This window comes from Vanellus vanellus (genome assembly GCF_965231255.1).
Source record: "Vanellus vanellus genome assembly, chromosome: 1".
NCBI classification, from domain to species: domain Eukaryota; kingdom Metazoa; phylum Chordata; class Aves; order Charadriiformes; family Charadriidae; genus Vanellus; species Vanellus vanellus.
This window is the reverse complement of record NC_138905.1, coordinates 218,381,394-218,525,572: the sequence shown is the minus strand read 5'-3', so window position 1 is coordinate 218,525,572 and position 144,179 is coordinate 218,381,394. Positions and strand designations below refer to the sequence as shown.

Genomic DNA, 144,179 nt, shown 5'->3' with positions numbered 1-144,179 from the left:
CTCTTGTAAAGAAAGAGGAACCACCCCAGGTCCGCGCAGAAACAATGAGGCCTTCTATTCCCCACCGCCCCGCTGAAAACTCTGGTCTGATGTTATGTGTAGTGGACAGTGGGCGAGGGAGGCAGGGAAGGCGAGAGGGAGGGAGGACACAAGCCTCAAAGTCATAGATTCTTCTTGGGCCAAAGCAAATGTGGTTTTCCTGGGAGCTTCCTATCTGGAGGGAGTTATTTAGGAACAACACAAGAGACCCAGAATCAAAGGAGCTGTGTGTGGTGTTGACAGCATGGAAGCAGAGCGGCTATTTTCTGCTAAGAAGCCAGAAGGGGCATTTATTGTGTTTGCCCTTTCCTGGGCTGGAGGGCTCCCAAGCACAGCACCCGTGTGAAAGCAGCATGAGAAGGAAGGAGATCCAGAGGTGCCAAGGTGGCCTCTATAGGGGTGGTGAGTGGGACTTTGCAAGGTAGAGGCAACCATTCTATGATTCTATGACATGCTGAGAGAATTGGGGGTGTTCATCCTGGAGAAGAGAAGGCTCTGAGGAGACCTTAGAGCCCCTTCCAGTCCCTAAAGGGCCTACAGGAGAGCTGGGGAGGGATTCTTGATCAGGGAGGGGAGCAAATGGACGAGGGGGAAGGGTTTAAAACTGAAAGAGGGGAGATTGAGATGAGATATCAGGAAGAAATTCTTGACTGTGAGGGTGGTGAGCCCCTGGCTCAGGTTGCCCAGAGAAGCTGTGGCTGCCCCATCCCTGGAGGTGTTCAAGACCAGGTTGGACGGGGCTTGGAGCAACCTGGGCTGGGGGGAGGTCTCCCTGTCCATGGCAGGGTGGGTGGAACTTGATGATCTCCAAGGCCCCTTTTAACCTAAAACATTCTATGATTCTATAACTAAGGATTACCAAACCCCTGAGCTGAATTACATAGCCAGTTTCCCCTGTTTCAAGCCTGGCTGTGCCAAGGGAGCAGTCAAAACCCACATCTCTCCCCTACAAATAAACAACAAAACCCCCAAAAGATGCTTAAGTAAGTATGAGGATGAAGATCTGCAGAACAGATCGGTAGCGATGACTAATAACCCTTAGCAGCATTACTGACATCACTAGGAGATAAAAAAAAAAATGCAGACAAACATACGCACCGCCCAGTTCAACAGCAGCGCACAGTGCCGGTACCACAATGTATGCATGACACACGCCTCTTTGAAGCTGAAAATTTAGAAAACACCTCAAAGTCACCCGAAAAGGGAAAGGAAGGTTTACTAATCAGTTTTGGAAACGCGACATAATCACTATTTGGGTATTATGTTAAGTGGCCAAGGAGGTTGTTTTGCAAGTCAACTCGTGTCCTTTGGCAGCCACATGAAAAGTCCATGGCAACATTCAGAAGGTCAGTGAGGAACCTGAACGGGGGAGGCAGCAGCTGTGGCCATCAGCAAAACTTCATCGCTGAAAATCTACAAAATTCAAAAGTCCACAAATCTTTGACTCAAAATGTTATTTCCATCTTACCATATGGATGCGGGAGCTGGAACTCCACCAAAGAGATGTCTAAATGCCTTCCAAAGCAAACGCCTTTGGAAAATACCAGGTTTAAATGGAATAAGATGCATAACAAGTACTGAGATGCTATTAGGACAGCATCTAAGATCCAGGAGACATGATGGAAATATTTTGGACATGTCCAAAAAGCGTCAGGAAGCAAAAGAAATAATAAATAATAATAAAAAAAACCCAACCAGACAATATTTCTGTCAATAGATTAGAGGAAAAAGAGAGACCAAACATACAGGATTTAAAAATTCAGAGGCTGTGCGAAGAAGAGTCCAGAGCAGGCAGAGATGGAAAAGCTTTCCAAGCAATGGAAAGGAAGAAGCAATTCGAACACTTAATAGAGAAATGTCTGAGAGCTGTTCTCAACTGGTCCTGCTTCAAAGCCAGATCCAAACTATAAATAAAAACGTCCCATTTCTGGCCCAAGAGTGAACCTCCCATCCTGCACAGGCATCAGTTTGGGGTGAGAATATTCACATTTGGACGGAGAAGTTCATTTCTAGGTATTAGTGTAATGCAGACAGCCAGACTGATGCAAGATTTCCCAGATCCTAACCTTCTCCAGGAAAACTGCGCAAGAGCTCAGAGGAGAAAAAAAAAAAAAAAGGGAACAGAATACGAAAAGACAAATCCAGAGATGCAATGGGCTCCCCCAGGTTGCTGGCATCAAATTATTCCAGATTCATCGGAGAAACAGGCACCGCTGGCTATCTTACGCAGCAAGAAACATATGCTCCCAGCACTCATATTTTCCTCCCGTTCTTTAAAGGCACAGCTTGCAAGCGCAAGCGTTTTTTTGGACTGAGGCTGATTTTTATTTATTTGTAATTTTTAATTTTTTTTTTTTTAATTTAAACACAGCACATAAGTAAACTGCTGCACGGCTAGATATGATTGATGACACACGTACGGCTGCACTGTGCGCCCCTGCGCACTGACTTTGAAGAACTCCTCTCCATACGTTGTACAAGCAGGTGGTGGCAGACACTCCTCAGGCGCAAGCGTGTTCGCTGGGAGGCGCGCAGACGGGTCTGCATCGCTTCTTGAGGTCTCAGGTCCGTCATCTGCAATTTCATGTGATGAATCACGGAATCACGGAGTTTCAGAGTTGGAAGGGACCTCTAGAGATCATCTAGTCCAACTCCCCTGCTAAAGCAGGATTGCCCGGAGCACATTACTCAGGACTGCATCCAGGCGGGTCTTGAAAATCTCCAGAGAAGGGGACTCCACACCCTCCCTGGGCAGCCTGTGCCAGTGCTCTGTCACCCTCACCGTAAAGAAGTGTTTCCGTGTATTTGAACGGAACTTCCTACGTTCTAACTTGTGCCCATTGCCCCTCGTCCTGTCACTGGGAACCATTGAAAAGAGCCTGGCTCCATCCTCCTTCAACCCACCCTTTAGATACTTGTACGCCATAATAAGGTCTCCCCTCAGCCTTCTCTTCTCCCGGCTAGAGAGTCCCAGCTCTCTCAGCCTTTCCTCATAAGGGAAATGCTCCAATCCCTTCATCATCTTAGTTGCCCTTCGCTGGACTCGCTCCAGCAGTTCCCTGTCCCTCTTGAACTGGGGAGCCCAAAACTGGACACAGTATTCCAGTTGTGGCCTCACCAGTGCAGAGTAGAGGGGGAGGATGACCTCCCTCGACCTACTGGCCACACTCTTCCCTATGCAGCCCAGGATTCCATTGGCCTTTTTGGCAACAAGGGCACATTGCTGGGCCATGAATAATTTACTGTCTACCACGACCCCCAGATCCTTCTCCTCAGAACTACTTCCCAGCAGGTCCGCCCCTAACCTATACTGGTGCTTTGCATTCTTCCTCCCCAGGTGCAGGACCTTGCACTTGCTTTTGTTGAACATCATTAGGTTCTTCTCTGCCCAGCTCTCCAGCCTGTCCAGGTCATGCTGGATGGCAGCACGGCCCTCTGGGGTGTCAGCCACCCCACCCAGTTTGGTATCATCAGCAAACTTGCTGAGGATACACTCTGTCCCCTCATCCAGGTCATTAATGAATATATTAAACAAAATTGGACCAAGTATTGACCCCTGGGGGACACCACTGGTTACAGGCCTCCAACTAGACTCTGTGCCGCTCATCACAACCCTCTGAGTTTTGAATATTTGCCTTTTCTGTGGCTAATGGTGAATAAGAAAGGAGATGCTCTACACCGACTCCCTCCCCGGTTCCATGTCGATTTGCTGCTGGTTTAACCTGTGATGACCACAAAGCCGGTTTCACTTGGCAGCAAGGCGTCCAGGTGCTGATCCAATTTCTCCACATTCAAACTGAAAACACCTAAGGAGGAGCAAACCCACTCCTCCCTCTGTTAGAGTCAGACCTGGACCGCTTTGCACCAGCTTCTCCAGGCCAGCAACTCCAAAAGCTTTAGCCTAAAGGCATCCAGCCATGGTGGGTTATTAACACAGTGGGTGCAGAGGTGTAAACAGAATCACAGAATGATCAGGGTTGGAAGGGACCTCTGGAGATCATCTAGTCAACACCCCACCAGAGCAGGGGCACCTACAGCAGTTGCACAGGATGGCGTCCAGGCGGGTTTGGAATGTCTCCAGAGTGGGAGACTCCACCACCTCTCTGGGCAGCCTGTGCCAGTGCTCTGCCACCCTCACAGGAAAGAAGTTCCTCCTCATGTTTAGATGGAGCTTCCTATAGTCAAGTTTGTGCCTATTACTGTTCCCATCCCCCCGCACCCTCCCTTGAAGTATTTATAAGCATTGGTAAGATCCCCCCTCAGTCTTCTCCAGACTAAAAAGCCCCAAGTCCCTCAGCCTTTCCTCATAAGAAAGATGCTCCAGTCCCCTCATCATCTTTGTAGCCCTTTGCTGGACCCTCTCCAGCAGTTCCCTGTCCTTGAACTGGGGAGCCCAGAACTGGACACTCTCTTCTTTTCTCTAGACTGAAAACACCCAAGTGCTTCAGCCTTGAGTCGAAACAAGTAATTTCTAACACCGATGACTTCTCGGCTGGGATGAGAGGCTGGAAAAGGTGAACAAAAACCCAATCCAGCCTTTCCCTGCTCGGCTCCTCTCGAGCCCGCAGCGCTGCGTGCTGGGGAAGGACCAGAGATAAGACACAGAGAACATCTGATGTACAAACGAGAATGAGTATTTTCTCCTTTCTGAGGCTATTTCTATTATTTGAACAGAATTATAGGAGCCATCGCTGGACTGTGGAGACACCAACTGAAACTTCAGAGGGCAGGTCTGCTCCTGGGTTATTCATCTGCATGAGGAGTGCTACTGTAGGTGCTGCTCAATGACCCATAGCAGAGGTCCAGGATGCTCCAGGAGACTTTCTGGATGCTCAGAAGCTTCGGGAGCCTCTCCAGAGCCAGGTGCCCCAGCTGGTGGCATGGGCCGGGCTCTCAACAGCCCCGGTGGCAGAGCCAGGCTTCCCGCTTACAGCTCTGGATGAGGAAATCACATCAACCTGTATTTACACGACACCTCTTGGCCAAACGATATGCCTAGGTGTGTCACAATTAAAATTCCATAAAACTACCCAGCCAAAAGACAGGGTGGGATAATAAGCATTTGCATATTGTTGATCCTGGGCTGAACCTCTTTTTGCCCATATCCTTGCCAGGATGGGTTTATCCCGTGGAGGAGGGCTGAGAGATGAAGGAGGGGCTGAGCAGAACAGCAGTGACAGCAGTTCGGAAACCTCTTTCAGCTCTCCTGCTGCTCTCTGGGCACCCTGAAGTAAATCAAAGTCTCTCTTCCTCATTTCCCCCATCTCCTGAGACAGAGATAAATATGTTTCACCACCACTATTAGGTTCTGTGAGATCCACCTAAGCGTTATGATAAGGAAGTGAGACTTCAAAGACTTGATAGGAGCAGTGAAAGGAAGGGCGGTTTATATTAAAAGCAGTGATTTCCAAATCCTTTGGATCAACCCCGAGAGCCCCCAGATGACCTTGGCACTCTCGCCATCTAAACCCCTGCTAGAAGTACTATGTACTTCTGTGGACCAGTTGCAATCCCTTTCCGTAGCGTCACACATCCCCAGCAGCCCGCGAGCAGCTTGGACCCCCCCGGCTCAGGTAGAAGTGATAAAACCCAAGTTGAGTTCCCAGCTGCGGGAATGACCCTGAACACATCTGCAGTCAAACCACCGACTTACTCCGTGCCTCGGTTTCCCCATCTGCCCAGACCCTTCGGGGCAGAGGTGGTCTCACCAAACACCCAGCGCATTGAGCCCCAATCCCAGTCACCTCAGCTGCTACTGTAATCCAAATAAATAATATTTTTCTCTGCCTTTGAGTCACTACTATAAATTATGTGCTTTGGTCTGGTAAACACTATTACATCACCTCTTGCATCTGACACTCGCGAAAAGAAAAAGGGGGAAAAAAAAAAAGGGTTTCAGTATCACTTCTGCTCTCTTCCAAAGAGAAATGAAGCCAGCTTCCTATTACACTTTCCTTAAGTATTGTTTGTCTTTCTTAAGTTCAACCTGTGCTTTGCCACCATCAATCTTTTAAATCTACCGTGGACTTTGCCAGGACTGTGGGCCAGCTCTGAAGTCATGACAGGCAGCTGAAGAGTCACTCAAGCTGCCTTAGCAAAGCCAAAGCAGCAGGAAAATACCCCGGTTTCACTCCCTGCACAACACCTGGACTCCTTACCTCTACGTGGACGTCCACCTCGGCCGATGCAATGCCTCAGGAGGACACGCGGGTTAGCCCTGACCAAACCAGTTTGAATTTCAGCAGCTGAAGAGCTGCCCTAGAACAGCGCTTCTCCCAGGTTGCTTGTGTTGGTAGAAAACAAGACAAGGACTATCCACCTGCACTGGGAGCTGGGCTTAAGCAGCTTCCTAGGCTGGTGGCTCCATGCTCCACTACAGCACGTATCAGAAATGTCGGGTTGGAGGCAGCTTGAGATGTCTCTACTCCAACCTTGCATTTGAGGTGTGACTAGATCAGGTCAGCTGGGATTTTCTCTAGCCAAGACTTGAAAACCTCCCAAGAGCGAGACCCTGCAGCCTCTGGGGGAACCTGTTCCTCTACACCACAACCCTCCTGCTGGAGGAGCTTCCCAAGACCCAGCCTGAACCTCCAAAGTTGGGTTGTGGTTGTTGCTCTGTATTTTGTCACCTGCTAAAACTGAGAAGAGTTTGACTCCATCATCCCCATAACCATCCTTCAAGTAGCTACAAGTTACTACCTCAAGGATATCATGATGGCAACATACCACCATCTGACTGCCCCCGGAAAATGTTACAGTGGGGAAAGGAACGCAGCCCCAAACCCAAACAAAATGACCCCGAGAGAAGGTTGAGTATTTTGACTCATCAGCAATGATGCAGCAGAGAAACAAGTTGCGGAGCGTGACCTTTGTGCAGAGTTGCACAAGAGAGGTGGTGCTGCGGGAGTGCGTGTGGGCACTGCCCTTGTAAGCGAAATGCACCCCTTGACCTGCAAAACGTTCTCCGGTGGAGCAAGTGTTCATCCCTCCTCTGAATCATGGGGCAGATGACAACAGCTAAACCATCTGATGGTCTTTTTGAACCCAGCCTGGAGATTACACGGGAGGAGCAGGTTGCAGCGAGGCAGCTTGACAGACGGAATAAGATGTGAAGTCACGCAGTTCGGCACTGTCAAAACTTTCTACAGAAAACTTGTTTGCACTGGGTCAGAGGAATTCCCTGAGTCCCATCAGCAGATCCAGGTGACGTGATTGGTGCCCTAAAGCCTCTTTGCTATCCCTCCCGAGTTCAGACTCAAAATCCATAAATTCACCTAAATCAGCACTGGAAGGGACTTCTGGAGAATTTGTCAAATTTATTCCACTGCCTCAAAAGAAGATCAGCTCTCCTGGCCAACCAGCCCCATCAAAACTTCCAGCGATGGAGACTCCAAGCCCATCCTAAACCATCTGTTCCACTGCTCCTCTCCTCTGGCAACCAGAGGTTAGGAAGTTTTTCCTAACGCTTCTTTCCCTTGCTGCAGCTTGAGCTCAGCACTTCTTGGCCTCCCACCACTGGCCACGGAGAAGTTTACTCCCTTCCCCTTCACAGCTACCTTTGACATACTCGAGGAGGGTTATTTCTCCTCCCAGCCCTCTCATCCCCAGACTAAACAACCTCATTTCCTTCAGTCTTTCCACGTTTTCTAGGTTTCTGCTCATTTTTTGGTGCTCTTCTCTGGAGCCTCTGCAACTGTTTCCTACTTTCAGTAGAGGGGAGCATCCTGGATCAGGCACGGCACAGCTGAAGATGACAACTACAGGAGAGGAGAGGAGAGGAGAGGAGAGGAGAGGAGAGGAGAGGAGAGGAGAGGAGAGGAGAGGAGAGGAGAGGAGAGGAGAGGAGAGGAGAGGAGAGGAGAGGAGAGGAGAGGAGAGGAGAGGAGAGGAGAGGAGAGGAGAGGAGAGGAGAGGAGAGGAGAGGAGAGGAGAGGAGAGGAGAGGAGAGGAGAGGAGAGGAGAGGATCACTTTGTTTAATACCCATTTCTTTGCATTTTGCTGCTGAGATAAAGGCATGGCCTTTCTTCTCTCCTTGCTCTAAAATTTCATCCCCATTAGCACCGTGCCAAACCCCACCTGGTACCGCAATGTTTTGAGCAGTCTAAGACTTCCCTGCTCCGGTGGTCCTACTTCAGCCCACATCCTACTTCCTCATTTAGCAAGGATATCCTTGCCGTGCATCTTCAGGTGGGGTACGAAGGGTCTACTTCAGGGACCAAAAGCAGCTCTTCATCAGGGAGTCACCCCCAGGAACAGGGCTGCGATCAGTAAAACAGCCCATTATGCCCCCCCCAAACTCTCCTGCTCACCCCGTAGGAGAGGAGCAGGTCCAACGACCTTGATTAAACTGCTTCTGCTCGATGTTAAAAATGACCACTGATGCACAAAGCCGAAGTCTCCCCCAGTTGAACCAGTGTGTGTGTGGGGAAGCAGTAAAAGACTGTAAAACCAGGGCAGGTCGAGAAGCTTTTGTTCTAGTGAGAACTGTAGACACACATCACAGCCAGACAGAAAACACTCTGCCTTCACAGCACAGAAATGAACCGGCAAAGCACGCTGATATCGTGATAGGAAGCTAAGAGCTCCTCTACAGCGACAGCAATTCTTTTTCTTATTCCACCAGAGAGCCCACCCCCGAAGCCCACCGTGCCGGGCAGCCGATAGACACACACCACTGCTCCAAACCCGTGCCGGACTGGAGAGACACCAGACAGGCACGTCCAGCGGGAGAGCACCAGGAGACGGTGAGTCAGTCCGGAGCGGCACAACACGCGCTGGTCTCGGCTCCTCGGTCACACAACTAAAGCCAAGGGTTTTGTTTAGGGATTGGAGGTTTTTTTAATTTTTTTCTTTTTTTTTTTTTTCTTTTCATGGGTGTTTTAAGGAGGAGCCAGGAGGATAACTAAAGGACAGCTCTGTGCTTCGTGGCTGCGCACAAGGAGACCCTTCCATGCATGAAAGTCAGAAGGGGGGAAGGTGGGGACAGGCTTTTTAGCAGGGCCTGTTGCGATAGGACAAGGGGCAATGGCTTTAAACTGAAAGAGGGGAGATTTAGATTAGATAGAAGGAAGATTTTTTTTTTTTTTTTTTTTTTTTTACGCTGAGCGTGGTGAAGCACGGGCCCAGGTTGCTCAGAGAGGCAGGAGATGCCCCATCCCTGGAAACATTCCAGGTCAAGTTGGACGGAGCTCTGAGCAACCTGATCTAGTTGAAGATGTCCCTGTTCATTGCAGGGGGCTTTAGACTAGGTGGCCTTTAAAGGTCCCTTCTAACCCAAACCATTCCATGATTCTACGATTTTGATTCTCAGTACAAAAGTGCTTATCTGAAAAAAAAAAAAAAAAAAAAAAAAAATCAAGCAAGAGGACGATGGAGCTTGGTGTCCCAAGCAGAATGGACATTGACGGTGTATTTTGATTTCTCTGTTACTTTTGATCTTCAATTGTTTGGTTACCTTTTATTATCAATACTACAGCAGCATCTATAGGGCTCAACCGAGATCATGGCCAAACTGCTCCGGGTCTACACGAACCCCTGTCTCCAGTTACGAGGCAGAAAAGAGGCACAATTTGTCTCAGCCTTGAAGTAGTCATTGTTTGATCAGATGAATGTCTCCCATTGGAAGAGAAACTCTGGACCCCGATATTTCCCAGAGCATTGTACAAAGAGGTCCTACATAAAATATCCCACAATCTCACGTAGACACAATCCTCTAAAGTGAACCGGAGCAGGTACTGCTGTAAATGCAGATTAACACCGCGTGGGTCGGGGGTGGAGAAGAGTCCCCTTCCCCAACCACTCGGGATGGAAGTCAGAAAGAAAATTTAGCACCTTCCCCTCTTGCTAAGGATCTCCTTGAGAAGCAAAACCAAAACAAACCCGGGCTTATAAAAGCTCAGCATTTCAAGGACAGCGGCAGCAACACGCCCATGTGCAGACACGTACATCTGAAATACGCTTGTCAAAGAAAAAAATAAACCCATCATCTCCCCTGTGTCCATACAGTCAGAGCAGGAACTTCAAACCCCATTAGCAGCATCCTGCAGCCCCACGTTCCTCCTCTGAGGTCTCAAAGCAGAACATAAACCGAAGGCACGAGGCAAGTGGCAAAGCCAGTGACTCGGCGCCTTCCCGTTGAGTCCATACAAAAGCCAGTGTAACACCCGGGCGGCTGAAAACTCGCCTTTTGCGCCTGAAAACCCAAAGTCCGACCACGTGGGCCTGTTGCAGATGAAGGGAGGGTTTAAGGCAGCAAAGCCACGAGCCTCGGGCGCTCTCCCGTCCGGCTGCTCTGAACCGCTATCGAAGAGAACGACTCCATCAACGCATCGACGCCCCAAACCCATCATGTGGTTACAGAAATATTATTACATTAATAATAACGCATTAAAAAGCAAGGGGATGGGACACCGCCGAGCGAGGCACAGCCCAAGCTAAGGCCAATGTTTTCAAATGCAGCCCCCGACGCAGGAAGCCGGCGCAACCGGCGTGACTGGAAGGGAAGTCCCACTGACCACAGCGCTGGGACCGCTCCGGCACAGAGATCCCCTCGAGTGACATCTGCCAAGCGTGGCTTCCTTCCCCCCGCGGAGGCTGCGTGGGACGGCCGGGCACAGCTCCGTACGGCCGCCGCGTTTCCTCTTGGGGGGGGGGGGGGGGGGGGGGGGATGAGGATGTTTTGAATACATAGGTGGGTTGCAAAGCGCTTTGGGATGTCTCTGGATGAAAAGCACTCTTATGCACATCGGTAATTAGCGCTAACCACCGGCGTGTCACACCCTCGTGTCGAGCATTTAGCAGATTTATTCAGCTCCGGCTGGAATGCCGGAGCACAGGCTGGATATTCAGAAGGGGATGTGAGTGCCCTTTCACGGGGCAGATGCCGGGGAGCTAACGATGTTTGATGAGTTAAGACCACTGGTGACTCAGGATCAGCAATTAGTTGATTTCTGCGGGAGGAAGGTGCTTTGCTCCATTAAGCTAAAAGCATCCTCCACAGTTCAGCGTGCACAAAGTCATTCTGTCCATCTCCCACAACGCCTGCCTACATGCATTAGGGGGTTGATGTTTCCTGTGTAAACACCCGGTTTTACCTTTGTCTCAGTACATTTTGGGGGGAAAGAGAGCCAAAGAACCAGATTCCCGCACAGCTCCATCCCACAGCCAGCCTGATCACCCCTCGAAGGGGATGAGGCACACAAGGAAAGGATCCCCAGGAGCGACCGGGCACGCAGTCTAATGCAAAGGGATGTGGCACCACTGACGCCCGTGGGGCTGCACCCATTTTGGACAAGGCTAATAACACTGGATCACAAACGGGACGCCCCTCTGGCCCTGCGCTAGCCTGCGATGGGGCGCTACAGGCATCCACCTCCCTCTCGAGGGTAGGCAGCGATGCTGCCATCAATCAATAACAGGCACTGGGGAGACGCCAGCTGCGCTTATTCCGCCCGCCCTTCCCAAAATCCACACAGGCAAAAGCAAGGGGACCAAAGGACGATTTGGCCGGTGCCTCCCTAGGAAGGGAGAGCATCCAAGCTGTCCCCCGGAGGCTGAGTCCCAACCACCCAAAGCCTGGCAGAGGTTGGTCACTGGAGTCAGGCAGCGGGACCCCCGGCTTCATCCCGGGGAGCGACGTGCCGAGTCATAGGATGGCAGCTCGACGTCGCCGCGTTTCGGAGCTTTAACGCTCGGCGAGACCGTCGGGCGGAGGGCGCAAAGAACAGTTATGTCTTTCAACGAGTGGGGGATGTGACAGAGCCGGCATTTGGACCCTCTTTTTACAACTTCTTTGAAGTGTTTGATCTCAGCCGCTAATGACACAGAAGGCTATCGGAGCGCCACTGCTGCTATCTTCAAAGGGGTCGAATGTTAAATGATTAATAGGAACTGTGCGCGGGGAGGGGGAAAGCGACCCCGTAAGGGGGGTATTGGGGTGGGATGGGGGGGGGGGGGGGGATCCAAGATGTATTACCACCTTTACTCTTTGGGACAAAGGTATTCCCAACCTCCCCTTAAAAATCACGACTTCAAAAGGACGGGGGTGTGACAGTCGCAAGTCCCGGCTCAGCCCGGGGGGGCGGGGGACGACGACACAGCAAGAAGTGTCCCCAAACAGGCAGGGAGGATGGAGGATGGGGGGCTCGGGGGTGCTCCCACCCCTCTTCCCCGAGCAGTGGGGACCCAAGACCAACCCGGACAAGGGGACCCCCCCCCCCGCCTCCCCAAACCTTGCCGAGCCTCCGCGGCGCCGGGAGAGGCGGCTGCAGGTGCAGCCGAGCGGGCGGCGGCTACCGGGAGGGAGAGCCGGAGGGGGAAGGGGGGGGGGTGCGGGGAAGAGGTTTGGAAAAAAGGGTTGGAAAAAAAGCCCGGGGAAGAGATGAGATGAGCTGGGGTGGGTGAAAGACTTACGTATCTCCGTAACTTCTTCTCCGGCGGTGACTTTCGGAGCCAGCCCGAACACACGATCTCGCCGCCGCTCATCGCGGCAGTCGGGCGCTGCCTTCCCCCGGCGCTCAGCGCCGGCAGCGCCGGCCCATGGAGGGCGGTGGGTGGGTGGGTGGATGGATGGATGGGTGGGTGGGTGGATGGATGGATGGATGGGTGGATGGGTGGGTGGAGGGATGGGGGGGGCGAGGAGAGCCTCCCCCCCCCGCCGCCGCCGCCGCTGGGCTGCGAGCGGGGAAGCAGGAAACTGGCTCCTTCCCCGGCTCACCACGCCTCCCGCCTGCTTTAAAGATACAAACCCCGCGGGGAAAAAGGGCTGCCCGGCCCCCACAGGCTTCCCCACACCCCCCACACAGCCCCCCCCGGCCCGGCAGGGAGGGCTGCTTCTCATTCTACAGAGAAACTTTATCCATCCCGCAGCAGGTGATGCGCAGCGCAGCCTTAGTCGAAAAGTCGGGTGTTCCCCGCACCTCCAAACCCCCTCCGCTGTAAGGTTTAATCACCCCAGGATGCTTCCCCTTCTCTTGATGGAAAAGGTCCTTCTCACCCCAGAAAGCAGAGGCCGGCTGGATGTCACCCCGCCGCGCTCAGGGGTTTGCGGGTGAGACGAAGGTGCCATAGGAAAACAAAGGGGTTGGGCAAGAAACAGCCAAAAGCACCAGCGATAGCAAAAACCCTCCTGGATGAAAAAAATTACCAAAAAAAAAAAAAAATAAATTGAGGGGAATCGATAAAAGCTTCATATTTTATTATTGATTTTTAAGTAATGGAGCTGTGCCCACTGAAAGGGGATTTGACTGCCACTGGAGTCTCATGCAGACAAGCCACGTTTCGTATTACAGCATATTATACCCTGGCTGAGATTAACTATCATCTTCCAGATCTAGACGCACCGTACATTTCAAAGTCTGAACCTCTCCCCAGCTCAGGCGGCAAAAAAAAACCCCCACCTTCCCTCCGCAGCCCTGCGAGTGGGATTACGCTCTAACCCTTCTTTTGCTGCATCCTTAAAAACAAAAAAACGAGGGCAGGGCACCCATAAAAGCCGAGTCCTCCCGGCCCACGACACGCTCACGCTGCCCATTTATTAGGAAAATACAACTCGGGGTTGTTTGCTGGGCTTGGATTTCTAAGACCTGTCTTCTCGACGGCAGCTCTGCCCCAAACCTGCTCGGGCACATTCAGTCATTCCTGCCTCAACTTCCCCGCCTGTCCAACCTCCGTGGGCAGGGACGGTCCCTCCTTGACGTGTTCGTGCCGTCGTTGGTGCAATACCAACTCCAGGCTGGCTGGATGCTCTACGGCGTGTCAAACAACAAGAATCTTTTACAGAATGCCGCTCAGCGCGGGGATCTTGCATCACTTTAGAGCGGTGATTACACCGCGCGGTGCCTCTGGGAGGAAGGCACAGCACCTTTTTGCAAGATGGGGACGGCACAGTTAAGCCGTATGTTGTTTATCATCTTTGTGAAGACATAAAAGAGGGGAATAAGCCCCTTAAAGAACAAGTATGTCCTTTGTTACGAATGTATTTTTTTCAACTGCTTTTTTCTGCCAGTGAGATGCAAAGGCTAAAAAAAGATTTTTTTCTACCTTTTCACTGCCCAAAGGAAGGGCTTCATCCTACTCAAGCGCTGGGCAACCTCCGCGCAGATGCCGGCTACGATCACATCAGCTCATCCATCTCTGCCGACGCGGCGCGCGTGATGGAGCCGGGGAGCAGGGGAGGACGGAGAGGCCAGTTGCGCGCTGGCACCGGCCAGCATCACCCTATTCAGTGCACTGGAGCTGTATCAATTTACACCGCCTGCGAGGCAGAGTCTCGCCCGCAAAAACCTCCCGGGTTAGAGGCACTTTGGGCGTTCGTAGGGAAAACTGCGTCCTGGTGACACGCGCTTGAGAGATCTTCCCCAAACCCAGAGCAATTTCAGGGAGGCCGGTGACCTACCAGGGATTTATAAAGACCTAATTGAGAGCAGAACATCATGATTAATACATGGATATCGTGAAGAGCCATTCCACGGTGTACGTTAATGATTCGCATTAGGAATTTGTGCATACTGACACCAGTGCAAAGTGGCATTGGTTTGAAAACCAGTTGCAGAGAACCCCGTCTGCATTTTTATGTTAACAGCTTTCACCACGCACACTTCATTTGGGCAACGGATGTTTAAAGAAACGCTGCGTAATTACCGTCGTGTGAATTGGAACGAATTATTCTACATATTCTGCCAGGGCCTTTGGTTTATAACCCCGCTCCATCACTGGACTATCCTTTCTCTCCGCTCATCCCCTATTCCGGATCACATTTACTGACTTGATTATATCACAAGATATATCCGAATGGTGTCCAAAACACAAAGTACCCCTGCGAATGCTTTTTTTTTTTCACGCCTTTGGTGATGCCTATTGCAGAAGCCTGACCCGTGTCCCTCAGCCTTCTGGGACTTTCGGCTGGGAAACAGGTTGCGTTTTCTGTGTTCTTAAGTACGTTGCCATCTCAAATGTGAAATATAAGCTCTGTGCAGAAAAAAAAAAAGCTTGAAACAAAGATGCTCCATGTGACCGCGGCTCCTGAATTCCACCATGGCTGTACTCGCAGTGGGAATAACGAGTTAATTCTGGCACGGAGCTGTCAAGATTACATATGATCCAATGTATGTAACGTTACGATGCCTTACAATGCTGGCCCCACTTAGAGCGTTTGGCCAAGAATAAAAATATTATCCCCAATGCCTCTAGGAGTTGAAGACGATGTATGTCATGAGCGCGGCTCTGATTTGGCAGCGCTTGCACGTTCGTAACAGTTTTACCAACTTCAAGCTGTTCCTCCAAGCGGCGGCGGAGGCTGAACTCAGGCTGGTCCCGGCTGACTGCGTAAATCTCCGGAGTCTGAGCTAACAGCCAACAGCCTTGGCGGAAAACTGTGAAAACCACATCCTCGTGTTGGAAAAACGCAATGAGGGAGTTACACGCAGCCCTCAAGAATCCGTCTCTGCCAGCAGGAGCAACTGCCGGGGGAAGAGCAGAATTAGCAGGCAGAGCAAGGGAGAAATTAAGAGATGCCATGTAAGATATCTTATTCTTCGCACAAGGGGAGGGCAGGAAGAAAAACATTCTTTTTTTTTTCCCAAGAAAAAGCCCTCGTGCCATGCTTTTCATGTGCTGGGGTGCACGAAAAAGTTACGCTTTCTCCTCCGGGGTTTTTAATCATAACCTTTAGAGCGCTGCCTTGTTCTTGGTCTTGGCTGAAACTGAAATCTGTGCAAAATCAGAACTTCTAAGAAAGAAACCACAATGCTCACTGCGTCTCCCGCCTGCTCCACGTTTATTTAAATAAGCTGTGCCATCTGCTGGCAGGAGGGAAAGCTGCAGGCAGAGCAATTCCCGGGTCCCTGGTGCGAGCAGTGGGGATGGATGGAGACACAGGGCATTTCCTGGGGATTAGGGACCAGCTGGCTGAAATGCTTTGGGCTACTTACCCCAGCCAGGCCCTAATCCCTTGGAAATGCCCTATACTGAGGTTAATATAAACTGAAACACGCCGGGGGCGGCGCTGCTCGGCGCGACGTGCCTGCTTTTCAATTCCGAGCGAACGCTCGGGTCTCACGAGATCCAGCTCGGCAACAATACGACCCGACTTTATCTTCACCAAACAGTTCCTGCAGCAGAGCGAGATGGAAGCGGCTTTTTTTTTTTTTATTATTATTATTCTTTTTATTTCATCAAGAATTTTCAAGGTTAAAAAAAAAAATAAATCACCTCTTTCAAGAACCCGAGTCTTTTCAAGCTTTCCACCCCTCCGTAAAAGAGCACAGCAACCCCCCCCCCCCCCAGAACAACCGCAATTGAAGCCAAACCACAAGACGGTCCTTTCCTTCGCGTGATAGACAGCGGCTCCAGCAGCACTCCCATGGGGGGGAGGAATAGTAGCACAAGATGCTTTGATCAGATAATGAGACGGTTTGAAGCATCTTCACTACAGTGTTCTGGCAAAGACGGGGCCATCAGAGCTCCGATGCCTTAATAGAGACTCGAAAAAGAGAGAAGGGAAGAGATGACTCGCGGGTCAGTGGCGTTTGAGGCGCACAGGCTCTCTCAGACTTGATGGTCCGGTTGCTAGTGGTGGCGATGAGTAAACAACGGATTAAATCTGCTTTGTCCTCTCTCTGTTTGAGATCCTGGCAAAAACCAGCACATCCCATCAGGAATGGATGCAGACCGCCAGGCAGGATGGGGAAAGGGTTGGGGCACTGAGCTGGACGGTGTCTGCGGGTGCAGCCACAGGACACTTCCAGTCTTTGTACTTAAAGAGAATTAAATGGGTTTTCCTATTTGGGAACCACAGTCCAAGCCAAAGCCCAGTCCTGCTTCCCTCAGTAAACTGGACAGTTAGAAATAATTTTGCCCGGAGCTGAGCTGGGGCAGAAGACTACTGAAATACCCCTCTGGTTTGGGCCCAGATAGAGCTGCTTCGTGCCTGGTCCTTCCTTCTAGGATGGATGATGTTCTTCTAGGATGGATGGATGATCCTTTTAGGATGTTCCTCATGCAAACCCTCCTGCCTGGATCCAGATATATTTTTGGCAGCTACGTTTACCCTCTTCTTTTTTTTTTTTTTCTTCCCCACTGATGCTGTTTCCACCATGGAAGAGAAGGAAACTGGGAGTTTTCCTATTTTTGTTTTTTCTTACCTTCTCAAAACAGAAAACCATTGTAGCATTGCTCGGTGGAAAGAGCACCAGGCAGTGCTCCAGACATGGACACTATTCTGATTTAAGCATAAAGGCCACTTCATCCTTGGGTGGTTTTGTTTTTTTTTTTTCCCCCTCCTGATGAGACCAGAAGCTCTGTATGGAAAGGACTCCCTCTACGGCCACTGTTTGGCACAATGGGGCTTTGACTGCAGCTGGACCCAGGGCAAGCAACCATGAAACAAATGATAATAAAACAAGCAGGGAGAAACCTTCGCCGGGCTCCCCCGCCTGTTTACCCGACCGCGGCGTACTCTCCCGTCCGTAGGCATTACTTCAAGAGCAGATGGTGCTCTGTGGTAGAGCAAACGAGCAATTATCCTCCTGACACCCCGCAAGGCCTCCCCGCATGCGATCGCAAGAAGTTACTTCACCCCAAGCTAAGAGCCGTTGTCTGGCTTTTCAGCATAATTGGATGTAATCAAGTTTAATTTGGTTGGTGCCGTAACTCGGAAGACTTTTGTAACTGGATTACTGTCAGCTCAACGGTCGTGTGCCATTATATTTGCTGGTCAAAACAGAAGCCAGGATAAAACCAGATGCTTTCCTCCTCACTCCTCCTTGCAACGACACCCCTTCAGGATATGAGCTTGCCCTGTACAGTCAATATAATGAACTAAAAATTCTATTAGGAGGAGGAAGTCATTGCTGTGCTATTACGTTCAGGCCTCTCCTATGAAAGTGTAAATTATTTAGAGTATGTACCTACAGTTGCTTATAATTGTTGACTGTGCACAGCTTAGAGCTAAAACTACCGGAGCACAGACCTACAACGCACGTGAGCTCTGAGACGCGTAAATCGTATCATTCTTACTGTACAAGGAGGGAAGCTGAGACCTTGAGCAGGAGCGGAGGGGTGATGAAGAAGGAGCCCCTCGGTTCCCCCTGTATGTCACCAGCCGAGACTAAGGAACATACAAAACACTGTGTTTATAGCGGACTTTGAGCTCTGCTACAGGTAATCTATAGGTGAGAGCGGCAGCTGATAAATGTAACAAAGGCAGAAGCATAAAGACCTTATTTTCAGATCCCCCCCTCCCCAGTTCCTACCAGTATTAAGTCACGGAAGCAGCTTGTGAAAGCCTGTTCCCATCATACTGCAGGTCAAATTTTGCAAATCCAAGAGCCTGCGGTCTTTTCTCATGCCCCCGGAATGCCGAGAGTTAAGGCACACTGATATCCCCCTGGCAGACGCTCAGGCCAGGCAAATGGAGGCTGAAACACGGCATTTTTTTAACATTGAAAATAATCACTGGAGTAACGCGCCGAGGTGATACGCTCTTGTGGTTTCAAAGCATTTTAAGGACATTTGGAGGCGTAGGAAGCGTATTGTATTCCCGGCTGAAGTGTTGATTGCATTTTAGACAGACACCCTCTAAAAATCAGTTCTATTTTGAATTGCAGATCAACCATAAAAAGCCCAAAGTGCAAAGAGAGACTTCCCTAAGATGAGCGGCAGAGGAAACTCTCCGGCTCCCAGTCCCAAAAGTTACAGAGCAGCCGCCCTCACGGCTGAGCGCTGGTAAGCCACAGACGCAGCCGTACGCACCTCTGGTTTTGGCCAGATGGCTATTTTGAGTTTCTAACGATCTGGGAAATGAACGCTTCATAATGTTCTATCTCAGAGGGTTTAGCACAAACTTTCTTCCTTTTTTTTTTCCATACCGGCACCGTTACAGTTGGTACCAGACCTCAATCCGGGACTGAAGTAACACGGTCCTAAAACCACCGTGTTTGAGGACGTACTGCGAGGAGACGGCGATGCAACCCTGCCTGGCAAGTCATCCATCAAGTTCGTTAACAAATAGGCTCATTAAATTTGTTAAATACTTGAACCCTACACTTTCTAAATCACCATAAATGCTACTAATTTATTAATGGTATTAATAATAATGGAATTGGAAAAAACATTTGAAGCCATCCTATAAACCAGGCGCCCGGATTTGATTCAGGTGGTTATTCGTGTTTGCTGCTAATAAATGCTACTAATTTATTAATGCTATTAATAATAATGGAATTGAAAAAACCGTTTGAAGCCATCCTGTAAACCAGGCGCTCGGATTTGATTCGGGTGGTTATTCGGGTTCAGACGTGATAGGGAAAAGCACCACCCGTGCGTGTTTACAGAGAGGCACCCAAAGCATCCCCTTCCCGGCACTTCAGCTGCTGTGCGCAGCCCCTTCTCGGCGGCTCTGATGCTGTGGACCCGCTGTTGGGCAAGCCTTGAACGCACACGGTGATTTATTTACACCAAACCGCCGCAGAAGTCATTCCGAGTGCTTCCCGGAGATGCCATCGCGTGACTCCGAGCCGCCAGAAATGAGGGCTCATCGGTGACGGCGGTGTCAGAAGCTCTGCAGTAGGTAAGTGCTCACAGCCCGATCTCCCGCCGCCGCAAACCGGCGACCGGCTGAGCGCTGATTTTTTGTAACTTCGTGCAGAAAGGGGAGAAACCTGTTCTCGACTCGGGCAGGGGAGCCTGGAAATCTCACCCTGATCCTATCTCCGGCTTTGCTTCCCTCCGTAGCTTCTGGCAAGTCCCTTCATCTGTCCCCGACCCTTCCGCACTCACCTGGAGCAGTGGGTTTCTCACAACTGTGCCAACGACCCCGGCAGCAGTGACACAGAGAGGTCACCACCGAGCCTTGACGCTGTCTAGGGTGGGTTTCAAGCTGTCTCCTGCTTGGACGGGCAGCCTGTCGGCCTTGCGTTCCTCATCAGAGCGGCGGCAAAGCTGAGGGACGCGCAGAAAACAGGAGAGCCGTGTCTCAGAACGGTACGGATCACAAACCCGCTTCGCAAGGCTTAATGGTAGCACTGAGGGCTTAGAGCCCGGGATCTTCCAAGGGCCACCAAGACAGCACTGAATTAATGCTCAAAAATCACTTTGGAGGTAAAGACACCATAGAATTATTATTGTAAAGTCATCGTGTCCATGAAATACAATCATTTTCCCCCGTAGCTGGAAATCTAGCAACTTTTGGAAGTCATGGCACATAGTACAGAATAGTCCAGTAGAGAAACTTATGGGTTTATGGGATTTATCAAGGCCACCTCCCAGACCACACTAAGATTTTTTCTGAGCAATTAGTGTATTCTTTTGCCAGTGACCCATATGATTGGTGACTTCGGAAAATTTAGACCTCTGTTTTTACAGCACATACGAGTATCAGTACGTAACCTGCTGAAGACAGTAAGACATACAGCTATTGGTGAAGAGCAAAAAGCGAGATCAAGCTTTGCAAAGAAAATTAAAGATGTACTCTGTTGGCTGCCTCCAATTACTCAGAAAAAAAATCAATTGTAAGAGAAATAAAAATAAACAGCAGGATTGCTATTTCTGAAAGGCCTCGGGACATACAGGGATAGATAAAAATCGCTGAAGCGCAGTCTAGGATCTTAGAAATGCCAAAAATGCGTTTGAAACCAGATCAGAGGCGAACATCCTGCCTTGCTTCTGGTGTGGCAGCGCACCCAAAGGCAAGGAGAGGGCCGTCCGGCGGGGAGGCGCTGAGCAAGGGATTCGCTCGATTTGGGTCAGTTTGGCTCCCGCCACCACACATCTCCCATAACCTTGGGCAAGCAGCCTAATTGCTGGGCGCCTCAATTTCCCGCAGTCAACTAGCGTCAGCAAGAAAGAGCAACGGGGCTTCTGAAGTCATTTCACCCACAACTGAGCCTACGATTTCGGACGGAGCTGGTATACGGCTTTGAAATGGCCACGCTGTCCTGCCCCTCTCCCGCCCTTCTCGTGGAAGCTCTCCCTTTGCAGCATCTTTGCTGAACACCTTGTGCGGCAGCCCCCGAGGCGCAGCTGGAGGACAGATAATACTACTTTTCACAGCAGCAATAAAACAACGGGAGCCATAATTTCTTTGAACTCCGGGTCAAACTTGTTGTTAGCCAAGTCTGTAAGAACTCCTATAGTAAATTACACGTGTCTCTTTACCAGCAGGATCATAAAATAAAACTTTACAATCCTTCCGAAGGTCACGGCGCTGCAACAAAGCAGTAAGACAAAACAATAAATTCACCCCCCGAGACCACTATTTTTGTGGCTTCGGCAGTTTTGGTTAGATCTGAGGAAATCAGGACTTTGACAATCTTTATACAAAGTCTTTCTTATTTCTCCTTTGGACCTATCTCCCAATTCTCCCTAAGCGTAAGGCAGAGGCTAAACCAACAATAATAACGACTGTTATTGGTTTCAGCAGCAGCAAAGCCACATTTATCTCTATACATGCATTTAATAGAAACAATGACCAAAGTGTTTCTTGGCAAATTAGTCCCCTTCTCCCCCCTGGAAGAAAAACACATCTATAAGCTATTTCCAAAACAATCAATATCGGGCCAGCAAGCAAAACTGTACGTTACAATTCCCATCAAAGCCTTGGCATTGCCTCAAACAAGCGATGCTTTATAAATTACAACTACTACCAAATAAACCGGAGAGAGGATTGCTGAGCTCGGCACAGCGCTGCTTTTCCCTCGGCTCCGGGGGGGGGCGAATACAGGTAAATTCGGCTAAAATCCCTGCGCTGCTCTGCTGGCTTTTAAACGCTTGGCCCAGCGACGTATCTTTTCATCTCTGCTTGGACAGAAGCTACAGTCCAAGATCTGGACACTGCCATGGTATCCCCACATAAATCGTAAGAGGGAGAAGAGGGATCCCTCCTACTCGCTTCAGAGCATGCGTTTGCTCTCCTTCGGATTTAAATCGAAAAGGCTGAGATGTGGTGGTGGTTCCATGGGGATTATTTTTTAAATAAAGAATGGAAGACTTCGGGATCACAGTATCACAGTATCACAGTATGCTAGGGATTGGAAGGGACCTCAAAAGATCATCTAGTCCAATCCCCCTGTCGGAGCAGGAACACCTAGATGAGGTTGCATAGGATACTTTGATCCTGCAGATAAAAATGTTAAGGAAAGGGACTATCTGATATTCTTGAAGTGAAAACAAAGGTTTTCCTCTAAACGCTCGTCCGAGTGGCTGGCATTTGGTTATGCAAAGTTTACGGCATCGCTCTTTTATCCCCAGCGGTGTCGCTCTCCCATCCCTCCGTCCTCACGTCGCAAAGCCACAGACACAGTCACCAATGACACCGATTGTTTCTTCTGAAGCTCAAAGTGAGGACTAAACCTGACAAGAGGCAGCCGAGGAACTGAAACTTCAAGAAATACGTACCGAAAGGATGCTAGCAGAGCCCGTGCCACTCACCTGGGCTTGAGAGCTGAGCGCTCACCACCGCGTAAGGTACCGCGCCTCACGTTCAGGCTAAGGGATGATTCCTGTGTGCAAAGAATAATAGCTTTTTATTTGAAGAAGCGTCAGTGCTTTTACCTGGCTTCAGCCATCGCCAGAGCGCAGACCCTAAGCGAAGCTGTAGCACAGAAAACGGCTCAAATCTAAGAAATCCTCAGTGCGTTTCCCTGCCTACGAGTTGAAGAGGAACGACCTCCCCCGTCCTCCAGATTAACTTCCGTTTCATTCTGGGAGAGGAGATTCGAAGGAAATACATGACATTCCACATGGAAATCCCAGGGAAAACACGTCGCATTCCTTGGCAATACCAGCCGACGTTCTGTATACATCACACGAGGTGAACAATGCCAGCCTGGAGGCAAAGAGCAGCTCCCACCCTTGCTGGGTACCCATAAATCAAACTTCTCGCAAGAACGCCAATCTCGGTATTAACGCTGAGCAGTGTCATCATGCACACGGGCTTCAGCCTCCACCTTCTCCTCTCTCCCACCGCTGGGAGAAACAACGCGTGCCGAAGGCTGTTTCTAAGACTGGACAACCCTTTCTTCTTCCTTCTGAGCATGAATGTTCATCTGGTTAGTTCCCTTGGGAACAACCCTGCTCTCCCGCTTATTCTGCCAGATTATTGGGGGTTGGTTTTTAGATGAGCTTTCAGACCCAAGGGCAATGCCCCCTTAGCTCAGCCCTGCCCACCACATCTCCAACTCACCAAGCACATTTGAATGAAATAGAAATACATGTAGAAGACTGGGGAGACCGCTCCTCTTGGACACGTAGTCAGAAACGCACCCAGAATCCCTTATGGTGCATTCTTTCCTTAAAAATCTGCCTTTCTGCAATGGCTGCGACCAGAAGGAAAAAAAAAACCAAACCAAACCCAAAACAAAACTAAAACCCAAACCCTTTGACGTTCCTTCATATACCTACCTATCTATAAATCAAAAGTTCAACCTTTTCCTTCTGTCCTGCAACAATCAAGGCAAAGAATGAAGGGTGGGTCGTACCAGTCCTCGGTTCTTGCAAGCTGTCACCTCATCTAAGGACGTGACAGCCACTCTGCAAGCCTGTTTGAAACGGTCCTGCTACCCTTCCCTCTAACTTGTTACTCACACCGCATCATCTTACAACTTTTTGCCACCTTCCATTGTCTTCTTCTCTACACCTTGTTTTTCCCCTGTCACTGTTCAGCCCCACCCTGCCCATCACACCTGACAACTTGCAGCGGGATCAACCACCTCCTGCTGATGCCAAACCCAACGTAGCCAGCCCAGCGCTGCCGCGGGGATGAGAGTGGAGTGGATTGGAGACGGTTTTGTCATCCACCCACTCTGTTTTCAGCAGATGGGTTTCCAGTTCCAGCACTGTCATTTACGGCAACTGTGACAGAACCGGTGACTAAGGGTCTCAATGAGGACACCTGCTCATCACAAGTTATTTAGGAACATGAGATGGATGGGGCTGTTTGGCAGCTGTACTCTTTCCACATCTTTCTGCTGAGAAAAGTAGTTCCAAAACATAAAGGCCAGCAATAACAATTAAGACAAAGCATTAAAAGGAGAGATGCTCCAAATTCAAGACGACCCTCTGGTGACTGATGCAGGAACTTCAGCAGGTCAAGGGAGGTGATTTTTCCCCTCTACTCTATGCTGGTGAGACCCCACCTGGAGTACTGCATCCAGCTCTGGAGCCCCCAACGTAAGAAAGACATAGACCTGTTGGAGACGGTCCAGATAAGGGCCACAAGGATGACCAGAGGGCTGGAGCACTTTTCCTATGAGGATAGGCTGAGAGAGTTGGGGCTGTTCAGCCTGGAGAAGAGAAGGCTCCGGGGAGATATTATTGCGTCTTTCCAGTGCCTAAAGGGCCTACAGGAGAGCTGGAGAGGGACTTTTTACTTGGGCATGAAGTGACAGAACAAGGGGGAATGGCTTTAAACTGGAGGAGGGGAGATTCAGATTAGATACTAGGAAGAAATTTTTCACTTCAAGTGTGGTGAGCCCCTGGTCCAAGTTGCCCAGAGAAGCTGTGGCTGCCCCATCCCTGGAGGTGTTCAAGGCCAGGTTGGACGGGGCTTGGAGCAACCTGGGCTGGTGGGAGGTGTCCCTGCCCATGGCAGGGGCTTTGGAACTCGATGATCTTCAAGGTCCCTTCCAACCCAAACCATTCTATGACTCTGCGATTCTCAGTGGTTTCGAAAGGAAGGCAGCTGCTTGAACCGTTTCGTGGAAGCAGACTTACCAACTCAGGCTGTACCAGGAAACGCAAACCAGCAAATGCACGGTTAACACCTGCCTAATCAAGCAGATGAAGGAGATATGAAAAAAATCTTGGTATGCAGGAGATGTCTCAGTGCATGCAACAAACACCCCAAAGCAATGACCTTGTGGTGATGTTGTTTGCATGATCGGAACACATAAGAGTTGCAGCCGTGGACCAAACCGAAACATGGCAGGTGCCACATGACATAAATATGTATTTTTAGCCACTCCAGGTGCAGTATTATACAGCCCTACCAGAGAGAACTGTGCCTGCAATATTACCAGCGCAATGCTGTTTGATTACTATTTTTCAATCTCTTTCATCCGCTTGGAAAAGAAGTCTTCAGGGCTGTTCTGCAGTCACTTCACGTTGTATGTAGCAATTTACACGGGGTTCATTAGCAATAAGGCTGTTACCTTGCTTTTTCTCTTTATATATTGTTTATACTGCAGCTGTCTTGAGCTCCGGAGTAGTAAGCACTATGCAAATGACCATTTGCTGGATTGCGATAATTTGGAAGGGAAGAAGGATGCTGGAAACTCTCAGTGCAAGTCCCAAATAAACCACTGGTTTCCAATTGCCTTGGGCAAGTCACTTGATCTGCCCTTAATCCCGTCTTCAAAACAGAAATGAATATTTCTTTACCTGGCAAGGAAGCTGAGAGCATAAACCCATTAAACACTGCAAGGAGTTCAGACCCTATAGTGATAAGCAATTACTTAATATGTACACAGTGCTTGGGAGCATATGTTGGTTGTTTCAAAATATAGACAAAACCACTCGGTCCGACGAGCATGTGAGATTTTCTCAGTGATAACAACAAAAAAGCAAAACAACAAGAAAAAAACCCACCAATAAACTGCAAGTTGGCTCTGGAGAGATGAACGAACTCTCATCTAACAGAACATTTCTCTCTGCTGCGAACATGTGCTCTCTTGGAGACAAAAAGCAGCTATCTCCTGCAGAAGTTGTGCAACTAATTTGGGTATACAGAAAAGGAAACGTCTACCAAAGACACTGAAGGAAAAGCTGTGATGCTGAGCGCTACGGTTTTATAACAGAAAAAGAAACCATACAGAGTTACAAAACAACCCAGTGTACATCTTTATTGATGATTCACAAAATCAACATCATGCACCTCACTCACTCCGGCAGTTCCAATATGACATTTTTCCCTGCTAGGTTTGGCTGATTTTTCCAAGGTAAACAATATTGGCTTTTAACTCGGGGTGGGGAGAATCCCGCTTTACAGTAGCCATTCCGTAAGGGCAAGTTCATCACAGCCATAACAATACTTCACAATTTTATAACACTCCATCTTCAAAGCACCGTGCGGGCATTTAATTAAAGCTTATTAAAGCCTCACAGCAGTCCTGGCTCCCAGTCCATTTTGGGTCACACCTCCTTATTAATATTTCACATAACCCCCCCTCCACCTCCCAACAACACTTATTCAGTACTTCAATGGCTTGTACTAGTCTCACGAGAATCTTAACCCTTAAGTTAAGTGGGATTTATTAACACTCCTGAAGCGCGCTGAAGACATGAACTGCTATCAAATTAACTGCAAGTGTGCTTCCATAATCTCACCAGGACATATATTATTTTCAATAAGCCAGTATTAAATTTACCAAGACTTTCACCGATATAAAAATTAGCTCGATTTCCTACTAAAACGCACTTAATAATGTCCTAATATCTTATATACATATCGTCACACCAGCAGTTTTCTCCATGTGAGTCAATGGCTGAGCTACAAGAGACAGGAGTGAGAAAACCTGGGGAAAGGAATAACGTCTTTGATATTGTCAACTCCCAAGATGTACTGCAGGTAGCGTTCAAACCCCATTCCGAAGCCTCCATGAGGAACTGAGCCGAATTTTCGGAGGTCTAGATACCTGTAATTTAAACAGACAGTTACATTTGCAGTACGGTTATGCTGATGTAATTACAGAGAGCTTTTTATCTAAGGTTTTGCTTTCCATCTTAATTACTTCCCTTTGACCCTAACCACCGTGGACTTCTGCCAACACAACCAGCGTTGGTCAGGGGTGTGAAGAGGTGCAGCTCCCCATCAGGCAGAGCTGTTTTAGCAGAAACCCCGAGTGTAAACGTGTTTAAACCAGCATAGCTACGCTTTGCCAATATGCTAGAGCCTGTTTTGTTTAGCAGCGAGAACTCATTTGGGTACGAAGAACAGCGTTAACATCATAGCTCTGCTCACATTGACAGCATCTTTGTAAATCCGAGTATCTAAAATATTCCTAGCAGAGGCACAACCCCCAGTTCCTACAGAATCACAACACATTTCCCCTGTCAGAGATGGGAGCTGCCTGCTTGGGTGCATTTAGCCTTTGCCATGCTGGTGCTGAAATCTGCCTTTCAATAAATTCTTTCATTTTCTGTGTTCTTTTCAATAGTCTATGTAATTTCATTTCCAGTAATTTCTTCAGAAGCCTAAATAGGTCTTGCTGTCTGCTGAATATTCCTTCAGGTTTAGGGTTTGCGTTTTTTTTTTTTTTTTTTTTTTTTTACTTTTAAGGTAATTATGCTGGCTTTTTGTTACTTTTTTTCCCCCCCAGTCACTCTTAAAGACTAATTCATTTATTTCTGCCGTCAGTCAGCAAAAAATCTTGGACATATCTTCTCCAAAAATGAGATCTGGAACAAGACATTTCATTTGGGAGAACAGAACCTTTTGTGTACAGAAAACTCGGAAAATGTTTGGAAACAGATATTCCAAATATATGGGTGTCAACAAGGTTATGATTATTCTTCTTTAGAGTTCCCCATTTCCCAGCTGGACTGTAGCTGATGTGATACACAGGAACTATATTTACAGCTATAAATTGTCCCCGACAGTTTTATTTTAATAGGAGAGAAAAACATCTCAGTGGTTCTATTGATTTATGGGGCCACTTCTGAGCTTGCTGAGGCCACAAAGTTATTCTTCTTTGTATGAACGCGCTAGTAAGGGATTGAGTGACTCCAGATGTATTATTACATGCTTCTAATTTTCATGTATGAATATTTTATCACTCCAGTTAAAAAAAGAAAATCAAGTACACTTAAATATAAATATATATTTACGTTTTACTACTTAGGCAGTTGAGTGGAGGGGAAAAAGTACTGTGGAAAAAAAAAAAAAGATTGGATCGATTGTAATAAATGGCTTCCCAAATTTTAACTACTGTTAATGAACTGCAAGCAAAAAGTGTATTTTATAGTGTGTGTATATATGTGTATTTATACACGTTTATGTATATATTTTTATATGTAGAACATACATTTTATATGTATATTTAAGTGTACTTTCTTAAATATATATTTAAATGTACTTGCTTGGAGTTCCATGTGCCTCAGAATCTTGTTGGCTTGAAGACTACATTTTAACAGAGTGAAGCCAAAGTAATGCCACTGATCAACTCTTCTTGCAAAAGAGAAATATTCTCCAACAAATTCTACAGCCGCAAGAGATCTCCCCGGCACACTCAGTTTGACAGTATGCCTTTTATACCACGAAATGTTATTTTTCCTTGCAGTTCATTAACAGGAGTTAAAATTCGGGAAGCCGTTTATTACACTCAACCCAATCTTCAGGGTTTTTTCCCCCCCCTCGACTACACTGCCCAAGCAGTAAAACCAGAAGCAGAACTTTCACAGAATTGCAGAACTTCTTACCTCTTCCTACTGGCACTGACACACAAAGTGCAGTTTCGCCTATACTGCGAGTTGAACAGCAGGCTCGAGAGTGGGACAAACTTTTTCTGCCCCCTGGGACCCCCATGCTTTCTATCTGCACTGTCGGGCGTTAGCTTGGCTTGCTAAGGCTCAGCTGCATCCGCTCCACACCTTGTGACAGTGATTACACTTAGGATATGAACACGCAGGGTGTGCAACAGCACAGGGGTCTTCATCTCCACCCGCTCCATACAGATCACGTTAAGAACTTGAGTCTCCGCTAATACACTGGGAATTGCCCCCGGGAGCTCCACTTAGCAGCTTTTCAAGGGTTTGCAAGGAAGATGACGGGCAGATCTGATGCTGAGGGCAGTGACTTGTGAAATAGGAAAGACCTCGTAAATGTGAGGGATGTGGGTGCTGCCCCGGCAGATCACTCTGCACCAGCTCAGTAGTTCTGAGTAGAACTGGCAAACCAGTTGGTGACAACTCTAGCTGCAACTAGTAATATATAAACCAGCACAAATGTTTCTGATGACATCTATAAGCATATCTCAGGCTGTGCAGGCAGCTGAGACTAAGCCTAGCATCTTTTCTCCCCTTTTGCTGGCAACAGATTTTATAAAGTCATTGTAAGGAGATGCAATAACTCTGCTTCTTCCAGATGAACAATAATAATAAATTCTACCCTTGCTTATCCAGGGCTTTCATCTGTAGATCTCAAAGCACTTTGAGAAGCCATTTTGGCAAAAGGAGCGAAACAAAACCCATTAAAGTTAATGGAAAAACTCCATTGAATTAAACGTGCTGAGGATCAAGCCTGTGAATCCTTTCTGATGACCGTGCTTAGAAGCAGCAAAGGAGTTGAGAAATTTTCCATTCTTCCCAGATGAAAGAAAAAGTAACTGCCTGAAGATGAAGAGAAAATTCCCTTTACGCTGGAAAATGCTCCCTGAGGTTTTCCTTCATTCAGTAGTCTCCAGACATTGGATGTTTCTCACCTCAAAATCAGTCATGGACTAGTCTACCTGTTTCTCCTTGTAGCTCATACTTAAGAGGAGAGCTGAGCCCTCCATTGGCAAATGGGGGGCTGTGCAACATTACTCCACCGGGGAAATAAGTTTCTGCGACCCCAGCTAGTCCCAGAGTTCACGTTCTGGACCTGGAGAACTTCTTCAGAGATTTGAATCTTACTAAAGTATGTGCTGCAACAACATCCCCCGGCAATGAATTCCAGGAGCTTGTTATGTGCCAAGTTAGAAAAGCATTTCCTTTTATCCTTTTAAAAATCTATACCCTTTTATCATCATCACGAGCTCCTGTGCTGCACGGCAAGGCCCTATGAAGATCAGCGCTCTCTCAGTGACCATTCATAAGCAGAATGTATTCTTTTCGGTCTCCTTTCAAAACAAATATAATCTTGATCTTTTATGTAACCCTCTTGTTACATTGAAGCCTCTGCAGCTAGTTTGAAAAAAGTAAGGCTGAAAGAATAAAGATATTGCAGTCTATGAAGTTGAATATTCTACTGGAAAAAAAAAAGGAAAAAAAATGAGGGTAAAGAAAAACTACTAGTGAAATGACATTTGAAAGACCATTTTGTTGAACGTTTCGGGAAATAAACATGCAAAGTATGGCCAGGTTCTGATGCTGGGTAAAATGCTGTCTTGGGTTTCAGATAGCTTCTGCTCTGCTACAACTTTTAAGAAATCCACAAAAACAGCATTCAAGGAGATCAATCTAAATCATTCCCGCTGACACAAGTGGGGTTTAGGAACGTTTTAGCTGTCTTTAGCACCGACTTTCTGCCTGCCTCTGCATGGCCCAGCACAGCGCTCTGGTTTCTCCCCAAAGCAGGAGTAAACAGGACCCGGCACCTGCCAAGGACAGCGACGGGCTACCTGTTTTCGCTGGGCTCTGAAAGATGTTAAAGGATGACACAAATGCTGTCACTAGCTGTGGATTGCAAGTGGCTTACCAGCACTGCTGTTCCTTAACTCCAACTCCTCCTCTCTACCTCACCACACAGGGACCTAATGGAACACTCCAGCATTCAAGCTTCAAAGAAAATTAGAAATTAAAGAGCCCAACACAATCTTCTCCATCTAGAGCAGATGCAAGGCCAAGACAACACAGTAGCATCCATACTAAGACAGCAGATAACACCTGCTGTGCCACTGTGTACTTTCACCAGCGTTACACCAGAAAATGAGAAAGGTACCTGGACGGTAAAGGGTTTGGTATGAGGCCATCTTCTCCATTGATGTGCACAATGATAATCACAATGAGGAAATGAGTGCCTTATGTGTAGAATACTGTCCGAAATGCTGCTTGTCGCAGTTTGACCCCAGCTGGTAACCAAGCACCACGCAGCCGCTCGCTCACTTCCCCCCCAGTGGGATGGGGGAGAGAATCAGAAGAGTAAAAGTGAGAAAACTCGTGGGTTGAGATAAGGACAGTTTAATAGGTAAAGCAAAAGCCATGCCCACAAGCAAAGCAAAACAAGGAATTAATTCCCTGCTCCCCATGGGCAATCAGGTGTCCAGCCATCTCCAGGAAAGCAGGGCTCCAGCACACCTAACAGTTACTTGGGAAGACAAATGCCATCACTCCAAACGTCCCTCCGCTTCCTTCTTCTTTCTCCAGTTTTATATACTGAGCACGACATCATATGGTATGGGATATCCCTTGGGTCAGTTGGGGTCAGCTGTCCCGGCTGAGTCCCCTCCCAAATTCTTGTTTCCCCCTATCCTACTCGCTGGTGGGATGGCATGAGGAGCAGAAGAGGCCGTGACTCTGTGTAAGCGCTGCTCAGCAACAAGGAAAACACCCCTGTGTTATCAACGCTGTTTCCAGCACAAATCAAAACCATCATCCCATACGAGCTACTATGAAGAAAATTAACTCTACCCCAGGCAAAACCAGCACACTGCTCAATCTGATGGTAGTGGGGACATGTCAATTACAAAGTACCCGCTTTGTTCTTGCTCGTGCTAAGCTGGCACCTGGAGGCTTCAAACAGGGTCAGGACTCTCATTCACAAGGCAATATACTCAAGGCTCCCTGGTCACAGAGAAAACAAGTGATTTCCCAGGGTAAATTCTGTCCACCTGACTTTCCCACCTCACTTCCACAGACTGATCCACGTCTAGCCAAGATCAGCATCTACAGCACTGAACTCTTTTCTATCTACAATCGAAAGGAAGGAGTGCGAAAATAAGATAAAATAACTCTTCAAAATCAAGCCAAATACTTTTGCAACTCATATTCTTTATGGAAAGAAACCTGCACAACAGGAAAGATGTAGTGAACTGAGGATGACTCAGAGGACTTTGACCATGTCCCTTTATCTACTTTTTTTTTTTTTTTTAAAAAAGCTTTCTAAAAGGTAGGAATGGGCAAAAGCACAACAGTATTTCAGATCACTAGTTGCCTCTTTGCCCAATGATTCTCCTGCAGACAAGCAGGAGAGGTAGTTGAGCTCCCATGGTATCCTCATGCTTAGTGGGAGAAGAAAACAGATAGAAACAGAGATACGGCAACATATAAGTGAATTCAAGAGGGACCACATCTCATACAGCCGCCCATTCTAAAGTCAGCAAATATTATATTTAAAAAGGAATGACTCAACTGTTCTTCAAGGACACTATGAGCCAGCATTGGAGACTAAATCCAATCACTAAATTGGAGGAGATTAATCTCGGTCTCTCCTGCCACCTCTGCTGAAAAAAAATAGATGCTGGCAAACCACCTACCTATTTTCTGGCAGATTCTGGATGACAGTCCAGAAACATCCAGGATTACTCCTATCCTGCACCTTCCTAGGACCCCAGACCCTGCTATGGCAGGGGGTAACAATAGTTTTAATCTTCTCTGCAAAGTTACATCATCTGTGATGGAGTGGAGGAAACAGAGGAAGAAAGAGTCTCCAAAACAAGATCACAAGAGAAAAGAATTTCCAGAATGGGATTGCTACATATCACATGAAAATGCAAATGGGTGACGGGCAACATCTTAATCTTCTCTCTTGAGGCAAGCACGAGGCAAGGCTTGCTAACAGCACTACTATCTTAGTAGTGCTGGAAGGCTCTGCCCCTGAACACCAGACTTCCTCAGGCTACATCTCAGCATCTGACTACACAACTGGGCATCCTTGGTCAGGATAATCCTTCCCCCAGATGAAGTGATATGGTGTATTCTGGCCCATAAACTCAAGCAATTCAGGAAGGCATTTTATTCAGCGTTTGCAAATGGATGATGTAAAGGTCTGCCATGCATGGGGCTGTTCCTAAGTGATTTCGTTTTGTAGGAAGAGGAGGGTGAAGAATCCTACGCTTTGCCTTTTTTTCCAAGGCAGCCTCTCTAATGATCATTCCAAAGACTGCAGAGTATTTGAATATACTCTTCTAAATTTAAAATTCTCTGCACTATCACCCTTTCAGTAGCTATGACAAAGTACATACCAAGCAACACTTGTCAAGAGGAACACCAAGATCTTCTGTCGTTTTAATAGGGTGAACCATTAATTCAAAGGTTGTTCTGTCTCCTTAGCAGGACAGTTTTAATTGCCTCAACCGCTTTGTTAGGGAAGATTTTTCGACTCAATTGCCCTGTCAATTGCAAAGGGAGTTATTCATAGAGCTGTTAAAGGTCACAAATTGCTTGTGGCTCTGTAACCTGTTTATCTCATGCGATGGCGGTCAGAATCTACTCAACATGGAACATAGCTTAATAATTTAATATCAAAACTCACTGATAGGTTGTAAATTAATCCACTTCATGCAATCCTGAAAGGAATGACCTGTGCTGTGAGTTTACAAATTGGAACGATAAACTAAGTAGCGTTAGATTAAACTTTGTTTAAATGAACTGGCTGTTCCATTTAGACTGGCAGTGATGGCAGGGCAACTGGGCAAGAAACGTTCCCTCAAGAACAGAATCAAAAAAAAAAGAAAAAATTGTTTAAACACGTCTCAAAAGAAGAAATAGCTTGCAGAACAAGACAGTGTCTTACCATTGGTAGGCATCCGCGAGTCCTAATCTGTGGAACAAAAAGAAAACCCCTTGTAAGTAAAGGAACAGAGGAGACCTGCACAAGCAGCACTTGCCTGGAAGACAATGCTACAAGAAAAGGGAGGGTCTGATGACTAAATTCAGTCCAAAAAGGAAAGGCAGGAAATTAAGGGAAGACAATCAGCGGCTGTCGGTTCTGGTAATCGGTAGACAATCTTGAACAGATTCCCAACATGCTTCTTAAAACGCAAAGTTTGTTATGTCAACATACAGGGTTGATCCCAGCTTCATGCAGACTTGTGTGTATTCTTAACTTTACACGTATCAGTAAACCCGACTTGTGAATGTTTATAAGTTTAATATTCAGGCCTGTACTCTCCAATGACACGCAGCCAACCTCATTTACGACCGAGTCAAAATCTCTTCATGTGTGTGGCTACATGGCTCCCCTTCCGCAGCGCATAAAACCACTGAACTCCTGTAGCTCTATTAATGTGTGTCAACTTCTGTAAAACTACTAAATAAAATACACTTTTTTCTAATTGCCACCAGTGCACCCTCTCTCCTTTTCCCACCCTGGCAGAAAAGGAGCAAAGTTGATGGTTTTATTTCCATTTCTCTGAACACGAACAGAAAACGCTGTATGCAAAGAGACACCACTTCTCTCATCTTTGGTGCACTGCAGCTGTCCCTGGCTGGGACTTGAGAGAGCTATTGTATGAAGTGCGTATAAGGAGACAAGAATCCCATTTGTTATCTCTCTTAGTTACGCTGGGTCTGCAGGAAGTAGAATGCAAAAGCCTTAACAAAGTATTTGGGCTCAGCAGATTAGATCCCGAGTACTCAAAATTGAGAAAAACATGTGAAAAGAGGTGTTATTTTTCTAGGTCATCTTCAATACAGAGCTGTACTTTAAGGTCACAGAAGACACACCCCGTTTGTAGCTTAAAATACATCTTATGACTTTCCTGACAAACAAGAAAGGCTGTTTTCAACCTCCACGCGGACGCCTCCTCCAGCCCCACACCTTGAGGGCTGTGGACTCCACACCTTACTGGCAAAAATTTCAAATGAAAAAGTGCAGCGGGCAACATTGTATTGTGCTTCAGCTGAAGCATGCCCACTTCAGGAGAGTTGGCAGAGAGAGTAGCAGGAAGCACAGGGAATAATATCATCCTACACCACAAATTGAGAACCAATGTTCTGGTGATTTTAATTGCCCTGCGCCTTTTGGATTCATTATGCTGAAATGGATTTTGCTTTTCTCCACTGAGTAGATGTATCTCTGTAAGCATGTGGCTGATTTAAGCAACAAATTCATTCCCAATGTGCAAATGGTGTTACTCTGGGATTAATCCTCCTCCCAAATTGCTTTGCACAAGCGTACGACTGGCCCAAATAGACTCATCTGAGTTATGAAAGGTTCTTTTGAACAATCAGACAGGATCCAGGGAGTAACTGTCTTTGGAGAATTACCCCATCTATAATGTCAATTATTGTTAACTAAACAGCAGCTTTGATATTCTGACACTGAATTTAGACCCAAAGTACTCAAAGTCACATGATCCAGAACAAAGCATCAGGGAAAGAGCCCATATGACACAGTACAGGTCCCAGGCACTTCCAGTGAACCATATTCTCTGAAATGATGCCACTGAGGCCAGCTGCTAGCTGCTAGCAAAGCTTCTGACCAAAACTGCAGTTCCTCAATTACACAATGTGATGACAAATACATCTAAGCTCTGTCTACGTGACAACTTCCACCTTCGCAATACCCTCTCAGCCACACAAGCTGCCAAGAAAAGGCACAAGGATGAAGTGCCTGTTCCAGATAGTCCCAGCAGAGCTGAGGCATTCTGCTGCCCTGGTCTCCTAGCATAAAATAAACTCTTCTTCTCTGATGAGCTAAGACAGAGAGGTGGCTTGTATACCCACAACAGAAGCACAAGAACTTCTTCACCAGTTTACGATCACCTACTCAGATAAATAAATATATTAAAGACAAAAATAGGCTTTTTTAAAATAGCGTTAGTTGCCCTTCCGCTCCTCTGTCTTGTCAACCACTGAGAGCTGCTGAAACACTCTCTTGGTCAGGTTAGTCTCCTGGCACCTGTGGGCTTTCCGTACCTCTGTAAGCGTGATTCGAGGAAGGGCAGTCGCTCCTCTCTCAAGCTGCCTCCACACAACTCCCCTATTCCTGGTACGAGGAGATCAACAGCTGCAACCTTAAAAGGAAGAAACCTGACATAAGTCATGCCATGTAGCCATACAGTCTACAGCAGAAGTTCAGTTGACACTGGATGGCTGTTTGTAAAAAGCTACTGTAATTCTTTTATTGAGACCAGGACACTTAGGGAAGTATTTGCAAATGCTTGAAAAGTCCCTTGTTGACAGGAGAAGGCTGGGAGGGAACGTTACAATGATAAAAATCAGTAAGCCTACAGAAGACCTAAACAAGTGCAGTGATGTTCCAGGCTGAGCACTCCTACAGCAGGTGGTGTGAACTGAATCCCACCAGGTTACTCTGGTGACAACCTGTGCAGGTAGGCAAGCCTGTTCAGGGTATAAAGAACCCAAGAGCAGCTCACAAGGAAGCAAAGACACACTGGCAACTACCCTGAAGCCCTGATTCCCTTAGAGTTTAAGCTGCTCTGATGCTTGTAGCTTGTGTTTACCCCATCTGCTGCCATTCCTTGATCCAGCTCTAGCGGTAATGATACCAGTGGATGAATGGCACTGATGAGCTGATGCAAGTGGTCGGATTCCAGTGTTATCACCTACGCTGTTAGGTTTGGGCTGGTTTTTCTTCTCTGTTTGGTTTTGTAGACTTATTTCTCTTATCCCACAACTGAACTGTGAAGTGACAGTGGCACATGGTGGGGTAGTAGCTCTTTGTAGTAGAAGCAATGTTTCAGGCTGTCTCAGTTCAATCGGGAATTCACACCTTCAAATCATGAGACTTGTGGAGGAAGAGTTTATGTCTTGTGTCCATCTGCTGCTTGAGGATTACACAGATGGTAGATTTGAACGACAAGAGAATCACAGGTTGCTTAGAGCCACGCAATTGTAGGTATTTCACCTAGTAGTACAGAAGTCTACCAGGAAAAGAAATAAACTATGGCAAATCTGTCTTAAAGAACTTAAGCAAAAGCTTAACGCTACCCAACTCCTGAATCCTCCTCCTGTTGTTCCTGCTTTGGGGATTATTTCTACAACAGGAAAACGACTGAACAGGATCACCTGATGGTCATGTCTTATCTTGGATTTCTGGACCAGAGGCCCAGCAGAAGACTATCCTCATCTGTCTCTCTCAGTACGCTGAGACACAACCCTAGCCAGAAAAAGAGGTGGAAGCATAACCTATGGACTCACTGTGTGTTGAGGTCCATCTTCATTGTCCCGCATGTAGAAAGGTTTGAGGTCATATGGGTAGTTAATCACAAACACGGGAACGTCACCACAGTGCTTCACCAGGTACTTTTCATGTTCTGTTTGGAGGTCACAGCCCCACTGTAAAGACAACAAAAGGTACCTGGGATTCTGCTTTGGTGCATCTTGCCTGTGGCAAGAGACACAGCAAAATCCCTGTGTAGGAGAGACGTGCAGCTTTGAATAACATGAAACCAAGCACAGCAACTTCTCACACAGGCCACGGTGAAAATTTGCTAAGCAGACAGAGTTTCATGAGTTTTAAGGCAGAGCAAAGCAATGACCATAATATGTTTTAACTTTCAGAGTAGGGCCAGATCACCCCTGCATCAAGCCCAAGCATCTGGTATCAAATCAGAAGAAAAACCCCAAACAAACAAAAGAAACCAAACCCAAAACCACACTCTGCATAGCTTAAGGGAAATAGGCACCTATCCAAAGTCAGCTTCCTCAACCCAGCAAACCAGCCTTATTTCAGTATTACCTTCGGTATACAGAAGCAGCTTTGCTAGACTGACCGCTCTCTTCCCTGCTGTGACCTGTTACATGCTACATTAATTCTCACTTAAGAAAATCCAAGCATCCTATTCACCAATTCTCTGTTATCAGAAGTGTTGGAAATTTGCAGTGTCCTTCACTTCTCCTTTCTTCCAGCAACGTTATAAATTTGGTGGCTTTTGACTGGAGACCTCCAGTCCATTATAAGATGTGCAAAGAATATTGGGGGAGTGGAAGGGGAAGAGGGGAGTCTGCCGACTCTCCTCATCTGCAAATATCCTGAGTTTGCTGTCTGAGATCAAGGTAGTACAGATACAGGATGTGAAGTTCTACACCCACTAGTACACAGAGATGAGACGGCTGAAGGTGGCTTCAGCCAGAGGGTTATTTTCCTCAAAGCATCAGAAAGAGATAAAGATTAATCAGTACAGACACGAGAAGAGCACCACCAAAAATGCTCTCCCTGCTGGCGTGTGTGTTCGAAATTGGGCAAAATACGATTTTTAGGAAACCATAATCTAATAGCATTAGAAAGACTAGCGTGTGATTCTTCTTCCCTGTCAACCCCTATGCTTTGGAAAGACAAGAGATCCCCTTTACCTACATCTAGATTACATGGTATTTTGACGTGGTTTTGACTTATTAGTCCTTGTCAAACTTTTGATGTTATCCTAATTATCATTCCTTTATTTGAGGACTATTGCAGCAACTCTCCTTAGATGATCGCTACTGAACCCACAACACCCCGGGCACTACTCACATACAGGAAAGAGAAGTGCCTTTGCTAAAGCTTTGGCCCTTCAACAGCAAACTCATTACTTCCCTGCAAATGTTACGTGTTCTTCTGCTACAGATCTCACTCCTTCTATTGGTACCATTTCAACCCCAAAGGGCTGAAGTTATACCTGGGTTACAACTGAGCAAGCACCCCGGGAGGCAGAGAACCTGTGCGAAGTAACAACTCTTGTGGTATCAGAAGGAGAGAAAGGAGATCTGCAAAGTTCAGGCTGACCGTGCACATGAACAGGCACAGGGACAAGCCACCAGGCAACTACCTACCTCTGGCTTGAAAGTGAAAGTTTGTGAACCTCGCTTCAAAATTTCCACTGCTTCACTGTAGGAAATTCTGCAAGAGGAAAAAAAAAAAAAAAGAAAGTCTTTAAGATAACTATGAAAGGAATAACAAGAAAGTTTACTGGCTTAGTGCCGCACTGGAAAATTAAGGAGGCATTTCCCCACCACCATGCCAACTTGTGCTGTGATGTCAGATTTCCCAGCAATGCCTCTTTGGACAGAAGCCAAACCCCATTTTATATGGCAAGAACCCTATGTCTTCCTGTGCTTCAGCTACATGCAGGGCAGGAAGCACTAAGCTCTCAAGACACTTGTTGCATTATTGCAATATTGCATTTCTGTCAGAAGTGAGCTCTACAGAGAATTGCTTCATATGATTTTTTTTTTTTTTTTAAAAGAAAACAACGTGCCCTCATCGGCATCGCTCCAACAACATAGCTCTACCATCCAGGATGGTGTTAGGCAAAAACATCAGCCCAGAGTGCAAAGGACTTGTAGCTCAAACATTTTCATTTTACTTTGCAAAAACTGTGAGATTTATTTGCAGCAATGTTTCTCTACTCCTCTGACAGATCCGACAGCAGATTCTCCACCGATTTCCTGGAGATGGAGGCCTGTAACAAGCGGTGTTCCCCAGAGGTCAGTACTGGGTCCAGTCTTATTCAACATATTCATCAGTGACTGGATGAGGGGACAGAGTGTACCCTCAGCAAGTTTGCTGGTGACACAAAACTGGGAGGAGTGGCTGACACACCAGAAAGCTGTGCCACCACTCAGCGAGACCTGGACAGGCTGGAGAGTTGGGTGGAGAGTAACCTAATGAAGTTCAACAAGGGCAAGTGTAGGGTACTGCACGTGGGGAAGAATAACCCCATGCACCAGCAGAGGTTGGGGGCTGACCTGCTGGAGAGCAGCTCTGCAGAGAGGGACCTGGGAGTCCTGGTGGACAAGTTGACCATGAGGCAGAAATGTACCCTTGTGGCCAAGGCAGCCAATGGTCTCCTGGGGTGCACTGAAAAGAGCGTGGCCAGCAGGTCGAGGGAGGTCATCCTCCCCCTCTACTCTGCCCTGGTGAGGCCACATCTTGTTTAGCCTGGAGAAGAAAAGACTGAGAGGGGATCTCATCAATGCTTATCAATATCTAAAGGGCGGGTGGCAAGAGGATGGGGTCAGACTCTTTTCAGTGGTGCCCAGCGATAGGACAAGAGGTAACGGGCACAAACTTGAACATAGGAAGTTCCATCTAAACATGAGGAGGGACTTCTTTACTTTGAGGGTGGCAGAGCACTGGCACAGGCTGCCCTGAGAGGTGGTAGAGTCTCCTTCTCTGGAAATATTCAAAACCCGCCTGGATGCGCTCCTGTCCAACCTGCTCTAGGTGACACTGCTTTGGCAGGAGGGTTGGACTAGATGATCTCCAGAAGTCCCTTCTAACCTTGACCATTCTGTGATTCCAGCAGTACAAAATAATAGCATCATGGCAGAGGAAACAAAAAGTGCAGTGGAAGATGCTACAGTTTCGGTAACTGAAAATCAAGACTCAACGGAAGATACTTTTGCTGACAAGTTTTCCACATACTAAGCAAATGTTGTGGACAGAGAGAAGAAAGAATAACCTGATCATAATAATTTAATCTGTCTGTATCATTGGCTAAATCCAGTTATAAACCAAATTCCCTAAAGAACATGAGCTCTTTACACCCAGCTACAAGGTCTGCCTAGTACGGGGAAGGATTTTGAAGGAAATACCGCAGGAAGGACTATATTGCTCTATGTGTTTGGGTTATGCGAGGCCATGGTCCAAATGAGGTACATCACTGCCACAGGTTCAATGCATGTCACTGATGTAAGCCAGGAATGCCCCAGATCTGCCAGCAGTTGAAGAGACAGACAGAGAAGGAGAGCGAGATGGGCTGACTCGCTTTCTTTTTCGTTGGACCACAGGAAAAGCTGAGTACAACTCCGTCCCTTCAGGAATATAGGTTAGGTCCAAAGAGAAGAGGACTGACACGGGGAGAGAGTGACTTCACTGAGGCCTCCCATGGTGTCTGTGCAGGCACAAGGCACAGGGAGAATTTACCATGAATGATCCCGTCGCCCAAGCACGGCTGTAGCTGCTTAACAGGAAAACCAGTGCTGGGCTGAGCAGCCCTACAATGTTCTGTGGGATGAATGAAGCACACCACTATTTGAAGAAATAGGGACAAAGAGGTATTCTTGGGAGCCAAGGAGGGAAACCAAAACCCTTCAGTTCTTTAGCACAGACAGAACTGGGAAAAGCAGTTGCACAAGCAATCAGGAATAGAAAACCAATTGGGATTTTTAAATACCAAAAAACAGTTTCATAAAAAGAGACCCATTGGAGTGGAAGTGTAAGGAAGGCAGAGCACCAAAGCCAAAACCAAGCAAGACAGTGAGCAAACCACTGCACAGGTACATTCTGGAAGGAGGATACCCTTCTAGAAAGAGGATCAGGGATGAAAAAGCCAAAGGCCAGCAGAATCACATGCCTGTCTCATGTGGAGATGAAAGGGCAACTGTCAAACAGTACAAAGGGAACTGCAATTCATGCTCTTTTGGAGACATTATGCTAACCCAGAAGACATTGTGTTGGGAAAGAAAAAGAACATATACAAAATAGGAACTCTTTCCCCAAAAGCCCTCTTCCAGATGGTTTTGAAATAGAAGTACTTACGTCACAAATTTGTTCTTCAGCATTTGTTCCAACCTGTCCTTGGTCAAAACAAGAAAAAACAAAAATGTAAAGCTACTCTTAAGGGTTCAGGGGCCCAGAAGAAACTCAGAATAGCCACCTCTAAGTTTTAATTTGTAGGTCTGCATTGTGATCTAGATATGGGTCAAAATCTACTCCCAGCCATTCAGTGCTAAAAGGGTACCCTATTATTGGAGCCGATGATTCAGAGGCTGCTAGGTGATGTGACAGCTACAGTTCTACCACACTTGCTACCAGTTGTGTGTCCTCTCTCTGTTGGCCTGAACAACCACTTAAGCTCAGGCTAACTTTTAGCTCTTCACAGTTTGTTAACAGAGGGCAATACAGTAAGAAAAAATAGTAAAAAAATTAAGCCTCTCTATAGCCCAGAGCCCTCAAAATGCATAACAGGATTGCAGCTCTTTCCTGTCGCATTTATTACCTTCTGGGCAGGAGCTATGTATTTATGAAAAAGCTCAACATCATGAGGACATTTGGAGAGCACAGTGCTTGTCGCTGTCTTGAAAAGATCTTCCATAACCTAATAGAGAAAACAAGAGTGCATGAAAAATTAACACTGCTTAGATGTCCCAGACTATAAATAAAACACAGTACACATCAGCCAAAGGGTACAGAAGGAGCTTCTGTCCTTCTGCATGGTCAGACTGCATAAGAAGGTACCAGCTTGCTAATGCTCCTAAGTAGCAGGCTTGATCAGTAGCTGTAGAGGAGTGGAACCTTTGTTTCTGCCATGGGTTTAGGGCTTCAGTGTCTGCTGATAGCCTCAGTATCTTCAGTCAGGTATCTCCAGAGAAAAAAAGCACAGCTAAAATATTCATGCAGCAGCTCTGGTCAGCCACAAACACACACATTACAACCATTTGTGATAACTGGTCTCAGATTAATTACCAGTGAGGAGTCTGTCCCTTAATGAGCAATTCTGGTTTTCTGCTTTGTTGTTAGAAGAGATAGAACAAAAGGAGAGGAAAATAAACTTGTACCGTATAGAGCCACCCACCAAACAGATCCCAGTTAGAGAGACTGTGCAGTAAGGGCAAAGCAAAGAGAACATGTACTGAGATGAGTAGAGAGCTAAAGTGGAGGACACATCAACGCAGGGATGTTTGAGAAGCTAAAAAAGATGTGGTTTCATTTCCCTAAAACTAATGTGGATTAGCTAAATTACATTATCATCCGATTTGTATATACTTATCCAGTCAAATGGGCTTTCCCATTTTATTTCTAAACTAAAAAAGTCCCCATGTGGGATGTCACTGCATTCTGATCAACCTGTTTTAAGAGTAATTTTCTCTTTTGCTTAAGCTAAACAGACCATCGAAGACACTTGCTTGTTGTGCAGATTGAGAGCTCCCATGACTCCTTGTAGTCTTACACCTGCACAAAGCTGGTAGTCGATACCTGTGTAGTACTGATGATCCCAACTCTTCTTCAAAATCACCCTCCTTATTCTCATCTCCTTTGTAAGGAACACAACAATACAGCAGGGCTGCACATCATCTCAACCTGGGACAGGACCAGGTTTTTCCCAATAAAAAACACCTCTGAAAGTCCTGGCACATTCCTGTTTTTTTTTTTCTGTGAGCATACCAACTGCTTCATTAGTTGCAGTTAGGTGAGTAGCAGTCCCTAGACACCGCAAAGCCCAGGTGGCAAAGCCACAGAGACTAACTGTGAAAAGATGAACATGACATTCAGCCAGCAGATCTGAGGAAGAAGCAGGTCTCCGCCTTGCAAGGAACCAGATCTTACAGCATAAGAGGAACAAAAGGCACAGAAAAGAAGAATCCAGACTACTGACATAGCCAAGATGAGATTTCAGGTACATTGTGCAAATTCTCATGTTTAGAAGAACATTTGTCATCGCCTGTTCCAAACTGCTGAAAACACTGCTCTGCGCTGATGAACAATCTCTGCATCCCACCAGCCCAGAGAAGCTGGTAAATCAGCCCATTTTGACTCCTCTGGAGCCAAACTCAGCCTTCAGACTCCTGCATCAATCCGGGCCCTCCCTTTATAAAGGGAAGATCCAAATAAAGAAACAGCATTATCATATGCAGATGAACAGTTTTACCCCTACTGGTACTCAAACACAGAGGAAATGAAAAGCTAGCATTCCTGCTGCTGAGTGGCAAATAACCAAACAGTCAGCTTTGAACTTTCTTCAAAGTAGCTAGAAAAAGGCTTATGCAAATGAAATTAGAAAACTTCTTGGAACTCATCTGGTTTCACCAGGCTGAGATGGAGGAATTTTACATTAAGCTGCTTCTTTCTAGAAAATGAAAGTATCATCTGGTTTCAGAAAAGCATGTTGTTTAATTAGCGCTTTTTTTTCCCCTCACTATGCGATAAAGTAACAATTAGGTTCCCACAGCATTCAACATAAGCAGCTTCCTCTTGTGGAAAAAAGATGTGGGTGGTATGGGAAAAACAATCTGAGAAATATTTCCAGGTTTGTGACTGAGGTTTTAGCCTGGCAAAAAGAGACAACCACGTGGGCCGTGCATTGGCCTCCTCACTGCTCTTATTGATGCCAAGCGTGTACTAGGCACGAAGAGTGGAGGGGAAAAAAGAAAAGGGGAGGAAAAAGAAAAGAAAAAGCTCTCCAACTCAGAAGTTATGGCTTTAAGCAGATAATATAATGAAGGACTAAAGAGTAGGCTATATGAAAAATGAGTGGAGAAGCATAACCACTGGCTTGCTGGTTCGAGGGAATGCATGAGCTGGAGACACAGGCCAAGTGATTGGCTTGAATGTATCCTGTAAGAAACATGTTTGATAGGAGGCTTATACAGGGAAAAAGCCAAGGGAATCACAGCAAGTAGCTCATCTCAGAGGTGGGACTCTTGGTATCCAAAAGCCGATTAATTTGGTGGCTTCATAACAGAAATGTAGAAATTGTGCCGGCAGGAGGGCAGAGGTAAAAGCTTTCTCTTCTCCCTCATTCCTCCCAGCCTTTGCCTCTTGATTTTCATCTTTCAAAGTTGTTCAGCAGTATCAGTCCTGGCCTTCCCCAGTGTTGCTGTGGAACTGAATGGTTAGCTGTGCGATTTTGACTAGGAGCAGTTCCCAAATATAATGTTTAATTTTAATTTGGATCTTTTGATACTGCAATTATCCTCTTCCCAAACAGAATCATGACCAGAGTTGGAACAGAGGAAATCATCAACAGAACAGCGGTAAATGTCAGCAGCAGCAACTGAAGGTGCTCTGCACTACAAGAAGGGTTCAAATCATCATCTTTATTACATAAGACACTTTCAGAAAAATCACAAGAACTGCCAAGTAGGATTTTTGTTTATGCATTTACCTGGGGCATGCATATGGATGCAGCGTAGATCACAGGGTATTTACATATGAAACATTCACCAAGTGGACCATTATTTCTTGCCTTCATGTTTGCTCACACACACTGTACGTGTGTGCACATATACACACACACTCAGAGGGGAGATTCACATCTGATCTCGGTCATAAAGTCTCCTCCCTCAGCTGTACAACCAACAGCTCATGGCCCACTCTAGAGAGATGCTGTTGTTATGAAAGGAGGGAGACTCTGGTCTGTCAGATCACTGCTTCACTGACCATCAAAATTGAACAACAAACGCTGACGGACGTTCAGAAACAGAAAGAGCCTCAGTTATGGCAGCTGGACGCCACTTCGGAGAAGGAACCTATAGCCCTGCAGGTACCCCAATGTCCCTAAAGAGCGCTGCGCAAGACAGTTGGAAAAATCCTTTCCCGTGTGAATCCCAGTGCTTGTTCACCCGAGACTGTGGTCAGATTTGCCCAACTGTCTTAGTCTCCGTCTTGGCACTGAAGACAGTACTCTGACTGCAAACTATTCTGGAAATCAAACAACGCCCACGTTTCAGATCGAAGGCCCCCGAAACTGGCACCCCAAATCAGTGCTACTGCTGATTTAATTTCATGCCTGAATTCCCTTCTGTAAAACGGAGGTAATAATGCTCCATGTCACTGGACTGTAATGACAGTAAATTAATTTTGATGAAGTACATAACCAGTGGAAGACAATACTTCTGCCCTCAGGACAGAACTCAAATAATGTGTTTTAAATTGTATGCTCCATCTTAAAGAGAGGTATTCTTCCTCTCTTAAAGAGACAGTGGTGCTAGGATGTGATCTCGCTAAGGAAGACTAATGCTATGCATAAACTTCCAAAAGTGCCCTCAGGACAACTTCTTTCTGGCATTTCCTAACTTTATTGCCTAAATAATGTGGTTTTTTTGGTGTGGTTTTGTATGTATGTTTGATGAAATTATACGACGACTGCATCATACAGCCTCTTTAAGACCCCATTAGTGTCATGAGTGACATGGGATCCTTTAAATCCACTGCACTGCCAAGACGGTGGAACAAAAAATAGAAGATAATGACCTACAAATATGGCTACATGACAGCACTGAAGGGAGAGGGTGGCAGCAGGCATCTCAGAGGACAGATGAGACTGGAGACCCTGGACCTCAAATTCAGGAACTGGAGGGGCGATGGCTCTGGTGAGTCCAGACACTTCCATACAGATTGAACCCTTTCGCTGTCTTACCTGACCTTCTTTTAACTCCCTCTCTTTCTTATCCAGTTTGGAGAAAGAGTGTACACTGCACTGAGCACGTGGGACTTTCCACAGAAAGTATTGTGAAACCAGTGTTGTGAGATTTTAAGCTTCTTTGTAGCACTAAAACACGTTTTGGCACAGAAAAGAAGTTGAGATTGCATGATCCAGACACATGAGACTTCACAGGAACTGTGCTTCTTATTTAGGAATAACTGAGCACTACTCTGCGCAATTACAGTGGAGCAAAAAGGCCATTGCTCAAAGATTTCAGGCCCTTTGAATGAATACATGCAACTTTATTATTAAATATTCTTTATTCTTTTATTTTGTAAGGAAAGCCACATTTCTTTTGTAGTTTTGGCTGAGAGAAAGATCTCGAGCCTCATCAGTGAATGGTAAACCTGTAAATCTTTGTAGCAAGGCTCTTCTTTAATGGTGTATAGGCACATACTTCAAAATGTCCCTGGAGAATCTGAACATTCCCAGCACACTAACTTGCTCAAGTTAGAGGTATTCAGTCCAAATGTTGAATACCAATTTTAAAAATAAATTTTAAACAATCCAGCTCTTTATGCGAGGACAAAGTTCAGATGCTAGCCCTGGCCAAGAGCCCCCAAGGCTTTCAACTGGGCGTTTTGCACCAAACAAAGAACTTGCAGATGACGACAGACTAACTGCCCAATGGGTAGATACATGCGAGAACACTGAATTTAGGTCAGTTATGCAGGGGAAAAGAAACTTAACTTAGGCTTTAGAGCAGCTGTCAGTTTTTTTGGTGGTTTTTTTTTTTTTTTTTTTTTTTTTTTTTTTAAAAAGAGAGATTGCCCAATGATTTAAAAATAAACGGAATGGGAACTCCACTTCTGCAAAGAAGAACATCACAAAAGTAAGCATGTTGCAATGTAGACTCACTATGAGGAACGCAAAATGATGCTGCTAGAAGACTTTCTGTTACAGGGAAAGATGCTTGTCAAAGACTTCGGAACAGAGGGAAGAAGCGAAAGAGGAAAGCACAAGCTGACACTTCACAACATGTTTAGCAACAACAAAAGCCAAGCCAAGGCAGTGGGGGGAAGTTCCTCCTTTCCCTACAAATAAAAGCCCTACATATTCCAGAACAGTTTTCAAATCTAATTCGCTGAATTGTCTGAACTGGCTGTCTATACTTCAAAAGCCAAGAAATTGGGGTTCTCAGCACAAGAGTACAGGTATGTTCATGCTGTGTTCAAGGGCTCAAACACCACTTAACAGAAGACCCTGCTTATTATACTAGATAATAGCAGTGAAGATTTCAATCAGCTCCTGATTACCTAGAGAGACAGGGGGCTCAGGAAGTCAGGTGTAAAGATATACATACGCTGTGCTCTAAGAATACACCAAGTCGTTCTGGAGAAAAGGAGAGACAAATGAAAGAGCGGGATGCTGTTATTGATGGAACACAGAGATTCCTGACGGGTCAGTCCACACGGCCCAGTGTGATCCAGACATCCAAGATGCGCAAGCAGCACACACAAGAAACAGTATGTCAGCTCTGCTGTTGGGCCATACTGACTGTATATGATCCAGGCTGAAGAAATCACCACCTGGATGTTGTTTTATACATCTGCAGCCAGTGCCTCAGGTCTTTTAATTTTAAGGGTATTTCTCCAATAGTTTTCCAAGGACCTTATCTGACATATGAGAGCTGATGTGGATGTTTACTCACAAACCCTACTGGGCATAAGCTGGCTTATACTGAGACCAGTAAGACGCATTAGTATCCATCATGTGGTTAAACTGCAACCGAGAGGTCAAGCCTGAAAAATCGAAAGCTAGCTGACTAAGGATTTCTTCCAGTCTTCTGCTAAAGTGTATAGTAAATAGCACATGCCAGGAACTGTTGTTTCTACTTGAGATTTCAATGCAGGTTTCAAGGAATTCATTACAGAGCACACCAAGGGACACACTGCTTAAGTACTGCTCAGATTCACTGGAGAGATGCTGAAGGTTTTGAAGGGGAGAGTGCCACTTTCATTAGCACCAGCCAAACACATTTACACATATTCTAGCAATATAGGAATACACTCAAATGGGAGTTGTCTTCGCACCTATATCTTCCCTTACCTCTGCTGAGCAAACCCTGATGCTTGGGAAGACTCCGTGCAACATCTACCCAGTGAAAGGAGCTGCAACCTCGGTTGAGGGCAGGGAGCACAGCTCAGGGAGGAGGAGGAAGTTCTGGCACCAATCCTGCATAGATATTTGGAGTGCTCACCTGCATGATGTCTTGGAGGCTTCTGGTGAAGGACAGCTCAGCCTCCACCATATAGAACTCTGCCAGGTGCCGGCGACTCTGGGAGTTTTCTGCTCGGAATGTCGGGCCAAAGGTGAACACGTGGGTAAATGCCCTGCAAGGCAACAAGAAACAGGAAGGTCAGTCCCAGCACACAAGTGAGTCTGTTAGACATATAGCCTTCACTTCTCTCACGGGATCTAGAAGCACTCACACTTCCATTTCATCTTTGACCAGAGAGGGGTTATTCACACCTCTCCATGACTCGGGGAGGTTGCACAAACCTCCTGTTCAGCTTTCACTGAACACCATTCGTGCTCAGAACACTTTTTGTAGCTGTGTGGGAATAAAAAAATGACATTCTGCAGAAGCAGATCACTGGTGAAGCACTCGAACATCACACCAGTCAGGCTCCCCTCATCCACGTTTCTTCAGATTTGTTTGGCTGCAAGGTTTGACCTTTATGGGTGCTGTGACACCCCAGAGCCCAGAAGTGAGAGGGTCCTGCTGCTGGAGTTGCTGGGCTGGTGTTAGCACTGAAAGGTGGCTGGTGAAGCCCAGCAGGATTGTACAGTGTACAGCTTGCAGTCCCCCTCTAGTGGCAAGACCAAAGTTTATTGCTGAAAGAGCCTTTGAGTTGAAGAAGTGGGCTCCTTCCACACAGCTAAAAATGGTTCAGCTAAAAGAGGTCCCTACTGCAGAGAACACATCTGGGATATTGCTTTATGCCGAAGCAACCAATGCATTTCCTACTATGAAGCTATTTCTCCAGCAACCTTCTGGGGAGTCTATTTAAACACATCCTCTCTTGTTCTGCAGTCACGTCATGCTGCATACACAGGATACAAAAGCATTCTTGATTCTCCACTTCCTTCGTAAGAATCCTTCCTATCAAACAGCAACACACCTTAAAAAGTTTTATTTTTACTGTGTGGAAGCTGCACTCCAAGCAACACCTTTTATACTGTGGGCTATGAGCACCTGGGCTCCTGGACATCCTCAGGCCAGCGAGAACTTCCCGAATAGTTGTTTCCTCCCATGACCGGGGAGAGAGCAAGCTGCTTCAGAAAAACCATGGACTGCTGCTATCTTTGGTACATCTTTAACTTGATATTATTTTTAGCTGTAGACAGCACATAGGAGAAAAAGAACCCGATCGGTAGAGATTAAGCACAGTTTAACACTCATGAAAGGATGCGTGCTAATTGCTCGCATTGGCATTTGACTTGCATCTTGCTCTGTAAGCTTTCAACTTAAAGAGGCTGTTCACTGTGTTTCTGCACAGGCTAATTTTGTTAAACTGAAGTTTAAATAAACAACGCTACAAAAAGCAGCCTTTTTCCTTTGCCCCTTATGGAGGCATCTGCACTGCAAATAAAGGAACACACACATTCCGCTTCACTCATCTGTTCCCTCATGCCACAGGACGGTTAAAGGTTACAATTCAGAGAAACAAGACTTTCTTTTTCCTTGAGTTGGTAGTAGTAAACACACCAGAAGAAAGTTCCAGGTCAAGACTCCGAATACGTAGTCTGCCTGTAGGTTTCTCTTCCCCACTGGCTCTGCTTTCCCTGCTCAAACAAACAAACAAACTTTCTGTCTCTGCTTTGCTCTCATACCTGCACTCTCTCATACATGACCACAGCATCTACAACGCTAACCAGATTTTGCAGCAAACATCTTTCCTCAAGCATCATTTTCAGCATGTCTCTTTTCCCTCTGCTGCCTTTCTCGCTCGATGCAATGTTACTGTAAATTTCTGCCATCACTTGATGATCCTCCTTCAAACTGCCCTTGCAGCAGTGTCATCTTAACATTGCTGAGGTTTTATAAAGTGATGTACCAAGACTATTACTCACTGCACAGGTCAGTATTATCTCATCAGTTCCTTGTGCTCTCCCATCTGTAGCCATCTGTTGTCTTGGGTTATACAGAAATGCATGTTCTTCCTCACAAGGCCTTTTTGTTTTGGTTTATTTTTTTCCATGTTCCTACAGCACCTGGCACAACAAGGTCTTGGATCCAAAGCCTCAACTGCTATAGCAATACAAACAACAAATATGAAACAATGAGTCACTTGGCCAAAACTGTTCAATGTTTAATGAAGAACTGGTCAAAAACTTTTGCTTGCCAGGCCACGGAGGTTGGCCTGTAATGGGAAACAGGAGACGCGGGCTCTTGTCCTACCTGTGCCCATTTTTCAGTCTTTTGCTAAAATATTTCAATCCGGGGTCCTTCAGTTAAAGAAAGAATTTTCCCTAAATAAACCAGTTTAGTCACAAGTTCAGACTGTGACTGGGCCAGGACTGGACACAGGACAAAAATATTTTTAAAAGCTTGCAACTGCTTAAGTACCCACCCAGGACTGCTGGGTTTGATGTGTAGGTCTCTAATTTCTCCCCAGCACCAAATCCTCAAAAAGTAACACTTAAAACTAAAGCATGATACCAGCTGGCTAGCAGGAGATCCTGTCCCACAGGGCAGCAGTCTGGCTTCAGTGAGAAATGCATTTCTCAGCTGTTGTACAGGCACGGTCACTGAAACTTCACTTAGCGTAGGTTACTGTGGCAGGTGACAGTCTCCAGCAATGCAGGCTGCAATCAGCACTTCAAGCCGTACTTATTTCCTACTGAAGAGCCACCCAAGAATGAGGACTAGATACTAATCTTCCAAGGGGCTTTCTGGCTGCAGGAAACTTAAAAATAATTAAAAAAATTAAAAATCCTTATTGCTACAAGATGTCAACCACGGTCAAACATTTCACAGTCACAGATCAATTCCATGCTGCATAAAGCCCCTCTGTGTCCGAGACGGAGCTTTTGGTAGGACAAGTGCAGCACAACTCCCACTGGAACTGATTTCAGTCTTTTCCCAGCTCTAGGCATCCTGCCAGGATCATTCTTCTACAACTTGTACACCGAGCACCACCTATGTTTACAAAACTAACCATTAGCCCGGCAACTTCATGGACTATCCTAAGGAGCCCAGCAACAGCAGGAATAAGGGCTTCGTGATAGCCTGCAGAGAATGTAACATTACTGGTGTAGGGCTGAATTTGCCTGCCTGCTCTTTAGATCGAAAAAAAGCCCCAAATCCACGTCTACGGGGAGGAATCATTCATACCCCAGGCTAACTGTAAAGGGAAAAGATAGATACAAATAACTGTGAGAACTTCATCACGCTCCTGGGACGCTGGCAAAGGGAAACTAGCCAGATGTCATGTTGGCAAAATGATCAAAGGAGCGCAGTAAACCCAAGTCAGCTGGTAATGACAACGCAGCACACTGACCAGAGGCCTGGACACAACAGAGAAACACAGCTAAAAATATAGTCACTGTTATCAACTCTAAGCGTGAACAATTATTTCTCATCCAGGCATACATACACTGTTTACTGTGCTCTGCCATTCAAGACATTAAGTAAATGCACGCTACGCAAATCTGACCTTTATTTGTACTTTATTTGATATTAAAAAAAACATATCTGTGATTTGATACATTGCTGTATCACACCGAGCATATATAAAGATACTAGAAAAGAGGGAGGGGAGCTGACTCTGCTCTGATTTCATGGTACCCAGGGCAAACCCAGTCATTCCCTTCTGTGGGCATTCAGCACCTAGCACAATGGAGCCTCAGTCCGGGGCTGTGACTCCTATGTTCTACAATGCAAATAATCAATCATTTAACATTCCCAGACCTCTGCAAGACTTCCAGCATTTAAAAATAACTTGAAAATTCTGGCTAAGTCTCCAAAAGTGCCTAGGTCAGTTGGGGTTGTGGGCACTCAAGAGTCCTTAAAAAAAAATAAAAATAAGTAGTGCTAATTCCTCATCTCCAACAAAAGCACACACAGGAGGGGGAAAAAAAAAAAAAAAGGCAAAAAGCAAGTCCAATAAGCTGTCGAGCTCTTTTCCTCAGCCATTAGAGGCAGAGCAGTAATGTCTGTAACACTGTCCTTGTACGTGCTACCAAAGAAGACAAGAGGGGCTTTGAAATGAGTCCCTTTGCTTCTTTGCTTCACCCAGATCAGAGCTCTGGACAGCAAGCTCGAGTGCATTTATGCAGTTCACAGGCACTGCCGGGGTCGACACCAGAAGGCACAGAGCCGCTTAATTAAGCGCTCCCTTTCTGGGACTGTATTTCGCTCTGCCCAGTTCTCTGGGAAAAGCTGAGAGCTTAACTTGAAGGCCAAGAGAATACCCACAGCGCTCTCTCCAACACCCTGAAATGGTGCAAAACCCAGGGGCCCATCCTGCGAAACGCAGAGTTTGCTTGCCCCAGCCCAGCTAGGGCTTAGCCCCCTTCTAGGGACGGGCTCACCGGAGTCCCTTTGGAAGCAGGCAGTAGCGGTTGTATGCGTAGCTGGAGCACAGCCGTCCTCTGCACGGACCATCACTTGGTGGAGGCTCATTCTTACACAGGCTGCATTTGTGATCTCCACCCTATGGACACCCAAGAAAGGAAAACCTTCCTCCTTTTCACCCTTATTTTACACACTACTAAAACCTTCTTCAGAAGCAGCTACCTTTCCCCCTTTGAGAGCTTTATGCCACGCAGAACGAAAGCTCATTTCATTTGAGCTCGTTGACAATTCATTATTGAGACAGTGATAGAAAGCAATAGAGAAGTCTAAAGTATCCGTGCCCAAAGCTGCTTAAAATCATCTTTTTAATTAAACTCAGGCAATGTTTGTAGGCTTGAGCATCTCTGCCTTAGTGGCAATTTTTACACTGTGATCCAAATATAATTAATTGCGTCTATGGTTCCCAAGCCAGGAATGGATTGTGCTCCTTTTCTGAGCCAGGACTCCATGCTGCTACCGGGGTAATAAAGACTTATTTGTGCTGCCGAACCAAGGGGATAGAACTCTGAGCAAGGCCATTAATCAAGAAGATGCAATCCCTACACTGTCAGCCCATGCCAAGGTCACACCACACGGCAGTGACACAGAGGGAGGCAGAAGCTGGTTGTTGTGACTCGGGGCTAAGCGCTAAATCACACCAGTGCACACAGCTATTCATTTGTAGGGTGCCCTTATTCTCACCCCAAAAATATTACAGGTGTTTGCATAAACACAAATACAGTGATTCCTCTGACCAGGTCTGCAGTGGAGTAAAGCTGAAAGGTGATTTGTGCCAAATCTTCAGCCACGCTAAATGAATGCAACACGTGACCCTTCAATACTGTATGTTCCCCCCCTCTCCCCATGGTCCACCAACACCCCCCCCCCCCCCACTAAAATCTATACTGCTATACTGCAAGAAAATCTAGAAACAATAGCTTCAAACCCAAGGACAAAACAAAGCATGATGTCAGCAGAGGAGGAAAGGAGAACAAGGTGACCCTAAAGCCCAAGAGCTTAGCTTTGTCAGCCACTTTGCCCTTTCCCTTAGGAAGGGAAGAAATTAATAAAGCGAGCCATCCAATTTAATTCCACTCTGTTCCAGCATGACCATATTCATTTTGAGCACAGAGGACCTGCCTGCCCCATCAAAATGAGCAGATGACTTTGCTCGGCTGCCAGGAGACACCAGTTGGCTGCAGTACTTGACCTAAGCATGACTGGGATTGGTCAGGGATGCTGAAATTTGTACGTTGAAAGAGGTTCTGGCCTGACTCAAGAAACCACATGCACACAGACATTCACCATTCAAACATACTGTTTCAATGCCTCCAGGGTCTCGTTTTTGGAGGAGCTGGAAACCCAGGGCTCCTAATGATGCTAGTGAGGTACGAGTGCCCAACAGTTTGGAGAAGAGGAATAACGTTCTACATACTTGAGCTGGGTAGACTGTGCTAAAATGAAACCTCAGAGTTGGACAGAAGTACCTGGTTTTTAACCTCAATGTAAAAATAATACTCCCATTAGTATTGTTTGGTGGTTTGGATTTTGCACAATGAAAATGCACATGTTTCTGTTGAAAAGGCGGCGGTGAGGGTGAATTAATTTTATCCAGAAAAAAAAGCAGAAGAAAAGGTTCTAAAAGAGTCCTCACAGAACATGCCACTTCTGTCTGCCCTCTGGGGAAGCGCAGCTGAGAAAAAGCTGTATCTCGACAAGGGCTTTTCTAGCAGTCTGTGGAGGCTTCGGCCTGGGCAGCAGAGCTGGTGTGCTGAGCGCTAAGGTTTCATTTCACACTGTGACAAGATGGGACTGTACTTCCTTTTGTAAGCAGCCAAAAATAAACACATAAATTAAAAAAAAAAAAACAAACTAAGTTCCCAGACAGGACTGGGAAATGCCAAACTTCCCCCCCCACCCCCACCCCAGCCACTCAGACTGAAGCAACACAGCAGTTTTCCTTGCTGCAGCCTCCAAAGGGCAGAGTCCTACCATGCCTGCAGGGTCGCGTGCGTGGCAGCGCCCTCCTGTCACGCTCCGGGACCACCTCTCCCCCTGCCATGTCCTCTGCTCCGGCTTCAGCAGCAAGAAAAGGAGAAGATGGGACAAGGATCCTCCCTGGGTCATCCACCTCTGCTTGAAAACAATCCAGGCGCACTTGAATAATTAATAACGTGACCCATATACCCTAATTATCTGGCAAAGCACCCCACATTTTGTTTATTAAACCTCACAGCACACCTAGACACTGTATTGTTAGTTTACAGATGGCAGAAGAATAGGGGAAAAATTGAGACACAAAAGAAACAGTTACCCACAGCCATACAATGTCTTTTGCTCCGGGCTCAAAGACCTCATCAGCCTGGGTCCTCCGCCCTTTTATGTGACACTGTTGTACTTTATTCTCAGTGGAGTCTTGTTTTGTCCTAGTTTTGATATTATTATTTCTAATTAAAGTCAATAAAATAACTGATTAGCAATGATAATTCAAGCTGGGCTGATGAAAGCCACCAGAGTAGTTAAGCATTTATTCAAATAACTATTTCCCATGCCCTAGCTAACAGAGATCTTCTACAAAGGAGTGATATAAAATGTTTTTAATAAAACAGGGAGCAAAGATCTCTTTCAAAACTTAATCATCCCAGTGACTCTGACTCTAAGCCACCAAAATACATTACTAGCACAGAGGAGGGGAGCAATTGTGTTAAATCTTTTTCCCTTCAGAGTCGAAAAAACACGTTCTCCACGACCTGCATTATCTTAGCTTGGAAAAGGATTTTCTTTTTTTTTTTTTTTTTTAATCAATTTTTTTTTCAGATGGACACTGGTTCTACCAGCTCCGCAAATATGAATCACAGCAAGAAACTGCATCGGCGGGTGCATTGCTGCACAAAGTGGGTCACGGTTCAGGCCATGTTTCGGTTTACGTGTAGCTATTTAAAATTTCCAAGGCCTCAAGTTCTACAGTAACTAAAGTAAATAACTGTATTAAAAAACAATTTCTAAAAGCTGTATTAAATGCAACATGTTCCAGCTGACCATGACATATCTCTACAACCATATTCCACTTCAGTGCAATGACAGCAAACCCCTGAAGAAATTCAGGGCGGTACATCTATTTTAAGGAAAGCTGCGGGAGCAAACAGCTGCGGGAGCAAACAGTGATGGAGCTGCCTGCCTTAACATCTCATACTGGAGCCAATTCTTGGGGTACAGAGGCTCCCCAAGAAGCAGGAGCTGCCGCCTGAACACTAGGCATGTTCATGCTCTTATAAGCAATGAAGTTTGCCACGGCGTCGTAAGCTACTGATGGTCAGCTGAGCTGCAGTAGAAGACTTGCGTCACTCAAAGTAAAACAAGATCGCGAAAGCCACCATGAATGTGGCTACTACGGCATGGGAACATGCGGGCAGAGGGTTGTAACAGCCCTATTGTAACTCACAAAGCCACAGTTTTTAACCCTCTGCAGCTCTCACGGCTTTGTCTGGGGACACACATGAAGCTGAGCTGCAAGGCTGGATGCTGGGATCTTCTGACACGGATCCTACGGCACCTACTTCTGCTTTCAACAGGGATGACAAGATGTTCAGAGAAGGCAAAGGGACTGTGCACTGGATTCAAGACAGAAACAGAACAGCTTATCTTAGCTTGCTTGTAAAAAAGGAAGACCAACTATTTCAGCTGATGACACCTTTCACCAGATGAGTGTAAAACCTGTTCTTCTGGTGCTGCCTGCACTGGATTTTTACAGTCAGGAGCTAAAATAAAGAGCACGTAATCCAAGGCACCACTGGGATTGCACTCAGCCCATCACGTGTGGATCCCAGGGACGTGACTGAACTGCAGCTACCCTCAGCACACCCACCCTGCTTCTTGCAAGGGAATTACCTGCTTCCTCTCCCCAAAAAGCAGAGAGGGAGAAAGGACCAACCGCACATCCATGCAGACCGTAAAGCTCCAGCCAGCCAAGCGACCCCAGGCTCACCGCTGTACCTCCGACATTCATGCATTGAGCCTCCCAGTAATACAGAGTCATTAACGACCACTGCAGCAGTCATGAACCAGACTGAAGCATGTGGTAATTGATTAAAAACAGACATGTTACGGTTGCCTTTTATAGCTCCAATTAAGTGTCAGCCTAATTAATGGAAGTTAGTGTGCTAATTATAAGAGTCTGCGTCGTGAGTCAGACTCAAACAAATATTGTGCAAGAAATGTCAGAGATTTTTCTCAGGCATCCAAGATAAATAATTACACTTATTTTTGTTAATTCTTAGCAACAGGATTGTTATACAACTGGACATCATTCCTGCAGCTGCATTCAAAAGCATTTAAAATTGTACAATGTAGAGCAAATATTTGTTTGAAGACAATGCAATCTGTTCCATCATTAGTAAGTCATTTTGGAATCACATTTTACGGCTGCATTTGCCAGACTGCTGAAAGTGAAGCTTCTTTTATGGAAGGTGGCCTCAAAAACATCTCTCCTCAGCTCTGCAGTGTTTTCCTGAACACCAATCCAAAATGACAGCTATCTCTCTACATTTCTTCCATGCTTTGAAAAAGCAGTGAAGTGCTGGCATTTCAAAAGTGAAATCAGCGCCATTTCAGCATCTTCTGAAACCAGCAGGAAATTCACTGCATTCAGCTCTCTACAAACTCAGGCAGACACAGCTAAAGTGGTCTGAATGACTGAGATTTTTTTTTTTTTTTTTTCAGAGCCTCTCTGCAACCAGAAAAAACAGTTGCAGGACTGCAGAGAATATCTGGAATAGGCAGAACAGCAGCAAAATCCATGATGCTATAGAAATCAAGGAGATGTGCTAGAGGACAGAGGAATGGGGTTAATTCTCTTTCAACTAAACCAAGTTTAGACATTAGCTAGATATTAACAGGCAGATGTCAGTATGAAAGGCTGAGATTTTGGGTTAGGTAGAAAAATACAGGTCCTAGGGAGAGATGTTGAACTGAAAGTGAACCAGAGAGATAATTCACCATGATAGTCTCATGGATGAGACTGGCGCAGAGGAAAATGAGAACAAAGCCAAGAATAAACTTAGAAGAACAAAATAATTCAGGCTGGAAGGGATGTCAGGAGGTCGCTGGGCCAGTCTTCTGCTCAAAGCAGGGTCAGCGAGAAGGCCAGACCAGATTGCTCAAGGCTTTAGCTGCGTCTGGAAAACCTCTAAGGATGAAGAGTGCAGTCTCTCTCAGCAATCTTTTCCAATGCTTGCCTGATGTCTTAGTGATTTTTTTGCTCCCTATACCCACCCAGAACTTCTCGTTTCAACTTATCCCCATTGTCTCTTGTCCTCTGGTTGTTCACCATTGCAAAGAGTAGGCTTGTCTTCTTGAAAACCTCCTCACAATCCTAGCAGGCTGCTATTCGGTTGCCCTTAAGCTTTTTACCTATTTGCAGGGAACTTAAAGAGGTTGTGAGATTAACAAGAGAGGAGAAACCTACTGAAGGCCTTATAAGAGAAAAGAAACAAGAGCTATGGAGGGCAAGGCATGAGGAATAAATTTATTCTGCAATTTAGGGAGGGGGTGGCCCCCAGAGCTTTTAGGAAGAGCAGTTTTCGTTAAGCAAAAGGCAGAACCGACACTGCCTGGGATGAAACGTGCCGCAAGGAAAATGCTGCAAAACAATGATGTAAACTATTAGCAAGAGCAGCTGAAAGGAGAGGAGCAGGTAGAGCTTGTGGGAAGTGCAGACGGGTGAAAGGAGAAAAAAAGGAAGAGAATAAATACAGCCAGTGAGCTGTACTTCTTGGCAACAATTGGTTTTGGCTGTCTCCAGCATGCCTCTGAATCATCCTCAGCTGTCACAGACCCTCCAGCTGAGTTCAGGTCCCCAAAGGAGCCTTTATCCTCACTGGGGCAAGGAAATACCACAAGGACTTCTCAGCAAACCATTGACATTTAAAACCAGTTATCGGGACGCACACAGACCTACAAACTTCTACCACATACACTGGTTACTGACTCATCTGAGCCTGAGAAGACTAAAGGGGAGAGCTATATTACTGAATAAAGACTTTTCTGGAGAACTTAAAGAACCTATAGATTTGTAGCAGCCGACAATGATTCAGACACCCTGAGCAGTCAACATAGATGCCATCACTGCAAAGATGAAGTACAAAGAGAAGTTGTGCCAGCTAGGCCATTTGGGTCGTACCGAGAGCCACGATGAACTCCTCTGACCTTGCCTTCAGTAACGAGCACATACAGCACAGCAGACAGTAAATAAGTGCAGGAACACCTCTCTTCCCACTTTTCCTCAAAGAAAAAGGTTAAAAACTCACAAATTATAAATGGCTCAGTGTTCTCTCCTATTATCGGTAATAGCACCGAGCAGTCCTGCCATAAAATGGGAGCTGCGAGCCCTGGACAACGTGCAGGCACAGGTATTCAGATGATACCCTATGGGCTGCAGATGAAGTCTCAGCAAGGACGGCAGAAGACTTGGTTCCAGACACATCTGGTAAGTCTTCTCCATACCTCTTCCCTGCCCAGACTTTTCCAACCACAGCTTGGAGGTAGCTTTTAGCTCATGAGCAACCTCCAAACAGCCACAACTGCCTAGCTGACTTTCTGTTCCCTACTACATAAACCCCACGGACAAATTCCTCCGTGCCTCTCATACCTATCCTGCTCCACCCCTGTGTTTTAATGGACTTCTGCACAATCCGTTTCTGCACTCCCACGTCCCACAGCAAGTCACAACAGGATATGGGCCAAGACTGGATGGGGAAGGGTCTTCCAAGCATTTCTACCTTGGTCTCCTCCCACAAATTCCTAGGTACCACTCATTTCTGAAAGCCTTAAGACTCCAGCAAGTCACCATTTCATTTCAGCTAAAGGGAATTTTTGAAGAATGGTTCCTTTTCTGGGCATGAAAAATTCAGCCTGAACAGAAGGCAGAAAAAGGGTAAATTTCATAGGATCAAATCCAAAACACATAAATCTTTACTGTTTTGGCTGCTTTGTTTATTAGGAAGATCAGAATGTTTATGGTTTTGGGGGAGGAGGAATCCCACTTTTTACTACTCTGAAAGCATCACCAGAACACATTCGTTTGCCAAGCAGCTCCAGTTACTGATATGCACTTATGTTCTTATGTTCACATAGGAGTTATGTTCACATAGGAGTCCCATTCATGGAGTAAAACCCAACTTATTTTCACAAAACCCATTCGCTTATGTTCACACAGGAGTCCCATTCACGGAGTAAAACCCAATTTGATAAACACAAATCAAACTTTCACAATATCTAAAGGCTTTCACAGTATGCAGAGGGTTAATACTGTGATGCATCACTACGGTGCTTCTGCATCTAGAAGAGATTGATCTATTTTTGAAGACTGAAGGGATTCAATACCACTTGAGCTGTAGGCCTCAAAACCTCAGTGTGCTTAAATAACATAAAAATAATAGGAGCAGGTTCACAGAACAGCTATGCCCCATTATGAATAAACACAGCTTATCTAAATTTAGATGGCACTGGATCAATTTAAAATGCCTGTAAGAACAACACACTGCTGTAAAATAGGAACATGAAGCTGTAATGTACTGCATGCTGAAGAGCATCGACTTTTTTACCCATCCCTAGAGAACAAGGTGCACCTGAGTGACATCAATGGAAAAAACATTTAGCAGACAGGTCTTGCATCTGCCCAGTTTAGCCTCTGCTCCATCCCAGAGCAGGCTGTGTACTATTTAAAGGGAACAGACTGATGTAAGAGAGTGAGATTGTATTTCAAGTTAATCATTACAATCCATACTTTTTCTTTGGACTTATTTGATTTGTGGAATTACGTCTTTCAATAAAGGTCACAACGCATGACAGTCAATTAAGTCTAACATGTACAAATGCATGTCATCCCATCTTCTTTCAGGGATGCAAAAACTCCACCACCCCTACAGTTAAACAAACCTCTTCCTTATTAACTTTTCTCAGCTAATGTCTGAGATGACGCATCAGCCTTTGGCTGCCAAGTGACCTGTGCTTCTGTCACAGCAGCTGGGGCACCACACGAGAAACGTCCTGTCCATCGAGAACATTTAGCTTGAGTATTTCAGCAGACCACAGCCATCTAGGTGGGCTGAGAAGAGACACGGTCTCTCAGCAATAACGAGTGAGGCAGAAAACAGCTTTCTGAAGAAATTTATACCTTTTGATTTATACACAAAACTTGCCCATTGAACAATTTTACTGAAGCTATTCCCCAGCAGCTAATTAAACTGTGCAACAGTGATTAAATTGAAAAAATACCAACCCACAGCTAAGCATTTATTATTTGGTTCTCAACATTGGATATGAGGCATGGACAGCAAATACTAGGACTATTAGAAACACTTGTTAGAACCTCCACATGAAAAACCAGATCTTCCAAGTTCACATTTTCTAAAGCTAGGGTTTTATCCCTCTTGTCTTCAGCAGATTTGCACTGGACAATAACTAATCACTTTAAAAGTGGTTTAAAGTCACTACAAGTGCACGACGAGTCCCCTTGGCAAGTGGCAAACAACTGCAGTGCTACCTGCCTGAGACCTGGTTTCTGACAGGCTTTATCAGCCATTCAGCTGGCAGTCAGTCATTTGCCTGAAGTACCACGTTTGTGGAGAACCCATGCTGGAAGAGCTCAGAAAACTGTGTCTTCAAATAAGGGATTGTGCTGATTTGACTCCAACTGTTTAATGTACTGATTTTTTTAATTTATTGGGAAAATTCAATGTAGATGAGGACCAAACCCCCTAATCAAAGGGAACCGTCTCTCTGACAGACTGACACTTCGACCCCTAACTATCTCAGTGAAAAATTAACATTAAAAGCTTAAGGATATTTTTTTTCAATCAAAGTCAGTATTAACTATTAACTGTTTGACTGTGATCACTTTAGTGGCTAAAATGAACAAAGTATCAAGTGTGAAAGCCATGAAACAGGAGAAATGAGAATTGGCAGAAGTAAGAAACACAACAGGAACACTGAAGGACACAGAAAAAGGAAGCTTGGGAAAAAAGGAGAAAAGAGGAAAGGAATGTGATAGCTAAAATGAAAAAGATTTTCTTGTCGAGACGTGCCAGATGTGAACAACAACAAAAAGACATTTAAGGTACTACAGTTATTAGCGACAATTCTACAGTCATTCCCATAAAGATCATGTCTCCATCCAATATTCCCAATCCATAGCAAGTAGAAGCAGATTGCTAGTATTTAAAACTAGTTCATAGACCAGAATTAAAAAGCAGTCTCATTTTCCCCTGCTTAGGCTGTCCTCTCACACCATCACCCAGCCACTGCTTCCCAATTCCTTGATGGCACGCATATGGAAGATATCTAATGGATACCAGTGGAGCAAAATTACCAACCACGAAGATCCCACAGATCAACTAAGGGCAACTAAGATGATTAAGGGCTTGGAGCATCTCCCTTGTGAGGAAAGGCTGAAAGAGCTGGGACTCTTTAGCCTGGAGAAGAGAAGGCTGAGGGGAGACCTTATTATGGCGTACAAGTATCTAAAGGGTGGGTTGAAGGAGGATGGAGCCAGGCTCTTTTCAATGGTTCCCAGTGACAGGACGAGGGGCAATGGGCACAAGTTAGAACACAGGAAGTTCCGTTCAAACACACGGAAACACTTCTTTACTGTGAGGGTGACAGAGCACTGGAAAAGGCTGCCCAGGGAGGGTGTGGAGTCCCCTTCTCTGGAGATTTTCAAGACCCGCCTGGATGCAGTCCTGAGTAATGTGCTCCAGGCAATCCTGCTTTAGCAGGGGAGTTGGACTAGATGATCTCTAGAGGTCCCTTCCAACTCTGAAAATTCTGTGATTCTGTGATCAAAGCAAAAACTTCTCATTTTGCTCACCCCGCCATCACTTCCAAATGGAGCTGGCCAGAAACCGTTAGGAAGGCAGGAACATTGAAGAAATGGGTCTTTTCCGCAGATTCCCTTGTCTCATTCGATGTCTATAAGTAAAAAAAAAAAAAAAAAAAAAAAAAAAAAAAAGAGCAAGAAGTCAGACTATCGGTGTTGAAATAAAAAGCACAGCTCCCAGCTTATTTTCCCTTTTTTCTCTTAAGAAATTACAAGAGATTGAACCAAAACACTGCCGAGATGGAATTCAACAGTGTGGCAAGTCATAATACAACGTCCCCCTGCTTGCTCAGACTGCTAACAGACTCTAAAACCTACTCAAGCAAAACGCATTAAGGAAAAACCCCACAAGATGAAGCATTCTTGGGGACTTCTCTTTCTAGGGGTCCAATGTAAATAATGTGTCTATGTAGTGAAAAGCCACACTTTAAGTGGGAGACACCACAGCTCCCACTTCCACTTTCAGTGACTTATGAGGATATGGGTTGTAGGTATCACAACTTGCAGAACAAATTTGTGAATAGTGGCACATACCCCCAGTGTCACCAGCAAAGCTTGGACACATCAGCACAGAGGAAGGATACGCAGTTCTTTTATACGTTTCTCAAACTGTAAATTGGGTCCACAGTAATTAGTTGTATCAGCTCAGCTGAGCAGAAAGTAACTTTTTAAGATGACACAGCTTCATAGAGTTTGACTGTTTGCCCAAAACTTTGCGGGCAGCACAGAGTTCGTACAAAGCTAAAAGAATACACGGCTCTTCAATCCTCACCTCTTGTCTCTTTATGTGGGTGCGTCAAGAGCTTGAAATTTTACTTCAAGAAAAGAACTGACTTACATGTTTAAACATCCATGAGCTGAATTAGAAAAGACATTGTAGAAAGGAAGGCGATAAGACGTATAATAAAATGTCAGGAAGGACATATTCACCATTTTACAAGCAAGTCTGAGAACAAGAGTGGTAGAAAAGCAGATTTTCTAGAGTAGCCTCTGATTTTCAGCTCCCCAGTAAAGTAACATGTATATAGTTAAGGGCTTGTCTACCTCAGAGTTTGGGAGCAGGTAGAGAAATCGCATCCCATGTTTCTGGGAAATGCAGACATACAAAATTAAAACCCCTTTGGAACATCTGTTGAGGAACATTTTGCCCAGGAACACACAAACGAAAGATGCCAGCCTATCAATCCAGTCTCCAAATATAAGTATTGATTTTTCACTCTTTCCTACCAAGATGAACAGTGAGGGGGGAAGGGAAGAAGTCTCTGTCGTTTGGAAGTTTGAAGCTTCACACAGCACTGCCTTCAAAATGCAATTTCAAGTCTGATGAGAAAATGGAGGAGTATTTTCCACGTCAGGTGCACTGACTTTTAGCAGACTTAAAACCAGTGCTGTTTTCTTTTCATGCGCAAATGAATTTGTTTCCATTGCAAAAAGCTGAACAGTAATCAGAAAAAAAAAAGGAACACAATATCCTCTTAAGACTTACTATTCAGTCTTCAAAAAAAGCAGAACTGAAACAATATGCAGTTGGAAACATCATAGCTTACAAATTATATACACACTGGAAAACAAACTACGTTTCATTTCAGCTTTTGCATATTTTTTCAGGTCACCAGATATTTTAAGCATAAAAAACTATGAGTAATGGAAAATTTAGCAAGTTCAGTGTTTCATTATGAAAAATGGTCTAAAAAAGTCCCATTAAAGTGATGGTATATTTTTGTTTTTTAATTTACAGGTACAAAAGTAAAACTAGCAGACCTCTGTGTCGAGCACTTTGAAAGTCATTTGAGCACAAGGACTGTGCCTCACCATTTCCCCGGCAGACACAGAGCTGACCACAAGACAGAAAGGAGCCCTCATGGCAAATAAAGTCACCAGCTTCCTGGGCTGCATTAGGCTGAGCAGTGGCAACAGGTCAAGGGAGGGGATCCCTCCCCTCTGCAGAGCACTGGTGACTCACCAAGATTGCTGGGTGAAGCGCTCACCTCCCCAGTACGAGGGACATGGACATCCTGGAGTGAGTCCAGCAAAGGGCCACAAAGATGATTAAGGGACTGAAGCCTCTTTCGTATGAGGAGAGGCTGAGAACACTGGGACTGTTCAGCATGGAGAAGAGGAGGCTCAGGGCGATCTTATCCATGTGTATACCTGATGGAAGGGAATGAAGAAGTAACCAGATTCATCTCAGCTGTGCTCGCTGAGAGGACAAGAGGCAATGGGCACAGATTTTTAAAAAGACACATGAAATTTCATCTCAAAACAAGAATAAACTTTTTTTTTTTTTAATTTATTTGCTGTGAGAGTAGTCAAACATGAGAACAAGTTGCCCAGAGAGGCTGTGAAGTCTCCATCTGGGGAGATATTCAAAACTCAGCAGGACATAGTCCTGGGCAACTTGCTCTAGCTGATCCTGTTTGAGCGCGGTGAGATGGATTAGACAATCTCTAGAGGTCACAACATGAAGGTAAATGAGATTTTTGTTTCAGCATTCTCTATATTTCAACGTCATCCCTAAGCTTTGGAGAAGTCAAAGGTTCAGTAGAAAGACAAAAGAAACTTCGAAGCTAATCTGAGGTTTGGTTGATCTACATTTACTTCCAAACGAATGCTTTCTTCTGAGATAAGTCTGAAATACCCACTTTTCAAAGTACAGTTCCTAGGAGTTATGCTAAGGAGCTAGCTCAGCTAAGTATGCCACTGCCTACAGCCACCCGACTCCCCAGCTTGCATTGTCACAGGGAGGTTGCCAGGCTCAGGCTTATTTGCCCACCTTTGATATTCCACAACCTGCCATTTTCCTCAATGAGTCGGAAGGTGTTGCTTTTGTTCTCAAAAAGCTCTGCTGCTCATCAGAAAGATAAAACAGAGACTGCCAAAAAAACTCAGATCACAAGGCAGTTTTATCTCTTCACAGCATCACACTAAAGAAAAGAACAAGTTTGCCTTGCTCCACAGAGATCAATGGAAATATGACAATTTGTGGCTGTAACCCCAGGACTGCTTCCTTTGTTTCATGGTTTTTGCAGTTCTAAAAAACCCAAACAACACCACCCAAGGATGTAGAAGCAGGCCCCTATTGTTTTCTTCAAATAAACCCAGAGTATTTGCTCAAAAACAATAAGGATATTAATAAACATACAAACATCCACATACCACAGCCCCAGAGCCATGGCTGTGGTATGAACACTAAAGTGAAGAGCCATGTACCACTCCAGTTTCTCCTACTGCAAGCTTAGTTCAGCTACATTCCTTGTTCCACCAGTGAAAAATCCCACCTAATCCTGTAGGATGCAACTTCTAAACAACGAGAAAGAGGCAGACTGGAAGCAGGAAAAGGACAGAAGAAATCAGCCGTGAAATCTCAACACTTCCCCCCAAATCCACAAACAGGATACAGCTGTCCCCAGGAGCTGGGGCTCGGTTTATTTATAATGACTTTGTGTCATTTTTCATTCTCCAAATCAGATGTAATCTCAGGGAGGCAAAGAGAAAATAGACACAACAGTATGCAACTGGAGGAAGAGTGTGAGAAAGTCCACAGCTCAACTGGACTTACAAAAACCTGCAGCCAGTTTGAGAGGCCACTGAGAGATCCTGGGATGTGCGTCTACATTGCAAGCAGCTCCTGGATGGCTTCCACGAGAAGGTGAAGAGTGAACCTTGCAATATTTAGATAAAAATTTTACTGCCCCATCACCATCCAATCACCTCTCCTCTCCACAGCTGCCCACTTCCTCTCCCTCATTTTGAGACACACAGCTTGACGAACCGCTGTCGTGAGCTGTGAAAGTCAATCCACTTGCTACAGAGGAAGAATGAAATGCCTCCTCCTTCCTTCAGAAGGGACCCCTTCAGCAACGAGGCATCCCGTAATTAGCAACTTCACATTTCACATGTACGAGCACCGACTAACCCACTAGAGGTGGTTGCTCCACTTTACACATTCAAGCACAGGATCAGACCAAGCGCCCATGCCCCAAATTTATGCTCAGCCAATGTCCTGGTTTGAGGTAAAACAGAACCAATTTTGTTCAGTAACTTCGCTTCTTATCTAGGCCTCTTCTAACTACTGAAATTAACTTTAGATCAAGCTTGCTTCTTTATAATAAACAACAGTCACTGGTAGAAGACAAATAATAAATAATAGGTGATGCTATCCCTTCACTGCTGACACTACGCGAGATTGTTTTTCATGTCCATGACTAGCAAAATAAAGTGACAACATTGTGGTGCTTTTATTTCAATTAGATGGACTTTTTTTGCTACTTCCCAAGCCCACAATACCTGCCTGATAAAAGATTAGGGGGGAATAATGTGTTTGCTTTCAGATTCTCTCAATTCCCTAGTCAAAAACTACACAGATTACAATGGGGAAAGAGGGAGGGGGAATCTGTACGAAACATCTTGATGTCTCAGAGTAAATGTGCTATAAACACACTATGATTCGATGCCAACATCAAAAGCTTTTTATTCTCATTCTAAATACGAGAACAACTGGATTTAGTACCTGTTTTGTTCTTCATCTCCTCAAATGTCTAATGATTTAATTTAAAATTATTCCCTTTGATGTCAGTCTTGTATTAACTTTTACTTGAGGCAATTAGCTTCAGGAGAGTATAAACTGTTTGATTCTGTCTTTCACTCTATGCAAGCCAAATGCACGAAGGGATCAGAGACAACTTGAAAAGCTCACAGCAATCATCGCTGTAGCTCTAGCCCAGGCCCATGCTGCTGAAGCTTCACAGCACCACATCTTTAATCCAGACCTGTCCTCTATGATGTCCCATTATAAACATGATTGGGTTTTCCTTTTTAGACAACCATGCAAAATTCATAACTTCCAAGAAGTCTTCCTTGCAATTCCAGTCCTAATTCTGATCAGCTGGACTTGCATTGGGCAATAGCAGCCGGTTCCGCTGAGACAAACATCTCATAAACATGGACTGGAATTACAGGCAGAGATGAACCAGGTAGAAACAAGCAGAAACTGCGAGAGCCAGAAAAGGCAAAAGCAAGCCCACCCTCAGCTCAGTTCCAGCTCACCCTGAGTCCTGCTGAGCACCTCTCTGAAGTCCCAGTCTCCCAGGGACTGTCTGCCTCCCAGACCATGACACATCTCTGAAGCGGAAACACCCAAGAGACACTAACACTGCAGTACTGAAGGAATGGCAGGAGTAAGTTTCTGCATCCTCAGCAACAGGTACATGTTTCCGGCTCCGCAGTAGACACAAACATGCATTCGCACCCTTCAGGGATCTAGAAACTTCTCCATTCACTCCTGTGAGCAGGTGGCAAAAAACCTAAAGACCATACCATCTCTGATTTCTGGATACGTTTTAGGTAAGTACAATATCTGGATGGTTCTTCAGGTTTACAGTTAAATAAGTATCCTTTCAATTAACGAAATAGCCCAATCCAGACCCTGGGTTCAGTCAAAAAACACCCAGATGCAATGAGGCATGTGTGTGGGAAGAGACAAGCCTGATACAGAGCACGTATTACCTCCCCTGGAGCCAACAGGTAGAGTGCAGCACTCCTCACTGTCCCCAGGAAGGAATAAAGCCACAAGCAATACAAAACACGTGTGAGATCTACTTTAAAGATCTGTAAATGCCAATACAGCTGTTGTTCTTTCTAATTCACTGCATGCTGAGTTCTTTTAAAAGGCTGTGGTTGAGCAGCAGGGAAAGTGTCTGTCCAGGTCCTCATCGTACCGTCTGGAGTGTCTTGGGCCAGACAGACTCTTCCAGAGCATAGAGCATTCCACCTTCTCCACAGCAGCTAAGGACAGTCAAACAAGGAAACTTTCCAGGGAGCAAAGTGAACAAGACAGAGCAAGAGACTCAGAAAGCAGGGAGCCTTCAACGCTGCAGACAGAGTGGGAGGCTACTGAAAATAGCAGGGAATAGACACGCAGCTGGGTCACAAAGACAAAAGAAAGGCAGATTTCCTAGGAAGCAGCCCCAGAAGGGGAGACTGTGTAAAGTTGCTTGCAACATACAAAGCTGCTAAGTATTTTAGACTTCAGAAGAAAAAAAGAAAAATGTGAGGAAAGGATCTGCCCTGAGGTAGTGAGAGAGATGGCACAGAGGAATTATTCTCAGATTAAATGAAAATAAAAGGGGCCATCTCACCCTGCTGATCTGAGTTCTCCTTATTTCAAAAAATTACCTCATCCTACTTTGCATTTGACTAAAACACAGCTTGCAATATTAAAAGCTTTCTTGCCATTTTCAGTAAGTTTACTTTAAAGAATGAGGCACAAGCAAGGTGCTTCCCCCCTCTAGGGTTCCACCAAAGGCAGACACCGGCAAAGGTGCAGAAATACACAAATCGGAATTGCTTATGTTCTCTATGTAGATTAGGGTCTGCCTGGCTGTTCTCACGCTTCTGACAGTTTCTCCTCAAACTTCTCTTCATCCCTACACTTTTCAGATGTAGGAAGTCTCATATACAAAGGACTTCTCTGGAGTTCTTACCATCTTGTATTTATTTATTTTTAAAAATCTCCTCTGCTTACCGCCCTCTTTTCATTGTTATGGTACTTCATTCTAAAAATATTTAGCCAAACTGATTTGCAGAGCAGAAAGGGAAGAGACTCTCCCCCATGTCAAGTCTGAGTATGAGAACATCCCAACCAAAGCTATGTACACGTTAATGAGTATGCCCAAAACCAAACAAAGATAATGAGGAAGCTGAACATATAAACAAACACAAATCCTACAGGATTAAGAGGTCTAGGAATCAAAGATCATATGCCTCCAAAAAAGCCTTTTCCTTCTAACTCAAGATATGTGAGACTTGAAGAGATGGGGGAAAAAGTAAAAACAGATTCCTACTCTTTTCACTTTCCCCCATTTCCAAAGAATGCATAGGCCTGAGCAGCCACTAGACATTAGTCAGAGGATTAAAATTGTGCCAGTTGAGAGAAGAGAGCTATTAAAAGGCAATGGTTGACAGTGGGTGCAAAAGCAGCCTCTACTTGGGTCCTAAAGGCTACTCAACCAAAGTTTTCAACTTATTCCACTGGCAGCAGGACAGCTAAACTGAAGAGATTATCAGTTTCCTGCACCGCCCAAGGGAGCTAAAAAAAAAAAAAAAAAAAAGACAGAAAAAACAACCTGTGTATTGTAACTACTACAAATTCAGAAGCAATAGGACACCAATTTATGTTCTGGTCACAACTGGAGGATAAGCCTTAAAACTTTTAATACAGGATTTAAATTGAAAAATCTAATTTGCAGGTTGCTTTCATTGATTCCCATCACCATAATTCTTGGCTGCTGCTCAAATATAAGAGGAACAGGAATTTATTTTCTCCCTTGGCCTGTGCAAGCAGTGAATTAAGGGCTCGTTTAAAAGTGTGTGGATGCAGCAGATGGGGAATGTGTTGATGCTTCATTTGATTAAAAGCATATAGAGATTCTGGGTTTGCTGCAAATACCACACCCTTATTTTTATGTCTGACACCCTTATGTCACCCTTATTTTTATGTCTGACAGCCTCACATGCACAACCCAAGGAAGGCTTAATCTTCCCCAGATTTCTATTGTCAAGAACCAGTGCTACTACTCCCGTGAAGTGGTCACAGAAGGATAGCAAGTGGTCCTGGATCTCTGCTAGCCATCACCAACTCTGAACAGAGCTTTGCAAAAACAAAACAAAGTCCTAAATTAGGCCAGACAATGAAGTAGTGCTCAAAGAAGAAACGGGAAATCAGGGAGAACTTCCCAGCAGCAAGTGGGTTTCTGAAGCCCTTTCTTTGTGGCACATGCCATTAAATGGGATCTGACCAGGCACTCACGCCACACCTTTCAAGCACAGCTGTCACTACATTTCTGCAAGGCAGGTACTATTTACACCTAAGCAATCACACTGGAGAGAGAGAAAGAAATTTGCCTTGAACTGTGCATTTAGTTAAGATCTAGTTTACACAAGTTTCAGACTCAGAATTGAGCACCTCAATCAACACTTGCATCCGTGCGTCTGTTACTACCAGCCACCTACGCTGTAGTCCTGCGTCCTTTACAGCTTTCAAGTGGATACAATTTGTACTAAAGACGTAATATACTGTACAGCTGCAAACTGTATAATGTTCTCATCATTAAGTGTCACTTGTTTTCACATCTTAATTTGCATGCAACAGCCTGGAACGAACCTTTGGTAGCATTAAGGGATCTCAATTAAACAGGAGCGATTTAGTTTAGCTAATCAACTCTATTGTCCCAGCAAGCAAAAAGCTGAGCCACATGTACCGGTCTGGAAGGGAATCACTAGTAGCACAGGTTAGACCTTGAGATCCTGAAGAACCAGTATGCGGAGGCTTTTTGTCACGAGGCTGTGCAGAGAGTGGAAGACATGATCCCGCAGCAAGCAACTGCTACCTCAACAATTTTTCTTTTGCTTGCAGATGATTCACCAGCAAGGCTGCAGCCAACACGCATAAGTGGCAATGGATGTAATTGTTTGAGACAGAAGAGTGAATTTCAAATATAGAGGTATAAAAGGCAGATGGAATTTCTTATGATTCATGAATGTGGGGGTTAGGAATCCTGAGAAATCTGTGGGAAAGATTTTAGCGGTTATAGCTGTATTTAAGTTTCATAGGAGGTTTTGACCCAAGATGTGAAGTATAATGATGGATTGCGGCAGTAATTTGGTGGATGGATGGGGAGACTTGGCAATACTGGGGGAGAATTCCGACATACAACAGGAGCAACTTGTAGGGAGGAATATATACACACAGGTGAAAAGGAGTTTTAGGTATTGCTGGCTTTGTTTTAAGGAGTTATCTCATAGTGAATTATATTCTTCATTTCAAAGGTAAGAAATACTTGTGCATATTAGGACTGTTTAGTTTGAGGAGTAGGAGGAGGCTGAGAGGAGACCTCATCACTCTCTACAACTATTTGAAAGGACACTGTAGAGAGGTTGGTGCTGGTCTCTTCTCACAGGTAATTAATGACATGGCTTCAAGCTCCAACAAGGTAGATTTAGACTGAACATTAGGAAAGAATTTTTCACAGAAAGAGTGGTCGGGCATTGGAATAGACTGCCCCGGGAGGTGGCTGAGTCACCATCCCTGGATGTGTTTAAGAGACGTTTAGATGTGGTGTTGGGGCATATGGTGTAGGGGAGAACTTTGTAGAGTAGGGTAGATGGTTGGACTCGATGATCCCAAGGGTCTCTTCCAACCTAGACAATTCTATGATCCTATGATTCTATAGTAGGCTGTCCTGAATGTCCCAGCCCATCTCTTAGGCTCTTATGATCACATCTTTGTGTTTATTAAGATGTTACACCTCCCTGTCTTGTTCTTTGCAAACTTTTCCATAGCACCAGGGACAGAAAAAACTCACTGTTTTTCATATATGCTCATTAATGCATAAAACAGCAATAAACCAAAAAAAGTAAGGCATCTGTTTAACTCTGTCTAAATTACTAGCTAAAGCAAAGGACTGCTCTATTAAAAAAAAAAACATAATCACAGAAGAACATAAAGGACAAGTTTTGTAAAGACAAGCATTTCCTCTAACCTTCAATGACTCCAGAATTGCTCTGCAAGCAAAAATCAAAACAAACTTCATGCAACCCAACTTACCTCAATTTGAAAGAGTTCCCCAGCACCTTCACAGTCATTTGATGTAATTATGGGGGTATGAATATGCACATAGCCATTATCCTGGAACAGACAGAACACTAAAAGTTAACTTGTTAAAGATATCAAATGTCAACTTCAAGGATGACATCAACCAGCACACATTATAACTCAGCTATTACCCCCAGCCACTACAGACTATGCACTCTTTTAAGCAACTTCTGCCTTACGTGGACAAAGACAGTGGACAAACTGAATGTTAGGATGATTTACAAGTCAGTGTTTACTACTTGTGCTTTTTCCTCCATGTTTCATAAAGAAATTACATTTATGCCATTACCAAGGGCTTTTGCAACTGCCCACCTCCACACCATTGCCCTTTCTTCTCACCTCCTCCAGTATTTTTATATTTTTGGGCAGTTTCAATCAAATTCACCTCTACAGCCTCAGCACTTCAGTTTCTTCCAGCTTTTTGGAAGCCGGTGGTTGGGCAGAGGACATTCTCTTAGTGTTCTCCACTAAGAGAAATGACCAAGTGTATTAGATGGCAGAAATGACACACTGCATGGGAGACGGGCCTTAAAAAACCCAGACAGCATGAAAATGTCAGTCCCACCTCACATCTTCTGAGATAGAAAAATCAAATTGATTTTAAGAGACAAGATATACTTGGCTTGGTCACCTTCTAGGTACCCGGAGAATTACCCATTCATGTAGCAGTTCATACAGTCAGCAGAGGCCTTGGAAACCAGGAAGGCTGTATGAAGAACGAACCCCTATTCTCTGGGTCTCTCTGCAGTGCAGCCATAGGCTTTTAAAACAGCTGCAACCCAATTTTCAGTGGATGGGTACATCAAGCAGACCTCAGACAATCACGTACAGCATGTTAAGAGGCAAAATCGGGAACACAACTCTACTATCAGCTTCCAAACTTCGGCTCCCTACAGAGATCACTGGTGGAGCACAGAGACCACACCTATGCATGAAAACGAGAACCTGGAACTAGCCGACTTCAGCTGCGAACAAAGGATTTGTTTTTTCTTGCATCACTGTAGTTGTCTAGTACAAAGGGAATCCCTTTAAAACCAGGGTGTGCCAGCATTACCATGAAACAGGCAATGATGTAGCATAACCCATTGTCTATTTACACAAAAGACTAATAAAAAAAAAAAAGCGAATGTTTCTAAAAGCTTCGTTTCACAGTTTTTACCACAATAATATAAACCAACCATTCATGACTGGTCCCGGTCCTTATCACTAGCTATTTAAAAGACTAAGATGACAGGAGCAGTATTTACTGCCAGTGCTGAGAATCAAGCTAAAATTAATTTGGACCAAAGAGTTCATACAGACATGCAATGCATTTTGTGGAAGCATCATAACACGATCAAGAGGGAACAAAGTCCCTGCGGTCAGCTCTAGGCTACCTTGGTTACAGGTGCAAAGACTCTGGCTTGCCTGGCAGGAGCTCCTCACCCAGACCCAGTTACTCCACAGAACAGAAGTTTTGGAGCCGAAACTACTTGCTTTGCCCAGGGAGAGCAGATTCAGCCTAGCAATAAAAAAAACCCAACAGGTCTCTCCCATAATCCCACACACACTCCTGAGACATGCTGGTCATGTGGCCTCCCAAACCTACATGAGGTTTTGGGAAATTGTCTAAATTACAGCAACTGCTGCCATTGTATGAAGAAAGAAGCACATTCCACACAGAAGACCCCTTTACATGCTTTGGAAAGGAATGTGAACTGCACAGGTCTAAAAGTTGAGAATCCCACAAAAACCTCTTGCGTAGGTCCCCTTATAAAAGTTCCTAAAATTCCTCAAGTCACATTACTGGTTCTGCCAAAACTGGAAGTTAATGTGCAAAGTAGAGGTTGCCATTCACATTGCAACCATTTCACTGTGCCTAGGAACAATGTTCCTATCCCACATGGACCACAATACTCAGAAGAAGATTTAAAGATCACATTTTAGCCTTCGACATCCAAACCAAAGGCATTTGGCATTAGTCATTCCCTGCTGGAAATGAACAGGCTAAAAAATAGAAGTTTTTAAAGTTACAGAGAGTCTACGTAATTTTGTGTATTCAAAAAAACCCACTTATTTTCTTTCACCATTAAGCTCTTTACAGCTTTGCACAGTGAAAATGCTCCGCTTATACTTTCTAGTTATCGTATGTTCTGACATTGTCAAGTTGGAAATTGCAACATTCTTGGGATGATGTAGGTGGCAATTTAAAAAGACTGCTTTCCTTCCATCAGAAATGGAGCAAACCACAGACGTTCCTGGTGCTAGTAGAGTCGTGACACAAGCATTTGCAAATATCAGGTCTGTGACCAAATCTTTCTCATCCCTCTAAAAATAACTTTAATGTAGCTGTTGATACTTCGTATTTTTTAATACTGCTCAGCTCTTGACCATTTTAAACAGGAAGGTATGTCAAAGTCTGAGCTGGAGTTAATTTGGAGAAGTAAAGCCTCTGTCAGAATAAGATGCTGTTTTGTATCTCGGCTGGCTTCCTTGGGCATGTTTGAAATCAAAATTGTTGTAGGCAATGCCATCTAGTGGCGCGACACCAGCAAAGACCGATTCCCAACAGAGCTGGGCTCCGTCTCACAAGCTAGCACAGTGCTGACACCGCCAGCAGCTTTACCTGACACAGTATTTCTATTAAGCTCTTAAAAATAAAACCAAACCCAAACCAACTTCTAAATACCACGCAATTCCATACAGTTAACTCTTAGAGCAAGCAAGCCTTCATTGCCACTGCAGGCAACAAATACCAGCATACTCAAGGACCACAAATTCAGTCTCAACGACCACAAATTCAGTCTCAACAATCCTGCCCTGTTCTTTGTGCCACATTAATTACTACATATGAATTTTGTAATCAGAATGCTCTGCCTATGATTCTACTCAAACTGAAGCCAGTTTATCTAAACTAAACCATGTTTATTTAAATGAACAGCTTTAAAAGAAAGGACTACAGACTTGCTACCTTTCTTAACATGGAATCCTGTGGTCTCTATATTGCATCTGGAATCAGATTTAATTCACTGAAGCTCTGAGTCAGTTTGTTGGTAGCCTTCCTGCATCACAGATTTTTTCCGTGTGGGAGGAGGCTTCTGTCCAACGACCGTAAGGTCACTGCTGAGGATGGGTTAAACAACTCCATATTATGTTGTATTCCACAGACCACACACGCTCGCAGCAATTATATTGCAACTTAGTTAAAGTGATCAAATGACTAACAGGAAATGGGTGGAAAGACGCTAACAAGACTACAGATGCGCTAACCTGATCATAAGTAACAGCCTGGCCAAGGCCTCGGTCAAGCCCAGGCCTGGAAAGAAAACCACCGCGTCCAAAATCCATACCTTGCAGTCAAGACATCATGCTCCCTCCCTCCTAATATGCTCCCGCAAAGCCAAACTGGGGGAGTGTGTTACACAAAGCTCAGTACAGAAGGGACTACCTGGAAGAACGAGTGGATGGCTGCAGTGGCTTCACTGCGGATTCTCAAGAGGGAGCCGAGCGTGTTGTTTCTGCATCGCAGGTGAGGGAACTGTCGGACATACTCCAGTGGGTGATTCTTCTTCATTTTCAGGGGGAACGACTGAAAACAAGAAAAGAAAAATAAGAGGATGAGGACCTGGAGTCAATATAATTTTATTGTTATCCACGGAATACCGTTTCTGCCTGCTAATCTCAATTGTCATTACAGAACAGAGAACGAGATGCTTTTGTGTATCTTTTCCAGTTATTTTGTGGATTTTATAACGCTTACAGCAGAGCAAGAGCCATGAACACCAGAGAAGGTAGCAGCGCTCTGAAATGCTGCACTTTTTGGATGTTGAGTCCCCTTGAAAGCCACTGTTCATCTCACTGCTGCAACAGTAAGCTGCTTCCAAATGTGCCCGTAGCAGATATGGTTCTTCCACCTGCACAATCTGGAGTGTTTCGCCAGTCCCACTGCTAATTCAATTCAAATCCCAGCCAGACCTACCAGATAAACCACCTGGCAGAGGTAACCACTTCAGGGTGGGACAAATGCACACTCTTAGCTGCCAGCATGTGTGTCAGCTTCCACATAGAGACAGCTCTACCCCCTAAGAAAGATTTCATAGTGATGCCATGTTTCTCCTCTGACATACCCTACAGACACTGCTGACAAATCAAAGCCTGCAGGACCATGCAGGCTTAAAGAAAACACAATTTGAAGCATGCTTTTCTGGATAGTTGGACCTTTTGAAATTAATTCCCAAAGTGGTCCTACCAGTTGGACTCCTGCTGCAGTGACATACCCAAGTATCACAAGGTCCCACCACACGGATGGTTTCAGCTTTCAGCTCCATGTTTTGCATCTTATGAGGACTTTTGACCAGTTTTCCTTGCACTTCCACTGCACTTCCAAAAGTCAGGTCTCTAAGAAATCAAGCAAAAACAGCAGCTTAACTAGGCATTGATACAAAGCCAACTACATTCAGAAGAGATTCCTGTTAATTTAGCTGGACCATTTGAGATCACAAGAGATACTGTAGCCATAGCGCTTAACTGATGAAATAAAAAATTATTAAATGCATAGGTGGGAATGTGAATAGATTCACAAAGCTGTAGAAGAATTTAGGACAAGGTAGGAGTGTTGGACAAGTGAGGGGAAAAGGTATTTATTAGAAGTGGCTATTGGTGGGGACAAACCAGGCTTACAGAAAAAAAAGAACTAAAAAAATAAAAAAAATAAATAATCAAGTAATGCGCAGAAGTTTCCTGGATCATCCCAAAACTCCCAACCCTAGCCCAAAGAACAATCAAGAGTCACAAACAAGACGAAGCTGTAAAACAAGTGCATTATTTTATTACCTTATTATAATAGGCAGTATATAGGTGGTATGCCTAACAAGCATTCCAAGTTGTTACAGGAATAGCAACAAGCGCCCTCCAAAAACCTGGGGGACAGTCATCCCTGGCTACGTTTTGTGATTTCCAAGCAAGCTCAACAGTAGTCCAGAATGCCCACGCTGATATAGCTGTTAAGAAAATGTGGTCCAACTTAATCTCACGGGACAAGCAGCTGAAGCACAAGGGCTCCGCTAAGCGAAGACAGGGTAGACAGACACTCTCCAGCCTAAAAAACACATCCAGTGACCCCAGACAGCTGTAGTGCCTTTCCTGTAGTCAGGTGCCAGCTGCTGGAGGTTCAACCAGCAGTCTGGTGAGTCACCAGGACAGGAAAGAAGGCCTAAGCAGACCCCTCCAAGCACTGATCAACACAGATATTTCTCCAGGTATCTCAAATTGACCAACCTATTTTCCAGGCTGGGATCAGCAACCACCTGGAGGCTTTCCAGAGAACTCCCATCATTTATATGCAGGAACAAAACTTCCTTCTGTGATCGGACAGAGCGGACCCAGCCCTAGAGGTAAAAGAAAAAGAAATTTATTTCTTGGCATAGATTCTGTGTGCTCGTGCTCTTCTTCCAGGTGAGCTGGACATGCTACTTCAGGCCTATTTCAACTTCTTACTGAAATCAAAGGAAATATTTCTTTAGGGGTAACAAAAATAAAAAAATAATTTAAAAAAGTAGTTAGTGTCAGTTTTTCTATTTAATTCAAAGCAAAGAGGAACAAATCCTCAGGCAGAGACATCAACTCCCCTCCTGAGTACAGCAGGGATAACTAAAATCTACCTGCGCCTCTGGGGAGCTGAGAACACAGCAAAGTGCTCTGAAGATGAAAAGCACTCTAGCAAAGTACATACTATCAGTGATGTGTCCCTTCAAAACACTTCTTACTGCAACAGAAGAGACCAGTAATGCACAGTTCTTTACGATAACGCACTCAAGACTGTTTTGATGATTTTTAGTACCAATTTTTGTCATTGTATTACCTGTAGGAAGGTTCCAACTGAAATCTGTTCACTATCTGTTTACATGCCCTAAGTCATTGGGATGCTAAAACAATGACGCTGCAGCCAACAGACTCAGGTGAAAAACTACACAGTCATGAAAGACAAAAATCAAAACCAACGCCCTGAAAATTTTGGATGTTTGTCCTTACATCTCAAAAATCAACACTGGTCCACTGTCCCCACAGAAGAAAAAAAAAAAAGAAAAAAATCTAGAAGCATTCTTGTCCAGTTTGACTAAAAGAATTTAACCAGTAACACAGCAGATTTTTGTAACGGCAAAATAGTAGAACTGACCATGTACATGTCAGGCTAATGTTTTGAGTTTTTCAGTCAGAAATAACATTTCCCTTAAAAAGAAATTAAAATTTGAGTCAGTACCAAGGCACCAAGCAAAAGCAACAGGATCCAAAATACAGCTCCCTTAGTTACTTCCCAGCTCACAAGAGCTGAGTCAAAGCTGCTCTTAAAAGCAAAACTATTCGCTAGGGAACTTCCAGCTCATCTTATAATAACACTGTAGAGAACAACAGAAAACAGTGCTGACTAAACAACCAAACTGCCTCTTTTCCAATCAGTTTTGTCTTTGCTTAATGATAAGTTCCCAAGTAGTTCAAATTACTTCAAACTGCACAAATGTTTTAGGGATTTTATACCAGACAAACCAACGTGAATTCATCTACTTCTATTATCTAGACTGAACAAACTGCAAGAATTAAAACAGTACCAAAAGTAAAGCATTCTTAAAACTACAACATGACTACTAACAGAGACAAGGAATTAGACAGGCTTGTATAATGGGGGGAGATCAACTGCATATAAGACCTATGGAGGATTTTAAAGCCATAAACTTATTGATTAACAGAACTTCACCATTTGCTCCAGCCATTTCAGACAGGCACTCACCTAAACGACCTCTGCAGGGTGTCCCACCTGAGGCAAGAACTAACACAAGAAACAAGAGTCTAAAACTGAAGTCTGATCATTTGGGCATCCTCATATTCCTATGGCTATGGCAACAGGTGTTCAAAAGGTAATTCATTCAATAACAGGCCTGAAGCTGTTATGCCTACCCTCTGTATTCCAGTAAATCCCCAGAACATGTCATATACACATTATCCTTGATGCATGATGTTTCATGTGTAACGGCAGATGTTTTTCTTAGTTTCTTTCCTTGTTAAGTGCACCTTAACAAAACACACAAAACCCCTGAACAAAGAAGCATTCTCAAGAGCTTTTTTTCCACCTCATCAGGCTTTTCTGGGATCTGTCAAATAAGGATATGAGTTTTGCATTCTGCAATAGAAAATAAGAACATACCCACAGGCTTGTACTGGAGCAGCAGAGGCTGTGGCAGCAATGCTTTGAGCACTTTACACCATACCAGAAGCAATGTGTAGTGACAATCCTGACTCAGACCAGACTGCACATTCCAATAACCTGGCCATAAAAAGGTTGGTTTTAAGCCACACCAGTTCTACAACCCAGTTTAATATAAAAAAAAAAAAAAATATATTCGAGCACAGGGGAAGAGCAACAAAGCAGCAAGGACCTGCAGGGAGAAAAGGTGGTATTGCCAATTTTAGCATCAGTTTATTCCAGCTTGCATTATTCATAAAACTACAGCTGAAAAGCACCTATGCTGGATAAGCTTCTTCCTACCCTATTAGGCTTCATCTATGTGTGTGCAGGAATACCAGCGTGTTACAAACAACTACTGCTTTGGGTCAGTAGAATCATAAAATGGTTTGGGTTGGAAGGGACCTTCAAAGATCATCTAGTCCAACTTGCTTGCTATGGACAGGGACACCTTCCACTAGACCAGGTTACTCAAAGACAACCTTGAACACCTCCAGGGACAGGGAATCCACAACTTCTCTGGGAAACCCGTTTCAGCATCTCACCACCCTCACTGTAAAGAATTTATTCCTTAAAATTCCAAAACTAAATTGAAAGAGCGTAGATTAGAACTGTTACTAAGCACCCCAGTCCTTTACAGATTCATCGAGAAACAATGACAACTTCGTAGTTCTAGCCAAAGGCCCTGCACTAAAACAGGGACTACGCAACTGCAACCACCGCTCTGTCAGTCAAGAACACCAAAAACCAAGGGGACACGCAAGCCTGTGCTGAGGAAAGGGAAAGAGGTCCATGGCTAAAAAGTCCATTTACCCTGGTCTACCCTGGTTCACAACAGGAACCGGACACAAACATCAGTAAGACTGGTATCATTGGCTCTACCCAACACTGCTATAAACCTGGACGTGGAACAAGGCCTAAAGCAAATCTTTAAAAACATCATCACAGAGGTTCACTCTCCCAAACCAAACAGGTGATAAAACCAAAATTTGGACAGAGCATGTTTCACTATAACCCACCACAGCAACCGTCTTTCCTTGCACATGCCCTGAGTAACTTCAAAGCTTCGCATCTGATCCGGCAATGGCAAACTGAATAAATACAGCGAGCGCTGGCTCTAGGAACAATAAAGGAGAGCTTTAGTAAAACACGCTGCAGAGGTTCTAGTTTTTCTCCCTGAGGCATAGGCAGTGGAGCCACCGTGGGCCACGCTACTCCAGCTCCTCTCCCTTCAGCTGAGGCGCTGGATCGGGTCATTACCAGGCACACCCCGACCTCCCGGCAACACACACCTGCACTTTAACCTCGCCAAGCGGCTCGCGGGCCCCCAGCGCCTCTCGGACCCGCAGCCGCACCGCCCGAGGCAGGGAGGCGCAGCGGCGAAAGGCCTGCCACCCGCCCCGGGCCCCCAGCATGGCGGAGGGCTAGCGGGCCTGCTCCCGTCGACAGCCCGGCCTCATCCCGCCCCGACCGACCGCTCCGCTCCTCTCCGCTCCGCTCCCGGCCCGCTCCCACACGGCTCCCGTGAGGCGACGCACCTCACGTGACCACCTCATCCAATGGCTGCGGGGGGCTGCCCCAGCGAGCCAATCAGAACGGAAGAGCTCCACCCCCCCAAAGAGCCGCCTCTTCCGCCTTGAGGGCGCAAGGTTCTCTGGGAATTGTAGTCAGTGACGGACGGATTAGGGGGACGAGGCGGTGGGGTCGGGGTATGGCGCCAAGCAGGGCACGGCGGGGGTGGGATCCCCATGGCGGGGGTGCCTCCTCTGCCTCAGGAACCCCAGGTGGGCTTTCCACCGCCTCCATTGCATGAGGCAAACTGGGGACGGGCCAGGCCCAAGCCTCTGGAGAGGAGACCAGTTGCGGCTGGGCTCTGAGCCAGGCCGCGCTGCAGCCCTGCTCCTCACCCGGCCCTGGGAGTGTGTGTGGGAGCAGCCTGGAGGGAGAGGCTGCCCTTCTCAGTGGTAGCACAGTCCAGGAACGGCGTGCTGTGGATTTCACGGACCATCTGCCACTCTCCTGTTTTTCTGGGGCCATGTCTGGAGGGGTAAGCCCCATGTTGGCCCATGCTTTTCCTAATCAGAGGCACAGGACTCAGTTCTGGTCTGCAAGCCCTGCTGGGGGACAAGACCCTTCTCCTGTCCCTTTTTCTGCTTCTTGACCCTCTGCCTCTTCCAGCTCCTTTGAGTGGTGGGTGAAAAGCGGTTGTCAAGAAGGTGAGCGTCTCCAGTCCTGCAGAGAAGGATTTGGGGATACTGGTGGGCAAAAAAATGGACATGAGAAGGCAATGTGCGCTTGAATCCCAGAAAGCCCACCGCATCCTGGGCTGCGTGAAAAGAAACACTGACAGCAGGTCAAGGGAGGTGATTATGCTCATCTACTCTGCTCTTATGAGACCCCACCTAGAGTACTGCGTCCAGCTCTGGGGTCCTCAGCACAAGAGGGATGTGGACTTTTTGGAGCATGTCCAGAGGAGAGCCACAAGGATGATCAGAGGGCTGGAACACCTCTGTTTTGATGACAGGCTGGGAGAGTTGGGGCTGTTCAGCCAGGAGAAGCAAAGGCGCTGGGGAGACCTTATTGCAGCCTTTCAATACTTAAAGAGGCCTTATAAGAAAGCTGGAGAGAGACTTTTTACTAAGGCCTGTAGTGACAGGACAAGGGGCAACTGTTTTAAACTGTAAGAAGGTAGATTTAGATTGGACATAAGGAAGAAAATTTTCACTCTGACAGTGGTAAGACACTGGTACAGGTTGCACAGAGAAGTTTTGGATGCCCCATCCATGGAGGTGTTCAAGGCCAGGCTGGATGGGGCTTTGAGCAACATGATCTAGTTGAAGACGTCCCTGCCCAGGGAAGTGGGGTTGGACTAGATGATCTTTGAAGGTCCCTTCCAACCCAAACCATTCTATGAGTCTATAAAAATGGGGTAGAGTCAGTGCCACTTCCCCACGCAGCCTGGACTTTACCGCTCTGTTCAGCCCTTTGCCTGCACATCCCTCTTCTGCACAGTCACACTGCGGGAAGGCAGCAGCTGAACGTGTCTGCTGTGCTTGTGGTCAGAGGTTGTCCCATACCTGCGCATTGATCTTTGGAGTCAGTGGGTGAAACAAGAGACAGCAGCAGTGTGATGCCCCAGGGCCAGGAGGTGCTGAGAGGCAGCTTTGGCAGTGACACTGCTTGTAGGGAGACAAATCCCTGCCTTGCTGCAAAGTCTCAGGTAAGAAAAGAATTGCTGGCCAGAGACCTCATTTAAAAGAAACAAGCTGGGCTCATGGGCACGAGAAGAGGAAAGCTTTGGTTTCGACTTTCCCCTGTGGTGCTTTTTATCTGTGCATGAAAAGCTTCTTGTTCTCAAAGTCCCCATGCTGCTTGCCAGGGCTTTCCTTCACCTCTGCCTTTGCTCCCAGTAAGCCGATGTCCCCACCCGTTGCTCTCAGTCTAGACCTGACCTCCGAGCTGCCTTGAAAGGCCGTCCCGAGGAATTAGAGCTGCAGCGCAGGGGCTCGGGCATAACTGGGTGGATGAGAAAGACATTCAGAGGAAATACCGGAGACCACAGGGCAGGGTGCAGGGAGGGTAGATGAGAACTGGGCTAGAAGTGCATCCTCAGCCAAGGAGGACAACTTGTCTAATGTCTGTCCTCCGTGCTGCTGCAAGGAAGTGGGCAGACCACCTGGACACACGCAGGTTACTGCCACAGTGCTGGATGGAAACTCAGGGACACACATGTCTTGGTGCTCCTGAGTGAGCAAAATTAGTTTTGTTTTAATGCCAGTCACCATCCCCTCCTGTAAGGGCCAGCATTGAGCTTTGCTGGATGTTGGTACGGCGTTGTGATGTGGTTTCTTCATGGAATCACAGCGCAGGAAGGAGCTGGTACTGTTGCAGTGTCAGGCAGACATACAGGATGTAAATTGGTAGGAAATTAAGGCTCTATCATTCAGGGAAGTCCTGGCTTAATGTGAGAATTAAACAGGTGTGTAATGACTGCTCAGTGCACGGTACATGTTCTCTCTGCCTGGTCACAGATGGTGCATTTATTATTGCGCTCAGCTATAGGTTTTTCCTCTCTTGTTCAGCCCATACTGCCCAGAGTATTTTTTTCCAGGGTTATTTGACTCATAAAACCCTCTCCAGGCCAGATAAACAATTAATTTAGGGAATAATTAGGGAGTAACACCAATGACAGTGTCTAAATACACCAGGAAAGGGGTAAGATTGTTCCCCTCAGACCCGTCTGCTCCAGGGCCAGCTGTGGGTATTTGGAGGGAAGGGGGTAACACAGGAAAGTCTGGCCTCAAATTTCTAGGACTGGACTCAAAGTTTTCCCAGCCAGCTGAATATCTTTCCTTCTAAAGACCAAATGGTATCACTAGACAGGACAGGAATTTGGTCCATCAGTCCCCAAAAGAAAATGAGGATGAAGGACTAGGAGAGTGCAAAGCTGACGGTCTCTCAGATAGCTTTTCTGCCCTCGGATCTCAGCTCAACATCCGCTGCTGCTTCATACGCCCTGATCTGCTCCATACTCCCTTTTGCCAAGTTCTTCACCTGGGACAGATGCTGCCGGGATTTACATTGCTGTGAGCTGTTCCAGGCTCCTGGACTGCAGACAGCACTCATGTGCTGACATGCACAGTCTCCAGCATTTTTTTTTTAAGATGGCAGGGGCACAGACAGGGGTTACTGTGCACCCAGAGCTCTCCAACAGACATCAATTTGTTCCCAACAGAGCCGACCATCCTCTTTTTACTGCTGGATGCTGTCCTCACTGGCGAGCAGTTTGGTAACGTCAGTACCACGAACCAGAGCCCCAGTGAGGACCCCACATCTCAGGTTGTTTCAGTAGGTCTATATGGGTCCATGCAGTGCTGGAGCTAACTCTGTTCCCTCTCTGGTGCGTGAGCTGGATGTTTCGGAGCCGCTTTGGGTGTCTGCAAAAGACACAACAGTATCTGAATGTATATTTTGTTTCTTTCCCTGCAGAGCAGAGCTCTTCCAAAAGCTCTCCAGAGGGCACTGGTGCTGTTTGTGGATCAGATTAGCAATGAAAGTCTGGGCTGGGAGGCAGGAAGCCAGTTGTCAGGGTGTTTGCAGGGGGGAAAGTTTAAAGGGTGGTGAGAAATAATGATTCTCCTGTAGTCCCAGCTGGGTGTAGTGGCTGCGGAGAAAACACAGAGCCATGGTGGGAAAGGGCTTCCAAACAGGCAGTGTCGGTTTTGGGGTGGGAGCAGAGAATCAGCCTCATGCTTGTGGGGCACCACCTCCTTGGCACCATCCGTATAGCAATGCCCAGCCTTCACCCGGCAGGAGAAGTGCTCTGAAATGTCTCCTATGTGGATGTTTCAGCCTGGTGCTTTAGCTCCACATGGAGCCTGCTCACCCATGCCCTCTACATCTTTCTGTTCCTTCACTTGGTCCTTTCTAGCGAGTGGAGGAGGAAAAGCTCCACGCAGTTCTACTTTGAAGTGAATCTGTCTTTGTTCCCTTCTGATTCTGAGGCTTTTAGCCCCAGATCCGCCAGATCTGGCCAGGGAGTGGGACTCCTAAGAAAGGCAAGGAACAGGGTGGGAGGGGTATGAAGCAAGAAATCAAATCTTGCGCTCTCCAAGATGACTCTCATCTCTCTGGTGTCTGATGATGACATGAACCTGGTTTTTCCACATAGTTTGGAATTGGAGACGCTGTTACAGAAAAGCTCTCCCCTCGGTGCTGGACATGTGGAAATCTTTTCCATCTCTTCTTCTGAGAGCCCTGAAGGTATATTTCCCAGCAGTGGCATCTCTTTCTGATTTGGAGGGCTCTTTCAGTGAGGGCTTTTATCAGCAGCATTGTCCACTCTTCATGGACCTCTGATTTGGAGTCCTGAGCATCCCCCAAAAGTCCAGCATCCTTTTGACTACATTGCCAGGAGATCGATCAACTTGTGCCTTCTGCTGGAAGCTCGACATAGTGCCTTCTGGGAGGATGAAGGGCTAGGCATGCAGGACATGAGCATGTCTCCCCAAGAGAAAGAAAAATAAAGCAGATAAATCCTTGTTAACCTGTGGATAACATGCAGTTCTTCAATCTGACAGTCTCCCTGTGGTTTTGAACTCTTCTCACTGTATCAGTGGATGCCCTTTGGTGTCCTTAAAGGTCCTAGTTTGAAACTTAGATACACAAGACAGTCAACATCCTGCTGTGCTTAAGATATAGGAATGGGGACCCTGTGATTAGAAAGTGCTGGTCTTTTTTTCAGTGATATCTTGGTAACCTGAAATAAAGCACATTTGTCTTCATTCCAAAGTAAAGAATTTGTATTTCTTGGTTTCACAGCAGTAACTTTCCAATGAAATGAGATACTGTATGTAACACATGCCTTCCACTAAATAAAGTTGGTGGGTGAGTAAACCCAAAGCTCAGAGATGTTCTAATCTCGCTCTGCTGGGGCTAGGCTGTATTCACAGTCCTGGGTCCCAGGAAGGAGCCAGCCTGGAGATAACACCTCAAGGATGGAGCCCTGGGAGTTGCACAGCAGTATCTGAGCTGCTTTGTTGACTGCTCTGCTCTGATGGTGCTTGTTTGTGGTGTCTGCTGGTGAAACCCTTGTTCTGCGTTCCTCCAAAAAAGATTCTAGTGAAAGGCAGAAATGGAACCCTTTCCTGCCTGGTTACCAGTGATGTTGCCCAATACTGGTACTGAGTGGATCCGTAGCAAGGGGCTGTCAAATCCTGCTCAGTGTCTGGGAACTTCCTCAAGTTCCTCCACTCAGAGTGTGGCTGAGAAGTTCCTCCTTTGAGCTGAGATGTGGTTGTTAGCACTCTAGCTCTCTCTTCAAGCTTTTTTTTTGCCCTCACCTGAGAAACAATGGCCTCTTTGGGGATTCTTGTGTTCAAACCCCCCTGATTTGTGGGCCTGATAGGATGATAGGGATAAGGAGCAACACGGCTCTTCATACCAACCCTCCACATGAGCAGAAATTCTGGATATTCTGGGACAAGGAATGGCAACAGCAAGATGTCCATCCTGACCTTGTCCCATTTGTGTCCACCCAGAGCATTTCCTGCTACAGCGAAAACAGGAGTGTCCTACATGAATGGCACTCAGCAGGTGAGGTATCTGGACAGGTTCATCTGGGACCGGCAGGAGATCTGTTCCTACGACAGTGAGGTGGGTTTCTACGTGGCCCACATAGAGCTGGGATGGGCAATTGCTGAGTATTGGAACAGGCTGCAGTGGCTTAACTACCTGTGGGCTTCAAGGGAGAAATACCGCAGCTACAGCTGGAGGAGGACTCAGAGTGTGATGGACAGAAGTGAGTCTTTGGAGGGGAGGAGGAGAGTTGCATGGGGAAACTTGGCTTCCCCAGCCTGGGACCACATTTACCCCACTCCGTCACCTCCGTGTTTGGCAGCCACTGGATGTCAGAGGAGCTTAGTGGATGGTGGGACATAGGTCTGAGTTCAGTGGGGCAGGAGGAGAATGAATGTCATGGACTGGAGCAGTTAGCATTTTTATTATGAGTCTAAGACTGAAGGAAATTACTTGCAGGAGCCCTACAGAAAAGCATGGGACAGGACTCCCAAGCCTAACAAATGCACCTCCCCTCCTGCTAATTCCAGGACCAATGGACCCACCTGAGATGTGGGAGAAGACATGAAATGCTCCTGCTAGATGTTTCTGGTAGAAGCAGAGTTCATCTTCTGTGGTGGTCTTTCACTGAAGGAAGAAAGAAAGAGAATTAAAGGTGAATGTGGCTGGGAGACATGTTAATGGGAGGTCATGTTGAAACCAGTGGGTCTGGACCAAAAGATGCATTCACAAATGTGTTTGGAGGAGAAATCCGTATGATGTCCTCAGGTCCTGTTGCTAGGAATGATTCCTGAGGAGGATTGGTCAGTGCTCTCCATCCTTCTCTTTCTCTTTTTCAGTTAAACACAGAGTGAAAATTTCTCCCATGCAAACGGAGCTGCGGGACTATCCCAACTACCTGGTTTGATCTGCAGCAAGGTTTTCTCCTTCTGAAATGAAGATCAAGTAGTTCAAAAATGGGCAGGAGGAGATGGACAAAGTTGTTTAATCCTAAATGGAGATGTCTTTCCAGAGCCTGGTCACTTTGGAAGTCATGCCTAAGCAAGGGGATGTCTATGCTTGCCAGGTGGAGCATGTCAGCCTGCCAGTGCCCATCACCATGGCCTGGGGTGAGCAACTGGAAATGGGGACATCAGAAAGCCTTGAGGAGAGTTGCTTCTAGCGCTATGGGGACAGCAGGAAACTAGGAAAGATCACAGAATCACAGAATGGTCACAGTTGGAAGGGACCTCTGGAGATCATCTAGTCCAACCCCAAAGTTATTTTGGGGGAAAGCAATGTCTGTCCTGGGCCTTTACTCTCTGGACTGCTCTTCCAACAGAAACGTGCTCTGAAACTGTTGTGAGCAAGAAGGTGACTGGAACGCTGGGCTTTGTGCTGCGCTTAGGCTTCATCGTGGTGGTACTCGTCATCTATCAGAAGAAAAAGAAAGGTGAATTATTCATGAGCTAAGTAGAAACCTGTTCTTAATGGGGCTGCGGAGAGATGTTTTAAAGCCTGTAAGACTTCACTAGAATTTAGATTTACCATGATAATTTTCTTGGGTTCCCAGCATTCAAGTGGGTTTTATATGGTCTAATCCGATATCCGCAGAAGCCAGTGATAGCTTTTAATTTATTTTAACTGATGTTAGATTGGGCTTTTCAGTGATGAGAAGCCATTTTAGAACTATCATCAGCTGCTGAAAGGTCAGCCCAGTCCTCTGAGATACAGTCCTAGGCTATGGTTGTGGTTTCTTATGAGTATCAAATTAGCTGCTTCATTCCCAAATGTCTCCACATCGCTTTGTTGCAGACATATTTTGTAGACTCTAGAAGCAAATACATTCATACTTATTTATAGAAGGATTAAATACCTTTCTTGTGAAACTGCGCAGGGGAATAAAAGCGAGAACATTATCTTCCAGAAAGCTGCATTCATGTTCTCAGAGTGTTGGTTTGCTGAGTAACAGCATCTTAGCCGAGCCTTTGCTTTCTGCTTTCTAATAATTTAAGATTATTAGAATCAACAAACAAGTACTGGGTAAGTCATTGTTGTGTGACATCTTTCCTGGTGCAATGAGGAATATCCCTCAGCTTAATCCTGTATACTATTAGTTTTTGTCCTAAGCAAACTCTCTTAAGCAAACCACATCCGATGTAGCCCTTCGCTCCCATGAATTCTCAGCCTGTGGGTTTTGCTCACCAGCATCAGGAGGACCTGAATTCCCTGCCCACCATAATAACTAATTATATAGACCTAGTTAATAACTAGGGAAGAGAAGGCATGATGCTGAAAATGCTGAAACCTCCTTCCTTAGACCCAAACACCAGTTTCCCAGTGAACTATGATGAGAATGGCCTACAGATTTAACTCTATAGGAATCAATTTCCCAGCCTGCCCAGGACCTGGGCTCGTTGCGCCTGTGTTGTTCAGGGCCCCCCCATTATCCAAGGGATAAATGCTTTGGGTGGGTCTCCAAGGTCATCTCAGTAACTGGATTCCCCTGCCATAAATAAATCCTCTCCCAGAACAGCCTCTGGCAGGGCTGCCATGGGCTCTCTGAAGCTCAGCTGACCCCATGGATCTCAGCAGCTTTGTGTGATGGGTTAGCACAGGACTGCCATGCACTTGGAGATGACAGGGAGAAGGAGCAGGCTGGTAGCTCCTCCAAGACTTCAGAGCAGAGATGTGACCACGGACTGTTAGGATGAACATGGAAATCACAGGGAAATCACTTGGGGGGGGAAGGCAGGAGACTGCTAACAGGAGCCTGGAGGAGCTTGTCCTGTTCCTCAGTCTAGCTGGCACGGCGACTGGCAATACTCCAAAGCCTGCGTGAGAAGTTCCTCCACCCATTTCTGCTCTTTTTCCCGGCAGAACGGCCATGCCTGTCAGCTGTGGCAGCAGAGGAAGGCGACAGGGAAAGGGACGCGCTGCTGGGTGACTAAGTCCGCAGCAAACCTCTGTGAATCAGTTTCTGTCTCTTGGAGTTAAGAGGAGCTGGTGCTCCCTGCTTTTTCCCAACACTTTTCCCTTTCTTTCTACCATTGCCCACGTTAGCAGGGTATTGCCTCTTCCCCTCTCTGAAGAACTGTGAATTTGCAAATTTGCTTGCAAATTCAGGGGTAATCCCAGGGACCGATGCCAGGCCGTTGAGGGTAGGATGGGCTCTGCTGCAGGAGGAAAGCTAGAGCTTCCCGGCCCTACACACACACCTGGAGAGAGAAGAGGGGAATAAATAATAGCATTTCTAAGGAATGTTTTGTACTTTGAGCGATTTATCTAAGGGTCTGAAAGGATTTAATAACTGAGAGCTAATTAAATGTACTAATTAACCCGGTGTTTAATCTCAGCTCTTTGCTAGCTTTCTGTGCTGCTGAAGCAGAGACGTCGTCCCATATATCATGACATCCAGCCACTTTGCTTAATTGTGATTCCTCTGCACATGGTGCAGGCACTCAGCCGCTCAGGTGATGAGAGGAACACGAAAGCCCACGTACATGAGAAAATTAGAGGGGCGAAACCAGCCCTGTGTGACTAACAACCTGTGAGATTATTGCCATGAAGAGGATATTGACAGTCTAATTTGTTTCCCCTCCCCATTATCACTGGTTTGTTCTCATTGACGCCACTGTTTTGCTAAGGGGGATGGGAACAATCTGTTTCTGGGCACATGATGACAAATGGCCATATTATTCTGTGGTCCCATCCTTGTCACTGTGGCTCCAAGCAGCTCTACTACAACTAGTAGGAGGCTGCTCACTTTCTCCTCTTACCACGCTTCCCCATGGGCTTGCTTGAGGGTTTATACTGGTGCTACTGGTACTATTTTGGTGTACAACCCGCCCAGCCAACTCTTACATCTCTGTGAGCTGTTTCCTCAGTGCCACAGAAGAAGGGACATCTGAAGTGACCACCCAGAGCCAGCTCAATCCAGCTGGAGAAATGTGACTTTCCTGCTTCCAGGGCTAAGTAATTCCTCCTGGCTCTGGAGCTGTGGGAGACCCTGGAGCAGATTGGTGGGTTGGTGGATCATGGTGGGCCCAGGAGAAGGTGTGCTCCACAGAAGAAACAGAGACAGAGGACTCCCAAGATCCAAAATCCTGGCACATCATAAAGGGCTTCATCCCAAGACGCAATCCTCGTGGTGCAATATTTAGTGGGGGTCATCTGAAATCTTGTCATTACTTCTTCTCACGGCTGTCATGGAAACTATTCCTGTGAAGCTCCCAAGAACCACGGACTGCCCAATCGAGGGCACAATAAATGCCCCCAAGGGCACTATTCAAACCAGCAGCCCCAGTTTGCTCCCAGCTGTAACTCCATCTACACACTGTTCATTTATCACTGCTAACATAAACATGGGATGGAGGTGAGCTTCTCTCAGGCTCATGACCTCGACTTGGGGTCATGACTCCTTCTTTAGGAGCTACTAATTCAAATGTGGTTGGAAATGAGTCTGCGTGAGCACAAGGTCATTAAATTAGCCAGGGAAACAGGCTGCTGTGGGGGGATGCGGCAGTCACCTTCATTGGAATTCTCCAAGGGAAAGCCAGGCACGGATCTCTCTGGGATATCTTAGGAGAATGAATCAGACCTGCCAGGATGTGGGGAGAGGGGGTAGACGACCCACTGGGGGCTTTTTTTTCTGAACTGAACAAGCAAACGATTTTATGAAACCGACAATCCCCCAGTGTCTCCTTGTGCAGCCCTATGCAGCCAGCGGAGGAAATTGGTAACTGTACCCAGCAAGCCTGTTTTTAATTAACAAATAATTATCTACAAATTGCTGTAATTATTGCCTTGGATTCCAGAGGATGGGGACGTTAGCGCGAGATGAGCGCAGTTTCCTTGCGAGTGAAATATTTTCCCTGCCTTATCTCCAGCGCCCTGCTGCTGTGAGGTTTGGGGACTCGGCAGCTCTTTCCTTTTGAGAACGCGATAAAAGAGCTCAGGCTGCCTGGGAGGAGGAGCGTGGTGGAAAAGGCACGGAAGGGAGGGCAGTTTCTTACGTTTATCGAGTTGTCTGCCCTCATGCCGGAGTGGTTTGGGGGATACCAATTAAGACATAAACCTCAGCACCAAATGCCAGGAGGAAGGTGCTTGCACACCAGTGAGCCGGCAGAGCAAGACGAGCATCCCGGTCTGTGATCCTTCAGTGAGGAGGGAATATAAAACCAGGTTTGGAAAATGGGGGTCAGTGTTAATTCAGATCACACGGGCAGCGTGGAGCTGCCCTGAGCCTTCAGCACTGAGGGATGCTGTTCTGGAGAGGGCGCAGCACCAGCCGTGACCTTCTGGACCATGTTTTTTAGGAAGAGCGGTACACACGGAGCCCTTCCACCGCTTTTCTTTCAGGCTCTGCTGCCGAACCTCATGGTAAATATCCACAACAACCACCTTTTCTTGTTGAAAAGTGTGTCCCCACAGTAGCCTGAGTACTAACACACGGGGACGTTTATTGTCCCGAAGGGCTTATTCCCTTTCAACAGGTCTAACAGGGGAAAATCCACCGCAGTTTGCAGGGAAAGCACTGAAAGTTTGCAATACATCCTGGGCTGGATGGGCAACCTGCTGAAGAGTTCCCAAGCCCAAACTTCAGCCTTGCTTGGCACGTTTAATCCTGGGACCCTGCGTGCCTCCCGGGAAACAATGCCCTTTTTTTCTGTCACTCCTAAGCCATTCCCCTAAACGATGCTGCTCGCTGCCAGGGTTTCCATGACAGCCTCTGCTTCAAGTAACCGGGGTGCTTTTTATTATTCATCTGTGGCATATTTACCTGAGGTGAGCTGCCTCTACCATGTGCTGCTATGAAATGTTGCCTTTGTTTACTGCGTGCAACGACTTTCCACTTCTCCATGCAGACATCGACTGGTTTGGGCCGGGGGTCCTGTAGCCCCTTCCGAGGCGATGCGGGGTGCATTGCTGAGTTTCGCAGCATCCTTTCGGCAGTAAGAAAACCTCTTCTTAGAGAAGAGATATTGTGGCTCCTTGATGTGGACGAGCATAAAGAATGGGGCAAGCTGAGAACCTGGCCCTGGCCTCACCCTCAACTTGCCTTCATCAGCAGGACAACATAAGAGCTCTTAATCCTGCTCAGAAATATCCCACTTGGCCTGAAAATATAGAGATGGCAGCTGGTTTTCTGCTGCTTTCTGGGGTAGCAGGCGGAATTTGTTTGGATGCATGAACCTCTGTCACTGCTGATGCCCAATGTGGTCCCCGGCATTGGCCGGTCTCAAGGAGTTTCATGCTCTTCAGACACTCTGAGGTTTAAGCTCCCGGCATGAACTCATCCTTTCACAGCTGTATCAGCACCTCGGCGGGTACAGAAAGGTGTTTCTCAATCATTTTGGGGCTTGTTGTCGAGCTTTGCTTACTGATTGTGTGAGCAAAAAATTACCCGCTGTGAAATCCGAGTCTTTGCCCTTAGCATGGTGCCCTAGATGCTGGGACCTTGTTGAGCATCCGTAATGCTCTTGCCTTATTCAAGGCATGGCTGTGCCTCAAATATGTGACTCCAGTAGGAAAACAAAGAAAATGAAACCATTCTTCGGTGTTAGGATCAAGAAGTGGCTTTTTTTTTTTTTTTTCTTTTTAATACCTACCCCTCTCCCACGCACTGTGGCCTTTAAATAGATGGTTTCTAATGAATGGGAATAGTTGAACATGGACAAAGAAGCTGTCACAAGAAATGATTGATTGTGCTTAATATTTTATTTTCAAGACTTAAAAGGAAATCTCTGAAATATCCTTTGGCAGGTCTGTGAACCTAATGAAGTGATTCATAGAGATACAGAAGGAACCGAGGGCCCGTTACCAGCAGAGCGGGACAGCGTTGGTAGTGTTTCATAATCACTTTTGCAGCGTGGCTGAAGAATACCATGGGAGAAAGGCAAACAAAGGCAAAACTCAGATTCAGTTGCTTCATGCCGGCTGGCGAGAAGAAAACTAAACCTTTCGAACCACTGTGCACCCCATAGTAATTAAAGAGTAGGGTGAGGAAACCAGCTCTTCGTTGGTGAAACACGATTTTTCTTTGGAATTGGAGTATCTGCGGGCTACTGTGCCCAGCATCACTGAGGTGTTTTAAGCCACCAAACTTTAATACCTTTGGAGATTTCCCATGGGAAACCAGTATCCTGTTGTGCTACTGACTACACTGGTGAAACAACTTGTCCTAAATCACACAAAAAGGTCAAGGTCACGCATGGGATTTGAACTCCGACCTTCTGATGTCTGGTTCTGTGCACGCACCATCAGCTCTTGTTTTTCTCATGCCTCATTTCACTCCAGATAGTTTCTGCCCCTTTCAACCTCTTCCAGCCGCCAGTGATGCTCTTTGCTGCCTCCAGCGTGTCCCCATAGGGGACATATCCCCATACAGGATATGTCCACAAAAGGCTGGAGGAGCTCCTGTGGAGGAAGAAGCTGCCTTGTGGTCAGCTGCTCTGTGGGATGGCCAGTTTGAGTTTTACTCCTGCAAAATCGGCAAAGGGGAGGATAGGGATAACAAGGTTTCTGGAGACGTTCTGACCTGTTCTCCAGGTAAGTGTCACCTCCCAGTGGTCATAAGGGCCAGCAGCCCTCTCACCTAACTCCAGAGCACTGCCATGCAGGTGTCTACATCCGAGTTGTTGTTCACTCTCCCGTTATAGCTGATGGAGACAAATAAGCTCCTCTAGGGAGCAAGATGTAGACAAATAGTCCAGGTGCCTGCCCACAGGAGTGCCTGTGAATTTCAGATGGTGAAGCCTCTGTGGTCAGGAGAGATGTATGTTAGCTGACATCTCATGAAACTTCTCAACTGGCTCTGCATGTACAGGTGAGACTTCACTACTGCTAGTGAGCTCCAGGTGTTCAAAGTCCACTGTTTTCTGCTTCCCCTACCGTAATGTGTGCTGACATTTCTTTCATCCCAAGATCTTCCTTTTTTCTCGGCTACTTCTTCCTTTTTGTCACTAGATGACAGCAGAGGTCTCGTAACATCACACCAAGGACCACTCTGAACCCAGGGCTGGTGCTGCTTCTGTACCAGGCAGTTCATGGCTGGGGCAGCCTGCTGGGTGCCCCAAATCATCCTGATGACTTTTAACAACTCTTTATCTACTTATTTATCTGACAGATTATGTACAAATACACTATTTAAGTCAAAACTGCCATCTTTTGTATGGAGCTACTTGAATCCATTTTCCTGCCACATCACCTCTGTCGTCCCCATCCTATTTTTAAGAATTTCTCTCACTCCTACTGGACGCATTTTGGTTTAAACTCGACTTGTGATCTCCAAATATGGACACTATCCACCTCATTTAATTTAAAGGAGCTCTCACAGGTACAGGCAATCAGAGCTGGAGACTGGAACACCCTCCAGCCCTGTACAACCTGCTCCTATATAGCACTTACAGACACAGAGCTGAGCTCCCAAGGAATAGGTGGCTTCTGGGGGGAGGATTTCTGTGGTAATTGGGAATTGGCACCTAAATATGAGCATAATGTCCTGCCAGACGAACCTGATCTCCTTCTATGACAAGATTACCAGAATATTGGACGAGGGAAAGGCTGTTAATATTGTATACCTGGACTTTCAAAAAGCATTTGACACTGTCCCCCATACAATTCTCATGGAAAAACTGGCTTCGCATGGCCTGAATGAGCATACGATCCACTGGATCAAGCACTGGCTAACTGGAAGGTCCCAAGAGTGGTGCTCAATGGATATAAATCCAGCTGGCGGCCGGTCACAAGTGGTGTGCCTCAGGGCTCAGTGTTGGGACCATTTCTGTTCAACGTCTTTATTGATGATCTGGATAAGGACATAGGGTGTATTATCAGCAAGTTTGCAGATGACACCAAGTTAAGCAGGAGTGTTGATTCCCAGGAGGATAGGGAAGCTCTACAGAGAGACTTAGATAGATTGGATCATTGGGCCAACATCAATGGTATGAGATTCAACAAGGGCAAGTACCAGGTCCTGCACTTGGGCCACAATAACCCCATGCAGCGCTACAGGCTTGGGGAAGTGTGGCTGGAAAGCTGCCTGGCAGAAAGAGACCTGGGGGTTCTAATTGACAAGCGGCTGAATATGAGCCGGCAGCGTGCCCAGGTGGCCAAGAAAGCCAATGGCATCCTGGCTGGTCTTAGAAATAGCGTGGCCAGCAGAAGTAGGGAGGTGATTGTGCCCCTGTACTCAGCACTGGTGAGGCCACACCTCGAGTATTGTGTCCAGTTTTGGGCACCTCAATACAAGAGAGATATCGAGGTGCTGGAGTGAGTGCAGAGGAGGGCAACGAAACTGGTGAAGGGCCTAGCAGACAAATCATATGAAGAGCGGTTGAAGGAGCTGGGACTGTTTAGTTTGAGGAGGAGGAGGCTGAGGGGAGACCTCATCACTCTCTACAACTATTTGAAAGGACACTGTAGAGAGGTTGGTGCTGGTCTCTTCTCACAGGTAATTAATGACAGAACAAGAGGGAATGGCTTCAAGCTCCAACAAGGTAGATTTAGACTGAACATTAGGAAAGAATTTTTCACAGAAAGAATGGTCGGGCATTGGAATAGATTGCCCAGGGAGGTGGTTGAGTCACCATCCCTGGATGTGTTTAAGAGACGTTTAGATGTGGTGTTGGGGGATATGGTGTAGGGGAGAACTTTGTAGAGTAGGGTAGATGGTTGGACTCGATGATCCCAAGGGTCTCTTCCAACCTAGACAATTCTATGATTCTATGATTCTATAAATACTTTAGACAGGATGGATGGATGGATGGATGGATGGATGGATGGATGGATGGATTTTAGTGCATGCAGTAATTACGTGTTCTCGGTGGAATATAGACCAGATAATTGAGAGAGTTAGATAAGGGGTGGAATGGGGGATTTTTAAAAAAGAATTATTTCATTGTAAATGATTTTGTTATCAGGAAAGCCTTTACCATGTGCAGATACCAAGGAAGAAAAGACTAGGCTTTTTGAAACATGAGTCAATCAAACAAGTGATTCCTGTACCTGGGATGCTATGGAGGGGGCTGATTCAGGCCGCGGTCGAGCAGAAAGCTCTGCGTGAGTGCATGGACCTGGTCTGATGATTAACTGAACCAGGTCTCTGATCTGTATGGAGGTATTCTGTGGGGGAGGGTATGATCTATGCTCTTAGGAGAGTCCAAGACACTTTAGGAGACATCCTGTGTGATTTATTTGTAGTTTCATAGGAGATTCTGGGACAATATTTCACAAGGAGGATTTTCATTACAAAATTCTCAGACCTAAATCCCCAGCAGCAATCTTCAGTGCCTGCAGCTCTTGGGCATGGTCCAGGATTTTGTCCTTGTCAAAACCAGAGCAGAGGAGATACTGAGACCGTTTGAATCCTTCAGATACTGCAAAACTAGAAAATGTATTTCAAGTTTCTTTTCAGTGACCAGAAGAAGCTTCCACATTGTTTCCTGTAGGGATTGTGGTAGTTGCCTTTGTTTTCCCTGCAATATAATTTTTATTCTCAAAGGCAGAGACGACCTACAGATAGCCCATCATCATCAGTCACTGGCCCTCTGTTCCTATTTACTTGAACCACGTAGAATCACAGCCCTAAAGAGCTGTTGTAGTGCATTATGATGCAAAACTAAAACAGTCGGCATTTTCGATTCTGATCACTTTGTTTCCAACCCACAGCTGGATGAAGGAGAGAAGATGACATTGTTTCTTTGGTGTCAAGCTCTAATTGTTCCTGGTGGTGGAAATGGAGGTTTCTAGGGAATTATGCCTCCCAGTTCATTGTAGCCATCTAGATATTAGGCAGTCAAACTAAGTTGACAGCATAGGATGCCCATATGACAAAACGGCCAAGTAGATAACTCCCCAAAGTGGTTCTGCCCTTCCCAAGATGAATATCTAAAATAGGAGTTAGGAGGTGTCAAGAGAAGCTTGTGTCTCTTAGTTGGCCATGAAGGGAAAGCTTAGATGTGTCACTTAGACTAAATCCTGACACTCGGGTGACATGAATCCCATCCCTGGGAAGGAAGAGCTCAGAGATCTTGCATGTCCTGAGCAGCCCAACGTGTGTCCACTTGAGTCCCATGGAGCAGGGCAGGGTAGGGTAGGAGAGGAGAGGATGGGATGGGATGGGATGGGATGGGATGGGATGGGATGGGATGGGATGGGATGGGATGGCACAGACAGACCGAGAAAGATATTTAAGCTTCTGTAGCTATAGGTAGGCGGAATATTCATAAACAACCACACAGATACTTCATTCCCACTGAAGTCACTGATTACGCATTTTCCCCAATGTCACATGCTTCGTCCTCAGATTTGGGAGCTGCCTTATTCCTAGGAGACATGGCTCAGGTGGTGGCTGATGGATCACAGGGGAGAGCCTGGCTGTGTTTGGGAGCTGACCCATCACCAGCAGAGGACCTCAAACGTCGCTTGACATGTCCCAGGGCATGAAGCAGTTCCTATGTGACCCAGCGAGGATCTGTCCATCTGTTTCATGTCCTGTTTTAGAAACTGTGAATCAAGGTAAAATCCAGCCTGGAGGTGGCAACTATCTAGGTCACCCTGGCCATGTCCACAGCTGGCAGAGTGGCGAAGGGAGGGGAGAAGGGTGACATTTGCTGATGAATCAGAGCTGAAAGCAGACCTTTAGAGACACTGGCACAGCCTGAATGTTATAGATCAGCTACTGCTGACCTAAAACATTCACCTTGAGGTTCAAAGGATGACTTCTAAGTCTTGTTACTGCAGTTTTGGGACTGAAAGTGGTCCTGAGAAGCCCCCACAGGCTGAGTCTCAGGAGAAACAGCCTGCAGTTAGGCAGCTACGTGTCTGTGGTACCAATCGAGCTTTTAAATCTGGAAGCATCTGCCCCAGCAGTGATTTGATTTTATGCAATGTGTCTCATGCTACCGTATTGCTAAGCATGTCACTAAATCCTTGCACATCAAAGGAACAAAGTAAATCAAGCAAAACTGCATAAGCCGCGTTACAATTCAGTTTTGGCAAAAAGGTGCTCAGACAACCCTGGAGGCTGCGGTCCTCTAGCTAGCAGCAAAACTCACCTGAGCCCAGAAGCAGTGCGTTTTTTCCTGTACCACCAGGCAAAAGGCTCGCAGCTAAGGTTGTATTAGGAACTGGCCTGGAGTCAAGTGGCCCAGAGATCTAGTCCTGAGTCCTTAACCTTTTTGTGCTGCCATTTCCTGGTCAATAGTTTTTTCCCCCATCTTCCTTTCAGAGGGCTGGATCACCCCTGCTATGAGGACAGGCTGAAAGAGTTGGGGTTGTTCAGCCTGGAGATGAGAAGGCTTCAGGGAGACTTTATTGCAGCCTTCCACTCCTTAAAGGGGGCCTACAGGAGAGCTGGAGAGGGACTTTTTACAAGGGCATGGAGTGATAGGAAGAGGGGGAATGGCTTCAAACTGGAAGAAGGCAGCTTTAGATGAGATATCAGGAATAAATTTTTCACTGTGAGGCTGGTGAGCCCCTGGCTCAGGTTGCCTAGAGAAGCTGTGGCTGCCCCATCCCTGGAGGTGTCCAAGGCCAGGCTGGACGGGGCTTGGAGCAACCTGGTCTAGTGTGAGGTGTCCCTGCTTATGGCAGGGGGGTTGGAACTCGATGATCTTCAAGGTTCCTTCCAACCTAAACCATTCTGTGATTCTATGATTCCATGGGGGAGATGAGAATTAATTAGATAAGGCTGTTCAGTGGATGCCAAAAAGCTTTGCAGTTGTTAATGACTCAGGTCTACCCTTTGCTAGGCCAGCTCACTTGAGTTCCTGGGCATCAGTATTGCAGCGCAGGATTTGATCACAATATTATGGTTAATATTCACTATTTGTACTCCTGATCATACCAGGGCTGATGCCTTTTGCTGCTTTGTGGGTGTTGGTAAGAAAAGGAAATGGTACTTCAGAAGTCCAGGAGCCATCTCCCTCCCTTGGGCCATGTTCCAACAGGAGAGCTGTTATTCACCAACACACAGAGAGACAGAAGTCCTTGGGACACGTCATTCATTTGGGTCCGATGGGTGACAAGTGTGGACAGACTGTGTGAAGGCTGTGTAGAGGCCACCATGGGCCACAGTGGAGAGGATTCTGTGGTGGCTGTGGTGGGGAAGATGCAGTGCAGAAAGTGGTGTGACTGAATAAGGGGATGAACATCTCACTGTTCCCTCCAGTGATGATGGAGGAAGCCCAGGGGGCTGGCTTAGACTAGACGCCCACTACTAGATGGTCTGCATTAAGACAATGAAGGTCTAAGGCTCATCACATTGCTTAGGTGGAGGGACTTAGTGCAATACAGAGGCCATGGGGTACCTGGGACGTCTGAAAGGGGACTGATAGGTCTGCCACAGAATCTAGGGGACACTTGTGCTCTCCCAGATGAGCAACTGGAATCCAGGTAGGACACCACAGTATCTCAAATGCACTGAACACATATGTGTGGGCAGGTAAATAAAGCTGCTAGTAAATACACCCCATGGAGACTGGGGAGCAATTTAGTCTGTATGGAAGCAGACACCTGCATCTTCACGGCTCAGTTACTCTCCTGATTCCATGATTGCCCTGACTAGCTCTTCATGTGCTTCAGCAGGAACTCATACACATGGCTAATGTAGACACCTGTGTGTAGACACCTATGTGCAGAGCTGAAACGAGCCTCTGGGTTCCTTCTGATTCAGATCCTCCAACAGCAATGCTGAGATCCTCCACAGAAGAAAAGAGAGATCAACTCTGGAGGCTGACCGTGTTTCCCTTAGCAAAAGGAGGTAGGAGCAGGGTTCTCAGGGGATTTGTTCTTTCCCCCAGATAGATTCCCATTTGAGACTCTCCAGGTCAGGAGGGTAAGGGAATGCCCAAGCCCTCATGCCCAAAGCACTTTGTACTGTAATTCCTTAGATTTCTTCTCTTCCTCCCTGAGGTCCTCTCCATGCCAAATCTAACGCAGAAACTCAAGGCCTCTATTCCAGACATCCCAAGACCTCTTATCCTATACCAACTCTCTACTCTTCCTTTCGCCATAACACACTGATCATGACGTCTGTCCCACAATAAATGGACTATAGTCCCCAATGTCATTTAACATGGGTAAAGTCAAATGCAGTTACAATGACTTTTGGTCACTCCTGGACTAGAACATGTTGACATTTATAGACCACCATCCCCATACAAAATATTACACAAGAAACAAATGCAACGCGTCTCCCAGGGATCTTTCTCTCTAGAGAATCCAGATGCTTTCCAGGCGCCTGGTAACAGCACAAAATAGTCTGCTGTTAAAATTCAAAAGCAAGTAAAATAGCCCTTCCCTGCAGGCTTGCTTTCGATGAGGCAATTCTGATGAGAATCCAGAGCCTCTGCAGCGGCCTGGCATGCGAAATCCAAATTATATAGCTCACATTCCCCTCTTAGAAGTGACTGTGTGAAGAACAAAATCCCTTTGCAATTCCCTCTGGTGATGAGAGGCAGCTCCTTGTGTTCAGACTGCTCCTCTCAGCATGCCTTGGGCTGAAGGCCTGCAAGACTTGTAAGCCAGGAGATGCCTCCCCTTCCTGTGGTCCTCCTGGCTCAGGGGAGAACCTCCTACATCCTTCAGAGCACAGTGGAAGGCCCACATGCAGAACCACCCCTTTGCTTTCTCCAGCCCCGTGGAAGCACCTTGGGACCGCATCTGTCTTTCTGTCCCCATCTCTGGAACCTTCCTGCTGACATCTGAAAGGGCACGTCTACAACTACACAGTTTGGGCTATTTTGTCGTGGGGATAAGTTAAAAATGAGTCATGGTCATTTTCATGAATTACTCGCACAGCGGAGTTTTTTCCACACAGTGAGCCATTACGAACCCATAGGTGAAGATAATTATTACTGGTGTAAAGCTGTGCCTAATTTCCCACTCCATAAAGGGGAGACAATAAGTCCCTTTCCTCATGGAGGTGTGTGACGATTTAATCACAAGGGGAGCTCTGTATTTATAGATTTTAAAGACACCCCTATGATTATATAGTCCCACCTTCTGCATAACAAAGCGCAAAGAACATCAGCTATTAACGGCTGTGTCGAGTTCAATAATTTTTGCTTGAGTTCATGGAACACGTCTTAGAAAGATATTTATGTGATAAATCTGAATATATGTGTGTCAAGTTAGGAACCCTATTTTCTGTGTTGACTTACACACAGCACTGTAATTTCCATTTATAAATTCAGCTTGGGAGTGAAATATCCATTTTGTGTTATCTGTTGATTTTATGCTCGCACCCTGTTCACTACAAGGTCGGACTCATGTCGCCCATGCAGTGCCCCGGTCAAAGAACGAGTCTGCCACATCCCTGAGAGATCATCACAGGGAAATCGTGGATATAACCATGTATGGCCCTGGCACCAGCTGAGCGATATGGCAGAAAATGTTCTTCCTTGGGCTGTGAATGACATCAGGAGCTATTACTCTTTGCAGCTGGGTGGGTCTATGGGTTTAGCCCATCTAATTCATCATTTGCTTTATGTTCATGTACCAAATTAAAAAGGACAAAGGTTTTACCTTGTATTGTTCCCAAGAAAGTGAAGATAATCTTTATGTGACGACTTCATGCATAAGTATAACACTGACTGGGATCTCTTTGTGGGAATGTAGGAGAGGTATGCCCATGTGGCTGTGAGTCCAGATTAACAGACAATAAGAATATACTTGATGAAAAAGATGTCTCTTGAATTAAAATGATTTGAGTGTGGTGAAAGCCATGTTATTTTGAGAAATCAATGTAACCCGCCATGTTTCAAAGGGGGTTCAATTTTGTTGCTAGATGATGTGACAGACAGTACTGTGTTGTCCCCATCACAGGATTTGCTTCTTGCAAAACAAGCTCTGCCTAACAAGAGCTACTAAAGTTATTTTTCTTAGTCTGTTGGATGTGAGATCACTGCCATAAATTTGAGGACTTTTTGCTTCCCTACTCTACATGGGAGCAAGGGATGTGCTTCTTGATGGGACACATGAAGAAAATGAACGTGTGACTAGCTGTGAGAGATGCAGGGCTCTGAAAAGAAGTTTATGCTTCATCACATGCAAGAAAGCTAATCCGAAGACACAGGTGCTGGTTGACCTCTGAAATGCCATCAAGGTCTGGCCCAGGGGAACAGCCTCCTTGAAAGCCTTCAGTTATTTTGTGAAGATTGTAGATCTCTGGTGCATTCTAAAAGTGATATGACACAGTCAAAAAAATTCCTATGCCAAATGTTTTTTTTTTCTTTTGCTTGTCAATCATTGTGTCTTCTAAAGAGTGACACTAAGAGCAGATAGGGTCAGTGGCATAGGAGTCAGGGGAAGATGTGAAGGCTGAATGCAGAGCGCTACGCATGGAGGAAAGACTGAGATGAAAGGGCTGTGCCTGAGCATCTGCCCCAGGGACCTGGAGCCAGGAAGACCAGCTCAAATCCAGACCAAAGGTGCTCTGAGGGGACTTCTAACCATTTTTGCAGCAGTTTATTTTTGCATCTACTTTTGGCGACCTTCCTGAAGTTGCCAACACACACCAAACTATCACTTAAAGACTCCAAGTTAATGGAGAAGCAGTTGTAATCCCAGGTAAGTAATTTCTCAGGAACCTCCTAGGAAAATCGCTCTGTGTTCCCGTCTGAACTTTCTTTCTGGCTTGACTTCAGCATCTAACCACCAGATGTCATTGCTCCTTTCTCCCAGGCATGAAAGCTGACTTAAACATGGTCAAACAGGGGCACTCTGCTAACACTAATCACAAAATACAAACTCAGTAGCTGTTAATGATCCCCAGCTATTTTCCACCAGTTGTCAATTAGAGGACAATATTACCTGCAGGACATCCCAGCAAGGTCTACACCTGGACAAAAAAGGATGTACTCCTTAAGGACCAGTACACGGTAATAGGAAGAGTAATAAATGTAGTAGGGCCACTGAAGCAAAGAGCAAAGAGAAGTTTATGAGGCAGCTGGATGTTTTTATGGAGAAAAATGGAATTAAGAGACATGGTGACAAATTAGAGAGGTGAGGCCGAGGCCCACAGAAACCAGAGAGGCAGAGGAGGGGGGAAGTAGCTTTTTCTTGTTCCCTACACCCTTTTTGTAGCCCAGGAGAAAATGTTCCTTGTGAAAATGTGTTTTACACAACTTCATGGAGGAACCTGAGATGGCCGCAGCTTTGTCTCGTAGATGTGGACATGGCTGCTGCTGGAAATGCCTCACTGCTGTCCTGTCTCTTGGACAAGAGCATGACACCTTTGCTGTGCCATGTGGGATGCTCACTTAGCAATCAGAGTCATATTTTTTGTCAGGCTGAGAGAGTTGGAGTTGTTCAACCTGGAGAAGATAAGACTCCAGGGAGACCTTATAGCCCCTTCCAGTATCTGAAGAGGGCCTACAAGAAAGCTGAAGATGGAGTTTTTCCAAGGGCATGTAGTGATAGGAAGAGGGGGAATGGCTTCAAACTGGAAGAGGGGAGATTTAGATTAGATATCAGGAATAAATTTTTCACTGTGAGGCTGGTGAGCCCCTGGCTCAGGTTGCCCAGAGAAGCTATGGCTGCCCCATCCCTGGAGGTGTTCAAGGCCAGGCTGTGCGGGGCTTGGAGCAACCTGGTCTAGTGTTCAAGGCCAGGCTGGGCGGGGCTTGGAGCAACCTGGTCTAGTGGGAGGTGTCCCTGCTTATGGCAGGGGGGTTGGAATTCAATGATCTTCAAGGTCCTTTCCAACCTAAACCATTCTGTGATTCTATGATTTTTGCTTTTCTCTCCACTCATCTGCATCCTCAAGCGACCCAAGCTTCCTCCCTCGGCTTCAGCCACCTCCCGTACCTTGATGTCTTCTTGAAAACACACAGCACCAATTTGAAAGAAATGTTGAAAATCACGAGTGGTGCTTTTAGCTTTTCATAAGGATCTAGAACGTTTGACCTATTTTCCTCCCACTTGGTTACTTCTCTCCTTTTAATAAATCAAATAAAACTGTAGGAGCACTGCATTTCATCTTGTCTGGACTGTTATATTTAATCTCCCGAGTGGGTGGAGGTAGGTATGTGTGGAGGGGAACGGCTCAGGAGCCTGAAAACATGAGAGATGACTCTCTTAAGCTCTTCTGATTTCACGGAAAGTTGCCAGATAGGACTTTAATTAGGGCCTATCAAAACCAATCAGGAAAAGAAAAAGGTTTGTCAGGTTGTTAGCTACCGCTAAAGCTTTTTAGAGTTTGAAGGTTTGGGGCTTTTTTTTTTTGTACCATACACAAATTTATTCATCCTAACGATTTTACAGCTCTGCTCCCTTGCTTACAGCTCATCTCTCTGCATGAGAGGCATCTTCTATCATCTTTGCCGCTTGCTCAATTGGTAATTTTCCTGCTGGGATGGGCAGGAGCACTCAGGCATTGCCAGGGTGGAGATTAGATTTTCACTTTGCACTTTTTTTCTGGTGCTGAGAACATTTTACTCGTGTGCTGATAATGCCGTTACTTCTGTCTCATCTGCAAAGTAAGTTTGGAAGTCAACGGTCCTTGGTATTCACTTAGTGGTGTAAAACACAAGCATGATAAATAATCATACTATATAGGCTATAAGGGAAAAAAGAGGAAACCAGCACAATTTTAAAAGAAAAATTAGAACTTTTTCTTTACCAGATTTTAATGGAAAAGATTTTTTTCCCCTCCGTTTTTAATTCCACAATGTGGCTCACATTATCGGTGGAATTATCTGCCCTGTTTGTTGGGTTTTTAGAGATTTCGGTCAATAGGGAGTGATTCAAATATTGAAAGTTTGGAACATCTTGAAGTGTTTTGCTGGATCAGAGCTTTCATTATGAAGATAATGGTCACACCAGCCGTGACATCCGGGAATATTTTTTACTCAGAAAACGCAATTTAAAATAAAATTGTTAACTTTCGTGTCTAATACAGCTGCTGAAGGAAAATATATGACAACTGGAGGCTGTAAAAACAGAGTAGGATCACTGAACACATCTGGAAATACTTTAATTACTGCACGTTCAACTTTGAACTACTTGGTTCCTATGTAAACATAAGACTAGTAATTAAAGTACAAGATTTAGCTCGTGCAGACTGCCATCTTTTAACTACTGATTTAGAGAAGGGAGGGGAAAGAGAAGGGGTAATTTTACATTTGTAGATTTTAAGGCCAAAAGGACCGTTTGATGTGTCTGGATGTATAACAGACTGGTGCATTCCACCCCATTACTCCTCTTTTGAGCCCAAAACCTGGTGTTGACTAAAAAACATATTTTCCTGAAAGACACTTAATTTTGGTAGGAGAACATCAAGTAATGATGTTACACCTTGGAGAGTGGAGGGAATACTTGCTCAATGAGTTTTAAGAAAGCATAAAGTTAATTAAAAGCTTTTCAGGTCCTTTTTTAAAACAGTTTAAGGATGTATGACGTTTTAATTTGATTTGCAATAAACCAGTTACAAAGAGCCATGGTTTTATCTGAAATTAATTATATATTTAATTTAAGAGGTGTTAATAAAAAAATAATGGAGGTCTAAAGGATATACAGTCAAAAGTATATACAGTCAAAGGATATCCCCAGTTGGTACTGGGGCCTGTACCATTCAACATCTTTGTTGGCAACATGGACAGTGGGGTCGAGTGCACCCTCAGCAAGTTTGCAGATTAACCAAGGTCTTTGGTGAGGTAGACACGCTGGAGGGGAGGGATGCCATCCAGAGGGACCTGGACAGGCTGGAAAGGTGGGCCCAAGCCAACCTCATGCAGTTCAACAAGGCCAAGTGCAAGGTCCTACATCGGGGTTGGGGCAATCCCAAGCACAAATACAGGCTGGGTGGGGAATGGCTGGAGAGCAGCCCTGAGGAGAAGGGCCTGGGGGTGCTGATTGGCGAGAAGCTCAACATGAGCCAGCAGTGTGCGATCGCAGCCCAGAAGGCCAACTGTATCCTGGGCTGCATCAGCTGAAGTGTGGCCAGCAGGTCAAGGGAGGTGATTCTGCCCCTCTACTCCACTCTCTTGAGACTCCACCTGGAGTACTGCATCCAGCTCTGGAGTCCCCAACAGAAGAAGGACAGGGACCTGCTGGAGCGTGTCCAGAGGAGAGCCACGAGGATGATCCGAGGGCTGGAGCACCTCTCCTATGAGGAGAGGCTGAAAGAGTTGGGGCTGTTCAGCCTGGAGAAGAGAAGGCTCCGGGGAGATCTTCTTGCGGCCTTCCAGTACCTAAAGGGGGCCTACAGGAGATCTGGGACCTTTTACTCAGGCATGTAGTGATAGGACGAGGGGGAATGGCTTTAAACTGGAAGAGGGCAGGTTCAGATTGAACATTAGGAAGAAGTTTTTCACTGTGAGGGTGGTGAGGCACTGGAACAGGTTGCCCAGAGAGGTTGTTCATCAACACCCCCCATCCCTGGAGGTGTTCAAGGCCAGGCTGGATGTGGCCTTGGGCAACCTGGTCTAGTGGGAGGTGTCCCTGCCTATGGCAGGGGGGTTGGAACTCGATGATCTTCAAGGTCCTTTCCAACATAAACCATTCTATGATTCTAAAAATCAGTTGACTTGGTAAAATATTCTGAGGAATTACTTCAAATAAGTTTGAATTCATAGACTGTGCCATGAAACCATGTGCAGTTGGCTCAAGATGATAATTGAACTGTGCTGTAAAAGTAAAACTGCTTTAATTATCTTTTTGTTACATTAAGGACGCTGTTTGGAGATATGGATATTTTTTTTGCACAGTATTAGGGAGTGCCTCATCTGCTGGCCACCACTGCGTGAAGGCAGCCCGAGACCTATCTACAGCGCGTGAATCTGCTCTCAACAGACCATCACCGGCAGTGAGAAACCAGTGCCAACCCACAGATGCTATTGCACAGCATTGCCTAGCTCGTTTTGAAACACTGCACACTTTGGCTCTTGTGGATTTGTTTCTGCACTCAAAGGATATCTCTGTGCTGTGCTGCTGGAAGCTAAATGAGATGCCTTCAACTGGTTCACCAGGATACTCATGATCTAGCTTGGCAGAAGAGAGCTCTGTGGGCATTTGAGACTGGAACAATCCCTCCCTCTAAACGATTCTTCTCTGCTCACTGTGGAAGTTGCCCAAGTGGGTAAGTATGATCACCTGTCTGATTTTTTGATGGTTAAAATTACATGAGGGAAACCATATTCCTTATGGCTGATGTTACCTAAACAGCTGTACCCTACACAGCACAGCTAGTCCACCTGTGGTTAAAACCAAGGCAAACTCAGGGTGGGCAATGCCATGTGGGCATTCTAGGCATAAAAGCAGCAAGACTTTTATGAGTCGGATTGTCCTTGGAAAACCACAATGGTCAAGCCAAGGAGCCTGGACTGGTGTCCCAGCGCTGCCCTGTATTGCCAGTAGAGATGGAAAAACCTGTAAAAAGACTGACTTCTGCAGTTTCTCCTCTACCTGCCTTTTTTTTTCCTTCTGGAGAAAATGTAGAAAACTTGAAAATTTGTGGAAATGCTGAAAAAACACTTTATGTGAAATATAACCTACGGAATAAAACCTGGAGATTTTTAGAGTAACTATTATGATATTACTGCTACTGCACTTCTACCTTTTACTAATAAATACTCCCCATGATGTCACTGTATATCAAAATTTATAATATTAATAGTAATGATTTCCACAGATTTTAGTCTTTACTACTGGTAGTTCTCAGTGCTTTGTTATACTGAATTATACTGAATATATATAACAATGCCATTTTTCCCAAGCCTTCCTCCTGAATGATGAAGATTTTCTTCTCCATTTGCATGAAAATATGAAGGGATGTAACCTTTCTTTTTTTGCAAGTCAACAATATTGATGCTTTTTATTTTCAAGTTTGTAATTTCCTTACCTATTTTATCAGTGTTTATAAAGATAAAAACTATACAAGCACTTTAGTATGCAGCACTGTTGTATTTGTTGGCTGTATGTGTCATTATTGGGAAGTGAAGAATTGAATTGAATAGCTCCATCAAAATTTTTATGTGATATATAATGATAGAGGATATATTGTTTATTATAAAAGAAATTAATAAAGATCGGTTTCAATAAGGTAAGCATCACTGCAGATTTATTTATCTGAAATTTCAAGGGAATGTTTAAAAAATATATGAATGGATATTTGGAATTCAATTTTTTGTTCAAATTTCCTGCTGCAATCATGGGCGAAAAAACTGAGCAGCTATTTGCCCCAGGGTGATGGAAAGCATCAGGAGCTAAGCGTAGGCTATGGCAAGGAGAAAAGGGGGCATTAGAGAAAGGACTGAAGTACAAACAGCGATGAGCTGCAAAAGGAGCAAATGGGGAAAGTGGGAGCATAGAAAAGGCTTGGTCCCCATTTCTATAGACGCTTGTTGCAGAAGACAAAAAAAACAAGAGACATGGGGTGACGTTCATGGGTAGATCACCCTCTGCAGCTGCTAAGACTTGACCTTACCTCACGCTACAAGATTTCCCAAAGTTAAAACATGGGACTGCTGAGGAGTACCAGCCTCTCCCCCCAGATCCCAGTGGTGGCAGATCAACCTGAACATCAGTGTTACCAGGAAAGGGCTTTCATATCGCAATATCTCATTGGTTGGAGAGCAGAGACGTGTTTGCAGCTCCTCTTTGCACTGTGTCTCATGTGTGTCTCCAGGAGGTGTCTCCGGCTTGCGTGGTACAATATCGCTGCAAAAGAAATGTTAGATTATAAATTGATGCTCTCAGAAAAACCCGTCCTAGTTGTACATATACAGTGAGAGTCTCTGAGCTGACTGTCACCTCTCAGGGCTGAAATGATAATAAAAATTTCTAGAGAAAGCACCATCTCAATGCACAAGAGCTGTCAAAAAGAAAAAAAAAAAGGCAAATTGAATCTTAGGAACTGTTAGGAAAACAATACAGATCAAACCAGAAGATATCACCGTGCTGTTGTGCAAAACTCTCTGAAATGCCGTGTGCATTTCTGCTTCCCTCGTCTCAAACCTGATTTAATAGAAGTGGAAAAGGCAGAGAGAAGAGCAGCGAGGGTAATGAAAGATACGGCATGGTTTCTGTATGAACAAGTGAGAAGAAGACAGGAGTCTATAAAAACACAAGTGACGAGGAGAAGCTAAATAGGGAATAGCTAATTGTGGTTTCCAATGCAAGAACTGTTACATTGGAATAAAGGGAATATTTCACCATTTAAAATGAAATCACAAGGAGCCGGGTTCCCAGCATGTGCAAGGATTTATTTCTTCCCCCAGAAGCAGGTGAAGTGCTGCAGTGCTTGCTGCAAAACACACTGCTGGTGTAAAAAATTTGGAGTTCAAGAGGGTATGGTCCAGACCTTTAGTCTGCCCTGATGAGGCATTTCTTACGCGAACATTGGGATTTGGTGAAAAATTCTTGTTTATTTGGACTTACTGGACTGGAATGTCACTGTGCAAGCATGTCTGGTACTGGGGCATCAGGTGAGAAATTTTATGTATTAATTCCCAGGTGACGGGTTCTGGCAAAAACCTGACTCTGGATACCGTATATGCACAGCACCAAAGGGACTGGCTGATATCTCTCCCGTAATACAGAGGAGCTCCAATGTCAGTTGTGGAATTTGAAGTAGAGAATAAACCAAGAAAACGTCTATTGATAGTAGATATACTCCTGAGAGTGTTTGATGTACTTGAAAGTGATACAGGGAACAGTATCATACACGCACGTTTGATCAAATATACTTATCCAGTTTCAAAACCAACATGGAATAAATTCACAGAAGCTGCAGCAGAGGGTGACACATCTCTGGAAGCCATCAGGGTTGTGATTGTGCACTGACCAGGGAATCGCACACCTAACCGATATTTCCAGTTCCGACTGAAGCCTTGTGGCGATTCATGGCAATTTATCTGAAGATAACCACATTGGTTCCAGAGGTTCTATATTCTTTGAAATGCTTCAGAAAAATACAGGGAGGCTAAGCGGGTGTACCTAGAAAAGTCAGGAGAAGAGAGGAGAGGAGAGAAGAGGAGAGGAGAGGAGAGGAGAGGAGAGGAGAGGAGAGGAGAGGAGAGGAGAGGAGAGGAGAGGAGAGGAGACTATTTCAGCTAGAGGGGACCAACAATGACCAACTGTCTAACTGTCTGACTACTTCAGGGCTGAAAGTTAAAAAAAAGTTAAAAGTTAAAGCATGTTGTTAAAGGTATTGTCCAAATGCCTCTTAAACACTGACAGACTTGGGGCATCCACCACCTTCCTAGGAAGCCCCTTCCAGTGTGTGACCACCCTCTCAGTAAAGAAATGCTTCCTCATGACCAGTCTGAACCTCCCCTGGTGCAGCTCTGAACCATTCCCGTGTGTCCTGTCACTGGATGCCGGGGAGAAGAGCTCAGCACCTCCTTCCCCACGTCCCCTCCTCAGGGAGCTGTAGGAGCAATGAGGTCGCCCCTCAGCCTCCTTCTCTCCAAACTAGACAAGCCCAAAGTCCTTACCCACTCTGCACAGGACATGCCTTCCAGCCCTGTCTCCAGCTGTGTTACCCTCCTCTCAAGGACCTTCCCATCCTTCTCAAATGGTGGGGCCCAGACCCACACACAGCACTCCAGGTGAGGCGGCGCCAACACTCAATACAGCGGGACAATGTCCTCCCTTGGCCGGTGGCTGTGCTGTGTTTGATGTCCCCCCGTATGCAGGTTGCCCTCTTGGTGCCAGGGCACACTGCTGACTCCTGTGGAGCCCCAGGCCCCTTTCTGCAGGGCTGCTCTCCAGCCACCCCTCTCCCAGGTTGTACCCGTGCCTGGCGTTACTCCGTCCTAGGTGCAGGATCCGGCATTTGGACTCATTAAACTTCATCCCATTAATCATAGCACAGTGCTCCAATCTACCTGGATCCTTCTGCAAGGCCTCTTGCCCCTCAAGAGAGTCTAAAATGAACTGTTCAGGCCTCAAAATGCAAAGTGGGTGTAAAGAAAATTGAGAAATCTGCTGAAAACTGCAGTGCAGACATGAACTTGTGCTGATAAATCAGGACTTGTAGAAGTCGTGGTCCACATCTGCATGGTAAAACAGTGGCTCTTCTAGTTTTGGCTTATTCACTCTGTCCTAGGATTGCTTTAGTGGAAATATAACACCAAAACCATCATCACTCATATTAGTCTGATGTCTGCCAGAATAGGACCTCAGCAATAATTACAAGCAGTAACAACCTGCTGGTTCAGTGGACAAGACTTCAATTTGTTGTTGCTTATGGGTTTGAGTTCTTCTCTGTCCAAAACCGTGCAGAAATCCTGGTGGAGGACATCAGGAAAAGTAGTTGTCTGCACTGTGGTCCCCAAAATCAGGTGAGAAGAACCCAGGGCTTCAAGATGCTGTAGTTGGGGTACACATTGGTACTGCAGAGGCTCACGTGGTTGCAGAGGATTAAGGAGATACAAACTCTGGAGGAAGATTTGTGGAAGAATCAGAGTGCACTTGCAAGCTATTCAGAGTAAGAGGAACAGGATTATGAAACCCGCAGAAATAGCCCTAAAAGTAAAGGAAAAAATGAGAACGTTGCAAAGCTGCAAAGGAATAAGCAGCGGGACAGAGATGGATGGGCCTCTTAGAAGAGCAGCCAGAACACACAGTGCTTCTGGGAGCTCCTGAGAGACTTACGGAGTGCTGTTAAAACAGTTAAAGTGGAGCTGAATGTGTGTTTTTTTTCTAAGTGCTGTAATACAAATTGCAATGTGAGCTAATTTGCCACTGAAAAACGGGGAGTTGTGTTATGAGAATATTGACTATTTCCAGGACAAGAAACAAGGTGATACTGGGCAGAGATACCCAGAAAGCAGCTGGGAGGCTTCTGGAGTCAGGTAAGTGTTTTAACTATATCTTGACTTTTCTACTGCAAGTTCAACATCAGGCTGCCTTCCTGATGGGACCCTTAGTCGGTGCCTTGATTCTTGCTCCATCAAAACCACTGCCCAAAACTTTCCCTTTGAGCACCTCAGGTTGGTGACAGAACAGGACATGGCCTCTGGCTTCCTGTCTTCTGGCTGCAAGTCATGTATCCCATCTTCTGGTGTCTAGAGTGGAAGCGTTACTGGTTGTTTTAGATTGCCTTTACAATCAGAGGAGAGAAATATGCTGCTCTGGTGGTGTCCCCTTGCACATCTTGCTGCCATGGCTTGATGCTGAGCTGCACAGTGACAAAATTTCCCAAGGATTTGTTCTGCAGCCAGACATAACCTGAGGGAAGGAGCACCAGTATGGACAAGATCAGACCCACAAAACACAGATAATGAATTCTTGACATAGGGTAATACCTTATTAAGTGGGCGAAGTCCTCTTCAGCCCAGCTGGGTGAGCTCAGCCTGTCTTGAGATCCACCCACCGTCTGTGGATCTTCACTTACCTACAGCTGTAGGTGGTAGGATGCTCAGATGTTATTCGCCTCCTTGTTATTCACCTCTTGTCAAAGTGCATGTGCTCTTCATCTGCAAAAACACACACGTCACTCAAGGAAGGAGCCCAGGTATCCTCATCTATGCACCTTCCCACCCCGAGTTACCGTCGGGCCATTTAGCACACTCCATGCGCCATTAGATGTGCATTGATTATCCGGCTTTAGCACCATCAATATGCAGCCCATCAATGTGCAAATGCTACTCTGGGAAATAAATATCCATAAATCATATTGCTAAAACTCCCAACCGAAATGAGGGCAGATGATGCTACTAACTGAACTGTACAACTGATTGGAAGTAAGAGCTTCTGAAATAGCTTCTTGATTGAGAATATATGTCTCATTAATCTTTTAAACAGAACAGCGTGAGCTGAGCATGAAAAGATAATGGAGCCCCTAGCAGCACCCTTGGCCCTGCCCTTAGGACAAGGGCTGGCAGCGCTTGGGTCCGATTAAACAAATCACTTAGGTGGAGGCGTTGTTTTCTGGAGGTTCTTAAAACACCACAGGCTATGTTTACTGAAGGGCATAACTGCCCTGCAGGCAACTGGATGGAAAATTGAGATCCTCCTACTTTCCTGCTTGGTTGCTTCTCTTTCTGCTGGTGGCCATGTTCTTCACAGAATTATTTGCCCAGAGAAGCTGTGGCCACCCACCATCCCTGGAGGTGTTCAAGGCCAGGTGGGATGGGGCAACCTGGTCTAGTGGGAGGTGTCCCTGCTCAGGGCAGGGGGGTTGGAACTAGGTGATCTTCAAGGTCCCTTCCAACCTAAACCATTCTATGATTCTATGATTTTTTGCTAATTAACTTTCCCTAACTCCTGGCCTAAAGCTCCCCAGTATTAGGGGTAGTGAGTGTGAACTGAGGTTGAGCGAAGATGTGGACCTTGACTATTTGGCTCCTGCTGTTTCCTCCACACTTTGCAAAGCTGGAGGAGTGGAGGATCCCCACCTCCACCATGTGGTGGTTGGGGCACCCCTCCAGAAAGAGAGAGAGTGACATTTGGTTCCTCTTTGAGAGGGTTTTGCATTTGGATTCATGGCTGTCATTGTCCATTGTCCCAGGGTTAGTAGTCTCAGCCCCCCGGGTGTGGGGGCATCATGTCATCTGGCCTGATCGAAGCTGTGGGTCAGGCTGTAGCCCTGCACCGAGGGAGTTGCGCGGGGGGGAAGGAGCCCAGAGCCTGGGCTTTGCTTCAGCACACATTTCTCTTTTGCATATCATGGTCTTTACAGCAGAGACCACAACCAGGCCATCCATCTCGAGGTGATTCTGGATTCTTGTCAACTCCTGGCTTTCTGTGTTCATTTCTAGTCATTCTTCACCAGGTGAAATTGGGACAAGTGAGATTAGCTCCACTACAAAACATCCAAAAATGAGGTGTATAGAAAAGCCATCGAGGTACCCAAATTCAGACTGAGGCAAAGCAGAAGCTGGGTTGCCCACAGCTTGGAGGAACACTCCCACTGCTGTGTCGCAGCTATGAAAGGGACATGGCATCCTCCCAGACTGTAAGTACAAACAGGGCTTGGAGACTGTCCTGTGAATGTGTAATTCTTTGGTGTAGGTAAAGCCTTAGAGGTATTTCATGTTTCTGTGCTTCCTTCTCATCCTACTATAAGGCCAGGAGCATTTCTGAACCACTTGGTCATCTCATGAATCTGTGGCACTCTCCTTTGGCTGTAATGTCCCATGGAGACACTGTCAATAGCTCACAGGAGTCTTGGCAAACCAGTAGACGTTCCTTTCGTTCCCATTTGCACCAGCGAGTCATGTTATCTTTGGCTGGTTGGATCATTTTAGTGTTCCTCCATTTCCTCAGGTCCATGAACTCCATAGCCCAAACGTGGTATATACATGAAATTATTAACTGCTGTGGTTGCTTGTGCTTAACATGAATTCAGACATAAACACTTTACAAATTAGTACAGAGCAAACAAAGCCGGATTAAAAGAACAGCTGAAGCTTTTCCTCTCTTATTTTTTTTGAAGTGTGGTTTAGAAAAATCAATTCTAATCTCTTTTTAAAACATGGTGCCGATAGCAAAGTCCTTCTGAACTTTAAAGAGTATTTCCCGAATATTACTGGGAAACTTCTGCTATTTTCACTTGAATAATAAGTTTGGCAGAAGTTTTGGTTTTTTTTTTTTTTGTGTGTGTGTGTGTGTGTGTGTGAAAATAGATGAAATATTCTGATCATAAACAGCAAGGGATAAAATAAGGATCTTCTAAAACAGACTGAAAACTGACTGCTCTGCAGTGCAGCCAAGAGGCTAATGTTTGATGAAGGTTGCCTGCAGTGAAAGTCTGTTGGGCTATCATTTCTTAAATCATAGTGGTTTGCTCCATTTTCTTTTGAGGGAAGCGAAGGGAATGGGTAAAATTAATGTCAGCAGACCCTCGTCTCTACCAGCAGAATGGGTTGTAAAGTGCATCTTTGCTGTTCTCTGTCTTCCCTCTGGAAATGGAGGATATTCTTCTCCCTTTATTAGGTTGCTGGAAAGCCAGTTTATTTTGCAGTTCATCACTGGAATTTTTTTTCCTTTCCTTTTATTTTTATCGCCCTGTGATGTCACGTTGCAGAACCATAACATTGTCTCTTCGAGTCACTGTGGGGAAAATCTGAGCGACCCACGGGTATTTGTACATAGAGACATGTTTGCTCTTCTGCAGGGCTCCGCTTGTTACCACCATAAAGCATTTGACCCAACACCATTTCTTTCTTAAAATGGCCTCTTACAGTATTTCAGTCCCAAACGTGGCTCTGAATTTGCTGATGACATCAATTACAGTTACAGATTGGGCCACGCTTCCAGTTCATTGCCCCTTTGTGAGCCCTTAAAGAACCCAAGAGCGACTGGACAGTGTGATGTGCCAGGTAGATAAATTTAAGGGTGATGGAGGACCTGCGTTCAGTAATACTGCGGCACAGGGCGATGAGCTTGAATGGAAAGGAAGAAAGCAGAGACCGGACAGAAGCGCTGGATCAAATCGTGCAGGTGATGAGGATTTACATCCATATGGAGGATTTACATCCGTTGGGTGCCTGGCTCAACCCAGGCAGGGGAGCGTGTGGTTCTGCATAAGAGCCAAGAGGTCGCCTGGGGTCCTCGGGGGTTCTTCTGCTGATTTCAGTGGATTTTAGATCATCATGGGATTAAAATCACATCCTCTCCACTTCTGATGGAGCTCAGCTGTAGCTTCCTAATGTGGTCCTTGGGGAAGACCTCTTCTCTCCCCTTTCATTTTCATTCATGCCCTTTCCAGCTTTCTGCCCTACTCGTCTTCCCCAGTCTGAGGATGTCAGTGTGAAGGGGAAGGGGACCTCAGGGCACTTCAGTCTGCCACAGAGTTGGCTGAAACTTGCCAGATTCAGAAAGAATGTTTGTGGACATTTCTCACTCTAGCCACAGTAGTGAAACAATAAAAAAAAAACCCTGCAGATGTCTAACGTTTAACCATTTTTTCTCCAGTTGTGAAGCCACTTACTTACACTTTGGGAATTCTCATCAGAAATTCCAAATGCTATGAAAAAGGCAAAAAAAAAGAAAAGGGGGGGGGGGGCTTGAGACTTTTGCGGGATTTTCTCCTACATCTGTACCTCCTCTTGCCTTGAGATCTTTGTTCCCCTCCCTACCTGGATGGGAGATCTCGACCCAAGCTCAATGGCATCAGAAAGACTCTGACACTGGAGGAAAAACACACTCAAGAAAGGGTCATAAAGGCAAGGAGGGGGACTGCAAATTGGTCTTCTTACAGTTTATCCCCTCCCTTGTGAAAGCCTCATTTCTACTGTTTTCATTGTTTTTCAAATCTTGGGGTTTACCAGGTGTGCAGGTGTTGCAGGAGAGGGTCTGATTAGGACCTGCAGACTCCACCTGACATTGTCCTCGACCTTCTGCAAGGCCTCCTGCTGCACACCCCATCCTCCTCCTCCTTGCCCAAGGCAGTTAGACAATAATACCCACCACAACAGGATTTGAAAGGCCACTGTAATAATGGCAACAACGTAATTACCATTGTTTATCATAAATTTCCTTTTAGCTAGTTTTATTAAGACTCTTGGGCTTAGGTGCTGATAAATTAACATAAATTGCCATCTTATTAATGGCTCCCACTCTAATCTCTTCCTTATGATGAGAAAGATTGGGGTGAAAATTCTCAGCAGAAGTTGCGTTTTCTGGCAGGTTGTTTTATTATTATTATTGTGTGGTTGGGTTTTTTTTCTTTTTTTTTTTTTTTTTTTTTCTTCTGTCTAATTGTAATTAACTAACAGTTGATAAAGTCAGCCTGCCTGTGTCACCTGCAATTGCTAGGGTCCAAGCTGCAGCTGTAATTTAGAGGGCTGGAATAATCACATAATTACTCTGCAGTGATTACGGGAGACTTGCATGGTCAGTGGATAAGAGAGATTAAATGGCAGTGGGAAAAAAAAGATGCAGACATATGTTGCTAGTTAAGTTAACCGCTTTATATTAATCCTGGCCCACACAGGGAAAGTGCCATACTTCTGCCAGAGGACTGGAGGCAGAAAATCCTTGCCCAGACTGCGGGGAGCATAAAACCCTGGTGCCCTGCTTCCAGTGAGTGGGAAGGGAATATTAGTTTTAAAAGAGGAAAATAGGAAGTAGGAAGATAAAAGCCTGGAGGTAATCTGCTTTTCTTTGCTCCGGCGTTGCTGAGGCAGCCTTGTACACATTTTCCTTGGGATGGTGATCCAAACCTAGCAGGCGGCAGCAGGAATTGAGTCACATCTGTCTGGAGCAGGGTCTGGTGCAGCTTTTGGCCCAACAGGGCTTCCAGGTGTGCCTAGGAGACAAGTAGTCTGATGACCCTATCCTGTTGCTCTTCGTTGTTGGAACAAGATATTTTAAATCAGTTCTGAATGCTGGGCAAGGTGGGTTGGAGGGGCTTGAGTCAAGTGGGGTTTTCCCAAGTTGTTTCCCATGCAAAGGAAGAAATGCGATTTCATGGTTGTTACCGATCCTCTGTTAAAAGAAATCCTGAATCATAGAATAGTTTAGGTTGGAAAGGACCTTGAAGATCATCGAGTTCCAACCCCCCTGCTATAGATTGGGACACCTCCCACTAGATCAGGTTGCACAAGGCCACGTCCAGCCTGGCCTTGAACACCTCCAGGGATGGGGCCTCAACAACTTCTCTGAGCAACCTGTTCCAGTGCCTCACCACCCTCACAGGGAAAAACTTCTTCCTAATGTTCAATCTGAACCTGCCCTCTTCCAGTTTAAAGCCATTCCCCCTCATCCTATAGCTACATGCCCGAATAAAAAGTCCTTCCCCAGCTCTCCTGTGGGCCCCCTTTAGGTACTGGAAGGCCGCAATAAGATCTCCCCGGGGCCTTCTCTTCTCCAGGCTGAACAGCCCCAACTCTTTCAGCCTCTCCTCATAGGAGAGGTGCTCCAGCCCTTGGATCATCCTCGTGGCTCTCCTCTGGACACGCTCCAGCAGGTCCGTGTCCTTCTTCTGTTGGGGATTCCAGAGCTGGATGCAGTACTTCAGGTGGGGTCTCATGAGAGTGAAGTAGAGGGGCAGAATCACCTCCCTTGTCATGCTGGCCACACTTCTGAATTGCAATCGTTTTTGTTAACGGAAACAGGACACTGGTAGGAATGTAAAGGGATACTGAAGCTCACTTTTTCATATGAGAAATTGTTAGGGGTACGTTTGTTCCCATCCCATCTGGGCAAACGGGACCAGCAAAGCAAGGAGCAGTGTGGGCTCACTGTTCCCCTTTGCTTGCCCTGGGGCTCACCCACAGGTCTCATCCTGCACAGATACGTATGTCTGGGCTGGATGGGTATGTGGCAGGCTTAGGTTCAAGGTTGCTTTGAGCTTCCAAAGGTGCTTATGGGCACAGCTGTATTCCCCAGGCACCCTTGGGTGCTGCAGGGTGACGCAGAATAGAGTAGAATAGAATAGGATAGAATACAATACTATACAATACAGTACAATACAGTACAATACAGTACAATACAATACAATACAGTACAATAATAGAGTATTTCAGTTGGAAAGGACCTACAATGACCATCTCATCCAACTGCCTGACTAAAATTTAAAGCATGTTATTAAGAGCATTCTCCAGACGCCTCTTAAACACTGACAGGGTTGGGTCACCTCCCTCAGAAGCCTGAAGACATGAGGCATCCTCTCCCTGCTCCCAGCCCTGTCCTGGCTTCTCTGGTCATGAGACCTTTTTCAGGAGCATAAATCCACTCATTGAAGTGTCCATCCAGAGCTGCCATCAAGGATGACCTGGGAAGGCTGATGAGGGTGACCACCATGCATGAGAATAAGGCTCATCCAAAAGCAGGACGTTCCAGCTGCTGCACAGAGGTGACCGCTGGAGACATTGGCAAAGACCATGTATCCCAGGGGGGTGGCTTGCTTTATTTCCCTAAAAGTTTAGGGCAAAAAACCTTCCAATGAGATACAAAACCTGCTTTAAAACATTGTTGGATGGGGTCCCTGGGTGGAGAAGAGGGGGCTGTCTGAAATCTGCTTCCCAAACACCGCTGTGTTATCAGTTGCACAGGTACAGTGTACACGAGGTTAATGAAGACAGGATAGGAGGGGATTAGTGGTGCATTGCAAACAAGTTTGTGCTAAGTGGCTTAGGGTTCATCCTGTCCCGCTTCTAAATACTGATTTCTGCTGTTTTCACCTTCCAAAACACATAAACTGTTGATTTTGATTAGTAAATGAATTTAAACAGATAAGCTTTAGCCATCTGCTAACAAGCAAGACATGCCCCACCACCTCGTCCTTTGACATTCAGAACTCAACTTGAGTGGTTTTGGTGCAGGGTGTCCACACTGATGGGCATCTGAACGGCCAAATACAGCCCCGTCCCTGGGTGCCCCATCCACGGTATGAGAGTGTGGAGCATATTTCCACCCTCTGGAAATCTGTCCCAAGTCCTATAATTCATTCTCATGAGCCTTGACAACCAATGCAGGACTACTATGCAGAAAAGGATGGAGAGAACTGAGGAGCCCCTTAGTTCCCATGGCCTTGTCTCTCTTTCTGGAGATCCCTGCAACCGTTTAGGTCTGGAGTAACTAATAATAGAAGAACAACTATATATAACTATTCTAGAAGAATAGAAGTAACTAATAACAGAAGTCAATTAATGCTGTGCTGGCACAGTTCATATGGAGGGAAACAGCATTTCTTCAGGCTGAGCCTGGTTTGTCTTTGGCTTTGAGTTTCTTACTACTGTTTTCAATGGGAAGGGGCAGTTGCATCACATCTAATATTAAATGGGATGCTTGAAAATATTCTTAAAATACCTATCACCCTTCTGCATGCCCTGGGCCCTCCTTGATTTGATTATCCAAATCCACCAAAACTCTCAGCCACACAGTGGATTCAGAAGCAATTTAAGAGCTCATTACCTCTGATTTGTTTTTAATTCTTCTCTCTGAAACCCAGATTGCTGCTAGCAGTCTCAGAGTGATTATAGGGGTCTGCTCCTGGTAAGTAAAGCTCCTTGGAAGGAGGCAGAAACTTATTTGCAGGATGTGGGGGGCATTTCATGCTACTGCTTCCAGGCTGACTCCTTGCAGCGTCCCATTCAGGTTGTGCCTGTGCAAGAGAGTCTGGCAGCAGCCAACAGCCTAAAAATGAGCAAGTCAGACATTTCCCCACTTTATTAGGACATTTGGGGCTTTTCTGTCCTTTGCAGCAAGGGATCTGGTTGCTTTTGACCTCCTAACACAGGCTTTCAGCACCTTCATCTCGCCTGTCCTCCATCTGTATCACACTGCAGGACTAAATGCTTTGCTCTAATTAAAGTCAGCCAATTTAATACAGGCAACGTGAGGAAAGGCTATGTGCCTGTGAAATATAGGAGGGGGGCCTAGTTGACCAAATCTTCCTCTTCTGCTCTTGAACTTGGGTATCCTCCACTCCCAAGGTGAAGGGAAGATCTTCACCCTTTAATATTTGTCCATGTGCAGAGCAGGGGCGCTCTGCTCCTGCACTAAACCAATGTCCCTGTGCTCCTAAAATGGATCACCCCTGCCAAGGGTAACACCACCATCCCCAGACCCAAAGCTTGCCTATTGCACAAGACCATGGCAAGAGGCCCCAGTATGGACCCATCCCTGTGAGCAATGGCTGAAGCCAACTGCCTCCGACAGCACAGAGATGTTCTGGCCCACGTAGATGGAGCCAAGGTGCCCAGAGGACACCACGAGCTACATAGTCACGGCAGGTAACGAGGCATCACCTCTCATATCTTCCCTCCCATAGACCATTGCTCACCCAGCAAAATCTGCCGTATTCTCAATATCCACCTCCGTGGTGCCATCAGGAGACTCTGGTGGAAGGGACAATGCAGATGTCACTGAAAATGGTCTGGAGGAGCCGTAAGGGGGGGAAATAGAGTTGCAATAAAAGAGCAGCATATGCAATACATGGGGAAATGTGTGGCTTTCCTGGTGAAATGCAGCATATTCTGGTTCCCCGCATCGTTCCTTCAAGTCCTAACGGGCACGTCCACCCTCTCCACTCCCCATCTGCACATTTAAACTCCGCACCCACTTAGAAAACCTCTCCACTCTTGGTAGAAGCTGGGGATGGAGGCATCAGTTCGCCCTCCCTCCAAGATGATTGTTTCTTGGGTTAAAATATCAAATCCAAGCCGATCTCTGGTGGATGCTGTGGCATCGGGGCTGCCCACCCCAGGAGGTGGCAGCCTCGCACAGCGCAGGGCTCTCGGGTGCTCTGCTGATCCCACCCAGCTATTCAGAAAGAGCGTAAAATATTTATCTGCAGATATATTTGGATCTGATTCCCCCCCCCCTCCCCCCCTTTTTTATCTGAACGATCTCTTTCTAGCCTTGCCGGCACAGCGGTTTTCCAGAAAAATGAGACCTTGCACTCTTGTCTACTCTCTGACTTAAAGCCTGCAGGGCTGTGGGTTTTTTTGTTGTTTCACAGTGAGGGGGAAAAAAAAAAAAAAAGAAAATAAATTACTGCTAAATGCTTTAAAGCTAATCTGAGGTTCCTGGTAAATAGAAATCATTAAAATCCAGCATGTTTTACAACAGAAAAGGTGAACTGAATTTGCAGAGTGCGTATTTTCCCTTCCCCGTGCTCATATCAAGGCTTGCTCATAATATTGAACGAGCCTTTTGGCCAGAGATGTGCCGAGCCTTGCCCCTGCTGATCAACAGGGATTAGAAAAGACGCCTGGGACTGCTCACGCCAAGGTAATGAAACAGGAATCCGAGGGCTCTGGAGAGCAATTTGGGAAGTTTCCTTTCTTATTGCTAAGGCCGGGGCAGGCTTTTCCCCAAATTTAGTATTCTGTCTGGGAGAATATAAAATAATGAGACTCCTGCTGCTTCCCAGGGGAGGTTCTTGAATTGCCTTAGAGATATCACTGTCAGCCTGAGTTTTTTTCCTGTCTAAAGCTGACCTGAAAAAGGGGCAAAGAAGAAAGCAGAGGGAACATGTGCCTGTTTTGATGCTTTCTGGGGGGCAAAAAAGGCTTTTATCATTTATTTTTTTTGGAGGGGCGGGAGTTGTTTGTTGGTTCACTTTGCGTAAGGAACACCACGATTATGGCGTTCACTATCGAGAACCTTTCTCTTTGGCAAATGAGAGAAGAGAAACAGGGTGCTGCTCACAGCCTGCTCTGAAGGCCTCTGAAACCGGTAAGGAAGGGATGCTACGAGGCTGGAAAAGTGGAAAAGTGCAGGATGTTTCACAGTTGTGCATTGAAGGGAACAAATTGAAGGGATAAAAAAAAAAGAGAGAGGAGCTGCTGGAGCAGTTAGGGGAGGAGAGGCTGGCCGCGAGATGCTTGGGGTTTACAATGGGGTGGCTTTTAGGCACGAGGAATGCAAACATTAATGAGGTGCGAGGAAAAGTCCCACCAACATATTCCTTGCAAGTCAGGAGGAGGAAAACCAAAGTGCCCTGTGCAGACAGCTGGAAAAAAGCTGCGAAGAAGGAAAGCAGGTGCTGGCAGACTCTGGCTGGGGTTTTCCAGGATAAGTTATTGCTGCTAGCAGGGAGAGGAGAGAACTGAGCATGAAGAGCAGAAGTCAATAAGGAGACATCCAATGCTGTATTGGCTTGCTTGCCTCTAAAGTTGCCGTGATCCTGAACATGGACCGATTGTGTCTCTGATGTTGCACCTCAGGCTTGCACTGTTGGCTGCAATCACCAACAGTCCCCCAGGAAAAAAAAAAACAACTTATTTCACACATTTATGGCATGTCAGGGGACTCTCTGCAGAGCAGAGCTCTGCCTGGCTGCAGCTGGTCTTGCAGGCAAGGTGAGAAGGCAGATGTGCCTCCACAGTGGCCTTTTAATGGGGCCCTGTGCACAAATTAACCCTTACCACACAGCCACAGACCCCCCAACCATGAAGAAATGTGAGTGGTTTAACAACCATCTCTGTTGACAAGTTAAGGGAAATGGGGAGCTGGGCAAATCATAGAACCATGGAATGGTTTGGGTTAGAAGGGACCTTTAAAGGCCACCTAGTCTAAAGCCCCCTGCAATGAACAGGGAAATCTTCAACTAGACCAGGTTGCTCAGAGCCCCGTCCAACCTGACCTGGAATGTTTCCAGGGATGGGGCATCTCCACCTCTCTGGGCAACCTGGGCCAGTGTCCCACCACCCTCAGTGTAAAAAATTTCTTCCTTAAAATAACAGCCTGACTTGTTGCATGAATTGCTGCTGGTCATTTGGATGGTGGTGGCTGGAGGTTGCTTGTCTTTCACCTTGGGTGGACCTGGAGGTTCAGGCACTTGTAGCTGCATCTGTAGGAAATGCCATCCAAACCTGGCTGCTGTTGGGAAGCTGGTCCCTGAGATTTGGGGTGGGAGAAAGTGTGCTGGGGGCACTGGTCAGCTTTGGGACACCAGAAATAAGTGGTGTCTTCAAAGTGGGTTAGAAGGTCGGATCACAGCAGCCCCAGCGATGAGCCAACAGAGGATGGGAAAAGTTAAGAACAGAGTTTGCAAATGGTAGTGAGGATTCAGTGAAGGAAAATCAAAGGATAAATCCCCAGTGAGAGCTGCTTTCCAGTCTGTTTCCCTCTGGATACAGGTGAACCTAATCCAGTTTCACCCCATCTGGATGCTCTTAGTGGCAAAACCTGCTATGCAGCTTGTGGAGGATGTGCCGGCTTTCTCCTGGGCATCTGTCTTTGTTAGTGCTGGCACAGAACTGGCACGTCTCTCTCATCACCCTGGACCCTTCCTGAGCTGCTCTTTTGTTTGCTGGAGCAAAAAAAACCCCAGGTCTCATGTGAGGGGCAGGGCAGCTGGAGCCACCATCTGAAAAGAAAAGGCCCCAGGGATAAAGGAGAGCTCGCGCAGCCTTGTTTCACACAAAGGGGAATAAACATATGGAATAGGTTAACAAGTGAGGTGGCTGAAGCTGCGCTATAAATAAGACTATAAATAAGTTCAAGAGGCATGTTGACAGGCTGGTGGGGAAAAAAAAAAAGCCGGTGGGGAGGAAGGGGTTGAGGATATTAGGATGGGGATGGAGGGACCCAAAAGGCAAGCTTATGATAAAGGGAAAAGAAGAGGGAGAAGCAGTCTGGTCTCTTCGTCTTCCAGCTGTGTCGTGAGTCAGAGGATAGAGCTGTTTCTGACTGATATGTGTGAACCAGCGGTGATTGGTCTGTTCAGCATAAGGCGTTTTGCCCATAAAATTGGAGGGTGTTGAAGACAGTCAGCAGCGTGGTGTAAGAAATTGGGTGTTACGTGCCTCTGGTTTTGGAGCTGCTCTACAGGGTGGATGTGTGAGTTTGGAGGCTTGTATGAAATGCATCCGCACGGTGGGGATGTCTCCTGCCCGGCATCCTGCTGAGAAGGGACAGGATGAGAGCACATGGGGAAGGACCTCGGCTCTGGGGAGCACCTCAGTGAGAAACAGTGGCAAACAAAGCATGAAGAAGTCATGTTGTGATGGAGGGAGTTCTTGTGTTGGGAGAGGAGCTGCACTGTGGTGGTGCCTGGGGGCTGGCGGAGACATGGAGGGACAACACTGGTGTGAGAAAGATCAGACCCAACTCCTGCCTCAGCCCCCAATAACATTCAATTCTCTCAGTTTACAGGGATACGTGGTCAACAGGCCTGGGGAGAAGGGAGTGGTGAACTCAGGTAAACCACTTGGGTGTAGCAGATGTTTCTTAGTTGTCGTGGCCAACTGGCTTTTAAGGAACTGAAGCGTGACCAAAGCTACCAGTCTCCAAGATTTTAAGTAATCTTCTTTGCTGCATAACAGACCTTTTGAATAACTCTGCACTGGAAAATCCCAGTGCTTGAATCAGACAGGAGATGCGTCCTGAGCTTTGCAAAGGAAGATGTTTCTAAAGTCCTCACATGGAGAAGCATCTCCTGGCCAAATGGAGAAAACACCCTATGCTGTGACATGTGCAGATCCCGCCGAACTGGTTTTATCAGCTATAGCAGCCGCTATTTTGGCTGCCATGGTGGGAATTGAATTGGGAATCTCCAGAGTGAGAAGCCAGAGTTGGTTAAACTGGGATTTTAAGTCATGTTAGTGGTGGGTCGCACATACAGGGATTGCAGCTGATGGGTTTTAGGGAATTTCTGATTCTTGTCCCGACAACAACCTCTTGATGTCTCTGACTGTCTGGAGCCTGGTATCATTCACAACTGAAAGGATACATTAGGTCTCCTGCATTGATTGCTTTCTTTGAAAATGAAGCTCTCTTGCTACCCAAGTGAACACTATAGAGATCTGTCTGTCTTGCAAAGGTGGCAGTGCCTCTTTTATTCAGTTAGGTTGGGACTTCTCTCCCTACATTGGCCGTAACAGGCCTTGCTGAGGTTTTACAGTATCACAGAATCACAGAGTGGTAGGTGTTGGAAGAGACCTCTGGAGATCATCTAGTCCAACCCTCGGGCCAAAGCAGGGTCACCTACAGCAGGTTGCACAGGAACGCATCCGGGTGAGTTTTGAGAAGGAGACTCCACAACCTCTCTGGGCAGTTCCAGTGCTCTGCCATCCTCACAGTACAGAAGGTTTTCCTTATGTTCAGATGGAATTTCCCGTGTTCCAGTTTGTGCCCGTTGCCCCTTGCCCTCTCACTGGGCACCACTGAAAAGAGTCTGGCCCCATCCTCTTGCCACCCCCCCGTTAGATATTGATTAGCATTGATGAGATCCCCTCTCAGTCTTCTCCAGGCTAAACAGCCCCAGGACTCTCAGCCTTTCCTCATCAGAGAGACGCTCCAGACCCCTGAGCATCTTCATAGCCCTCTTCTGGACTCTCTCCAGCAGTTCCTTGTCTTTTTTGAACTGAGGAGCCCGGAACTGGACACAGTACTCCAGATGTGGCCTCACCAGGGCAGAGTAGAGGAGGAGGATAACATCCCTCAACCTGCTGGCCATGCTCTTTTAGGGAAAAGAAAGCCCAGTTTTGGGATGCTATTGCAAATACTAATAGCTACAATCTGAACAGCGTGACCTAAGGGACAACATGCCCCTGGTGAACCTTGCTCGTGGAAACTGAGTGATTGAAGGAACATTTATGGCAATGACTCTGGTGCCTGTGAATGCTGAGATGCCTGGGCAAAGTAGGTGTGGGTTTTGTGAGTCACTGTGTTTTGTGACTTCCAAAATTCCAGCTCAACTGAAATGCGGGGACAAAAGTCCCTTTGCAGATTTGGGCCTTGGCACATATGTTTCAGTTCAAAGTTTTCCCTATATGTGTCCAGGAAAGTAACCTCATGTGATGTTAGCTTGTAGACATCACAGCCCAGTGCAAGCATCATCAGATGGTTCCTCAGAGTTAATTCATCCATTCATTATTAATGTGTGCCTGGAATTTCAATTTACTCTCATTAAAATGTGATTGATGGCAAAGATACAGCAGATTACAGTCACACCGCACCGTCTCTTTCCTTGCACTCATCAGAACAAGCTGAGCGCTGCTTCATGGGCAAAATCAGGCCTTTTGCCGTGCTTTCTGTGCAAAAGTGGGACTTTGCTGGTCTTTCTGCAGTAACTGCTTTTCCTTTGCCTCTTTCAAAACAAAAAATTCTGCTACTTCATTGCCATGCTATAAATTGACAAAAATGGAGAGAAATGCAGAGAAAACATATGCAATGTCAGTACTGGGCTTGCAGTTTTAAAGCAGGCACAGCAAAGAGATGCTCAAGGGGGTGACGCTGATGCCCCGACGCCTGAAACGACGTTAAACGGAGCAGTCTCACCGTGCCGCGCGGTCACTACCACCCTCCTCCAAACGCGGGCGGTGATTTCCCGCGTAGCCTGGCCAGGCTCCAAAGCTATGCTTGGAGCCAAACCCTGGCCTGTAGTTATACGGGAGTTAAGGCCTCATTAGTTTCTTATTCCCATGTCAGCAGGCTGTTAGCAGGCTCTGAATTGGCCAACCGGTTTCTGGAGGCGAGCCAGCCAGCAGCAGCGCGGGGCTCGGCCCCCGCAGCAGGCGCTGGTGCTGTTGGAGAGATGCTTTTCACACGCATCCCGTGATACTGGTCCCAGCTCTTCTTCTCCCAGAGGATCCCTCTTGAGTTGCATAGTGGAGGGTCCCAGGAGCTTCATGCCAGACTCCACTGTTGATCTGGGCTCCCGGGGAGATGTTTCTCCACCAGCTACTTTTCCACTCGTCTGTCCTCTGCTCTCCAAATTCCCGGATGTCCTGATGCGGAATAAGCTCTTCTTGGCTGCTTGGTCCCCCGGAGAGCTGTCTGTAATCCTGTGTGTTGTGTTGGATGGTGCTCTCCTCTGTGAAGCAAACATCTAAAGAGCTGGCTACCCTTTCATCTCTCGAGCCAAATTTTCAATGCTAAGCCGGAGTCAGCAGGGTCTAACCTGGTCTTCAGATCTTCTTCTGGGCAGCTCCAGCCTCAGCCTGCAAAGAACCACTCTTTTCATGTGGCACTAAACACAACATCCACTGGCAAGAGTTTTTCTTCCCTTGCACGCAGGTGGGGGGAGCACTGCAGATCATGCTTAAAATTCAAGCTGGCAGGAAAGCTCTGAAATGCCTTTGAAAGGCTGAGAAAAACGTTTATGTAAGGCTGCACTGCCCGCCCCTGGAGAAAGGAGAACTGCTGGTGTCCCAACATGGTTGGGTTTTTTCACCTCTTCCCTCTTGATCTCATTCATGCCTTTTTTTTTTTTTTTTTTTTTTTTTTCCTGTGCTTAGATCTCCTCGGTAATATGGTCCATATGTTTATTATCCTTCCAGTGAAAGCGTCACCAGCGGTCACATCGCACACATCTACCTTGCAATGTTTTCCCAGCATGCAGCTGGGAGGAATTTCAAGCCTTTTCATAATTTCCAAAGGTGGCAATTAGATCACCACCTCCCAACTGCCTCTTGCAGTGAAAATAAACTCTCATTTCCTTTACTCTCCCTCATACCAATACCCAGGAATTTCTGAATGCTTCGCATCATTCTCAAAAATTCTGTCCCTCCAGCGTAATTGCTGAGTCTCTGAGACAAGGTCACGGATCACTTACACAGTTCTCTAGGTGAGATGTAGCCGTTCCTTTGCAAAGCAAAACCTCTCCTTGCCCCTGATTTACACACTATTCCCCTTGCAGCTCGACACCACCTCAGTTGGTTTCTTTTCTGCAGCATTACCATGAGCCAGCAATGTGCCCTGGTGGCCAAGAAGGCCAATGGCATCTTGGGGTGCATCAAGAGTGTGGCCAGCAGGTCGAGGGAGGTTATCCTCCCCCTCTACTCTGTCCTGGGGAGGCCACATCTGGAGTTGTGTCCAGTTCTGGGCTCCTCGGGTCAAAAAGGATAGGGAACTGCTGGAGAAGGTCCAAAGGGCTACAAAGATGATGAGGGGACTGAACCACCTCTCTTATGAGGAAAGGCTGAGGGACTTAGGGCTTTTTAGTCTGGAGAAAAGAAAACTGAGAGGTGATCTCATCAATGCTAATCAGTAGTTCAAGGGAGGGTGCCAGGGGGATGGGAACAGTCTTTTTTCAGTCGTTCCCAGTGATAGGAAAAGAGGTAATGGGCAGAAAATTGAACATAGGAAGTTCCATCTAAACATGAGGAGGGACTTCTTTCCTGTGAGGGTGGCAGAGCACTGGCACAGGCTGCCCAGAGAGGTGGGGGAGTCTCCCACTCTGGAGACATTCCAAACCCTCCTGGACGCCGTCCTGTGCCACTGCTGTAGGTGCCCCTGCTCTGGCAGGGGGGGTGGACTGGATGATCTCCAGAGGTCCCTTCCAACCCTGACCGTTCTGTGATTGCAGATGGGGAAAGTTTTCTGCCCTGGGAAATGAACTGTTTTAGATGTCCCATGAAGAACAAGGGTGTTTGGGTCCTTTGCTTCCCTCTTTCTCTGTTGTCTTTCTCCTTCCCTGTGGTTAAGCAGGAGATATGATTGTTAAGCACCATCTGGTCCTCTGCATACTTCTTGTGTGGCAAAGTGGTGGTGGGTTTGGTAGGGATGTGCAATTACAGATTCAGAAATGAATCTGTTGATGGTGGTGACCATTTACTGAATCTCACAAAGTCTCTTATTCAGGTAAAATGCCAGCTCAGGGCAGCAAGCTTTTACAGACTTAAATTTTACTGTGTCCCATTTATTTTTAAGAGAAGGACTCTGCAACGGTGTGAGCTTACAAGGGTGTTTCTGGGGGTCTCGGCATTCCCTGCCACTTTCCAAAAAGCTACAAAAGCTCAGCAGACATGATACTGAACTTACCTCCAGGAAAATAAAAAATACAAAGACTGTAGGACCTAAGCAGTTAAACAGGAGGGACAATCCAAAGAGCTTGTTTATGAAAAAGTTTTGCAAATCCCAGTTAGAAAAGCCCCGTAATATTTTGGGGTAGGTGAAAGAGAGATTTAATAGGTAGAAAATATCCCACATACTGTGGAGGAACTATTCCTAGCCAGAAGCCTTGAGCAGAGGGGATCAAGTACAGCGTTTCTTTCAGAGTCAGAAGAAATTGCTGCTGAAAGCAAAGATATCAACAGTCTGTCTGAGTAGCCCTACAGAGTGCTGTTCATTCGTGCTAATGACTTCCAACAAAGAGAATGCAACAGAAATTTCACCAGCAAGCGGCACTTCTTCCAGACCTGTGCTGTCAGGCAGGAAGCTCAATACAGATTTGAGATGTTTGGGTCTGAAACTTGAGTAATAGAGAAGACCTAACAGCCTTCCTGTCAGACTCTCTAAATTACAAAATTCAAATCTTCTCTCTACTGGCTGTGACTTCAGGTGTGCCAAAATTTCATTAACTGTTTCTTTAGGCTTTTTTTGGTGAGCTATCACAGTCCGAGATGGGAGCGTTAGCACAATGCCTTCATTTTGAAGAGCTGACACTTCTTCTTTCTTTAACAAAAGAAAAGGATGCAAAGTTGGGAATGCGATGAGCCCTGTGGTTTGGGGGCAATTTCTGTCCTGGTTCAGAGGGTGTTTGATGGTTACATTGTGCACTTGAGTTTTTTACAGGGGGACAGTAGATGTACAATTTTCTGCTTCCTTGTTGAGTGTAGGAGCTCTGAGATCAGGATAAACTGCTTTTGACTTCCTGATAAGATGCTTTCATTTATGTATGATAATGAACTTTTACCTCATACAAAGGGAAGCCACATGACCAAAAAAGTGTGATGGATTTCCTTCTCCTCAACCGATGACAGTCAATGAACCAACTTTGTGTTGGGTACAGCACAACACCGAAAAACAACGTGTGGCATTGACTAGTTTGCTATTTCAATGGCAGTTCTGGTTTAGGCCCTTAAAAGGTCTGGACTTTTTGTCTCACGTCCATACAGTAAGGTATCTGTGCCACATCCATGTTAAGACAAGGCTAAGGTAGAGCCAAATTCTGTGGGCAATGAGAGAGTGAGGAATCAGGCTTAGCTTTTATTTCACGCTGGTACCACTCTTGAGCATTTGTTTAAGCCATGATGCAAAAGGAAACTTGTCTAACTTGAAGAAAGTGTCTAAAGAGAGACAAGTTTTCATGTTTCAGATGTATTCTGCAGTTGATTAAAAAACATTAGCTATCTTAAGAAAATGGAGCTCCTGCATTGCAGTGACTCTATAAACCAAGCAAGAAGGGAAGCGGGGAGATGTGGCTTGCGCTGTCAGAAGGAATCACAGCACAACCACCAGCTTCAGTTTAAGCCTCTGGATTACCCACTTGTTCGAAGTGGTGTCCCAAAGAGTTGGCTGTTCTCTGAATTACACAAATAGATATCTCCTAAGCTTGGATGGAAGAAAACAAAACCGTCACTTCCCAAAGGAGTCTGGAAAGATCCCATTTTCCAAAGATACTGATGGAAGCTCTGGATGCTCAGCCCTGTACCTGATTTTATGCTCAAGAAATATTTTATACTCCTCATGGACATTTTATATTCATCAAGTGTGAGTTTTCTATGATATGGCTGTAGATGAATATTGATTTTGTAGTGCTCTCTGGAAGGTTGCATTTCTCCTGCGCTTTGGAGGGGAAAAGTCCCGGGTTAGAGTGGCTACAAGAAACTTCAGCCATGTCACTCGTGCCTATGGACTTGTATAGATTATGACCATGCTTTATCTCCTGGATTAAAGCCTTCTTCCTTGGCATGTGAGATGCCTGCAAAGGAGACACACAGAACCATGTGTGAATGCACACTCAGTCAACTTGTTTTGCTGCTGTCTCACCATAGTTCATTCTGCCTTCACATGCAAGGCTGTGTCTGCGTGTAGAAAAAATCAGCTGGCAAGGGAAGGAAAACCTAACCTGACATAAAGACTTAAAAGCTTCCTTGGAGCGTGCCAGCTCCAAGCAAGCTGGCAAGGCTGCCCTCTAATTTTGGACTTTGGCATGCAAAGAGACATCTCATTCCCGGCAAGTGAAGAAGCTCTCCTTAGGTCTAGGTGTTAGTGGCACGGGAATGAATACATTGGATTTCTGTTTCCATTTCCCTGGGGACGTGGATGAAAATCTGAAACAACACCTGCTGACTGTCAAATCTGAATGAACTTCCCCAGGGTGGAAAAAAAGTGGAGGAGAAGAAATCTACTGCTGCCTTTACCCATCTTTCACCTTTGGCACTCATCTATTTGGTAAAATCACCAGCTGTCGGGGAGTCTGCCTATTGCTTAGCAGCAGAACAGCTCTCTGATGCTCTGGAGGACTAGGGACATCTCAGAGGAAAGTATTGGGCCATTACTGCTCTCAAACAGCAGACTTCTTTTTTTCTTTATCCATGAATTATAGCAGCAAGTAATTTTCAGAGAAAATACCTTGTTCCTCAGTAATTCATTTTAAGGATGTATAGAAAGAATCTTGATGTCTTATTCAGAGAATTGTGTTATTCACAAAATTTATCTGGGTGTTCTTGCTGCCAATGCTATCATGGGCACGTGTTTGAATTGAATTAGACATAGGTATCGTTCTGGTTTGTTGATAGCCTCATGGATCAATAGCTGTCAGTAGATTATAGATAATCCGCACCTTGCATTATTGCTTGGGGGGGTGTGTGTGTTCAAAAATTCAGATAACACAATAAATAAGTAGGTGTGTGAGTGTTTGTTTTGTTCTGCATTGACTTATAACTCAGCCAGAAGTACCACTTTATGGTTTTCTGTGCAGCACCGGATGACCGACTATGAGGATGGCACAGAAGAAACAGTACAGGGGTACGTGCTGGCTCCCAGCACAGTGCTCCAAAGTTACTTACACCATTGTCCTATTCCTGAGCACCCCAGAACAGACACATACACTCGACTAATCGTAAATCCCTTTCTGTCTCTTCACAGTCCTGGTCGGCCAAGCCCCATTTTGGAAGTCATACAAGCTTTCACCCAGCACAGCTGGATCCGGCGGTGCAGCAGCTGAAGTAGCTGACGCTTGAGCAGATGATGTACGGGTGAATAGTTCAGAGAAAACAGATGGCAGCATGGGTGTGGACAGGAATAGAAATTCAAACTCTGCACAGGTGGCCAAGTCCTTACAAACAGCACTAAAATCACGTCCTGTGTACTCTACTCTTTTCTACTGCCTCCTCTTGGAAGACTTCATCCAACTTCATCCAGTTGTGCAGTCCAGTGCAGCCACTGCACCTTCTGCAGACTGCTCTAGAGGCATCCAAATTCTCGTTGGCTGTTCTCAACATAAGAGCTGCTCTTCCATAAGGTCCTGTGCCTCGTGGCTGGATGTGCAGGGTGCCATCATGGCTCTTAGCACATCACCTCTGACTCCCCTTGGGGCTGAGCACCACACTGGCCCGCAGTGTCTTCTTGCAGCTCAGCTTCCTTCTGCTGCAGTTCAGTGCCAGAAGAATTAGAAAACCCAGTGACTTCCCAACAGGCCTTCAACCCCGTTGCGCAGCTTAGTTGTGGAGGTTGTCAACCATATTTACCTCGGGGACCAAAGGTTGCAGAGAGTCCTGGCCCAACCTCTCCTTTGCATTGCAGCCCCATTGCAAGCAGCCAAAATCTGCCTCTCAGGTTCCCTGCTGTCTCCTGTGCCTGTTTCCTATCTACTCTCTGCATGTGATGTTCCTCACTTGGAGCATGGGCTTCACTGGCTGCCTCCCTGCCATTCCACCGCTAATCCAGGAGTCAGTGCCAGCCCTGTTCACCAACTCACATAGGCCCCAAAGTACCTTCTGTTGCTTTTCCTCAGAAGAAAAGCCCACAACCTTCTTTCTTCCACTTGACTTTTTGAATGCGAGCCCCAAACTCATAAGTTGTTTTTTTTTTTTTTGGCTCTGGTGGCCAGCATACACCTTCATGTTGGCTCTGTGGCAGAGCAGACGGCACGAGAATTTAGACCTGGCACGCAGCAAACAGGGTGAATGGACATCAGCTTTCCTACCCAGTTACTTGGGGATGTGCTGGCATCTGTTCAAGCAATTTCTTGCTCAACCTGGAAATTCCTGCCTACTGCTGTAAAGGTAATGGGTAATGTTATGCAGCACCGAGGATAAATTCAAGGCCCAAACGATTCCCATGTCGCAAAGAGGCATTTTGAACTTCTGGCGTTAGATTTGACTGATGGCGCCCGTTTGAATCACGCATGTTGCTATACACCAAAGCTCACCTCTTCCAGCTGGCACGGGGAGATCTGGCTGTGTTGCGTCTGCTTTGCACCTCATCAGCAGCGAGGATGATGCTGGAACCAATTTAGGTGGTGATGTGGTAGACAGCGCGTGAGGCAGAGCAGGATGTTGGGAGTGGCTCCGCATCTGTCTCCCATCACGGGGTCTGGCTGGGATTTTTTGGCTGGCTGTGATAAGAGCAAGCTTGGAAAGGGAGGACCACATGCACCCGCAATGCACAGTCGCGCCTGGGATTGCAACTGGGGAGGGAGTTTAATGAGCGAGGTTATGGCATGGGGTTGGGTGTTGCAAGAGCTGAGCTCTTCCGCTGGGTCTGTGTCACTCACTTGTGCGATTTGGATTTGTTGCTTCAGCCCAGCAGAGCCTTCAGCTCTTCCTCTGGTTGTTAAAATGAACAAAATGGTCTTGTTGGGGTGTGGTGCAGCTTAGCATTTGGAAAGAAGTGTAAGGCTGGTTTAGTGGTGAAAGGAGCCTTAGAGAAGCCAAAGCATTATTATAACCCTAATTTGTAGAGTAATTGAGGTGCGAAAGGACCTCCGGAGGTTGTCTGTCCACCCCCTGACACTCAAAGCAGGGTAATGCTTGCTCGTTGTACTGCTGGCCTGCAGCACTCTCTTTACTGGTTGTGCATGGTTAAGTGAATTCTGAATTTTTCAATGTTGTTTCCTTGCAAAATTCTTTCTATTGCTTGTCTGGTCTGCCTGTCTTCTGAGTTTGAGAGAGCTGTTTGGGCTACACTGTGCCAAACTGCAGAGTGGAGCCCTTCCTCTGCACTCCCTGTGCTCCATGGACAAATGCCTGGAAAACAGTCTGATTTAGAGCAGATTTCAAGCCTGTGGGTCCTCAAAGAGGGACATGGTTTATATCTGAGGGCTCTGATGTGTAAGGGGAGATGACACTGCATGCACAGAGATGGCTGAGCCACGCGAGGACCAGCTCCTGAACTGGAGCAGATGCCACCCATTTGGCTTTGCCTTGAAACCCTGTGCTATCAACAGCCCTTGGCTGGGCAGATGGACCCCCAGCGGCTCTGCTGTCCTGGTGGGCAGGCAGAGGTGAGCAGCTGGAGGAGGTAACTCCAACAGTCATAAATCTGCCCACCACATCCAGTTCTCCAACACAACTCAAGCCGTATCTTGTTGAGGTGTGCCCTTGATTTGAGGGACCTCATGGACATCCTAGGCTGAGAGGGTTGGGGCAGGTCTTTACCCTTTTCTTCAGATCTCTGTTTCCTGGGCTTTTGAAACTTTCCTCCAATCCACACCCCTCTTAGAAGCCCTCAACCATTCCTTCGCTCCCGGTTTAAATAATAATAATACAACCTTTTTTGGAAGTTATCTGCCTCCTACCCAGGGCTTCATCAACAGGGCACAGAGCTTCTTATTTCTGCTTCACGTGGGAAGGCACCCCTTTTTTTTTTTTTTTTTTTGCAATCTATGAAAGGCTAACAGAAGAAAGCTGGTTGCTATCTGTGCTGTTGCTTAATCCCCAGTCTCCAATTCCCGCTATCGGCGCTATCAGCAAGACTTTTCTCTCTGCCACCATGTTGCAGAACAGCAGATAACATAATCCTAAATCCCAGGTACAATTTTGACCCTTCCGCCGTACCGAGCTTATTTTTGAAAGCAAAGTCTCTTGCATCAGATGAATCACAGCTGGTAATATTCTCCTTCAGCCTATATTTCCTTAGTATCAAACCAAGCCCCATGTGCTTTCTGCTGCCTTATTTTCTGAAACTATTTTCAGTTTTCATTTGAAAACCTCTTTTAATGTGGCCATGCATGTAAGACTCTCTGGTAAGAGGAATCAAAAAAAATTCCATGATGCATCTTTCCCTCCTAAAGAGCTGTGATTTATGACTAAGAAGAATTATTCTTGCTGCCCATAATGTAATTTTTGCAGCATGTTGGTTACACACAGGGGAAGATTAGTTCCAAATCCAGATAGCTGTGGATTTATCAAGCCATCTAAAATGCACATACACATACACACGCACATATGCTTAAAAAAGATTCGGTGGGCCAATTTTTTTCTCATACAGTAATCAAATTCATTAAGTTGCCTTGGCTTGCTACCAATGGAATTGAGACTGGGATATGGCCCAGCGCTGCATCTCTGTAGGTATTACCATAACCACCTGCCCTTGTCTTAGACCGGACTTTTCCTCTGTGCGCCAATTACGAAGCAATAGTAATATCATATGGTTTATTTTATATTAACATGTATGTTTTATTTTATATTAACATACTCTCGCAACCATGTCTGCTTTACTTGCAAACAATAATGTCTTATAGGAACATGCTTTCATCCTTAACTGCATCACGGTAAAAGCACATGATTCATGAGGGTATTTTTTGGAAAAGCCCAAGCGGTTTGGGTTTAAGCTGTATGGAAAGTTATTATGAGCCACCTTCCAAACTCCCGTGGGTGCTCATGACGTCTGTTCAGGGAAAGACTGTGGCTGAACTTCATGGGTTGATGCATTCAGTAGAAAGGGTACGAGGAAGTCTTTTTTCCAGGGAAGGAGCAGATTCAGCGCTGGGTTTTCATGGAAGCGGTTGTGACCCTGCCATCTCCTGGCAGGTAGGCTGGCTTGGAAATCACAAACATTATCATTTTGTCTGTGTATGTGGGTGTAAACCCTTTTTTCCACACCCTTGGAGTGTGTTTAATTCTCCTCCAAGGTTAGGAAATTCTTTATTTCCCCCTCAACAACTCCAAGTTGTGATGCCTGCTTGACAGTGTGATTCCAGAGGCAGGAGCTGGAGGAAAATCCCCACACATCACAGGTTTGGGATTAAGGATCCTGCACCCACTCTGTTACCCCTGAACCTCCCCTGTCCCAGGCTGCTGTTCGTGCCACCTGTGCCTGTGCCACTGGCACACTGTGGGCTGCAAGGAGATCGGCAGATCTTGGCTGCAGTGGTTAATCCAGGTCAGCACCTGACCTGTGTGGTATCTGTTGTACCAAAAAAAAAAAAAAAAAAAAAGGGAAAAACCTCCTGAGCAACCCAGTCCTTTCCTAAATTGTCTTGGATTGCTGTGCAGAAGGGTTTGACCTGTAAATTAGACAGTAATTTAGAGAAAAACTTGGTCCTTTGCTCCTTAACGTGGTTACATGCTGCTAATGGGGCGTTGTGTCCCATGCACACTGCAGAGCCTGATGGCACCTCCTGCTCCTGCAGCTGCCCAGCTTCAGCAGCTGCTGGAAACCCTTTCTGAGCTCTGAGCTTGCTCCATAAAATGGGGGAAGAAGTTGGCTGCTTTAGAAAAGCCACCCAAAATGGCTTCTGCATCCCTACTGTCTCTCCTTCTTAACACGAAATTAAGAAATCTGAGCAACCTGATCTAGCTGAAGATGTCCCTGCTCATTGCAGGGGAGGTTGGACTAGATGACCTTTTAAAGGTCCCTTCCAACCCAAACCATTCTATGCTTCTATGAAATGATAACTTAAGTCGTTTGAAGGCATCTTTTGAGTCAAGTCAAATAAAGCACCAGGTTTAGGTATAGCCATGATTTTCCTGACTTGTTTGGGGTATTTCTAGTCTTGGGTACCTGACCTGCGATCTCCTCATGGACCAAAAGTCTACGCTGTGGTCCCGTTGGCATGTGTCATATTGCTCACATGAGGACCCCTACAATTTTCCAGTGATTGGAGGATCTTGCTGCGTGCTTCTCTTTGTAAAAAGAGTTCATCAGTAAATGCATAATACAGGATTATAGAACCCCCACCTTCTCTTTCATGTCTTTCAGGGTGGAATTAAAACAAGGCACACACAACAGACTCTCTTTGGGACTTCATATTTAAACATTATTATTTTCCTCTGTGGCAGCAGGAGAGGATGAGGCAGTGACAACTGATGGCGGAGGAATCTGAACAGCTGGAAAGGGGTAAAATCCAAGAAAACAGTGAAGCTCTGGTAGATTTTCTCCCTGCCCTGGAGTCTGAATAGTTTTTCCATTCCACAAAAACACTCATGGAAGGGAGGTGCTTTTCTCTTCTCCCTGTTTAACTGTAACAAGGAGCATGCTGTGAATAAAAGGTGCTTCCAAGAGCATCTGGAAATGTTTCCCACTCCAAGCAGAGACTGATGACTCCTGCTGTGCATGCTTTGCAGCATCCAAAAAAAAAAAAAAAAAAAGAGAAAAATGTGGGGGAAAAGAAACTCAGCTAGGACATTTTCATGGGTGGGGTGGCAGCAGGTGGAGGAAAGAAGGGCTGGATGTCAGGGACCAGTGGGTGGGTATCCCGTGGTGATGCCGGTGTATTCTGCTGTGAATGCAATGCCACTGAACCTGAGCACCTGCCACAGTCTGTGATGGGTCACACAGGGTTGGCTTCCAGCCTTTTGCAATGGGAAAAACATGGTTAGGAGCTACGCTTGGGCTGCTTAACCTCCATTGATGGGTGATGATTCCCACCTGGGTGGCAGTGGAGGGAAACCCCCAGGTTTTCACTTGCTAATTTCATCCATTCATTGGGGTGACATTTCTGTGGTGCTCATTTGTTGGCAATACCTGACAGTGGCCAATTTGCAAAGTGGACAACACCCTGCTGAAACGATGGTGAGGATCACTTTGGTGTGTCTGATATGTGGATTCATCCCTTTCTATGTTCAAGCCACCTCTGCCATGGGCAAGTGTCCCTTAAAACTGGAGATGCAGTGAGATTGTGGGACTGTGCTGCTTCTCCCAGGGAGTTCAGGAGGTGGTCTGTCTTGCCTGACCCCCTCTTATTTTGAGGGGTAGAAGGTTTTGTAGTCAATGTGTGAAATTGCAAGAACTTGGCGCTTCAAGCTCTTGGTTGCCATGCTTTGACACAGATTTTCTACATGACCTTGGTCCCATTACTTGATTTCTTCCTGTTTCAGTTTTCTATGGGAATATTAAGAATTCCCTTACCTTGAGGATGTGCTCTTTATTGTCTATGAGGGGTTAGGACATCACGGGAGAGATGGATGTGAGATGACTTGGCTATAAACAGCTCTCTGCAAGGTGCTTCTCCCTTTCCTTTCTGCAAGCACGTACCTCACTAGCGAAGCTTGCTGTTCTGCCAGTCCGGGTTGCAATATTTTTTTAAGAGCTGGTAAATATGGCCATCTAATGATGCCACTTTTACAGAAGAAGATTGCCTTCGGAAGATGCATAACCTGACTGCAGGCTCATCGGTGGGTCACAAATCTTGTCCGCAAGGGCACGGTTCATCTACCCCAGCTGCTAGAGGTGCTCCAATACCGTCTCGTGCTCCAGTCCTTTCACTTGCTGGCCTCTAACCAGAGCCTGTTGGGTATATTACTCTTTCCAGGACAATGTCAGATGAAGATCAGAGTTTTTTTTTTTTTTTATGACTTGCTTCATGAAAGCCTGAGATTTTCTGAGCCGAAGACAGAATAGCTTCTGTAACCTAACGGGGGCTGTTCGGCACAGGCTGTTCACTTTTGCTGGCTTCCCAGTGGCAAACTCCCAGCAAGAGCCTCGGAGAGTGATATGTGGGGAATAGATAAAAGACATAATATGGCAGAGAAGAAAATCTGAAAGTTTTCTCATGCGTGTGTCTGTCTGTTGAGATGTATTTATTATCAGTTTCATATAATTTTATATTTTCCAGCGTATTTCAGATATATGGTATGATATAAAAATATGGACTCTCACGACAGTGTTATAAATGATTGGAAATTACCAGCTGGGAAGTTTGTCATCTGCAATATATAACACAATGGAAGCATGTTGTATTAAAAAAAAAAAAATCTATATTTCAAAAATAAAATAATAAAAAAGAAAACCCTTGTCAGAAGCAATCTGTTTTCCAGGAATATTCTGGATGTAAAGTGGAGATTTATAAACCCTGCAGTGTGTGCACAGAAAACGGATGAAAACACGAGCGGCTGGTTGGTGTTAAACAGCAGTGGCGTTCCTGCAGCTCTCTGCATCCAAGCCATGTGTACGGCATGGACCGCTTCCAGCCGGGGATCCAGCAGCACTGCCTTCCTCCTTTCAAAAACTTTGGAAGACTGCATTTCCCTGGTGGGGTTTGCATGGGTATGGGACAGATGTTTGCTGGTCAGCAATTGGCCTTGCTAAGCTCTGGACATGATTCTGGACCTTTTTTTTTTTCCCTCTTTCTTCCCCCCCCCCCCCGTCCTCCCCCCCAAGTCTGGGAAATGAATGGACTTAATTCAGATGAGGATGCGAAGAGCTGCTGTTCATCACGAAAGAAGCAGACGTTTGGATTTACGTGAAGGTAACTAGATTTTTGACTAACATATATTTCAACAGAATTGTGCATCCATGGGAATACAATTCATGTTTTTTGCGCCAAATATCCAGGCATCTGTCAATTGAAATAAAACTGAGTGCGTTTGACTTAATAAAGAGCAGGCTGTTGTTGCTAGGACTTGCCACCCAGAGAAGCTGTAGCAAATGCTGTGCATTTGGCTATTGATAACTGTTCATCTATGTGACAATAGTAATAACCAAACTGGCTCATGGAAAGACGGAAAAATCCCCAGACTTTCATCCCAGGTTTGGAAACAGGCGGTATCTACCATTCTCACGTTAGCCAACACACAGAGGGATGTGGAATGAGAGTATAAAGGGCCAGAAGTGATGAAAAACATACTTCACACTGCGTTTCTGTGAAAAATCACCTACGGGAGCATGGTGGTGTGAGAAATGGGCCCACTGACCTGACCAGTAACGACTCACATGAGTAGCAGCCAGGGGCTTGACTGGGGCAGGGATATAAAACTGCTTGTCTTGGCCTGCAACAGATCAGTGCTGGTGAATCCCATTCACAAAAAAAAAAAAATAAAAAATATGGATACCTAATATTTTAATTCAATGGATAGCCTGATGTAGGAGTCCTTCCATTTTATAGCACTCTTGAAATATCCATTTTTCCCAGTGTCTTAACCATCTGCTAGTCATTAATATCCCTTTGGAAAGCCAGGAATGTCTTATCCCCCCAAAGACGCATAAGTTTCCATGCTTCCTTGACTCTTGACAGAGCCTCCAAGAAAATCTCTCCCAGCTACTTGCTAAAAACTATTTTTAGGGAATAGATTTACTGCTGAAGAATAATTCAAGTTTTTCCTTCCATGCAGAAGTCTTCTGCGAGGACACGGCACCAGTCTGTTCACTTGGGTGGGATAAGTGCACATGGCCGAGATTCATCTCCAGGAGTTGTCGGTGAGGGTGAGACTCATGGCAGCCAATGGCAACTACCATCTGAGCTCAGCTTCACCTCCCTTTATAGCTAGTGAAGAGAAATAGTTACTTCCCGAGTGTGAGGCATCTGCCCTAATGTAGCCATCTGTCTTAGAACGAGATGGATCATGGCCCGATTTCTCTTGATTGACTGTAACGGGAGAGTAGCGCAATGAGTTGAATGGATGGTGGTACTTCAGGAGCCTAATGGTGGACAGGATAGACACCGCCTTTGATCACTTCAGCTGGAGAAGGAACTATGTCTACTGTATGTAACAGGTCTGAAAAGGATCAGTGAGAGCTTTGGTTTCAAGTGTGCATGAAACTATATCTACACTCCTGGATGGCTGGTGGCACAGTGGCCTCAAGGCTGGAACAAAATCCCAAACCAAAATAAATACCTGAAAGTGCACAGAGAGATACTTAGGAGGCTGAGAGTGGATTCATTCAGTCCTTTTCAAATATGCTAAAAATAAGCACAAAGACTAATGGCCTCTTCACAGAATCACAGAATCACAGAATCATCAGAGTTGGAAGGGACCTCTAGAGATCATCTAGTCCAACTCCCCTGCCAAAGCAGGATTGCCCAGAGCACATTACTCAGGACTGCATCCAGGCGGGTCTTGAAAATCTCCAGGGAAGGGGACTCCACACCCTCCCTGGGCAGCCTGTGCCAGTGCTCTGTCACCCTCACCATAAAGAAGTGTTTCCGTGTATTTGAACGGAACTTCCTGTGTTCCAACTTGTGCCCATTGCCCCTCGTCCTGTCACTGGGAACCATTGAAAAGAGCCTGGCTCCATCCTCCTTCAACCCACCCTTCAGATACTTGTACGCCATAATAAGGTCTCCCCTCAGCCTTCTCTTCTCCAGGCTAAAGAGTCCCAGCTCTCTCAGCCTTTCCTCATAAGGCAGATGCTCCAAGCCCTTCATCATCTTAGTTGCCCTTCGCTGGACTCGCTCCAGCAGTTCCCTGTCCCTCTTGAACTGGGGAGCCCAAAACTGGACACAGTATTCCAGTTGTGGCCTCCCCAGTGCAGAGTAGAGGGGGAGAATGACCTCCCTCGACCTACTGGCCACACTCTTCCCTATGCAGCCCAGGATTCCATTGGCCTTTTTGGCGACAAGGGCACATTGCTGGGCCATGGATAATTTACTGTCTACCACAATGGTTGGTCTTCAATGGTTGGAAAGATATTATTGTTAATGGACTTCTGTGCTCACTGTCCACTCTCTGCCTAAAATTTATTTGGTGACATTGGCCAAAGTCAGACAATATTGCCTGGGCTAATTCTGTTGGAGTGAGTTAATTGGCAACATGGGTGCTCTTCTAGGGATTTCAGGTGGCAGAACTGTAAAATATTTAGTGAGATAAGGGCTGATACTGTTTCAAAATAGTCCAGAGCAACACATCAAAACTAATTTTGAAATACCAGAACTATGTCCCCTGCATGTTGGTGTATTTTGTGCCCCTTATTTTTTTTTTTTCCTACAGAAATAACTCTGGGGAAAAAAAAAAGAAAAAAAAAACCACCAACCACTAACGCCAAAAGCAGGAGGATTTGACAGATCTATATAAACTTTGCATTTATTCTATTCCAGCTCCCCCTCTTTTTTTTCTGGAGGCGGAAAATTTTGTCCTTGCAATTTATAATCTTTGCAAGATTACCTTTGCACAAAACCGGGGAAGGTGGGGAACACATTTCTGGTAATATCTAGCTGCTTTTATTAGATCATAGGCTAATTCCCAATCTTTGTATTAGGCAGCCTTATTTACACTGCATTATCATTTCATTTATGGGCCCCTTGGAGCTCTCAATCACTTTGGGGAGCTCTCTAAATTTGCCTTTCATCACGTATTAATGAAGTGTTAATGGCTCACCCAAGCCATTTTTGAGCAAACACCACGTGGTGTGTTTGTTTTGTGCAAACAGCCCGTGTGCTTTGCTAATATATGACCGGTGGGGACAAGGCATACGCCACCTCACTGCTAATTTCTTCTTCCATTGCTTGCTTTGCTTGCACACGACGTCCCGGCCCTTTGGGGGTCAGCGTGGACCTCTCCACAGCAAACTGAACTCCTGAAGCTCTGCGCACCACGTCTGGTGGCAGAGCCCAGGAGAATGAGGCAAAGTCGTTGAAAATTGGGCAATTTCTGGAGGCTGGTCCAAGGCGGGGGATCTGCTAGATTTGCACACATCTGGCAACTGGCTTATTGGGTGTCCAGGAATGGGGTAGAACGTTGCCTGGAGGAACAAGTGTGGTGGATTACCTCTTGCTGGCCAAACTGGTAGGGCCGGAGGTCTGACTCAGTGTCACGCTCAGGGATTTGGGGATTTTGACTCGCCTGTTACCACCTGTCCTCTGGCAGTTAATTCTGTCAGTGCGTTCGCTTCTGGTTATTGGTTTCTGGTGTGTTTGTCCATCCAGACCGAGAGCAAAATTTTTTTGGTGTCCTTTTGGCTTTTTATTTATTTATTTTTTTTTAAAACACAACCCCAGTGAATGAATTAAGCTGAGTAAAAAAGAAAGATTTGCATTCATGGGCAACTTAATTCTTCTTTATTTTTATTTTTTATTTTTTTTTGGCAAAACGAGCAAGTTCCAAATGCAGGGGGAGTATTCCACCCTTTTTTTTTTTTTTTTTCCAATTCCAACTATGAGGGAATATTTTGTTACCTTTCCCCCCGCCCAGTAGTCAGGAAACATCTATTTTCCAACTTCCCTTGCACACTGCCTCTTGTGAGGTCTCCAGTTCAGGTAGATTCACTGAAAAGGAGCAAGAGGGTGAGGAAGGAATAAGAAACTGAGCAAAATGTGTTACATTTTCTTACCTTCCCTTTTTTTTGTCTTCAGCTGCTGCCTGGCACCTTCTGCCCTGACCTGGCAGCGCTTTGGATTAGTGCTCCTGCAGTACAGAGAAGAATAAAATCTGAAACTCTGGGGAATCTGCTCCTGGGCATCACGCTAACCAAGGAGGTTGTTGCAGGATCAGGCGGTTCCACTCATGCGGGCGATGGGAAAAGGCACGGTGATGTATTTTAAAAACACTTTCAGGAAAAGCTTATTGACAAGCCGTTAATAAATGCTCCAAGCACGTTTCAGTGCCCTGTGAGAAAGGGGGTGATAAGGCTTCTGCAGAAGGGTTCTTTTTTGCCCCTAAACCAACCCTCCCTGAGCAGTCCCCAGCACCCTCTTGCTGCCAAGGCAGTGGGGCAGGGAGCTGTGGTGGGGATAACGGAGACTCCTGTTCCCCATTATGGACCCTGATCACTTTTGGAAGGACTTGGAGAGACAACGCCTTCCTGATGAGCAGAA

General features: G+C 46.0%; 2 protein-coding genes across 2 annotated transcripts; one reads left to right on the top strand and one right to left on the bottom strand.

Annotated features, from left to right (window-relative positions):
• Positions 1-25,861: 25,861 nt before the first annotated feature.
• NARS2 (asparaginyl-tRNA synthetase 2, mitochondrial) lies at positions 25,862-80,594 on the bottom strand. The gene is made up of 14 exons (XM_082490046.1): positions 80,419-80,594; positions 77,167-77,276; positions 76,167-76,287; positions 75,338-75,478; positions 71,863-71,943; positions 62,250-62,350; positions 48,023-48,155; positions 41,617-41,715; positions 41,157-41,194; positions 38,447-38,513; positions 36,833-36,970; positions 35,588-35,685; positions 33,462-33,488; positions 25,862-26,664 (listed from the first exon to the last, which is right to left on the bottom strand). Exons 1-14 carry the CDS (start codon positions 80,539-80,541, stop codon positions 26,520-26,522), a joined length of 1,422 nt encoding a protein of 473 aa, XP_082346172.1. The 5' UTR covers positions 80,542-80,594; the 3' UTR covers positions 25,862-26,519.
• Positions 80,595-86,203: 5,609 nt separating this feature from the next.
• Positions 86,204-89,133, top strand: LOC309683187 (HLA class II histocompatibility antigen, DRB1 beta chain-like; the record flags this gene model as incomplete). The annotated part of the gene is made up of 5 exons (XM_082497388.1): positions 86,204-86,426; positions 87,043-87,104; positions 87,216-87,312; positions 87,525-87,635; positions 89,063-89,133. 5 exons carry the CDS (start codon positions 86,204-86,206, stop codon positions 89,131-89,133), a joined length of 564 nt encoding a protein of 187 aa, XP_082353514.1.
• Positions 89,134-144,179: the final 55,046 nt, after the last annotated feature.

What these genes read in the sequence shown, in the direction of transcription:
- NARS2 (XM_082490046.1), bottom strand. Translation starts at nt 80,541, where the DNA reads ATGCTGGGGGCCCGGGGCGGGTGGCAGGCCTTTCGCCGCTGCGCCTCC. An exon ending in CCATCCACTCGTTCTTCCAG is followed by an intron (nt 71,944 to 75,337) that starts GTAGTCCCTTCT and finishes TGTCTGTTCCAG; the next exon opens with GATAATGGCTATGTGCATAT. An exon ending in CTCGAATCACGCTTACAGAG is followed by an intron (nt 33,489 to 35,587) that starts GTACGGAAAGCC and finishes TTTGTTCCACAG; the next exon opens with ATTAGGACTCGCGGATGCCT.